Source organism: Rousettus aegyptiacus, unplaced genomic scaffold (genome assembly GCF_014176215.1).
Source record: "Rousettus aegyptiacus isolate mRouAeg1 unplaced genomic scaffold, mRouAeg1.p scaffold_m13_p_1, whole genome shotgun sequence".
NCBI classification, from domain to species: domain Eukaryota; kingdom Metazoa; phylum Chordata; class Mammalia; order Chiroptera; family Pteropodidae; genus Rousettus; species Rousettus aegyptiacus.
In genome coordinates, this window is record NW_023416284.1 from 131451015 (window position 1) to 131562126 (window position 111112).

The following is a 111112-nucleotide window of genomic DNA, read 5'->3' on the forward strand; positions in this document are numbered from 1 at the left end:
GAAGGAATAATGCTCCACAGATAGACACACGTGGTGTCCTGTCAAAAAAAAAGAACGAAAGAGCAGAGGGCAGAAACAGAGAAGGTTGGGAGAAAAAACGGACTGAAAGACAGACCCTGAGTGTCCAGGGGATTCAGTTTATGTATCATTTAGTTTCTATGAATTACTTTGTTTACCTATTTTCCTTTGATGGTATGGGTGTACAGTGTGCAAGGTAAGGGTATATAATGTGAAAGATTTGGGTAGGTAAGGAGAAAGCCTGCTGGCAGGCCTCAGCCTTTGTTCCATAGGTTCCCACGTTTTTGGCCTAGGGAATGAATGGTTGGGTTTATTTTATGGAGGGTAGGACTTAAAGACTGTTTTTCCTTCCACAGTATGGGTAAATGGTTTGTTAGTAAACCCAGCAGGACTCTTTCTTTGTTCCATAGGTTTCTCGCGGTCTGGCAGCAGCACACTGCAGGCTCTGAATGCAACTTGATTTAACATTAGCTCTCATGCCTTCTCTCTATTTCAAATGGTTGTGAGCCTAAGTAACCCACACTTTTGCTGCACTTGCCCTTTCTCTCTCCTCTTTAGCTGGGATGCAGATGAGCAGAATTACTATATTATTTTAGACTTTTACCATGAAAAAGAACTGCTATCTTGTTTAAGCCATTATTTTGAGCAGCAGCCAAACTTATGTCCTAATAAACATAGGGAGACAGTAGTGAGCCTAAGGGATTTTTCGATGTGGATGAAAAAAGGAAGTGAAAGGGGAAGAAAACTTCAGCTTAGGCCAAGGAAATCTACACCACTTCCTAGAGCCTCCTATACATAAAATCATGAATAGAAAGATAGAATTCTGTAGTCAGACATGTGTTTTAATACGAATTTTAATGTACGACTAGTATAATAGCTCTAATGTACTGAAATAGATGTTTTGCAAGCACAGATTTTCTTCAATTTCATATGCAGCTTGGAGAATAAAGACATGTTTTCTAATCCTCAAATAACATCTGTTAAAAGATTCTCATGGTACATACAAAAGGAAAAAGTGTTATCGATTTTTGCAAGTAATAGACTCATCACATTTTAGGTGGATATTTAGTTAAGTATCTTTGTAGGAAACTGATTAAAAGTCAAAAGGGTATATGATAAGGGAATATTACCATTGCTTCTTCAACCATAAAAAGCTATACCCATTTTCCAGTTTCTTCATTTGAATGTAGTAAATTTGAATGTAGTAAATCAATAGATGATTAATGTAGTCATTCCAGTAATAACTAAAAAGGTATCCACAAAGAAACAAGCAAAGGGTCTGAAAAGGAACTGCATTTTGTAAATTACTTTTGCTTTTCAGGAGATATTCAGCACTTGCTCAGTAATTTCTGGTGCTTTCAAAGTAATGTAGGAAAAAGGCAATGAGAACTACAGTATGTAAATTCACTAAATACTAAACTAGGTTGTACTGAGAGCCTGCGAAGCACTGCTAGACAAAGGAACCTGGCTGATCAGCATACAGCCAAACCATGGGGAACCTACAAGAAGATTCCTGCTGAAATTACTAAGGACTACTTCCCTATGTCTTTAGCACTGTATACCCATACCCGGAAAGGAAAACATATAAACCCAGTTCCTTAGACACTCGGGGTCTAATTCTCTGGCTTTGAGAGGAGAATATGTTTCTGTGGAGCGCTATTTTTCCTCTAATAAACTTTTGGTCTCTCTGGCTCGTGTTTGAATTTTTTCCTGTGTGGAGTCAAGAACCCTTCCTCAGCGAGCATAGGGCTTGAGTCCCCACTCAGAGGAGTTTGCCCCATCCTGCAGCATAAGCAATCGTCCTGCTGCCATATGGCCTCTGTAAGATATCATTGACCATTAAATTATAGGATGAAGAAATGTATTTTACTACCTCAAAATATGAAAGCACTATTAAACTCAGATAAAGTTAAATAACTTTTTTTTTTTTTTCTCAGAAAAGTTTCACTGGAAAAACTGACGTGAAGGGCAGGTCATTTAAACAGAAGCTTAGTTTGGGTGGGATCTTATGGCTAGGGGGAAGAGACACTGAGAGCAGTGACTAATCACAGATGGAAAAGGAGCACAGGTCCTGGCAAGAGGTGGTACATAGTACATGATCTGCCAACACAATCTTCTTTATTTCTGTGGGCACCTCTACACCAGGTAGGACCAGTAATAGCATCTGTACGAGATTCCTTGTCAAATGCATTTAAGATTACCTTCAATGTTATGTAAAATAGTTTGAAGTATTTTTCTGTGGTGTAATAATCAACCTAGTATTTCCTATGAAGGGGACTAAAGTTTTGCCACCCTGAAGCTCATTTTGGGATATTAATTTTAAGCTGTTTATTAAGAAATGACTCAAAAAGAACCTTTACCCCACCCTCAACCCCTTTCTTGACCAAAAGATTCAGGTACAAAAACATGCCTCAGGAAGGAAATCTTAGGCTGTTGTCTTAGCCTAATTTGAATTAAGTATGGTGAATGGGAGGGCTTCAGGCAGGGAGGTATTGGCTAGTTGGCTCACCGTGTCTCATTGCTTCTGAGTAGCCTAGCAAGATTTACCTGCCATGTATATTCTGCTCTTCTTGAAATACCTGTAAATCACCCATTCATACTAATGAAATCTAATACCCCATCCTCTGCCTTTCTCCTTTGTCCAAAAATGTCATATATCCTCAATGTTGCCTCACCGTATTTAGAATTCTCATACTTATTTGAATCCCCCCTGCATATGTATTAAAATTTTATTTTCTCCTGTTACTCTGTCTTTGTTAATTTGATTATTTGCCCAACTAGAAGAATTTAGAAAGTGGGAGGAAATGCATTAATTTTTTTTAGTCCAACATGTGGAATTTTAAGCAAGCAAAAAGTAGGTGCAACTAAATAAAAATGAAAAGCTGATTTTTTAAAATAAAGTTAAACCAGTCATTCTTGCTGAAAACTACCACATATCTACTAATATGCTTCTTGACAAATCCATTCACATTTCTAACACCAAAAAGCAATATAAATATAAATGGGCTTACTTTAACAAACAAATGCAAAGAATTCAATTTCTGTAAAAACTAAAAGTGATGTTCAATGTTCCAGATGATAACATTGCACAATCAAACAGTCCACACTGGACACATCCATAGCCTCTTAATTTTCTAAAACTAGATTTTCCCTCAAAAACTGATATTGAAAGGTTTTCAAGTATTACTAAAAATAATTAAAAATACCTCTCAAAAAAGTAAAACAAATATTCAAAAAAGAAAAAAAAAGCTTAAAAAGTAAAGAGTATATCATGTATGGTTTCATTTATGTAAAATTCTAGAAAGCAGGTCAGTGTCTGGGACCTGGAGCAAAGGGACATGAGAGAACTTTTGGGGATGATGGAAATGTTCTGTGTCCTGGTTGCTGGATGGGTTTATAATTGTGTACATGTCAAAAACACAATAAACTTTAGCACTTTAAATGGATGCAGCTTACTATATAAAAATTATATCCCAATTAAAAAATGAGACTGAAAAAAAGAGGCAAAAACAAAAATACAAACAAAAAAACAAGTGAAAAAAACCTGGTTAAGCCTCACTTTCTGTAGAGTGGAGGATAAGTGCTGTTTCCAGATGAAGCCACACAACATCATTATTTGTATTTCCATTTTTAGTACATCTTTCAGTTGAGGGGTGGCAGAATGAAGACATCTAACGCATCTAATAAATGAATGTGAAACTGAAGCACCTTGACACTCAGTGAGCATTTTAAATTACAGTATGGCGAAAGGGTTTAAAGCACAGACTTGGATTTAAAAGACGTATGTGGGTCTCAGTGTTGGCTTTGTTGCTATCTACAGAGTGGTCACAAAGCTCCTGTGCCTGTAAGTTCGGTGTTATCTCATGTTCCCCTTCGTTTGCCATTCAATTAAAAAATTTTCATATGCTCTTCTTCACATCACAGACTAATAGTGGCTACAGAGTCCTCTTCCACTGAGATTCTGCTTAGAACAGATGATAGAAACACAGCCTCTGGCATAAGTCTTAACCTTTAGGAACCTGTTTTGCCATCTATGAAAGAGGAATACCATCTAACTGCCATGTGACTGAAATGGATGTGCTACTTGGAATTAACCACAACCGCTTGGCTTATAGTGGGCACTCCATAAATATATGTTAAAGGAGTTAGTGAATGAATGGATGGATTTACTAAAATGAAAGCAGTTTATAAGAATGCATGTGTGTGTGCATATGTGTTGGTTGGGGGCTAGTAGGGTGATAAATGAAATACTTAATGTAACTTAGATATATTACAAAAAATCAGTTTTCTAATTAGAAGAGTCATTTAGCGATGTGCACCATGTTGTACTTCGTACAAAGTAGAAATCACTGAGATTGTGAAGAGCACCCATTTCACCAAAAATTTAAATTGGAGATGATGTGTTAACTGGTATCCAGGCATCTCAAAAATCGTAATTATAAACAGTGTTAGTATTACAGGAATACTGACTTTTCAGTTTTCTTCAATTTTGTGTAAGGTAAATATGCTGCAAGAGCAAAACACTTCTCAGCTCACTTGCTGATAAATCATTCACCACTTTTATGAACAAGTTTAGAACAACAACCTGAATTTTATTACAAACAAAAATAAATCTAAAAAGCTTCCTTTAATTATATAGTATACACAAGTATCTCTGTATTACATCATTTTACATAAAATGTTCTAAATGACAGAAGTAGAAGTAGAATGTCCTACCACTGAAGAGAGGAGTTGACTGATGAAAACCACACACACATACAGAAAGAAACAAGTTTCACAGCTAAGGCCTGTGATTTCTGTTTACAGGCAGGAGCTGAAACTAGGAACATAAAAGAAACTCAGAGAAAAAAAGACATTCAATACTCTAGAATACATCAGCAAAAATAGTCAAACATTTGTAAACAACTTTTAAACAAATCTCTTCAATATGCTGTGTTGCTACAAGGTAAATATTCTTAACTAATTTTTATTTGACTCAAAAAAGTATTTTTACTGTTGAGGAGTATTTTCCTCCAGATTAGATAAAAGCTTTGTTTCTTTCCCTGGAGCCAAGAAAAAAAAAAGTAACTATGGCTTGTTCAGGGATTTTAATGAATTTCTTGGGCTGAGGCCTTTTAGCCACTTGTTATTCCCATCCAAAAAATGAGGGTTAGAATAAATGGTAAAACCAAAATCAATAAAAAATTTGGCTCCTTGTTAACATCTCTGTTTGAAGTTTTGATGGGTGAGGATGAAACTGGCTGTGGATTTTCATGATCCCTGCTATCCTTTTCTCCCAATCATTAAGGATAATCAGGACTTAAAATGTATGAGCTTGGCAACACAATTACTTAAAAACCAAGTAAGGCTGAACTGTATTCAGTGTCCAGGACAACTACAGTACTGAAAATCAGAATGAACTTACTGTAAACAAACAAGCGAGTGTGTAAAAGCCTTTTTTGTTGCATTTGGCACCATGACTTAAAACAACTATCTTCTTCTATTTTATTTACCTATTTGGATATTTTTATGAAGTGATTGCATGTAATAGTAACAATAATAAAAAAAAATTCCCTTTAAGTATGTAATGTATAGCAAAAACACACTACTAAATAAGACAAAATAAAATCTGAAATCTGTAATGCTAAATCCTAATGGAAAAGTCAAACCTTAGCATCCACGCTTGGATATCTCATGCTCTGTGATAATCAGAAAAGTCTCTAAACACTGACTAGGTCCCTTTTGGTGGAGTGGCAGACACATATACAAGCAGCAATGCTATGGAAGAGTTATGCTTTTCCTTAGTCTACAGTTATTTACTGGGTAAGCTCTTTACCAGAAATTTAATAACAGATTTTGAGGAAGCTAAAAATGACACAGTTTAGTACAAACTATCCTTTACTTTTATTGCTTGTATACACAAAGAATACATTATAAAACTCAGTGGGAAGAAGAAAAAAATAACAAAATAAAGTTACCTGCTTTAGCATTTTTAAGAATAGTTTTGATAACTTCTTAGATCAAACTTGTGTTTATCTGAAATAGAACAAAACTACAATACAATCATGATATAATTTTAATAATAACGTGATTATGCTTTCACTTTTAATTTTTCTTCATAAAACATTACTGCTATAAAAATGAGGTTGACGATATCCTTATTTAAAAGACACCCTGTATTGGTATCAATATATGATTTACTTTAACACCAACTGAAAAAATAGATCTTATAGTCTGTTATTTCAATGAAGTTTTATTATTACTTTTATTTTCAAAGTTGGTAGCAAAGTTACTGTTAACAATATAAATTTTCTCTTTATAAGTATTGAAATTTTCTTAAAAGTGTTGAAAGGCAGCAGGCATAATAGAATGGGCTTGCAAGGAAAATCAATTATTCCAGTATCAATAAATAGGATACTTGATGAATTTATAATTACTTCTTTAACTTCTTTACTAACATCTCCTGATTTGCCAAGTTTTTAACTTATTTGGCATTAAAAAAGTATCTAAGTCCAAGCTTTTTTGCCAGAGCAATTGTTTCCATTTTCCATTTTTTCTCTTCAGTTTTTCAAATATATAGTAAAACAATCCAATAATCGTTGAAGGAAGGAATGATTGTTTAAGTTGGGTAGTGTTCATATACCTTTTAATTTCATTTAAGGAGATTAATGTTAAGAGTTATAAAAGCTTTACAGTTTCAACACACATACATACCATCACAGAATGAGAAATCTTTATACCTTAAAAAAAGGGTTCCACTTTGTTTAATGTAGCATAGTTAATTTTTAGTCTAATGAAATATGCTTTTATTAAATACGGCAGCCACCACTTACCTTTAAATATTTTATAGATGAAACTAAGTTCAGTACTGATCCGAGGATGCTGGCATCAAAGCTCTCACTTTGCACTATCGCTAAAGGTTCTGCATTTCTATAATGCATCACCAATTATTCTAGATTTATAATACCCTGTCTTTAACTTGGTATATGGCATCTATTGGGAAAAAAAAATTCATTTTTTGAGATGAGATACAAGAACAAAATCATTCTTGAGGTTCCACCTCGAAAAAAAGATGTTTGCACATAGCAGCTAGTTTGATACCCCGTTTTTGTTAGGCTAGCCTTCACACAAAGAGCATGCATACACAGCCATGGTTCACTGCATCTGTTCTGAAGTTGAGAACTGCTGCTTATTCAAGTCACAGAGGCCCCTATGTTTTGCAAGGAGATAGTTGAATTTCATGTCCACCATGAGAAAATGAAAATAAACGATGAAACAAATGCAGCAAATGTAAGCAGTTGGCATTCAGAACACGCCAAAAAGCTAAAACTCATGAATTGTCATTATAAGGGCTTTTTTTTTTCCTTAAAAAAAGTCTTTCTTTGCATATTTTAAAATTAAGGGTCCCAGAGAATCATGAAGTGCCTTGTCGTTTTTGCTGCTGACTTCTGATGACCTCTAGTTGTTTTTTGCATTGCTGGTAGTAAGTAGAAAGGCTTTTGTTTTCATCTAAAAGCTTTTTATGTTCCTGTACCAGACGAGATGTATTTTGCTGGTCCTTTTCATCCTGGTCCAGTTCTGCAACTAGTTCTTGCCTAAAAACAAACACCATAATAAAATATTCTACATGATGGAAAAATTCATACTTTAATAGCTGATGCTGGAAGCTCAATGAATTAGAACTATTATGCATCTTAGTTATACTACTCAAATATAATTATGGGCTGGAATGGAATCTACTCTTCTGGTGTAACCATACAAATATAATTCTTTAAATAAGTGACTGTACTTAGACAACTGGTGAAAATAGATAAAAGGGTACAATCAAAGTTTCAGAATATTTCATTTGGCATCCCTTTTATGTAAGAGAGAAGAAAAAAGGCTGGGAGGGGCTTTATCTGACTGACTATAGGAAAATAACACGAAGTTTTTAACTGTTCACATTTCTACTTTGATACTCATGTACTTGTAACACTCATTCTGAAGACACAATTCTATCTAACTACACTGAAAAGTGGCAGCTGACAGAATATCTGTAAGCTGATTAATATAGATGCTATCAACTTAAATCTCTTTCCTATTTTAAAACAGTGAGAGCACCACAAAGCACCACTTTGAAACTACTCACTTTTGCAAACAATTTCAGTAAAGACCCGTGGAGTCTTTTATAGCCTGATAAACTTTTAAAAGTCCCTTTTACTTGGGGGATATTAAGTATTACCTCCTAAAGCAAGGCTACTGTGTATAATAAATAATTAAAAGTTCTCAAAATTATTTCCTAGTAGCATTTCTCATTTAAACTAAGTATTTAAAATTGATTAAAACTGTCAGTTTTCACACCCCCTCAAATCATTTGGTTTTTCCAGCACAAAACTTCTCTTTCAAATGATTAAAAGTATGAAAAAAAGTATAAGTTAAATATGTGAAATAAGAAGTAGTATTTCTTTTTTTTTAAATGAAGTGCCAGCAGTTTCCTAATTAGTTTCACAATTTGAAGACTCTATTTCCTATCTAGCCTTACCTTTAACATCCTAGGTTGAATTCCTTTAAATCACTGTGTCAGTAAATTGTGATGAAACTAAATGTTTCCAATTTTTTTTAGAAGTACAAACAGAAAACTTTCCAATGAGTACTTCAGGAAACCCAAAACTCACTTATTTAGGTTAAAATTAATAACAGTGAATCCTATTACTATGTGTACATATATAGTTTCCATGATTTTTTCCTTAACACTTCATTTTAGTCACCACTATAAATCAGCTTCAGAGGTATAAAATTTCCGAGGGTCATGCTTAAGAAAACTAATATATATATATATATTTTTAAGAACTGCAAATAAAGGAGTATGAAAATTGTACTGTATTTCTTAGAAAAAATCAGTCTCTATAACTCAGAAAAAAACTCCCCAGAAAAACACTCGAAATGTGAAATAAAGCCCTCTAACAAGTAAATCTATTCTCCTAATATACCTAGAAAGAATATATCTACAAATTGTTTCTAAGCACAACTGAATATTAGTAAATCCAATTATTTTACCTATGCCCAAGGAAACAAATCGTTATAACAATAAATCTAAACAGCTTTTAACTTTAAAACTGTGAGAACATGAAACATGTTAATGTAGCACCAGTTTACTTTCTTTAGTACTAATATAATATGATATAGTCAAAAGGGTTGAGTTTTGCATGAAAAATAGCCAAAGGTGGCTTAAAACTTAAATAGAAATATACATAAAACCTCCAAGTTTGAAATATGCTTAATAATTAATTATAAAAATTATAAAGTTTTCATGAATTCAAACAATACTGCACCTTAACATATTTTAAACTCAAAATACTAATGGGTTTTAATTTTTATTCATAAAAGATAACTTACTTTCTCTGTAACAACAATGCAATTTCAGTTTGAACTTTCATATATTCTTGTGCCATTTTACAATGCTGTTCAAACACTGCCATAGATTCTTTGGAGTTTGGACATGGTGCTAGAGGCTGAAAATAAATCAGAAGTGTTAAAACATAATTAAATCAAATCTTAATATCTAGCTAAATGAGTTAATACAGTGACTGTGATATATTTTTATAGCACTAAAGTAATGATCTTTTAAAAATAAGTATTAAACCATGCCCTAAAAAATCTGTGTCCTTTTGTCAGAGTTAACTCAGAACTTAAATTTACACTTGCTGTTTTAACACTTTTGTTGTTACAGAGAACCATAGCTAGCGTCCTCTTGGCCTCTGGTTTTATATTTCAGGTATTATACCAAAAGATGTTCATAGCTCTCATTCTCATGAGGAGACACTGAATTGTATTACTTATATTTTTCGTCACTATGAACATGATGATATATTACAACACTTATTAGTAGAAAAGAGCTTATATAAATTTTATATTTTACTGTACTAAAGTTAAAGAGCAAAAATGCTGTTTTGTCAGTCTTAAAGGTATGAGAGTATTTTAAGATGACATTAGGATAAGAACATGATTTTGCTAATTTTAAATTTGGTGACTTGAATCATTTATTTTAACTTGATTTTATAAAGATTAAGGAGGCTAAGAACATAAATAGATAGGAACACAATCATCAGTTTTAAAGATAAATTCTCCAAACTTTTTCCAAGGAAAAAGTAAACACTCACTGAGAAAGTACAGTACTCTTTTACCTGTAGTTGGTGATCCAGTGTAAGATAAGCCATCGGGATAGAGTTATCTGATCCATTGGTATCTGGAATTCAAGTATGAATTTTATTTTCTGTCATAAACTATATAAACAAAAAGCAGGAAAGCATGCATAAAATATTGGCGCTTCCCCCTAAATTTATTAACACATTAACTGGTAATGAAAAGAGTCTATTTTTGAATTCAAAAGGTAAACAGAGGATATCCAATTATCAGAATGCAACCAAACTCTCATACTTAAAATTTAAGTTGGCTATAAATTAAATATTAAAGCTGGTAAGTCCTTATATAATTAAAAACAAAAACAGTAATACCACAGACCCTACCACATCAAACCCGTATCTCTTCCATTCCTTGATTATACTAAGTTTACTATAAGGCTGTGTCAATTCCGGCAACATTAGTGTTCCTTAACAGGGAAAGGGAGAAAGCACAAAACGCATTCTCTTCCAGTGGATAATCTTCAATTTAAAAAGATTCTAGTGCGAGCCCCCATTCCACCTCTCTTAATGAGAATTGCTGCAGAAAATGAGAGATGTTACTAATGGGAGTATATTACATATATGAAAACTGGCTTAGTCATGCCCCAAACAGTTAAATATGTTCATTCAAATGGCCAATTTCATCAAACTATTTGAACAGACGGCTTTTGTTTTTATTTCAAAAGAGGTAAAACTGCCCTAACAACTTGCATGAGAAGCATGAAATGGTCTCTTCCCTATATTAATTTATGTACAGCAGTTCCAGAAGTAGGTAACTGTGAGTATAAGCTTTTCTGTCAGAAGTAGCCGTTTTCCCAGTGTTAGTAGAGAATAAATGAGCTAAACAAGTGAACTGCTGTTTAGTCCCTTTTCTGACACATAACATTTTGAGTGGTGCAGATTAAGGCAACATCAGGATGACAAGGCACTGCAGCCAATGCAATAAAAATTTAAGACGGTTTGATTTCAGTAAACTACTAACTTACTGTTGACTGATATTCTAGTTAAAGTTTTTGTAAATGTAAGTAAGCTACTGCAAATAATTCCAAATGCTAATAAGCTAAATCGGACCAAATGAGATAATGCATAGAAGAAATATCATGTAATGCTGGCATATGGTAAGTACTCAACAGATGGTGGTGATGGCTGTTGTTATTGATACTAAATGGAGAATTAGGAAGGAAGAGCATTTTTAAACAGTCAAATTTGTATTTCAGATTGAAAAAGTTAACATTTATTAAATACTGGAGTGCAAAGAGAAAAGAATAATAAAGTATTGCCTAGTGTAGGGGTGACTCCATAGGGTAGTGGTTAGCATGTTTGCTTTACACACAGAAGGTCCTGGGTTCATGCACCAAGTGGAGTCAAGGACCAAACCCCATGGGTGCCAGGCCCCAGGTACACACCACAAGCCTATGGGAAGAAATGCCTCGCCTTCAGAGATCCAGTTCTTAAAGGGAAACGGTAACATCCATAGGTCAGGGGTAGAAGTGAGGGGTGGTGGTAGGGGGGAGTATTGCCTAGTAGAGCTTATTTGCTCTAAAATCATATACTAACATGTTTTTCTGAAATGGCTAAAGAAGAATGCAGTTAATTTGTTATTTCTCTGATCAACCCTCTCCCCATCTCAACAGTAATTTCAAACTATGCTCTCAAGGATCACAACTTTTCACAAAATTCAAATTGATTAAAAATGATTCCCTTCTGACTTTATAGGAAAAATTAAGCATCTTCAAAGAGTTTTTCAATTTAACATTTCCATAATTACTCTTTCTTAAATCTTTGATACTTGATATATCTGATTACATCAATATCCTGTATCTGATACACATTTTAGAATTAAGTACAATATATCAATGTTTCACAGTATTTGGGGGGCAGAAAAATAGTCTAAGGATTTATTCAAACAATTATAGCCCTTCAATGTGTTCAGGAACTTAAGGTCCTTTATTGAATATCATTTTTCAGCAAAAACCAAGAAGATTTCACTTTCTCACTATACTCAAACTAAAACTTAGCTTTTAGTCTCTAATAGCAATAATTGATTATAAGTCAGCAAGGATATTCCATGAGAGTTAGTTTTTTAATGTTTCAATTGCTAATTAAATCTAACTTCATTTCCCTATGTAAAGACTCACATTTGTTTAATAGTTAAATTAAGCAAAATATCTTTTCTGGCCTATCAAACACAGTGCTTATAACAGTCTCATACTCTCTGTGAAATGCTGTCTCTTCTTTCTGTTTATGAGTAAAAGACAAGTTCCACTATTTTACAAAAAAAAGTTAGACTATGACAGGTTTTATCTAATGGATTTGTGTCTTAACTATTAAAACACTCAGCTTGTATGAAAATGTAGTAGTTTACTATACAACTTGATGAGTTAATTTTTACTCATTAGTACTATGCCTCTGATGAGACTGCAAGCAATGGGCCAAGACTTACACTTCTATCTCTGCAAAGTACTAAGCACAGGAGAAAATCTTCAGTGGGTTTCCCCTGCTCTGTGGCTTCTGTACTGGATGTAGTTACCTCTCAATAGCTGCTCTTGGTTACGTTTGTCTTTTTTTAATTTCCACATAGAAACCTAAGAGCGCTCATTATGTGCGATTATTAAATCATCATGCTCTTTTTCTCTGAAAAATACATAGAAACTTCTCCCCTTTTAAATTAAAAAAAAAATCAAATTAATTAGGTTTTACTTATGTATGCACTTCTAAATTTTTCCTGAGTCATGGAGGGTAAAAAAATGGCTTCGCCTATCTCTTTCCTGTAATTTTTCTATTACCTTGATTATCAATATTTTTCTTAGAAATAAGAAATCTAAAAGCAACAACTGAACAGGACAAACAAACAGAGACTCATGGACATGGACAATGGACTAGTGGTTACCAGAGGGGAGGGGGAAAAATAAAAAAATAAAATGCTAAAAAATAAATAAATAAAAATAAAATTACTTTAAGAAATAGCGCAAAGCTGTGTTTTATTAATTATAAACTTAAACCAGCACCTCAACTTCTAAAATTGTATTCAAAATCATTTAAAAATGATAACCACGCAATTGCAATAATTTCAAGGCAAAGAAAAAATTTAGTTGATATTGCAACCTGAACCTACATATAGATTTCTATCTATTAATATTTTGTGGTATTTTAGGTCCCAGAAAAGGAAAACATGAGATGGGGGTTGGAAGAGTAGGAGAACACATGAAATGCAAACAGCAGTTAAGTGAGAAGAACATAAGAGAATTTTGATTTTACTTTCATGAATTCACAATCTGCTACACGCTGACTGGCATGTTTAGGCTGTAATGTCAGGGCAGGTACTCTCTCACTGGCGGGTTTAGGAACCAAGGAGAGCTGACATTACCTGACCATTAATGATCGAATCTGTCAAAAACATCTCCCTGTCTGCCTCTGAGGAGGAGCACATCATGATGAATTCTGCCCATTTTGAGTAGTCATAAATGATCTAAACAATCCTAAGTTGGGCTGTGCTAGGGGGTGAAACTTAGAAAAGTTTTTGCTACCACTAAATTTAAACTTACTAAAACTAGAGAGTACACCCCTGGCTAAACATAGTTCTATCTTACATGTCACAAGAAAAACCACTCGGGTTAATTTTTTAAATGCAATTATGAATTTGACTAAACCATGCCAAATATCTATAAATACTTACAAGCAGTATTTTAGTTTGTAAACAGAAAAAGTTGATTCTTAATTTCAATTTAATTGCCACTATTACTAACATTGTTGATCTTATAATTTTCCAAGGTCTAAGATCACTGGCATAATAACATATAAACAGTAACTTTATAGCAGCATACTGCTGAGTACTTGTAACAGTATTCTCTTAATGCTAAGGAAAAGTAAATTCCACTATGCATATAAGTTTCTCCTTGCCTATAATAAAACTATTCCAATGCTAGATTTTAATACTAATATTTTGACCAGTTAGTTATCCACGTCAGGACATCTTAATAACGCTTAACAGACTTTTAAAGATTTATTTAACATAACGTTTACATAACTGAAATGAAGTCTACCCTGTCAGTTAAAAATGATTCAAAAAGTCAATGGTCAGAAATTTTTTTCTCACTAAAGTATATGATATCCTGTATCTTTAAAACAAAAGAGATGAAGATGATTATTTTTACCATTCTGTTGATTTCAGGTATTTAAATGATAATGACTTTACTACTATCATCCAGCAGGATAGAATATAATAGGACAATCGCAGACTAAAGTATCAAGCACACAGTATCTTCCTATTTGGGAAAACCCCCAAACAAAATATTTTCAAAATACCTATTTAATATCTGAGGGGAAAAATGCAGATGGCAAATGGTCTTTGTCTCAGTATGCAAAAGACATTTTTAAGTTTATTGCTAAATATTTGATTTTATTAATATGAAAATCTAAACTACTGTAAAAGGCCCACATTTGTAAAGATTAATGACACAAAATGAAAATAAACATGGCAAATTCAACTTCATAATTTAATGAGAAAATAAATTAGTCACCTGTAGAATCATCAGGGGTCCATGGATGACTTCGAGCTGGCTTTTCTGAGGTTGGTCCTGAGGTAGTGATCATTCTGACACTAGGACTGGATGACCTACTGTTTGCCTATAGGAAGAAGTGACAGGAGAAACAAAATGTAGTTTTTATTTAAAAAAATAAAAAATAAAAAGACAGGAGAAATTTCCATTACCAGGCAAAGGACAGAATTCCATTTCTATCAGCAGAGGTCCTTCATGAAACACTCTTTGCAAAAGAAACTAAGTAAATCATCTAAGATCTCACACATATTTTCTCTCTCCCTTTTTCTTATACACATACACATATTGAAAACGAATGGCCTAGAGCTTTTGTTTTCAACGCCTGCTGCACTCAGAGGGACAGATATAAGGTTTTGGCCCTTACACGATAGGAGTGAGGCTGGAGAACCCCCACGCTTAAGGCTGAAACCAAAGGAAAGTCTTACTCTCAGGGAAAGCATGAACTAAGAAAACAAAATCTACCTTATAAAAGCAGACAATAAGTAAATTTGTCTGTCTTGACAGTGGCTCTGGATGGAGAAGAGAAAATGTATGCACTGTGAATCCACAAAAAATTTGGTGGGAGACACAACAAATCCCAAACAACAAATCCTAAGCAGAAAAATATAAGATAAAACCTACAATGCCAAGTTAAACATGGGATGTATTATAATCAAATTCTAGCAAACAAAGATAAATAGAAGATGGTAAAAAGCAGCCGGAGAGAAAAGATAGATTATAAAAGAATACCAGTTAGAGTCTCAATAGCAACAAGAGAAGCCAGAAAAAAGCGGAATACCTTCAAACTGCTAAAAGAAAATAACTGCCAACTTAGAATTGTTTAAGCAACAAAATGTGAAGAATGAGGTCAGAATAACATTCTCAGGTGAGCAAAAAGTGACTCCACCATTCACAGACTCTTCCCATAAGGATTTCTAAAGTAAGTTCTTTAGGGAGAAGTTTTTCCCTGATGGAAGGGCCAAGTTGTAATCAGGATTATGAATAAACACAAGTATGAATCTATACACTGAAAATATTAAATATGGAAACAATAATTTATAGAAATACCAAAGAAATAAGATGGTACTAAAATATGAATAACAACAGCAACAGTAAGAGAAATGTAGATTAAAAAATCCTTATATTGTATAGGATCAGGGTAAAGATATTAACTTTAGTTTGGGCATAAATATCACTGGTAATTACTAAAAGTAATAATATATACAACTCCCAAATCAGAAAGATAATGGAATGAGAAGTTACTGAATCTAAAGGGGGGGGAAAAAAAAAAGAAATAAAGCATAAGAGAAAAAATCAGTAACCATAATAAATATAAATGGATTACATCCTGAAATTAAGATATTTAAAAAATTAAACTGGCAGGCTTGGATTAATGCTTTTTGTAAGAGATATATCTAATCCACAGAGATAGAGAAAATAGAAGAAAAATAACCGGGTAAAAATTATACCAAATAAAGTTATATAGCTATATTAATTCTAGAGAGAATATATTTTAGAGCAAAAAAGTTTATTAGAGAAAAGATATATAAGTGATTCAATTCAGTACATAACAATTAAAAATGTATATGTTGTACCTACATATACCTTCCAAACATATAAAGCAATAAAACTATATGGAGAAAGGGATATATTCACAATCATAGTGAGATGTTTTAATAATCCTCTGTAAATGATATATGAAAGCAGTCCAAAAATCAAAACATGTACACAGTAAAACTTGAACTCCATAAAAAGCAAGCTTCGTCTATGATATTGAATCTTATGCCTAAATGGAGAATTAACATTTTATTAAGTACCCACGGAACATTTATAAAAACTGATCATGTACTGAGTTATAAAACAAATCTCAAGAAAGTTAAGAAAAAATTCATTATCATATAAATACTATCTTTTTGTATTGATTGAAAATTAACCTTAAAAAATGCCTATGTTTAGACATTTAAACACACTTCTAAATAACTCATCACTGGTCAAAGAAAACAAAATGGAAATCAGGAAATATTTCAACTGAATTTTAACTGGAATCATGCTAAAGTGGGGTGCAACTAAAGAAGCACTTAGAGAAAAATATTTAATTCTATTTATTATACAAAAAAAATCAGAAGCAATGATAATTTACAAGCAAAGGATTTAACTTACATAGATAGAAAAAGAACCAAGGTTTAAGGTTGTCCAAAGAAACAAAATAAAAATGTGAGCATACTATAAACATTTTGAGGTTAGTAAATGAAAAAGCTTATTAGAGTGACACAAATTCCTCCCCCAAAGTAATAAATTACCAAAATTTCTATACATTATAGGAAGTACGAAGCCCAGAGGGTTTTACAAGTGAGTTCTATCAAACATTTAATGACATTTTCCATCTTAAAAAAATTATTCTATAAAAAAAAAAGAAACACTTCCTGACTCATATTGTGAAGGCAGTAAAACCTGACTAATAGATAAGAAAAACTATTAGCTAATTTCATTTACAAAAATAAATGCAAAACTCAAAAGTCCTAAAAATTATATTAGTAAATAGAATCTAGCAGTGTAAAAGCAATAAAAATAATTTAAAACGTTGAGGTTATCCTACAGATGCAAAGATCACCTGACATTAGGTATTCTATTAATCTAATTTATCACCTTAACAAGTTGAAGGAGAAAAACCTAAACAGATGCATAATAAGCACTGGACAAAATTTAACATTCATTTATGAAACATACATTTAAAAACCTAAATTTCATTGAGAAGAGACTTTCTTAACCAGGTAAAAGGTATAATACATTGTGGCTGGTGGGAGGATGACAGTGAGGCCATAGCTGAGGAATACACAGGGAGAGTCACAGGAATTTATCATGTTCCATTTCCTAAGTTGGGTGGTGTGTTCGTAAGTGTTCGTTTTATTATCAGCTTTCATAGTTTATATATGTATTACATGTATTCTAGTCTATGTACTTATAGTTCATGTACTAAAAACTCTCAAGGACATATAAACTAAAATGGATTTCATAAAGATTTTTTAAAAGCATCTTTTAAGTGTTACTAAACACCTACTGGGAAACTCAATCTTATGTCCAGTTGCAATACGTGAATATAGAAACACTCTAAGACTGTAAAAATGAGATCAATACAGTAGTATAAACTACCTTGCGTAGAAATTAGCAGATGTGAGTTCTAATTATGGTATAATGTCTGATTTAGTTTACTTCAAGAAGTCTCGCTTTCCTTATCTGGATAAGGCTGGGTTAAGGATGTGATGACTTAGTGTTCCATCCATGATTTTAAGCCTTGAAAACACACAATGGATTTAGGATACTAAATTGTGAAAGGCGCTTTTATTAGAATTTCCTTAATCAAACCATAAAAGAATTTCAAACAAAAGAAAAACTGAGGTAATATTACTTTCATCTAGGGTACCTACTGAAATTGCTTCAGAAATTTCACAAAGCTTTTCTATACCATAAACAATTTAAAACTCTGTGTTAGACCAGCTGCCACACTTATAAAGGAGCCCTGTGTATCACAATACTCACTGTTCTTCTATCCTCCTTGCTAATTCCTCTCCATCCTCTAAGGACCAGCTCGGTTACCTTCAACATTATGTCCTCATTCTTGCTACATCGCGGTGTTTTGCACACACAGCCAGAACCTGTGTTTGAGGATGAGGAGAGCCTAGCAGTGTATAGAACGCAAATGTTCACTTATTGGTTGTTACTGGATCCGTTCTGAAACTCTCACCCTGACATTCCTGACCCTCTATTGGCAGGTTTACCTTACCTATTCTGATTGTCTCTCCTCTGACAATTCCTTCTGTCCTTGTTTTTCTCCCTGGTTTTAATATTGTTCGTTCGATCCTATGTTCATCCAAAGATAATATGGTGTAGTGCAAAGAACATGTATAAAACTGAACTATATAAGACTGCCATTTTTATAAGCCAAAAACAGTCAAATTTCAGCAAATTCACATGATTTAGTCTAATACTTTGGAGATCTGAGTTTACATCTCAATTTTGCCATTCACAGCTGTGTGAATTTGGACAAATAACTCATCCTGAATCTTGGGCTCTTTATCTATCAGTTATGGATGAGAAGTAGCAATAATTAAGTCAGGCTTTGGAGCTAGTACAACTCAGGGTTTGAGTAGACTTGTAGCACCTGACAATGCTTTCTCTGGGTCAAAATCTCAGTTCTTTCATAAAAACGTATTCGGTGACTAAACCCTATCAAAAAGACATTTTCACCTGAATCTTGGCTATATTTATACTCCACTTCTTCATAAACTTCAACTTGAGCCAGAAATACTTTATATTACGTTCAAAGTTTGTAACTTCACAAAAATATTATAATCTCCTAAGGGCAGAGATCATATGTACTTTGTATTATACTCCCCAGGATTTAGAAAACTGCTGCATATACAATAACTGCATAATAAAAACTCTTTGACTATAAAGATAATATAAACTGTTGGCACTTAGAAATAAGACTGGTGCTAAGGCTTACTTACCTTTTGCATATAAGAATAAGGACACACATTAAAGAGAACCAGTGATGAAATGTGTAACTCTTAGTTTTAGTATGCTGTTATCCGTGGAAAAACAAGTACATTATTATGACATTACTGAGTCTTTTTAACCTCTTTGACTGGAGGAGTCTTGTGATTTAAAAAGAGTACATTCATTTGACCATAGTTATAATTTCTATTGTAAAACAAGAACAATTTTACTTCAAAGTGCTAGCAGAGGAGGGTTTCACAATCTAATTTTATATTAATATTTTTAAATTAATAATTTAAGAGGAGAAATAAATGTTTGTGACATGTAAGACTCAATATCAGTTATGAGAAATTAAACAAGACACAGTACAATAATTAACTTTATAAAATATAAGAAAAGATTTTGTAGAGTTAAAAAAAGCCACTAAATATTTGGCATATTAAACCAAATAATCCTAATGGGACCTCCTAGGCATTATAATATTCCTTAAATTTATATCTTTCCCAAGAGAATCCTCTGCTACTTATTTATTTCACCTTCTGCTTTCTAAGAAACTTAGACATTACTTCATGTGCATACTCACTTGTTCTAATTGAGATTTCTTATAGCTATAAAACTAAGAAATAAAACTAATTTTTAGGTCGAGTTTCAAAACTGGTCTTTCTTTAAAGCTACAAACTTTAATGAGCTACATTTAAATCCATAAATTAACTAAATAAGTCTTCATAGTTCAAGGAATAATATGCTAACATGGTTGTATAAAAAAAGTAAAGAAATATTTAAAAAATAAGCCATTTACTGTACTTTTTGAATACTTGAAAAAGAAAAGTCATAAATAAGAGAAACAGGTAAAATCTGACAATTTGAAAAAATCTAGTTTGTGGGTTAAGTTTATGTTACTGCTTATAAGCTACTATGGAAAAAGTCTTATTTTATATTAGCTATTAAAAAAAAAAACGGCAAAATTCTGATGGCCTTAAACACTCTCAAACTATTAACTCTTTTTGGTTGCTCCTTTAAGACATGTACAAATACTGTATTCTATGTTTTTATAAACTGCAAAGTATAAGAGATACAGAGAAATTTGACTTACCACAAGGATTGGATATGAAAGTGGTTACAAGAATACAGAAATGCACATAGTAATTTAAGGCAGCAAATGAACACTAAGCCAAATTTAAACTGCAGAGGCAAATTACCATCAGTAGACAGACACAAATGAGAACTGGACTTGGACCAAAACTTTATCTCTACATTTATAAAAAGAAATTGGGAGTTATTTTACAGTCAAAAATAAAGCTTTGCTTCTTTTTATGTCTCACCTGAAAGACTGGGAAAATATTTTCATAAGGCAAGAATTTATGGCCAGTGCTACTTTTTTGACTGACATTTTAAAGCTATTTAAAACTCTCAGAAATCTTAGTGCTAAAATTACACAAGCATAAAACACAGAGATTAGATGTATAATATTCTTGCTGAAGTAACATCTGAATATAAATATTAAAAAAAACTGGTATCTGTGTTTACAGGGGTACTTCCTTCATCATGACAGTCACAGATAATTCAATTAAATTTATACATGACAGGGTGTATTGAAAACATTCTTTCTAGTCTGAAGGTATAGGCTCCATCTAATTCTGGCTTTGCTATAGTTCAGTACAAGGAAATTTTAGAATTTTATTATTCTTATATGGTCTTCTAATTCTCCAACAGAAAGGTGTACTGTGAACCAGGAATTATTTACAACTATTATGTAAGCTTCTGATTTAGAAGTTTGATAATTATTTACACTAAAGAAGGTTCAGATTGAGGATGGACAAAAGTAGTAGTATAATACATTATATCCATTTAATAATAATTATGTATGATAATATATCTCTGGATATGTGATAAAAGGCCTTTAAGGCAAATACTTTACATGATCCTTTGACAGAAACTTCTAACACAGAAAGAATAGAATGTCAATAGATTTTATTTCTTTCCAAGTGCTATTTGTTTTACTTTTGGATAGTAATACACTATATGAGAGCAAGGAAGTGGTAAGAACCCTAGGAGGCACACTATGGGGAAGCGGGCACACGACATGTGTGTCTGGTACTTTCACATTATATGAACCCTCAAGTGTGGGTGTTATGGTCCCCAGTGGCAGATAAGATAGCTGAAGCTCTGGGAAATTAAGGAACTTGCTCAAAGTCACACATCTGACTAGTAATAGCAGATTATAAACTCCATATAAAAATAATAGTATGCCTCGTTCTCTAAATAATAATAATTGCATCATTTTGAAGTTATAAGTTTCATTGGCTTAGGCCTCCTCCAAGAGAAAAATTGAAAACAGATAATGGATATAATTTCAGGAGTATACAGGCACATGTGAGAATGTATAATTTTAGTGAAACGCAGAAAGGCTCATTCAGATGTACAAAAAATAAATCTGTGCAGTGATTTGTAGAAATTATTAAGGTAGGTTAGCTTTGCTCAACTAAAATTCATCATCACTGAAAACTGCTTAAATAATAACAATGCAGACTATCAGAAGGCAAAAGACTTGAAACTGAAGAGACCTAAGATTACGTTAGCATGAATTATTCAAATTTATATGTAAGATGGATGATTAAGAGTTTGTATGCTTTGGAATCAGATCTGGATTCAAACAGCAATTACTGATGGTGTCAGGCTAATAAGAGACTTAGGTTTCTCTAATTCTCTATTCGCGAAATAAGGAATATAAACAATACCAAATTTATAGGGTTATGATTAAATAACATATATTAAAGGCACGACTGGCACAAATTTGGTACACAATAAATAAATGGCACCTGTTATTACTATAGTTCTTTAATTGATCTGGGCATAAATCGGTTCTGCCCAAATAAGCTCCTTGGGCACTAGGCCTTCTTGGTAGTCAATGCCTCCCAGCTAAAACCCACCAGGAACACTGTGAAGCAGTGTGAAGTGAAGCAGAATGCTCGCCATGAAACACTGTGGGGTGTCTCAGTAAGAGGGTTTTAGAAAGAGCTCATTATAGGATTTGGGATTTTGTTTTGTGATTTGGGGGAGGCTCCAGGGAAGGTGGGGTTCATTCTATTGTTAGAGAACAGGGGCGATTCTACAGGGAGGGCAGACTAGAGTGAAGATAAAGCTGCAACTGGTAAAGCAGCAGCAGTCACTCACATTAACTAGGACAGGGCAATGTTTGACATTTTGTGGGTAGCACAGTGACCTTGTTTTTGTCTGTGCTTAGACAATATTATAAAATGGTCTTATTCTGTCTCATCCTATCTTGGGCTTGACATAACCTGTTTACTGGTGTTCTGAGAAACTGTTTATGTTCTAACAATGCCGAGTTCCTGGGCAGATCAGTTCCTGGACATCAGGGGCTGCTTTTTAATGCTTCGTATCTTTTCAAAGTATCTAGGAGGCCATATGCATTGTGTGCTCAGTAAGCTTCCTGAATTAATTAATTTAAAAGTGAGTAGTATGTTATGAGTTTACACAAATACTTATACAACTATTTTTAATTAAGAAGCTTGCTTTATTCAATATTCCTCCCAAAAGAAATGGCAGTATAAAAACAATGTCATTTTAGTTTACAGATGAAAGTCTAAGTGATTTTATTAAGATCAGTTTTGAACTGATTTTAATAAAGTACAAACCCTGGTCAGTTCACTTTCTTCTATTAGATGTAATGTTAAAACTTTAGTAGTAAGTTCTCTCTCTTCCCATGGTAATTTTATATTAAGTGGGCAAATTCCTTTCTTTTTCATATTCTTTAGCAATCTCACGACCAAAACAAACAAAAAATCACTACACATATTTTAAATCATTACTTAGCCAGACTTTAAAAAGTACTATACTTTCAATATTGAAAGTCCATATTGTGCATACTTTTCTTTTTCAAATAATATTATTTTCATGAGTAATATAAAATATTTAATGGTCAATTATTATAACATTTTCAGGGGAAAATGTTTTCATAGTACATTAGGATTAGTTTTCCATTTGCATCCCAAAATGGATATTAGGTATTTTAAGTTTATAATACTTGAATAATTGAAAGAGTAAATCAATTTTAGAAACTGGTTACATAGTGGCTATGTATCACCTATTTTAGCACATTATTTTACTGCCACATCAAACTCCCTTTCACTCCAAATCTTTTGGAATAGTTCATGACAATTCATGCAAATGACTGCCCTACAACCATAGTCTGCCTCAGTTCAGTGTTTTACTACCTGAAGGTACTGTATATGAAAAGGTTAATAAATAATAATCTCAAGTAACACAAAAATTGTGAGGAAATAAGTAAGACTTGGTATGCTGAGGTCAGTCCCAAATTATAGAAATGCCTTTGTCAGATTACAGAGAAAAGTACTCGCACTAGCAGATGCTTCTGGATTGTCTTAGGGCAAGCTTCTCATTCTCAGCCAACAGGAGAACACTTGGCTAGAGTTTCTCATAACTGGAATATCAATGGCAATGGTAAACAGAGTTAAAAAGGCTGAGCTCATCAAGCCTCTAAGGAATCAAAGAAAATACCAGATATTAAACAATCTATTACTAAACGCCCTGTCAATACTTTAAATATCTGAAGGGGAGAAAAGCTGGAAATTTCATTCAAAAGTTCTGGGGTCTCAAAAACGGATATCCTGAAAAAGTTGCTATTAAATAAGTGAAATCAAGATTTACAGTCACCTGCTATCATAAAATATATAATAAATTAATGTGTATGTAATATATGTGTGTGTATAAGTGTGTGTATGGGTACTATGAGAAATAAAAATATTTTCAGATATAAAGAAAGATCAAGGATATCTATCACTTAATAGGCTTTCAAATTTTTTATTAATGATTACAGAGAAATAATAAAACACCTTTCTGGGATAAAAATGCTAATACATTTTAAAATAAATTAAGTCACATTGTTTATAATATATAATCTTATAATTTTATATGAATATAGACCAAAATGTGGTATTTTTATTACTTCAGATGCATGCTGTACTCATAAAATTTATTTCTGTACAACTGGAAACATGTAACAACAAACATTTCATAGTTCTCATTTAGTTTAAGAATATGATATAAATTTTATGGGTCAAGTGTGTCAATCTGAATAAGAGGAAAAAACGACTGAGCTGCAATTTTATATACTTGGTTGGTTAAAACTCTGTACTAGTCAATAACGGCTTAAGTTATAGCACTGTCTGGGTCATCTACAAAGAAGTAGTAATAAAGAGTTAAGGGGAGTTTAGAAGAGCATCCAGAAACATAAAGATGAAGAATGAAAATCTTAATAACTGGGATAGAAGCCTTTCTAGAGTTTATCAATCTGCTTAGTAAATAGCCTTAAGGATATTTCATAAAAATATAAATCCAGTGAATATGACAAATTAAAAGATGTTAAGAGTCCTTCAGGTATGTCAGTGTTTTACGTGATCCTAGAAGAGTGACATATTATTGGGGAAATAGTTAATGATTCTTTTTAGAGGACGATGATAACAACAAACTGTTAAATTACAAAACTGAGTACTTTCTTACTACAGCATATATGAAAACCACACAACATGCACAAAGCACTATTGAATCGATCAAGCTTCATAAATTATCCTTCAAGTTAAATTAATAATGGCATCTAGACTTTCTTTTTTCTCTAGTACTTAAGTTCAAATGCGAATGAACTTCTCTATCGCAATTTGAGGTCAACTCATAAAACTAATTTTTGCAATGTGTACATATTATATGTGTATATAATTATATATATATAAAATATAATACATATAATGGTTAACTCTTGATTTCTGCCCATTATTATCCTTTGAAGACTGATACTTTGAATGTTAAGTCTTACCTGACCAGGTTCTGTTACAGTAGCAGTCAAGTCTTGGATGGATCTACGTCTTGGCTGTCCGTTGCCTTTTAAAAATAAAAAAAAAGTGTAATACTGAAATCAATTCAGACAGACAATAAGGATGTAACCGCTACAGTAGGAAGTTGGAATTTCTTGCTCCTTGGATCTACACAAAATGTCTGTGAGAAAAAGAGTAAGTTTATTATATATAAAAAAAATAAAAAAAAAAAAGAGTAAGAGAGAAAGATGTAAAGAAAGGAAGAGAAACAGCTGCAGTGTTTTAATTCAAAAGTTGCCGGCCTACAACCAAGTATGTCCCAACACCATAACCACTCCTACCACATGAATAGCTGCTGAACTCTTTTCCACCATCTTCTGTCATGTATTTAAATAGATGAATGCTTGGGGGATGGGGCTGATGATGGCATCTATTTCAAGGGCCTTACGTTACAGCTTCTACAGCAAGACAGCTAGCAGGTTGTAAGACATGGCTGACTTTAACTAACAGCAGAACCTTTATTCATTTCAGGGCCTAAAAGGATGCTTAGGCTTAAATATATGAAACCTAGTCACACTGAATTTCATTAGTTTTTGTCAGAATCAGGTAACTTATTAGGTGTGAACAACTCAAATTTCCTACTGGAGATAAATGATTCTCACTCTCTTCTCAAATATACAGCTTGTTTAAATAGGCTATTGTGCTCGCCTTGCTTTAAGAACTCTGTTAATAATTTAATTTAATAAATCAGTCTATGAAAGAATTCTACAAATTGGGCCTTCAGCAAAAGAGAATGAATTAAGCAACAGCTTCACTCAGCACTTTTATTTAGGAATAGGGCTGTTCATACAGTATCTCCTAAGAGAGAGATCAGCTGTCTAAAAGGAAACACCAAAATATTATGAGTAACAGCTGACGCAATACTCAAAATTCTTTAGACTTTGAAAGCTATATTATGTAATTTCTGAACTACTGGGCATCCCTCAGAAGATGTACTCTAATAGTTATGGCCTGATTAGCAGATGAAATTCATTCTTAAAATTTATATCTCTATAACCTGAAGTATCTTATTTTAAACAAATGAGTAATATAATTTGGAATCTTAATCCATGTGATCCCATTTTTATTTTGCACATAAACTAAAAGGACCTTATAATAATGTTTAATGTAATAAGCTGTAGTAAATACAAAAACTCAAATTTATAGCCACCCTCAAAAGTATAAGACATCATCACTCCTTTCTATTTTAAGCTAAGTTTTAGAATTCTTTGTATAATCGTAACTCAAATTTACTTCAAATTTCATTTTATTCCAAGCTCCAATTTTTGATTACAAACTAACAAAAAAACAAACTGCGCATTTATTGAATTAGGCACACTAAGATACTTCTGTGAAAACTTTTAATTGTCCTTGTTTCTTGAGTACAAAAAGGATCCCCACACCACCATGACTAATAAGTAATTTTAGGCACTTTCATTCAACACAATCATTCTAAAATTAGCTTAGATGAGACAGGCTTTTAAAAGTGTCTGGAATTCTCTTTTCAGATAAGCAACATTTGTGAAACTGGGGAACCATCCTGCACATGTTTAAAAATCGTTACATCACCACTGCAATAACAAAAACAAACTGAAATCTAGGTGGGGGTAAGAGGAAAGGGAAGTAAAAGCTTTTAAGGAAGTAGGGTAAAGAAAAGCTGACAGTTAACAAATGCCATAAAAAGAGAAGTCTTTAAGCTAGAGCATGAGTCAAAGCAAGCAATATTAAGCAATGCATTTTAATTAGTATAATCATGGCAGAAACCATCTGGCAAATAGTTCAGACAAAGCAAAAAAGGATCGCAATCAACAAATACTTGTTGCTCCAATATTAAGTTTTAGGTCAATTTAGAAATATGAATGTAAAAAAATATTTAGAAATATGAATGTAAAAAAATTAAACTCCTATTATTGTAAATGAAAATTACTGAGTGTGTTCTTAGTAAATTTAGATTCATTCTGAATTTTTTGCAACTAAATACTAATTTAGAAACTGGGTTATTTTACATTTTTTCATGGTTCTTTGATATGTGCATACCTATGTTTCACATGGTAGTATAAATGAAAAAAGTAGAAAAGAAGGGCAATATGATATCGAGATGCCTGATCAAGGAATCTGAAACCTGAAAATGATGTTCTTAGTATTTTACTCTGTAATGAAATCTGGAACTTTCATGACTTATGATAGAGAACAAATAATATGTTTAAATATAACTTTTGTAAATAAGAGTAATAAAAGGAATACACTATATCCCTAGGTCACCCTATCCTTCACCCTCTGCCCCTCCAAAAAAAAGAGTGGATGGAATAGCAGCTGAGAGATCAATTTAGTTGTTTCGACAATGTCACCAAAACAGAATCCATCTCTTGAAAAAGCTGTTCTCTTAAGTAGAATTTTAAGATAGCCTGAGCTAGTATTTAAATGACATGAGAATCCCTCCAGAGACTGCTGGCTTAGGTTTCAGTCATTTCTTCAGTTTTTCTTATTGGTTTAAATAGCTGCATAGTTTTCCTTCCCTTAACTACTCTAATTTTTCTATTTTTCAAACTTCCCAAAGACACTCTTCATGCAAAAGTCAACACTATATTTTCTTGAAGACATCTCTTAAATTTTAAGATATTAAAAAATCTGAAATCCATAAGTTTTCAATATTAAAAATTATGAGAAAACTATTCTTAGTGTGTAAAATAGACAAGATTTAAAAATTTGTATAGCACTTTATACAGTGCAGTATTACATTACTGCTTTATGGTAAACTGAATATGTAATTTTAAAATATGTGTTCTCATTTAGGTTGCCACAAATTTCATATTCCCTTACTAATACTTCTTTAGGGTCAGAATAGGTGTAAGAATGTAGAATAGGTGTAACAAATTGTGTAGTTTGATCTATAGGAAGTACTAAGATACTAAGGTCCATCCATTTTCACATGACCCCAGTGATTACTAAATTGGTGAAAAATATAGCTATATTTTTAAAAATGCTTACAAGTGGGATCCGATGCTAATTAATACCAGTTTGAATATATCAAGAAATATGTGGTAAAACCACTGAATTTGTGGAAAATTGACTTTGAGAAAAAAATTCTAGAAGGTATTAAGAAATTCTGGGAAAAAAATTCTTCTTTATAATTAAAATCTTTATGTAAGATATTCGGTATATTCCTAAAGCGTGGGTTATATTTTTATATTTAATTTTAAAATACAAGAACGAATTAATGTTTGGCTTTTACGTCCAATTATTTCAATTACAGTGCTTGCATTTTTTTTTTTATTAAAGTGAAACTAATTATGTTAATGTTTGAACATTTGGGTGGGAAACCTAACAAGAATTTTATAGTGTAAGAAGGTGGTTCAGTTTCATTTTTTTTTTTTTAAATTACATCTACTGAGGTAACATTGGTTAACATCAACAAAAATGTTGAATGAAAATGTATTACTGAATATTATTTCCACTTGAACAGCAATGTTGCTCTGGCAATTAAAAGCAGAATTAAAGTTTCCTGACTCCAAGGACCCAATATCCTAAAAGAGGGACTTCTGGATGAAGAGCTCTCTTTAATATGATCTTAAGGAGAAGCAAGGCAAAATTACTCTATCTTCTCTGACTCAAACAAAAAAGGAGAAAATGAATGTGATTAGCAGTGAAAAAACATCATCAGATTTAAGGTCTGCATCTGTAAAATGACTATATGTAATTTTATCTGATAACCATAATTATGACTGTTATGAAGATCAATTAAGATGATGTACTTTAAACTACTTAATGGGCCATGAAGCAACTAATCAGGGTTTCTTAGCCTTAGCACTGTTAATATTTTAGGCTGGATACTCTTGACTATGGGAGGCTGTCTGATACACTGTATGATGTTTAGGAGCACCCCAGCTTCTGCTTACATAGGTCAGTAGCACCTGCCGGTTGTGACAACCAAAAATATTTCCAAATGTCCCCTGTGGGGAAAATTAACCCTGGTTGATTACTTTCTCCTCTTTCTCTCCCTCATTATCTTTTACTGTATTGACTATATCACCGCCCACTGTGTGTGTGTGCGCGCATGTGTTTTCTCCTTAATGCTTACCCATAAAACCTGGATTAAGATCATATTACCATTTGCCTAAATTTTCCTGATTCCCTCAAACATTTAAGATAATTACAGCTCAGCAGTATGTATGTTTAAATGTTGCCACTTGTTTAGTCAGAATACTACTCCCTTAAACATAGTACCTTTCGGTGTGAAGGTAAAATGATTTCAAGTACTTTGTTAATTTGGAAAGTAGCCCATGACTCAATAAATAAAATTATTATGTGAGAAAAAGGTTAACTCTATTCTCTGAATAGCAATAGTGATAATGTTATAAACTACTCTGATAACTAGAATAAAAATTACTCTAACATAGAATAGTTTTGTATAGACAAAATGGCCCCTAGGAATTGTATGATTTACATTTTATATATATTTATAATTTATATAGATTTTATCTGTATCCTGGTTCCTAGCCATTGGACCTCAATAATAGTTTGTTCATTAAACAGGCACATATTTATTAAACACTATGTATGAGGCATGGAGCCAGATATTGCTGATAAAATCACCAATAAATGACAAAGACACTGCCTCTACCCTCACAGTTTTCACTTTTCTAAAGAAAACAACTACTAGGTATTCAACTATAGTCTAACGGTATGCTAAAAGCACAATCACAGGCAAAGTACAGAGTGATGGAGAAGTCACCGGAATCATATCCATGAATATGTATGGAAAAATTTGTGTATTTTCTTATCAAATTTGGGGGAAGAGGTAAAGGAAAACCTAAAGCAGAGGGATAAAGAATTCTGATAACATATATTAACCAATAATGAAGATCATGTATGCTATTTAAGTTTCTATCAAAAATGATTTAGATTCATCTATGATATCATCACTAAGAAATAAAGCAATTTACCAATATGAGACACTGAAGTTCCATGTGACAGGTATAAAAATATGTAATTTGAGAGAAGATTCTCCTGATAATATACAAATGAGAATTGACCATGGTTCTTTGGCAAGATACCATGCAAAACAGCAAATTTTATTTAGTTTTGTTTCTGTTTTCTAAGTTAAGGCAAAATGGTATTTAACAACTTTCTTCTCAACTTCATATTTCACTTGCTACCAACAGAAAGAGGCTGGGACAGAACACCTAGAAGAAGTCCCAAGAGTAGTAAATAAAAAAGAAAAGGAGACAGGACAACAAATATTTTAAAATAGTTGTTTTTTCTTTCTGTTGGATTAAAAAATGGTCTGGGTTCAGTTCAGCTGCTCACTTAAAAGGTAAGAGGAAGAACCGGTAGAATTTTGGGGTGGCATTCTCCGTCCTGTGAAAAAATTTGCTCTGCCTATTTTATCCCCATTTTGAGAGATCTGAGGTACCCTGTCAAACCTGCTTCAGTGTAGATAAATGCATTCACTTTTCAATTTGCCTCCCTAATTACTACATGCCAGGTATCTATTTTCATGTCCTATAAAAAATTGGAGCAAGAAGCATTTTGTAAGTACCAGGGATCATTATTCCGATACCACAGTTATTAGACCACCTGAGGTGGTCTATGATACCTGATATGACGATCTCAGGGACATCCAGAATGTTGCCAAATGAAGCAGTTTTACGGTGGCCCCGTTTAGGCTTGGAAGAGGCTGCAAAAACACATATATACAGTATACATGCAAACAACCACAAATAGTAACACAAAAAACAATTAACTACAAAAACAGAATAATTTTCAAAATACTTATGTTAATAACACTTCATGCAGAATAGCATGCAAAACTATCTAACTTTTCATCCATGCTTAGAAAAGGCATGATTAAGGAGCAAACAACTACCAATACAAGATGCTTCACATACTAGCTTTAATTAGCAAGGAAAAAAAAAAAAAAAGGACAGAGACAAACAAAGCTGCAGGATAATGAGGAAGCTAAATTCAAACATGTTCACAGAAACAATCTACCTAAGTGAAACCAATGATATGCGATAGGGGGCTAGGATGAAAGTGGGAAGGAAGAAAGGAGTTAAAAGAAATAAGCTGCCATATCTGTTTTAATTACACAAACACAGGAATATATGTTCAAGTTAGGTGTTTCTTGAAGTGTGCTGTAAAGTAAAATTCAGTGATTAAATGATAAATAATGAATCAAAGTATGAAATGTGTATGCTTTTATAATTATAAATATTTACATATACTTCATATGTAACAATAAACTGAGTATTTATTGTACTTTCCAAAGTTTAGGGTACAGTCCCACTAAACATGAATAGTGTAGAAAGGCTGGAGAATATAAACCTTTCAAAGTTAGACAATTCACTAAAAAACCTGAATTGTGTAAAATTCAATGTGTGTTCAATAGCATCTGTTCTATGTTTAGGCAGAAAAAGGACAGGGTAATTTAAATGTGTGTGGTTATCTTTAACCTAGTGAAACATCACTTTTGTAAAGAATAATTGTAAACTAGTACCTGACTAGAAAATTGACACTAGCAGATATAATAATATTATTATTACACTACTTCCTGTTTTAGGGTAGCACTTACTATTTGGCAGGTCTACCCTGAATGAGATCCTTGAAGTGAAAAAGTTCCCCAAAGTGTGAAGGTATGTCCCTGTGGACACTGTTCATCTGACACTACACTGAGACTCCCTCCCTCCACAGAAACACTTGTGACTCACAGAGACCAGGAAGGCTTGTCAGTAGCTGGTGACCTCCATTCAACTTGATCGTTTCTGAAGACCCATCTGCGTGGCAGAGACTGCTAGCACCCTGCCAATCTCTATTTTTCCCTTCACTCTTAACAACAAAGCCCTAACTTTACTCAAGATGGCAATGTTCCCAGATAAAAGATCGGAGATCTTTCTGTTCCTTGGAGCCACGTGTAGCCATCTGACCATATTACTATGGCTAATGTAAAGTTGTTCTGGGAAACTTTTAGAAAAGCTCCTTGAAAGAGCTTGGGCATGTGCCCTCATGGCCTTCCCCTAATTCTTCCTTCCTGCTCTCTGGACTGTGGATGTGATGACTAACATTATAACATCCATTTGGAGTACAAAGTAACCTTGAGAACGGAAGCCACTCACAGGGATTGTGGCACAGAGGGATGAAGAAGCCCAGTTGCCTAATGATGATGGAGCCTACCTCCAGATTTCTCTATGCGTGAAAAATACAGTTTATGTGTTAAAGACACTTATTTTGGATATTTTGTTATATCTACCCGATTCTAACGCTGATTAAATCAGTGATCATGATTAGCTGAAGATAAGTATAGTATGGTGGTCCTCTGGACAACTTCTTTCTGAAAAAGAGCTCCACACAAAATGAGAATATTCTATTTAGGAAAAAATCAAATGAATGACAAAAAAGACCTAAAAAAAAATCTGGTTAGCTAAGTTAAAAAATACATATGCTAATACACATGGAAATACACATGTATACACATATATAGTTAAAAGACTAGAGATAAATACACAAAAATGTTGTGTTTATCTCTGGATGGGACAACTATGGAGGACTTTTTTTCATTTGTTTACATTTCCACGTTTTTCACAACAGAAATGTATTTACTTTTATAATCAGCTCCCCTTTACCCCGCGAAAATCGGAAAGTGAGCTAATTAAACCAGTATTACTAAAATGAAACCTGGTTATTAGAAAGAAGGTTAGAAGTTCACTCCGGTAACAAGACATACAATGGTTTTTGTGCTGACTTGTCCTTACAACAATTAATCATTTTAAAAACTGACAAAATTAAATTTAAATATTAGCTTTTTCTAGAGAGAATAAAATTATCTTTAATTTTATAGTTAAAAGAATTAACCACAACCAGCTTAGCTACTTTTTCCAGCGGCAGGAGGAGGAGCACACAGTAAGGCCAAATCATATGTGGATCTGAAGTATATTTTTCTGCTAATCTCAAAACAAAATATTTGCTCTTTGCTACTGAGTTCAGCACAAAATTCTAGTAGAATCACTTAAAAATTTCCTTCTGGTTTTGGCAAAATTTCAATTTCTCACTTAGGCTTTAAGCTCAGGTTTGAGCTAAAAAAATTATATTTGTTAAATATGTAATTAGTAAAGTATATTTTATGACCCAAATACTTTTACAAGTAATATCTTCCTTATTTGGAATTTCAGAGAAATGTATAAATTAGTTCTAGAAGCTTGGAAGGTATATTGTAAGCCCATTTCCTGCTTTAAAAAACTTTAAGACACAAAAAACACCCGATATTCCTACTTCAGAAACAACTGAATCTATCATTTACACTCTTCTTTAGACTTTTATTTCCTTTTTACCTGTGGTTGCAGCAATCCTGGCTTCTATTTCAGACATGTCAGCACTCATCCTCTTGCCCTCGGAGGTTGGGGGCAAGCTCTCTATGCTGCTCCCACGGGAAGCTCCCATACTTAAACGTCCAGATTCACTCTGTTAAAATTACAGGTCAATTTGAATTACTGAAACTCTTTAGATTTAAAATCCTGGGCAGCCTAGAATGAGGAAGATACCAACCAGTACTGTTATGGATTCTATTCGGTTCTGAAAGAAAAGGGAAGTTTTCAGGAACAGCGAACAACAGGGCTGAGTAAGAGCAAGCTGTGATACTGGGCTTTAGAATAGGGCAGTCACTGGAGTTTACAGTTAAATGCTCCAATTATCAGTTAACCTAAAGCCTCAGGCAACATGAATAAAATCACACCTTAAAAACATTTTAAACCAGTAACAGAAAATATAATAATATATCTGAACAACATGAAATTTAGGACAATTTAGGACGATTCGTTTTAACTGGATGTTACAGCTAAAAGATAGCTATTTTACATTATTAACCATCAACCATTAAAGTCAGGGATTACCATAGGGAAGGAGTTGAACAGTTGGCAAAGGTGGTAATCATAAGAAGGAAAAACAATTTGTGGGTAATAAATGGTAGGAGAATATCATTACATATCTCCACGCTTAAGCTTATCTATCTGTTTTAGGAAGAAGATTCAAGATTTGTATAATGGAAGATAGCAAATAATTTCAGTTATGACAACTGGTAAGGTTACCATATGAGTTTACTTTGAGTAACAAAACAAACCTGTTGCTTTGCCTGATTTTTCAGCAATTTTGATTCTAAGCGTTTAATAGTGTCGTTTGTGGAAGGAACTTGCTCCATATTAGTGTCACTTTTATTACTTGTATTTGTAGAAGCGATGTCCATGAATGACCCTACGAAAGCAGAAACATTTATGAGTACAGGTTGGAAATAATACAGATGCTTCAATCAATAATATGTAACAAATTCTTTTCTAAATTAGCAAGACATGAATAGAAATAAGACTTTTCAAGCTAATGGACAAAGATGACTTGAAGGTTCTTAGCCTGAGCTAGGAGAGCAAAGTGGTTATTAATCAAGATGGGGAAGACCACAGGAAGAGTGAGTCTGAAGGGAGTACCAGGAGTTTAGTTTAAAAAATAAGTTTAAGTTCCTGTTAGATATAAAGTAAGTAGCTGGAGATGCAGATGGAGTTCAGGTCTGAAATGGAGCAAAACATCAACAAATAATATATAGAGCTATGAGATTAGAAGAGATTATCAAGTAAAGCAGTGTAGTTAGATCAGCGAAGAGGCCAAATGACTGAGCTCTGGTCACTCTAACACCTATAGGCTGGGAAAATGAGAAATAACTAGCCAAGGAAACCATCAGAACAGTGGCCACAGATACAAAACCTAGGCGATTATAGTATCCTGGAGACCAACTAAAGAAAGTGCTTTAATAAACTGTCAAATGTCACTGACAATCAAAAAAGATGAGTACTGATAATCACCTACTTAGATTTAGTAATGTAAAGATAACTGGTAACCTTGACAAGAGTAATTCTGGAGTAGTGATATAACAAAGGCCTGAATGGAGTGGGCACAAGAGAGAATGGGAAGAAAAAAGCTAGAGAATGCAAATACAAACTATAATGCTCTGGGAATGATCCCAACAGAAAGGCTAAAATGGATGACGCAAGAGCTAGTGGGAAGAATTGCTGGGGAGAGTAGATGGGATTTAACACACAAATAGATAGGCTTGCCTTTAGCTAGATGCAAGGACAGTTCAGCCACAAGTAACAAAAGAGAATGTAGAGTAGTTGGGCATAGACAATGATACAAGTAAATGGGCAGATGTAGTGAAGGAGCTTATGGAAGCTATCTTCTGATTACTTTTTATTTTTTTTCAGAGAAACAGTAAACAAGGTCGGCTGAAAGTGAAGATTGGGGAGGTATTCCAAGTTTGAGAAGAGAGGCTAAAGTATAAAGTTAAGTCATTTGGAAGAGGCGAGATGGACTAAAACATGTCTAGCAGCACTAAATAGGCATTTGAGGATAGTAAACATGTGCCACCTCTAGGCACATTCAGTTACACTAATGTAGGCAAGGAGTAAACTGAGTGTCAAATTTAATCAGGCTTCTGGTTTAGCCAAGCAAGTTTGTGACAAGGACTAGAAGGCTGAGGACTGTTCCCAATGGAATTATAATAACTGCCTGGAATTAAGAGAGAGGAAGTACCTAGGTCAGTGAAAAGGTAAAAGGATAAAGGACTAAAGGTCATAGTATAAAAATGAGGAGAGGGTTGAAGGTAGTAAGTAACAGAAGCAAAATATGAAATTTTAGTTCCCTTTAAAATTCAGAGTAACTCAATGTACGATATCCAATCTTTTACATGTAACTTTGCAAGAATTCCAAGACTTGGAAGCAGGTTTCAATAACTCTTGAATTTGGGTAGCTTCATGAAGAATGATGCACCTGGAAACTCAAACTGCAGTCAATCGTATGAAATGAAATTAAAATGCAAATGGGGACATTGTTTATTGCTCCTTGATTATAATTTCATGGGAGAGACACTAAGAAATTAGGTTATTACTCTTCCAATCTACTTACCTGTACTGGTAGCAGAGTTGCTCTGTCCTTCATCTGAATACTGACAAGGATATTGTAATGGCTCATCTGCTCCTGGAAAGTACTATATATAATAAAAGTAAATCCAATTTAAAATTTCTTCGACATAAGCTAAAATCTGTAAAAATTAACTTGGCAAGTACATCCGAATTATTTCACTGTCATAGGGTCTAAATGTAGTATACCCTATGGCATATACTGAATTTGTAGATAACTAAGTTTTTGATTTTAAAAAGATGACAGTAATGTGCTACTTTGATTTTTAAGTGTGATTAATGTCATGTATTACCTAAGTATTTTACACAGAGCCTACAGTCTTGAAGAAAACAGCAAATGTTTCTCTAAAGGAACATATGAAATAGCATCACTCCTCATAATTATAAGAAATATATTTATGTTCTCATAGTAGTGATGTAAACTACCAAACTGTTGAAAAGGTTGTTAGCCTGACAACTAAGACTGGTATGCCATAGAATAATTGTCAAAAATATTTAATATTTTAAACATAAAAGATAAATTATGGATATTACTCTGTGAACTAGAAATATATTAGATATAATTGCTGGACAAATATAAGAATTTAGGGAAAAAATATATATTTTTTAAATTAAAGCACATATTGAGCACAATTAAAATTTGAACAATTCATACACCCCCATGTTTTAAGATATCTAAGTTGTTTTCTTATGAAGAAATCTTTATGGCCTGGGATTCTATATACAGCTGGTACCCAAATATGATGGTAAACTTTAATCAGATTAGGTCAAGCTGATTTATCTAAATTATTTTCAATAGAATGAACAAACTAAATCCTTGGCCATTTAGGAAATTGAAAGAGCAAATTGTTCTGAGATTCAGGTACTTTCACAAATAATTAACTTTTTAAAGTTAAGGTACTACTTGACAGGTTTTGGTAGTGCACTGAAAAACAGAGGCCTAAAATTATTCAAATAATTCTAAAAGTGTGTTTGATATATAGACTTGGAAATCTGGATAATCCTTTAAAAGGGTTGTTTGTTCTAAATTTAAAAATCCTATAAATCCTAGAAGAGAGTTTAACTTTTTAATGCCAAATGAAAAGCGGAAAATATGTAATGAAAAACCAAAAGGTATAAATCATTTAAATAAATGTGTCTGGGAGTGCAACCTCTCTATTACCCTACATAAATGACTGCTTAATGAAGAGCTGTACTAAAGAAAATTTAAAATTTAGTTTAGCAAGTATAAGAATCATATAATTCCTAAGTCCTGTAAAGGCTTTAGTGATCACCTAATTCAGCTTCTCTCACATTACAGATGAGCAACAGGCAAGCTCAGAAACAAATACATTTATTTATCCATGAAATTAAGACTGAAAAAAAAAGCAAGTCCGAAAACCTAGTCTAGCCACTTTTCCATAATTAAGAACTGGCCTTTTTTTTTTTTTTTTCAAAATGATATGTCTTCTTCTGATTATATGAGTAATAAATGCCCATTCTAACTTGGAAAATACAGAAAAGTACAAAGCAGAAAATAACGATAATATCCCTTTACTTTAAAACTCCATTTAAACTTAGTATACATCGTATTTCCCTAAACCCAAAGCCCCTCAAAAAAAGGATTATACCCGCATCAAGTGAGTCATTATTTTCACGATTTCCTCCATTGAAGGGCGTTGAGAAGGATCTTTAGACCAACATCGCGTCATCAGACTCTCAATGGGCTTAGGTAAATTTTTGATCAGTGGTGGTCGAGTACCTATAATTAAAAATTAGAGAGGGGAGAAAATGTATTTACTCAAAGAATGCTGTAAGCTTTTTATATGTATTTCTAAGCAGTATTTTATACACCTTATAACTTAAGTGATAAAAGTACAAAAAAATTTGTTGTTCTTTAGGTGTTAACATGAAGCTACACCTTTTGAAAAGTTAAATTAAAAATTTTAAGTACAGTATGGTAAGACTGAAAATTAAAAATATTTCATTTGTTATAAACATTCTTTTAAAAAATAATGCCTTAATGTTTTGTTATTAAGGAAAAAAAACTGAGGCAATTCTATTTGAACTAGATTTTCAGATTAATTGCAAAAACTTCCTTAATCAGTAGAGCCAACAGAACCCCTCAGCCTGGTGCATGGGCTAGGACCACTTCCAGCCTTGCCCTGCCTGACTCTGGGGTTGTGGTAGCAAAATGTGGTAGGAAAGTATTTTGGTAACAAAGAGTTGTATGTTAATGTTAAGGATAAATGGTCTTCCTTAGGGGAGAAACACTTTTCCAAAGAGGAAATACGCAAAATATATTAAAGAAAAATGTCTTTTCACAAACCATTATGAACAGCCCACATGATACGGAAAGCTGGGCCACCAATCTCATCAAAGGGTTTCCGACGTGTTATTACTTCCCAAAGGATAATACCCCAGCTGAAGACATCACATTTTTCACTGTAATTGCTACCTAGAAAAAAAGGTAGTATAATTTCAAGATATTTTTTCCACATGACTTACAGAAACAACTATTTTCATAAATTTTAAGAATGAACATCATGCACTCAAACGTGTAGAGCTGAGAAATAACTTTCTGAAGTTCCTTAAATCTTGGCAACAGATACATTTTAAAAAATGAAGTAATAATAATGAACTAGAAAATCTACTTTAGAAAGTTGGTCCTTTTCTACTTTTTTTATCAAGAGTCACAGGCCTTATCTTTTATTTATTTTGACTTATACTTTCTCTGAGATGATGAAGCATTTGTACATTCCCTTCTATAATGTTTTAATCTTAAATTTTCTTCCCCCATTCTCTTGATGGAAAGAATTATTATCAAAGCTGAAGAAACTTCTAATTTAGTGTTAAGATTTTCTTTTCAACATCTGGTGAGATAAAGTTCTTAATTTGCAAACTTAAAAAATAAATTGTAAACAGTGAAAGTTATGGATAACAAATTTATAGTAAACAGATTATGCAGTAAAATTTGTAGGATTTATAAATTGGTGGTGAATAATCACAATAGCCACCCCTAAAACCTCAAGCAACCCACTATAAAGACAATTACATAAGTACTTAATATATATACTACACATGTACTTAGCAGTGAACTGTAAGCATTAAATTACAATGTCATTACAATCTAATTTGGGCTATAGGTATTGATATCTTTCAGAAACAAAAAAAATCTACATAGCCTAACAGTCTGAGCTTTGTTACTCTATACTATTAATAATAACTGATTTCTGGGTTCCTTTGTATAAACAAATCTTTTTGCTCTTTATTCTACAGGAATACTATTATTTAAACTCATAGAAAGGTGTATTAAACAATACCAATTATATGTATTCTGTATATAAGCCTGAAAATAGGAAGGCATTATTTAATTTAACCCTTGCTTGTCCACTAATTTTTAAATAGAATTTTATGGCAAAACTGGTCCACTCAAGTGACCAGTTGCATAGCAAATTTTCCTCTTGGATGGCTAAAAGCAAACAAAAAATTTCAAATTCATAAAAAACAAAAACAAAAAAAACCCTTTAATCAGAATCTGATTATTGAACATATTGAATTTTACAGGCATTCATACATCCTAACATACAAATCAAACATCTTCAGTTCAACTTTTCTCACTTAAAAGACAATTTGATGTTTTTATATAGAAACCCTAGCATGAAATTTATGGATCACTCTTATAGAACTTGTGTGAGATGTGAACATGTAAAAAGAAAGTAAACATAAGCTTATCTTTTACTTGTTCTTAGTACCATATTTTTGCCTACTTTCATTCTCATTAAAGCATGCTCATTTAAACTTTAGACTATCAATTTTTAGTTGCCAGGAAACAAACACAAAAACATAGTTGATTCCTGTTATTCCTGATATTTAGTTCTATAGTTGCTGTGAACATTGAATCAATGAACACTGAATCATTTGCTCCTAGAAGAAACAAAGGGTTAGTTTCCTGCAAGCCTCTTCATTTTTGCCAACTGATGTGTTTCTGTTTAAAACACTTTATTTTATATTGTTGATTCGTTAATTGAACTCATGGCCATTCGTTAATATTGAACTTATGCCTGAATGAAGATTAGTATTTTCTTGGAAGATACATCACAGCCTTCTTATACTTAGAAACACTAGAAAGCACTTCAATTCTTCTCTTGGTGGCCATTGTAAACAGTGAAATCACCAATAAAAAACAAAAAGTGAAAAATAATGTGGCTTTGAATAGATGACAAAAAAACAACACAGTTTGAGAGCTAAAATGAGGAAGAGCATTACTTTGTTCGACCTCAGCTGAGAACGTGCGTTGGACGACTCAAAATTTTTCCCTGCTCTATGTGTGTCTGTAAACAACCATGAACATTGGTTTTAAGTTTACAAATAGGTGATTTTGTAATTATAGAATCTGAGACTGAGGATCAACTGTACATATCCTTAAACATGCATAGAAGGTGCTAGACCACTTAAATCTTGCTATGATTTAAGATCTAAGGTTATATTTAGTAATAACTCCTTAGACTTCAGTTTATACCTAGCAATTATGCACTATGTAGAAATAAAACCATGAAAACAGGATGAAGTCATAAACACACATTGGATTGTATAGAGTAATAAGGCAGATTATCAATCATATCATGTTTCTGTCATTTTACCTTCAAAAACTTCAGGTGCCATCCAAGCAGCACTCCCCTTATTATTGGTCATGTGTGTCTGAATGTCACAGGCTGTACCAAAATCACAGATTTTTAAAACTGTACCCCCTGCGACCAGCAGCAAGCTGTTAAAAAAAGAATCAAAGAGTATAAGATTAATATTTGAGTCTACAATAAAAAAAGAGACATTTGTGGAAACAGAAAGGGTTAAGCAAAATGTCACCATTCAATTTCTGTGATATGTTATCTGGTCATTATAACAGCTTAATAGTTCAGAGGAATATTAACTATTCTTCAAAATAGTAATAGCAAAAATCAATTGACCTTAACCTATTTCTCTGAGGAAGTCTGCTAGACTCACATTTTGATGCCTCTGCCTCTATCTCCATAATTTTTCCTACTATAGTTCTCTTTGGGCCAAATTAAAACATGGGGTTTAAAAAACTTCTAGTAAGTCAACATTATAACGTCCTGAAATGTGAGTAGATGAATATGAATACCTTCACAAATCACTTGCTCCTAAACTTAATCTACCTCTTCCAGTGTTTTTCAAGCTGCAGTAGAAACCCAGTCATAAAACCTAAATCATAAAAACCTAGATCATAAATCTGGAAAACTAGATCACAAAACTATAAGAGCATTCGGTAGACTATAAGAGCACCTTAAAAAATGTAAACTATCAAAATGCATTATAAATAGTAAGATTAAATATTGTTTCATGAAAGTTCTGTTTCAGTTCTATACACATTAATATGAACACACATTATAGACTGTGATTTCATATTCTGGATCATCATCTAAAAGTTTTTATATTAACATTCATATTAACCTTATGGTGAACAGAAATGAGAGTCTTTAGTTTAGCTTAATGTAGAAGACTGGTTAGCTGTTCACTAAGCCCATTTCTTCTCCCTCCTGGGCATATAAGATAACATTTCCAAGCCTTCTGAGTAGTTAGATGTGGCTATATGACCACTCTAGCCAATGGAATATGGTCGGAAGCAATGTACTCACTTCCAGGCCTGGCCTATAAGTCCTTTTCCTTTCCCCATATGCTACCAAATGCAGAGAATTATGAACTATAAGGAGCCTGGGATTCTGAACCACCATGTGAAAAACTGCCAACCAGTCAGGTACATTCACCTTGGAGTTCATGAGTGAAACAAAAAACCCCAGTACTTTCTTAAGACATTAAATTTCAGAGCTTATCTATCACGACAGTGTTACTCTAACCAATATAAGAAAATAGTATCAAAGTGGGTGGTGCTATAACAAAAATCTAATATATTTGGTATTGGCTTAGTAGTAGGCAGCATGAAAAATGAAATTAGAGGCTGGAAACTCACTGATTGTCCTGTTTCTTTTCTGTCATGTGTGTCTGTGTGTGCGTTGGGAGGGGGAGGAAGAGGGTGACAGATAACTTATCTTTTTAATTCATTTGTCTAGAGACTGAGAGGAGCCACATCCAGACCAGTTGGAGAGGACTACACATCATCCAGAGATCCTGGACCATGAGCTGGATGGTTATTGGAAGAGCCTTTGGGGTGTTTAATTGGCAAAGGCAGTGAGTAGTTCTACCTGTGTTAAGAGAATATAAGATCTTGGGTGACCAAAAGGTAGATATGGTTGGGACTGGATAGCTGCTTACCAAACCCATCCCTCCTTCTTCTAGAGAATAAGACATTTCCCAATCTCTCTTACAGGTAGGTGTGGCTAAGACTGAGTTGTGGCCACTGGTATGTGGGTAGGAGACCCATGGCTCACTTCTAGTCCTGGCTCAAAAAACCTCCTGTACATGGTTCTCCATTCTCTTTCTTTTATCTCCTGGTCCCCAAAGTACAAGATGGAGGGAGCCTAAATAGGTCCTTAAATAACCACATAGAAAGTCATCTGTTTTGAATTTCGCATGACTAAGAAATAAATTTTTATGGTGATAAATCTTGTACTGTACTAGAGTTAAAACAACTAATGGGCCAAGGTACTAAGATTCCCTTAGTAACTCATAGTCTTGGATTTTTCATATACCAATGTAACTTGCTACTCTTATAGGAAATAAAATATATGAAGCATTCTGAAATTATAAAAAGGACTGTGGAAGTAAAGGATATTTTTTATAAGCTTATTATTAAACTTAATTATACATTTAAAAATGTTTACCTAAAAGGATTATAGGCACATAAGTTATTCTGCAAACTGGTAGAAATCATTATTTTGAATTCCCTCCGGCAATCTCCCCTTACATGCAAAAAAGATATTGTTTTGTATAGGCAATGTTTAATGTATGTTTACTAATTTTGTTTCGCCATTTTTTCTTGAATCTTATATTTGCGTTACGTAATCATTTTATTTTTCCCAAAATACTTTTAATGAAGGTCTACTATAGAGAATTCTCTCAGGTTTTGTTTTAAAATGTCTGTAATTTGTAGCCCCCTCAAAAATAATTTAGGGTAGACACACAATTCTTGGTAGTTAGCTATTTTTCTTCAGCTCTTTGAAGTTATGATTCTAGTCTTCTAGCTTCCATTGTTGGTGCTGGAAAGTATACTTCAGTCTAACTATGAAACCCGTTTAAGAGCTTTTCTGTTTAGCCGATTTAAAAACCTCTCCTGTTTTTGTTCTTCTGTAGCCTCATTATGGTGTGTCACAGGGTAGGTTTCTTTTCATTTATCCTAGTAAGAATTCACATCTTTTATCTAGAAAATTCTTGGCCAATGTCTCTTGAATTGAAAAGTTTCTCCCTATTCTATTTACTTCTACTGCAGTTTTAATTATGTTGTCTTTCCTTTCCTTTTGTAGATGTTCCTTAACATATCATTTTTCTCATTTATTTGTGTGCACTGCATTCTGGGTAGTTGCAGATATATCTTACAGCTCACTAATTCTCTTGTCACCTATTTCATATCTGCTATTTAAAAATTTTAATTATTTCTAAATGTTTTATTTAGTTCTTTTAGTCATTCTGATAGTTTTCATTCTTTGCACATTTTAATTTATTTCTGTAAAAAATTTAAGCATATATATCTTATACTCCATTATCTGGTAATTCCAAATATTTGGAGTCTCAAAATTGAGGGCTTAATTCTGCTTTGCGTTATTTCTGCTGATTTTCACTCATGGTACCTTGCATCTTATGAGTGTGATATTTTTTACTGTAGCTTCATATTTGATTATTCTTAATCTGGAATAATTCTAAAGGCATGGATTGAAAGCATATAACTTTCAAATGGAGTTTCAATCATTCTTAGTGCCCTCAAACACTACCAATCTCAAAGCACTTTTAACCTGTCTTGTTGGAGTTTTCCTGATTGTGTAAGTAAGGCAAATTTAAATTCGTAATAGCATGAAGGGACCCTCGGTTAAGAAATACAAGTTTATGTAGTCATAAAAGTGATTTTTTTCCCCTCTAGCTCGCTTTTCTTTGAGCTGTGCCCTCCAAAGATACCACTCTTAAGCAGAAGTCTCATCTCTGGTACCTCATCTAGTGTGGAACAAAGAATATGAGCCATTTAAACCTGGGGCTCTTCATTCTATATCCTGGCAGAGGCTACAGTAAAGCCCTTGGCTTCCATGCTTGCTTCCTAAATTTAGGGTTCAATTCTCATAATTTTTTGCCCTGAAGTTTTCCTTTATTTTTTTGTAAGATCACCTAATATGCAAAAGGATATCTGTTGTAATATGCAATATTGGTTTTTCAGTTTATCTGTTTTGCCATTTTATTGGAGTGTCAACATCCTTATCACGTGAGCATAAGAATCCAAACCACGTTTCTACACAATCCCTTTGAACACACAGAGGATGTTAGAACTTAAATGTATACATATCATGGCTTAAATATATGTGTTTCTCAAACTAGGGTATAAAACCTTGCCAGTATAGCAGTGTATGCTAAAATAAGTGGCAAGGAGCCTGAATAATAAAAGAGCCCCATGTTAAGGCTAGCACATCTCCCTGGACCATCACTTTTACTCAGTTGTAACTGCTTTTACCATCCTAACATTCACTTTAAAAGAAATTGCATAATATATAAAACTGAATGAAAAATTTGTACGTAACTTTCCTTAAGAAGGCTTTTTTTGGCTTTACCCTTACTCTCAGACCTACTGAAGTTATATTATATCATAACTTTGTTCTGAGAGGGTGGGAAAGTTTGAGAAGCACCGATTTAGGGCGTTAAAAACTTTACAGACTCTCAAAATGTCAAATAATTCAGTAGCAATTGTATTTTTTAAAAACAGCTCTATAAATCAAGTCTTCTAAGTCTAAGAGTGCTCATAAGGCCAAGAATAGTTTCTATTTTAAGCATCCACTTGACTTAAGAGGTAATAAAAAATATTATTTATCCATCAAAAATAAAGATATAAATATCTATCTATAGATAGATATGAAAAGTTGTCTATGTAAGGAAAAAAACATTATGTATGGTATAACCCACGCATAATTAAAAACAAAACATTGGTTACCTTTGGGGAGTGAAAATGGGAGGCAGGAAAGACTTTATATTTTTTATACTATCATGAACATGTATTATTTTAAAAATAACAATTTAAAGAAAATAAAATGAGCCAATATAGAAGAAAAAATTGTCTTTATTTTAAATGTCTTTATTTTGAAGATACTTTTAAAATGTTCAAATCCGAAATCATTTTTATATTTAGAACATGTATATGAGGGAGGAATGTAACTCTATTATGGTTAAAAATGACCTAATAAAAGATTTCCAGGAAATTTTCTGCAATTAAGATTCTGACTTTCCTAGGTATGATAAAACTCAAGTATTATCACCAAGTACCATACTCTTACTTAGCCTTTCCTCTCTATGACAAACAGAAATAAAGATGGGCAATATAATTTGCATCATCACACTGTAGTAATACTTAACAGTAGTACACGGGAATTCATTATACGTACAAATTTTATAAATTCTTTGTATATAATTTTGTGCTAAAACTCTAAGTGGAGAGATTATTCAGAAAATTAGTTTTCTTTTAGTCCAACATGACCAAGATAAGCCAGATAACGACTCACATCTCCATAATGCCACAATCATTTCAATAATAATTTAAGTAGAAAGAACACTAAATATAATTTACTTTTTTAATGACTTCAACAATTCCATCCTCCCCCACCCCCGCCATTTCACTGTTCTTGTTGAAATCCTTACTACTCTTTCTCAAATTAAGAACATTTTAACTGGTTTCCATGTTTCATCCTGGTACTCTCAAGATATCACAATAATTCTTCTGAATGACTTCATTACTATTACAATTAGTATTCCTTAATTCATAAGACTAATAGTTCACCAGCCCTGAACATGACATTCAAAGCTCACTGCAATTAGAAACTAAATTATCTTTGTAGGCCTAATTTCACTGAATTAGGATCAAAAACATATTTTTATTTCTGAAGTACATGTAAATGAACTTGCAAAAGATGAATAAGAACACAAGCACAATTTGATACTATATAAAACACCAAATTATCAGATGCCTTCTTTATGTTATTTTGAGGAACACTTTCTGACCATAGGATCTATGTTTTCCAGTGATAAGATTTAGCATGTTTGCTTGTATATACAAATGTACATGAAACATAGTCATTTCAAAGAATTTTCACTTCCCCGGTAGATTCTGAAAAAAACAATTCTATTTCTAAAGCCCAATTTGTATTCTGGGTACCCCAAAGATGATTTATAACACAACAGAAACAAATGACCTAGATCAGACTTCTTATAAATATGTTAATAGTATTTATTACCAAAAGGAGAATTCCTATTTACACATGATTTTCAGTAGGACATATCTGGTTTGCCTAAACAGACTGGTTAAGTAAAATTTAGATCCTAAAATTTATGGATTTATGCAACACGGTTAGAGGGAGAATGGAGTCTTTTAAGCTATGTAATTATAAAACATAAAAGATGTTAGAAAACTGAAATGATTTTCTTTGTGGGGTATTTTCCTTTATGTTATTTAATCAGTACTTAGTTATTCCAAAGCCAAAATATGCTGTAATACAGAAGATAAGGAACACTTTAGGGAGTTGCATCTGGCTGGTTCCTCCAGAAAAAGAATGCTTTGTCTGTGCCTAATGCTTGCCTGTATCCTTTGAATCATTAGTCAATTTGTTGCTTGATAAGAACTATGATTTTCAAGATTTTGCTTTGATAATTCAACTGTGTGTTAATACAGGGGGAAGGAAGATTCAATCTCTGTAACCAGGAAAAAAATAAAAGACTAAGTGACTTCTTCACTAGTCAAGATCGGCAGCTAAGACAACAGCCTCAGGAGTCAAGTTAAAAAAACAAAAGTGTCATGAGGCTGGTGCTTAAATATTATTTGACCAGGGACTTGGGGAAAGAGAAATCAGTTTAAGCCTGGAGTAGAAATAAGGTATACTAGTGAGAACAGTGATTCCAAGAGTTGGAACCTATGTAGAGTATGTAAGATTAGACGTGAAGGTGACAAGTTATTCCCTAAAGGGACATTTTAATGCTTTAAAGCAGTATAGAGAGAATGGACTACCTGAGACTAATTTCCTAAGGAAAATCTCTTATCTGAGGACTAAGGTGGTTGCCAGTGATGCAGGTTGTCGGGGAGGACATGTGGGGACTTTTTTACTCTGTAACAGTTGAATAAAGAAAAAAAAATTAGAAAAGAGAAACGTGTCATATGTTTTCTTTGAGCTCATACACAATAAAAAAAATTTTTTTTGCCTTGTATAATATTATTTATTTAGGGAATTCTGAAGTTCTTTCAAAGTTCCAGGGTCTTCAATATAAAGAAATCCAGAATATTTTCATAGTCTACCCAGATAACAGAAGTGCCCTTTTGCTTTCTTCTGAAAGGTAAATAATAACTACTCTGTACATTTTTGTAGAATGCCTACTATGTGGGGACATTGTGCTAGCTGTTAAGGATGAAGTATGGAACAAGATGAACTTGTCTCTGTTCTCATGGCATTATCTAGCCAACAATATAAACTACAGGCACAAAATAAGAGGCTAAAAATGTGAATCTAAGGTAGGAGTTATTAAACTTAAAAACTCAACTAAAATAAAAACCCACTAAAGAAAACATAAAATGCAAGCTTAGTTAAATGACTAAATGATGAAAGTGATTAAAAATAAACACTCCCGAGCCAGCCAAAAGAGAAGACAAAAGAGAAATACTCATGTTTAACAATTAGCTTGAATTAGGGATCTGGAGGAGGGTGGGAGAAGACAGACAGACACCAACCACATTATTAGAACTTACTTTGGTGGTTTCAGGTCCCTGTGAATTAGAGCTTTGGGTTGCATGCTGTGAAGATAAGCCACTCCTTGGGAACACTGTAAACACCAACTCATAGCGTGGGCAGCTGTATAATATGGCAATGGTTCAGCACCATGTAGCACTGCAAAAGAAAGGTACAAACTAAAAAGAACTTTATTGCATATAACAAAAGACACGGAATGAATGTAAGCACTATCAGAACACATGACTGGGTATTTTTTACACATGCTCCCATCAGTCCTTTGAATTTTTTTCTTAAAAAAAAAAAAAAAAAGGAAATATCTAATAATTTCAAATGGCTAACTAACATATAAGTACCTAAAATTTAATGTTATACATATATTCAAGTAAAATATACTTTACCACACTTGTTCTTGTTAATAGATGCAGTCTTTCACACAATTATAAGCAATATGATGGCACACCTCTAAAAGATACTTAGTACAGAACAAAATAACATGTATCAAGCTGTTTACCATTACGCTTTCTCTAACAGCTAAGAAAAGAAATAGTTCATCCAAATAAAAAGGTACCCATTAACAACGATGAACACATGGGCACTAAAGTTTATATAAAATAATGTTAATTTAAAAAATAAAATGCAGCTATTTTATATAAATGGTACAACAAAAGACAATACATTTACATATATGGTTGGTGTTTCTTAGAGTGAAATTGCTCTGCTCTGTAAAGGTAACCAGTTAATGACACACAGTGTTCTTTCATTGTTATAATTAAAGTGTTCTGTGAAGTGAGTTTTCACAATTTTATTTTTGAAAAGAAAGCAAAACAAAGTAGAATGAAATGGAAGTATGGTTAAAGAGTTCTAAAATTAGGAGGCTCAACACTAAGAGGCAAATGAAAAAATATTAAAGTAAGAAGATGTATTAAAATCTATTTAAAAAGCAAATTTTACTTTAAATACTTTTAACATTATGAAAAGTACCATCAATTTAAAAGAATGACTGATAGACTTCCAAATTTTACGTACTAATGTTATAACACCTTGTATTTTTATTTTTAATCTTTAGCAGATTTCTTTTTTTTTTTAATTATCTCCTTTTGGGACTCTGAAGGTAAATTGTGAGGACCATTAAGTAACTTAGAGTTTATATTAAAAGCTTTTCAATTGTTTTACTCTACTAGATAAAGACAGGTCTAATAACACTCACCATTATATAAAGAGCCCCCTTCAGCATATTCCATCACAAGACACACCTAAAGGAAACATATGCCAGAATAATTAACAAATGACAGCATCTTATGGGACTTGAAAAATAACTTAGTTCAACTGATTTCATAAATGCATTAAAAATCATACTTTTGGCCCCTACTACGTTAATGGCACTGAGGGTGGGGGGAGATGTCTACAATCTAAGACTTTGTCTTCTAGGGGACCCACTGTCTAAGAGTATAGATGTATGTGAAAACACAATATATCTTCGGGGACTTTCTCCAGAGTTAATGAGTAGGTGCTATCACAAAATAGCATAAGCCTCATAAGATGAAGTTACTGGATAAGAACACCTAGGACAACTCCTTCAAAATAATGTGTCCCTAACAGAGTAGAAACAAACACATAATGTACAATTTTTTCAGAAATAATATAACTTCAAAATAGCTTCATAAACTACACACCTACATACATCTGTCATGTCATTTCTTATAGACAGGAGACAATGCCAAAGTGACAAACTTACTGGATTCAAGCAGGCGCCATATAGTTTCACAATATTAGGATGGTTCACACGGGATAACTGTCGAAGCTGTAACAAATTAAGGTTTCTTTTAAAAAGTGCTAACTTTCGAGGAACTCATTTCACAGTAGCATTAAAATCTTAGGGTTGTATAAAACATTAATCACTTAAGAATCACTACTTATTATGTAGCAAGCACTGTGGTCAGAAGTGCCTGCTCAGAATGGCACAGAATCTCTACCCTAGAGCTCTCACAGTTTAGTTTGAGAATGGAGATGTAAACAACTAATTAAAGGAATATGCAAAGTGCCATAACAAGAGCTGTGAACAAGGCATGATAAGTACATATAAGAAATTAACTTTGCCATGAAATGTTAGGACACCATCCCAGAGATGGCACTGAGCTGAGTTACTGAAGCCAAAAGAAGCCAAGTCATGGTCATCGTCATCATCTTCATAGTTATAGTTGAATAGTCCACCTACTCTATGTTGGGTCCTGGGGAGCACTTTATAGATATTGTATAATTCTCACAACTCTGCAAGGTGGGTATTATCATTTCTATTTTAAAGATGAGGGGAACATTAAGATAAGGCTGAGGATTAAGTACCCTACAGCCAGAAAGTGGTACAGCCAGGTTTTGAGCTTTGTTTTATTTGACTTAAAATGTGCACTCTTTCTGTACACGTGTACTCTCTTCCCTACACTCCATCTCCCATCTCCACTCTCACCACTACTGCCTTAATAATTCTCCTAGCTAGTCTTCCTACTTCCAGTTTTAATCTTCCCTGATTCAATAATCCATACTAAGCTCAGTGAGGTATTCAGCTGTACTCATTTCTCTCGCTCTACCTCAAACTTCTATTAATGTATGACCCCCAAATGTTCTTTGCTCTCTTTCTTCTCTTCATACATTATACTGCTACATTATACTGCTGCTCATATGAAGTCCACCAAAGTAAACCATTTTACTTTATACAAGTAGAAGGCTGTATTTTTCTACAGCCAACATTTGTGAATTTTCATTCCTTGTAGAAGAATATCACTATTATATAAATTCATTTATTATATATGAATATATATCATATTTTATCTTGTTAAGATTCAGCACCGAGCTTCAAATATCAGATTATTCGAGCATTTATTCCAGCTCCTTCCCCAAATTCCACCACGTTGGCAGAGGTATTTTTCTGAAGGCATTAAATCAGAAAGATTGAAGAGAACTTAAAAGTTTTGGAAGTTGAAAAGCAAATGACTAGCAATAGCTGACGTGGCAGACCTAAAAGAAATGAGAAAAAGTGAGAAGCACCAAGATTCAGCTCACATAACCTCCAAAACACTGGGTACTGGTGGTTGTATTAGGTATCTATGCAAGTCGGCTAATAAAAGAGTGGAGAGATTGGCTGAAAATTAGACCCAAACATCCCCTTCCTTTCTGACCTGAAACAGCTTAGTGACTGACTTTTTATCATCCCAAAGATTAGCGAGCGGCTGATGCTTTAGAAAAGGTATAACAAAGAGTCTCTGGATTGGGGAACACCAACAGACCCAAGGGATAAACTCCGAAGTAGTTGCAGAAAACTTGGTGGGGGGAGGTGTAGGGGATTGAAGTTTTTCTGGTAAAAATATGTGGAGAATCATCTGACAATTTAAATTACTTGTATGTATAACCAGGATTTAAGAATTTTTTTCTCTAAGCTGTTATAATCTTCTTTCTCATTTCCTAGCATTTAACACTTATGCTTTCACCTACTTTTGTGAACTGCCAAAACAATGGTATTTGATCAATGACCTTATCTAGACCATAAACAAAAATTACGAATGAAGCAAGGCTGAGGCCAGACTCCTGGAGCATACTACTAGAGATTAACTTTCTTTGCAATGACATGAAATTATTCATCAGTATTTTCCAATTTATTCAACTAATTACAAAAACCCACATCATAACATCACGACTAAGTTCTCATTTCTCCATGTTATAAACTTAAAAATATCATGAAGTATATTTTGAAATTATAATTAAATAAAATCATATAAATTCAGAAGGTTTATAAAGACTACTTATCCATTGGCCAATGAGGTTAAAAAGTGATAAAACCACTGATTTAATGAAATACTGAGATTTAATATACAAAATAGCACAAATAGAGAATAAGTGATAATAAAAAAAAATCTCATGATTATTGAATTCTCCATCATCAAATCTGTAAGAAAACAGATTTGTAAATTTTCAAGCTAAATGAGAAAAATCGAATTTGAAATTATTTTCCCTAAAAATAACCTCATTTGAATTTCTAAAAATATCCAGTCAAATGAATACATAAAATTTCCTTTCTTAATTTTATATAATGCGAGAGAAGAGTAGTTCTTTTCTATTTTAAAATTTAAATTCTATGCTTTGAACTAGATCTGAATTACCTGATGAAATTGTATTTTAATTCAGGGATGAATTAATTTACGTAGTTAAGTCTCCTTTTCCCCTAACTTTTAATCAGAATCAAGAGTGTGAATGAAAAAAGCATTACCTTTGGTTCAACCAAACTGCTGATGTCTAAGTACAGAGAAATGATGAGAATTTTTTTTTTTTCATCATTAAGTTCACAGAGTATGTTAGGTGAAAAACTATACAACAGAAATGACATCTCAACTTACCTCTACAATAAAGGCTTTCCTCTCAGATTCACTTTCTATTTGCTTAATTGCAACATCTTTTGCTCTCCACTTAGCTTTGCAAACTACTCCAAAGGCTCCTCTTCCAACAACCTGAGTTAAAAACAAACAACCCCCCCAAGAAAACCCCTATGAGAATAAAAAACAAATAGATCCAGCCCAACATATAACACTGAAGCCAGTCTGAAAATTAAAGATTTTAGGGTTCACCACAATCTGGATGCACCGCTGAGCAAGTGTGAAATTTCATTAAAATGAGAATAAATGAAATGCACTTGTTTCTATCTTTGACAGTTTATGGTCTAGACACCTCTTCATTCTCAAGTAAAACCAAAATAACAAACAAAAGACTCTTAGAGACAGGAAATAAATCAAACAGGCAAGATGAATGAAAAGATAGAAAATGGTTAGAAAAAAATAAAAAGCAGGAACATGTAATCAATGTTTTAAGCTAGCATATTTATAAAATTAAAAATAGCTTTGAATAATTCAGTAGGGGTAGAGGGTGAAGAAAAAAGGATAAAATATAGATGATAAAAAAACTGCCCACTGTGAAGGACAGATGAGACCTGGTGTGATATATAAAATACAACAAACATATTTTGTTAAGAAACAGAAACAAACTGCTGATACATGCTATAACATAAATGAACCTCAAAAATACTATGCTAAGTTAAAGAAGCCAGATATGCAGGACCACATATTGTGTGACTCCACTTATACAAAATGTCCAGAAAGGGCAAATCTGAAGACAGAAAGTAGATTAGCGGTTTGCCTGGGGCTAAGAGTGGAAATTAAGGTTAACTGTAAATGCGTAGAAGGAATCCTACCAAGGTGATAAAGATGTTTGAAAAGTGATTTATGGTGATGGTTGCACAACTCAGTAATTTATACAAATCACTGTAACACTTCAAATATGTGAATTATATGATATGTAAAATATTTCTCATTAAAGTTATTTTTAAAAATTATAAAGATTGGCCATGTATTATATGATTGTGAAAGTTAATTTATGGTGCTTCATGGGTTTATAACTCCGCTAGTCTTTTATAAATATTTGAAATTTGCTATAATATAAAAACAACAAAAGAAAAGGTTTTGAGACTTGTTAGAACAAAATCACTAGATTTTATTGTGAATAACCTTAGCTAAGTACCACCTACTGCAATCTTTCAACTTCCAATGGATTGAGGTACTTTCCTCTAAGTAAAATCTACCTACCTATACCGCTCTCATTAATGAGGTATTTCTTATGTAGGAGGCACTGAGTTAATAAGTGCTTTACATACATTAGCACATTTTACAGAACCCTAGGAGACATGTACTAATGCTGTCCTCATTCTATAGATGAAGCACCTAAGTGTAAAGAAATAAACTAACTTGCCCAAGGCTATGTAGATAGTAAATAGCAAGTGTGGTTTGATGCCGGGCAGTGTAACTCTAGAACATTAGGGATCCTAATTTGTACACATATATCTGTATTATGTCTCAGAAAGTGCCAGTTATATTTTCCTTTGGAGGAGGAATCTTTAGACAAAATTACATGAACAAATTCCAGGGCACGAAACTCTTCTATAACAAAGCTAGCTGTAGCTAGGGTAATTATAGGTATTTCTCATGTTGCTTAATGTATAAAAATACCCAAATTGTTAAGATTCATTGTTTACCATTTGCCAGGTACTAGTCTATGTGTTTTCATGCATTAATATATATAATTTTAAAAATAAGTAAACTGAGTCACAGGGTTGCAAGTTGCCCAAGATCACATGGTCCAGGATTTGAACCTAGAATAGGTAATGACCAATTCGCTCTATTCAGCCTCTGCCTATCATTGGCTTAAACAAACCTGGGCTGCCTCCAGGCAAAAGCAGGCCAGCATTTCTGGTGACTTTCCATTTTCCCCTCCCTAGCCCAGGGTACTCAGGGTCCTTCTGCTGTTTAGGCTCTTGCTCTCCTCCATATCACTCATAAGGGAAAGAAACCAACGTGGGTCATTTGGATTTGTCATCCGGTTGCTTTAACATAATTGGGCATTGGCTAAACCTGGCACTATTACAATACTAGAAGTAGTCTGAATATATGTTCTATCTACCTATTAGCTATTAATGCTGCGCAGGTTAACGTCCCTGAGCTTTCATTTTCTCAACAGTAAAAGGGTGATGCTTACATTTTCCTCAGCGAGTATCTACAGGGTTTATAAGTCAAAACCAGGCATTTCCTTAAATACAAAAGAATAGTAAGTGCTTAGAGTTGGGTATGCAGTGTACGGAGATGCACTACTAATTTCTATCACAATTAACCATGGTGAATAGCAAACAGGCCCTAAAACAAATCTCAACTTTATGGCAACATTAGGCTAAGAAGATATAAATGGAGACTGGACTACTTACTGATATTACTATGAAATAATGATTATGAAATAATTTACTATATTCTTCAACCATGCATGTACAAATACATCAAAGCAACTCATACTTAGGTCTCCTGTTTCATTTTCCTATTCTTAAGAATGTCCACACAAGGACTCCAATATCATATTTGTGGATCAGGCACAAAAACTGTTTTAGGTATGTGTGACTAATAATGATGCACAAGTGCCACCTAGTGCTGAGAAGATGGCTGACTCTGAGCTTTCGACTAAAACCATGGGAAGAAAATATGGGCAAATAAGGACATGATAAACTTTCTTATGCTTAAGAAAGCAACTTTTTGGAATACTGAAATATGAAACAGGCATATTCATGTAAGATGAGAGCCTGTAACTTTAAGTAGCCTCCGTATTATGGCCATAAGTTATTTTACACGTATTGTGAAACAACAAATCTAAAAATAATAATTAAAAAAGTCCAAGATGCCCAAAGTTGTATTCATAAACTGAATTACATGATAGGAAAAATAACTGCTGTGAATTCAAAGGAATGATGTTAGAAGCACACAATGTTTAAAATTTAAATTGTACGCCTAATGATTCTGATCACCAATTTCAATGTATGTATGTGAGGAGGTTTCTCAATACAATCAAGCAATTCTCAGATACCAACTGGGTATCCTGTGATTCATCTCAGTTCTGGTACTACCTACCTGGAGTTAGCATCAGATTTCATATGTTAAGGGCTCAATTCCACAAGAATAACCCCCACCTCGACTTCAGCTGCCAGTCACAGGTCCACGTTTGTCACCTGTGCTTCTAACCAACTACCTAGTTCAGAGGTTCCAATGACCTCCTCCTTGGGTTCAATTAATTTGCTAAAGCAGAATTCAGATAAATATTTTACTTACTAGATTTCCAGTTTATTATGAAAGAATATAATTGAGGAACAGCCAGATGGAAAAGATGCATAGGCAAGGTATGCAGAAAGGGCACGAAGATTCCATGCCCAGTCTCTGCAACACTCTCCTTCAATCTCCATGTATTCACAAACCTGGAAGCTCTCTGAACCTTGTCCTTTGGGTGTTTATAGAGGCTTCATTACACAGGCGTAATGGATTAAATCACTGTCTGTTGATTCAGCCTTCATCCTGTCTACACTCCCTGGAAGTCAGAGAGGTGGAAATGAACCTTCTAATCACATGGTTGTTTCTCTAGGCAACCAGCCCCATCTTCAGGAGCGGTCCAAAAGGAATCACATTACCCTAACAAAAGACACACGAAGATATCCTTATCGTTCTCATCACTTAGGAAATTCAGAAGGTTTGTGGTGCCGTGAACAAAGACCAAATATATATGAAAAATATTCTGGTCATCTAAATGACCAAACATATAAACCGTCATAGTGCAGTATAAAAAAAGAATCCTATTTTTTCAAATGGCATAAATGTAGAGATATTAAGAGTAAAAAGAAAAAAGATATAAGGAATCGACCCTTGCACCTTCATGGGATGAAAGTGAGGTAGAGAAGAAATTCAAGACATGACAACAGTACTTAAACAATTTAAACCCAGGTGACAGTAAGAGTACATGATGGTGGCTAAAGAACCACTCCTTCCGCTTCGGGGACAGGCTTAGGGATTAGAGGGCCCAAAGGACTTGTCCCCTCACTCCTCATTGAAATCTCCAGGAGGAGGCAGTCTTACAGAATATGCTTTGCCAACAAGGGAAGCTACAAAGGAATAAGGGTGACAAGGAAGATATACAGAGCGAAAACTTTATTCAGGTTCTCTCAGTCCCAACAGGACATGGAAGTGATACAGAAAAACCCTTGCCAAGAGAAAAGCATGGTAAATGAAAATTAAAGTCTCCTGATTGTAGGATGGAGGTTGTTGTAGGGCGCAGTGTTGGAACCTATATTAGAGGAAGCGAGATGGCAGACATCTCAAATACAGGGAGGTGAATGCAGAGCTCAGACGAGTCTGAGAGGGTCCATAAAAGCCAAAGGGGAAGGCCTAGTCGGCAAGCAGGGAGAAATGGGGTAAGGTCTCATGCTTTTAAGAGGTAAAAATGAGGCTTACGTCAAGAGAACAATAAACCTCACGTGTTTACTCCTTAAGCCAATATTTCTTGAATGTCTACTATATCCAGAGATAGAGCAGTTGGGATACCAGAGATACGGCAATAAATATGACAAAATTCCTAATTTATATGGAATGTACTTTCAATTAAGGGGGGAGGAGATGAAGACAGTCAATAGGCAAAAAGATAAATATGAAAAATATCAGATTGTAAAAAATGCCAGGTAGAAAATAAAGAAATAGGATGATATGATAGAGACTAGTGGAAAGTTCAGTTGAGATAGTATAGGAAGGCTATCTGAGGTTACTAACTTGATATTTGAATGACACAAAGAACAAACCAAAGAAGAAATAACTTATGTAAAGGCCCTAAGCAGTCTGGGGCATGGTGGGGGCACACCTCATTCCCTATTCAACAATATTGAATCCCATCTATAGGCAAGTCCACATCCTAGCTGCTCAAGATATAAAAGTGAATAAACAAACCCAACTCCTTGTTCTTAACTGCTTATATTCTCACAGAGGAAGACAAAGAGGAAACAAGCAAGATACATAAGAAAAAGATATATTTTGAAAAATGATAAATGTGCTAAGAAAAGAGTACAATTGTGTGTGTGTGTGCATGTACACGTGTATTCACTCCCTCAACCCAATTTTAAACAGGGTAGGCCTGGAAGGCCTCACTGAGAAAGATGACATTTTAGTGACGACCTAGAGAAATAGTGTTCAGTGTGGGTGATGGATAATGGGAGAAGGGAAGACTGAAGCAGGATGAAGCAGGAGAGACAGGCAGAGTCTGGATCCTGCATGGCAATCTGCACCATAAAAAGGAGTTTGAATTTCAGTTAAAGTGCAATGGGAAGTCAATTGGAGGGATTCAAGAGGGAAAGATGTGATATGAGTCTACATTAAAAAAACATTCTCACTCTTCCATGAAGAATTGACTGTAGGGAAGCTAGAGTATACAGAGACCAGGTAGGAGGGCTATTATAGCAGCCCGAACAAGAGTTGATGATAGTAAAGAAAAATGGGCAAATCTGAGATACGTTTTATAGGCAGAGTCAAATGACTTTGTTAATAGTCTGCACACGGGCAGAATGGATGAAGAGGGAAGAAGATGAATAAAGGATAACATCTAGATTAGGCAACAGCTTAATGAAGGATAAGAAAGAATGGAGCAAGTAGATTTTTTTTTTTTTTAATAACACAGGTCTGTTTTAGTCATACAAAGTTTAAGATGCCTATTAGATATTTGGGTGGAGATATCAAGGAAGAAAGTAGAAACATGAGTCAGGGAGAAGACAAGAAGGAGATAAAAACTGAGGAGAGTCATCAGCTTTTAGGTGGTATTTCTAGCCAATCAATTGGGTGAGATCACCAAAAACAGTATGTAAATACTGGAGTCCCAGGACTGAGCTTTGAAGTAACTTCATTTTCAACACAACCAGGAGAGAAAGAACCAGGAAAAACTAAGAAACAGTTCATAAGGTAGCACACAAACCAAGAGAGTCACAAGGAGCCAAGAAAAGAGTTTCAAGTACAAACCAGATATAAAACTAACAAAAGCATTATGCCAATGGCTCTGGGTGTGGTTTCTGGGTCAGAAGCATCAGCATCACCCAGAAATTTGTGAGAAATGTAAATTCTCAGGTGACAACCCAGAGTTACCGAGTTTGAGGGTATGGCCCTCTGTGTTTTAATAAGCCCTTCAGGTGATTCTAATGTTAGAGAACGACTGTATTAGGTTATATTAAAAACACAATTAACTGTGAGTATGCTCCTTCGGTGGAAGCTATCACACACACCAGAAAGTTCTCCCCTGCTGCTGATATTATTTGTGGAAGTTTTCCGGAAAACTGAGATGCAATCTCGGGTAGAAAGAAAGGAAAAGAATTCCTGTGAGCAACCCAAAGTTTCTCTTGACACACTGCAGATCAATCAGTAGAAATGGGTGGCACAGATGGCAAATTGACATACACTGACAACTGAGATAAACAATGAAAAACTTAATATTCAAACTACAAAACACTGAAAGGAAGTCACTTTTTACTTACTATCAAATTTCTAATTCAAGTTCATAAATAAAAAATGCTTTTTGGATTGCATTTTTTTCTGAATAATATGTTTCTTGACCACATTAACGATTATTTTGAATGACGGCTTTCCCCACAGATCAATATTCACCAAGAGTGTAAAAAAGGGCACACATCCAAATTACAAGTATCTCCTCCATCACACACATCCATCTAAAATGGTGAACCTAGAAATAAATATTTCAGATATTTTTCACAATCTCTCATCTGTAAAAATAGAAGAACAGAGGAATGCAAAGAGGACTTTGGTTTTAAAGGGAAAGTCGATTTAGAAATATTTCCTCCCATGATTTAGTTCTCCTGGTTTTAAGTCCAGAACTTTAATCTCATATAATAAAGCAGATTTAATAAAAACATAATAAAAATATGAAACATGATGTGTAGAATATTTCTATATAATTGGCATTGAAAGGCACAAAAATCAAAACCACATTTTGGTATGTTTGTGTGTATAAAAAGTAACTCTTAAAAACTAATTTCCCTAGGATGGAAGACTACTCTGTTTCTTTATCTAAGCAAGGTTATTAAAAACAAACAAACAAACAAACAAAAACAAAACCCTAAACTAAACTAAATGGAAAAGGATGTATGCCTTTACGCTTTTTTATTTCCTATGAAATAATTCTTCTTAATTGTCCTCAATTCACGTTATTTTTAGTTCAATGACTATAGCTCTCAGTTTGGTTTGGCCCTGTTCTATGGACTATGTGAATGGACTCTGGCTACACTGCCATTGCTTTGGCTAGAAATTTGGAACATGACAGAACAAGCATAGATCTTACAATTATTAGTTAGAACTTGGAGCCTCCAACTATTTCAGAACTTCGATATCTACTAATATGCTGTGGCAGAGTGGAACTGCCATCTGCTGACAAGATAGCCCTGATAACACAAAAGTAAAGCTTTGATTATTCAAACTTTCTTTTGAATTTTTCATGCAGTCTTTTAAATCCTGCCATAAGACATATGACCCATTTAATAGGCTTTTCTTCCAAATAATATGCTTGTATCTCTTAAGTTACACGTGCACAATATGAAAGTTATTGCTGTCGGTACCCTTTCACTGTGATAAAAATTCTTATCTACTGAAACCAGTGATCACTAAATTTCACATAAAAGAGTTAATGAATAACTTTGGATATTAGCATTAAATACTGACTAACGAATTATGGATTCAGTTTAATTCTGGCAATTATAAATTAGGTTTTTCTCTATTATCAGCTGCACATACACTTATCACCTAAAACTATAAAATATACATCACTGCCAAAGTTCTTTCTCTATTTCTCTCTATAACAAAGCCTTTGTGTCTCTATAATAAGACTTAAGAACAATGATATACTGCAATGATTACACGTGCATTGCTCATATGCTATCCTTGAGGTCAACACTGTGAGTCTTTCTTTTAAAAAGGAATCAAGACAAATAAGGTCTCTTTTGTATTTTAGTAAAGGACCACAATACCTGGTTTACACACAGCACCTGATCCTTTACAGCAGGGGTCCCCAACCCCTGGGGCGTGGACTGGTACTACTCCTTAGCCTATTAGGAACTGGGCTGCACAGCAGGAGGTGAGCGGCATGTGAGAGAACCAAGCTTCATCCCCAGGGCTAGCATCACCACCTCAGCTCCACCTCAGGTCATCAGGCATTAGATTCTCATAGGAGCACAGGTTCCTGGTGCCAAAAAGGTTGGGGACTGCTGCTTTACAGCTTCTTTTAAACCTGCTAAACAAAGGTATTTCCTAGGTATACTGCAGTGTTACAGAATCAATATTTGGAAAGAGAATCGGATTTCACGTTTAGTATAAATGCAGTCTTAGCCAAATCACTAATTGTGCTTAACCTCTGGTTTTATCACATGTGATATTATAGAGGGCAATACAGTCTCTTGATTATGCTGTGATAACTTCATTTACTCATTCAACAAATATTCATAGATAATCTAGGTGGTAGGCATTGGACTTACAAGTGTAAATAAGGCACCTTTCATTTTGCTGGGGGACACAATTTTGGTTACTGGTAAGTACTATGAAGAATAATAGAAGTGATGCTTTAACTATATGCATCTACTAAATGACTGCATATCTGGCTTGCAGTTGGAATATTTTTCTTACATAGGTCCTCAATGAATTGATATCATACTAATACAATTACATTGTTATTTCATAAATGTAGAATATGATTTTCTATATTTATAGCCAATATCCTTATAACATATAAAATACTAAAAACAACATAAATACTTTTTGTTTCTGGTCACCTTTCTCTGTTTCCTTGTTCATGATTTTAAACAAGAAGCAGAATCTAAGTTGAGAAATAGAGTGCCCACGGGCACCCTGAATCATATAACACTGTTCTAACACATGCAAGAGAGAATATGATGGAAATCATGTAATGGCTTCAAAATCAGAAAGATCCAAATTCAATCTTTAAAATGCAAACAAACTGGGTGTTAAAAAACAAGAAAACTCACGAAACTAAATGACTGCCTAACATTAGCAATTTTCATTTAAAAACAAAAATCTACTTCTCAGGAATGTCCTAAATATACCAAAGAAAGGTTGAAATATTATTTAAACTGAAGAAGGGTCTTTGGAAATATAAACACCTATTTAGAAACTAAATGGCTTTGGGGGAACAGTTGAAAAATGATAAATGTCTCCTTTGTTACTTTCATTCCTTCAAGAATGTAAAATGTTTTAGAAAGCAGTGTGCAAAAACTAAGGTTGTAATGATCAAATGATGTAAGTCAGTGAAAACCATTTGGTAGACCATGAAGCACAAGTTATTATTATAAAACAATCAGTAGTCTACAAGCATGACAGTTTGCCAGAGCAGACGTAAATGCTTATTTAAAAACTGCAATTCTTTTATACTGACTCATTGAATTTTTATTCTTAAAAAAGAAAGAATGTTAGCCATGAACGCTGGATCAACTATCCTCTTCTGAAAAAGGAATTTATCATAGCCTCAACAGAAAAAACAAAAAACACAGACACAAAGAAAAATTCCCCCCTCTTTTCAAAATACAGGTCCTTCTTTTAGCCATGTGACCTTAAAGCAGGTCACTGTTCTTCTCTGGAACTCAAGTTTCCTAGTAATATATGTCAGGCACTGTGTTGGGTGTTTTGCATATATTGCCTAATAGGGTCTGTTATACACACAAAATGAAATAGAAATTACCCCTATTTTACAGTTAAGTAAACTAAAGCTCAAAGGGGTTAAGAAATTTCCTCCAAATTACACAGCTGTTAAGTGGCATAGCTGATATATAGAGACCTTCGTCTATCTCCAAAGGCCTTGCCCTTCCCACTAACATTATTTTGTAAAATAAGGTTGTTCCTGGTGATCTGTAAGGTTACTTTATAAAATTAAAAAAAAAAAAAGATTAAGTAATCAATTAGTCTTCCAAAACATGCACAGAAAAAAACCTTATTTGTTAAATGATAATTATCTCACTATCTTTGGCTTGCCACTACCTAAAAATATTTTGGATTTTTAAAGTACAGATAACCAACGGTCTATAATATAGGACATACAGGGTTCTTCGTGGTATAAAGCAAAGTAATTACTAAATTCTAAAATTGATAAGTAAATGACAACTGACAGGTACTATTTTCAATCTAAGTTTTAACACTTTCCGAAGTGTATCTTTAAAAAATATATACACAGTTCTTACTTTTCTAAATGTTATGGTCCTTAGAACCAATATACTCTGTAAATTTGAAAAGAATCAATGTACTAAAAGCACATTATTACCTTCCTCTATAATGAATTACTACAGAATAAAGAATAGATTCAGATTTTCTAACAGGAGTTTCTAGTCTGGTGTTACATTTTAGTTGTCACCGAAATCATTAGTTATCTTTTCAGAATGTTACTTTTCATCGTAGATCAGTCTATATTACTACTGCTGAAATTCATCTAAATCAGTCCAACCGAAGGCAGAACATTTAATATTACGACTACTGCTCTATGGAATCGGCGAAACAAACCATTCAATTCTTCGGTAAACACTTTGTTAGACACGAAGCTGTGTTAATTTATCAAGCATTTACTGAGTACTACGTGTCAGGCAGAGCCAAATGTGGAACAAAATAGTACAATCCTTGGCCCTTAAGAACACCACGTCTTAGTGAACCGAAACTCCAAAACGGACACGGTCTTGGATGAATTTACTTACAAATAAGAGAACTGGGGACCACACTGTCTCACCAGTTCATCCTCTTGTTTGAGATAACCCAAATCCAGACACCGGGGTATCAAATCCAAACTCAAGAGCGCCGAAATGAGGAAAAAGAGAGAGCTACCCCAGCAGTTGAACGCGAAGAGTCTCTACTACACCCCATCTCTGTGAGGCTATGGGGACTCCCGGGTTAACCCTGAGGGGCTCCACAAATCAACGGACTGCGGAGGCGACTTAAGAGTCGGAACCAGGCACAGGCGGGACCGGCCGGGGCCGGCGCCTGAGTGCCGGGCCTCGCTCACCTCTTCCACCTCGATCTCCTTGTAGTCGATCTCTTCAAAGTTGAGGACTTGGGAGGGGGCTTCGATCATGTCACCGGCAGAAGACGAGGAGGAGGAGGAAGCGGCGGAGGCTGTAGACATGATCCCTTGCGGAGCCCGGGGGGCCCGGGGAGGTTGCCTCCCGGACACTCCGGGGGAGGCCGCGCCCACCCGCCTCCGGACCGGCTTTCAGCCTGGAGCCACGGCGATCCGTGGAGTGGACAGGGGGAGCGGCCAGAGCCGAGTCCCCGCTCCAGCTCCGCTACGTTTTCCGCCGCCGGGCCCCGCCCACTAGACTTCCGGTTCCGGCCCGAAATCGGAAACAGAAGGAGAGCTGTGAGCTCAAGGAAGGGGAGGGGAGAATTTTGTAACAGGTAGAAAAAGCGAGGACAGTTTTGACGGTGGGGTGTGGGAGGATAGGAGGCTAGCGTAAATCTGTAGAACAAATTTCGCGAGATCTTTGTTAAAGGACCGCAGCAATAGGATGATACCGCGAGACCTGACGCTGTGACGTAATTAAGATGCGCAAACGGAAGTAGCATGGAGTATGACGGAATATCAGAGCGGTTGGTCCTTTAGGAACTAGCGGGAAAAATAAAAGCTATCTATGGCTTAAACTGCTCTTCGTTAACTATGTTAGGGACCCGATCCCTTTTCTCTCAGAGACCTGCAGACGGCCGGAGTAGTATTGGACTGAGTTTTTGTAATGAAGCTTACTCGTTAGTTTTACCCGTAAGCTAAGCTGAACTATTTCTTTAAGAAGCCTTGGAAAATGTTTCCTTCAATGTGGTATATGGAAAGCCTTTGTTACTGTTACTTTGAGCCAGTCTCTGACTCTGTAAGAGATTCTAAAGAAAATGAAAGGGAGCGAACCAGCGCATGTAACCTGAATAATAATATGTAGGCCGAGTTCTCAGGAACATCAGTTAATATTAGGTAAGGCAGGTAACTTGTAATTTGACATTATTCGTTGTGTTCGTCTGAAGTTATGTATAATAGTACATATAGAATGATTAACTTCCGAAATCGAAGTCTTTTTTTTTTTTTTTTTTTTTAAAGTAAGGTTTTATTGAGCCAAAATAGCCAAAAAGAAGGCTGGTCTTGGGGCATGAAGTCTAAACCACCAGAAACATGGCTAGGTAGGAAAGACAGTATGTCCATGGTCCCAGCATTTTGCGAATGTTTTTTATACATCAAATAGGGGGGAAGAAAGAGGTTATCCTAGAGAATTTACATTAGCTATAGGCCAAGGGGTGGGAGAAGGTGAAGCAGAGCCAGCTCTGAGATAGGTGCAGGGTCCACATAAAGAAATGTTTATTCCTGTAGATTGGTGGTGGACAGCAGTAAGGAAAGCCCACGTGTAAACAAGCGGAGGGTCCTGGAGTTAGATGGTGCCTTGGTAAAATAATCTGTAAATAACCACTTGGAAATTAATCTGAAGTTCCAAAAGGCAATAAAAGGAATTTGGGCAATCTTGTTAGCTGGCTAGCAGCCACTAACGAGAAGTTCTGTTTCTCTTACTCTCTGGTCGCTTTAATTTATACCATCTCAGAATTTTCTCCTTGTCAAAAATAATTATGACCTTGAAAAGCTAGTAGAACCTAGGTCGATATATCTCTAAGGAAGTTTGTATTGCATGTGTTGTGCTATCTACATGATTTTTAGTTATAAAATAGCTGCTAAACTTTATTTGGTCAGTTTGACCTGTTCCCTAACTATGAAAATTGGAGTTAGAGATGAAGGTTTAAGGACCAAGGATGAAACCCTGAGAATGTCAAATTTTAAGTGTCAGTACCAGACCAAAAAGGAACAGGGAGGGGGAAAGTGTGGGAAACGGTGATCTGAATATCACTGGAGGAGAGCTTTCCAATTAAGGAGTAGGCAACCAAGTAAATGCTGTACAGAAGTTAAGTTGAACACATTCGGGACTGTGAACAGGTTATTGGATATGGCAATCAAGAAGTTAGGAACTCCCAGAAAACATTCTGTCATTTTTAGTTTGTAGTTTGCACTTGATGGATGGATAAACGAATAAAAAAATAATTTCCCGTTATACACCCTTTGGATGATTTTACCCAGGATCATGACTACCTATACCACTTTTATGGTGGTGACTTCCAATCTCTTCCCAGTGCTCAAATTTTTCCTGAATTCTGGACTTATTGGACATTTCTATTTAGATGTAACATAAACACCTACATTTCAAGATTCCAAAAGCAAATTTGAAAGTTATCACCCCCCACTAATTTGTTCAGTGTGCATTTTCTATTTCCATGAAGGATCTTATCATCTACTTAGTTGTCCAAGTGATAAATCAGGGCTTTATTTCCACATGTAAAATGATATTTAATAACCAAATTGAAGCAGGTTAAGTCAATGAAATAACCATTTTACCTGTCATTTTTCTATTCGAATATCAAACTAGAATGATCACCACTTAACTTTATGCTCCCACTCTGCCAATTATATCTGATTTATCTTTAACACCTTGATCTTAATACAGTAGATGTTATCAAGTGGGAAACCAAGAAATGTTTGTTATATGTTCTGGCTGAATGAATAGTGTTTACCACTCCTCGCTTTCCCTGGATTGCAAGATCTGTTTTTTCATACCTTCAGTTTAGGACTAGAATTCTAACGAGGGACTAATCACTAGAATAACCGCGGTGCTGTTCTGCTTGATATTTTTCCCCTCAAGACTTTGTTATAAAGAATTTCAGACATACAGAAAAGTTGAAAGAATTTTACAGTGAAAACATATATTTCCCACCAAGATTCTACCATTAACGTTTTACTATGCTTGTTTTATCATATATCTGTCCATCAGTCCATCTAACCATATGTACATGTATCTATTTTTGTTCAATGCCTTTCAAAGTGAATTTCCTATACGATTTTGAACATCTACCCCAATACTTCTGCTTCTGTATTTTATCCACTGCTTTGGACTCCTAACATTGATACTAGTCGAAAATCAATTCATGTCATTTGCTTGCAGACCACTTTTTTTTTGGGGGGGGGGATCTGCTTAACACCTTTTCACTAAGTTCTGATAATAAAATACTAGCAGTGTTCATGTCTCCATACAAGGTCCAGTCTACCTCTCCCATTCTGTGACTTGATTATATGAGCTGATAAGTTCCCATTTTTCATTTATGATTGAAGTTGTATTTTTGTCACTTGTAGTCAAAGAATCCTAAGTACAGCTGACCCTGAACATCACAGATTTGAAATCTGCGGGTCTACTTTATACATTGATCTATGCCATATTATAAAGGGATCTTGAGCATCAACAGATTTTGGTATTTGTGAGCGATACTGGATATCAATGGCACTTAAGATTTGGGGGAGTCAAACATTATGTGTGGATTTTCAATTGCGTGAGGAGTCAGTACCGCTAGCCTCTGTGTTGTTCAAGGGTCAACTGTAATATGGAGGAATGAGGGTGTGGAGCCAAACCCACCTCAGTTCACCTCAATTTTGACTTTGCATCCCCTTTAGCTCTTATGAGTTAAAGATGGAAGCTTGGGCCTCACAATTTCATGTCAACTTCAGTCTCCAATCTGTCATGTTTCCACAAATTTCCAGAGATGTCCCTCCCAGTTTGAGCATTCTCTCCACCCACCTTCCTGTCAGTTACTTTGTAACTCCTCTCTAACCTTCAACATTGTTTTCATTTTTAACCCCCCTTTTGTACTATCCAGGAGATGAGGGCCAAAAAGAGTTTCAATATTTATTTCCCACCATCTCTTTGCATGTTCCAAATGAGATTCTCATTTTATTTGGCTCATTTTGGATATGAGGGTATCTGGCATCTATTTTCCAGGAGGCTTAGAAGAAACAGACTAAAATGGTTTTACTTCAGTAGTGTTCTGTTGCATTGGCAGATACATAATACATCAAATAGAGTTCCATAGTTTATCAGTTAGCATGACTTTTGTTATAAATAACAGGTAACTCAACATAAAATGGCTTAAACAATAAAGGGGATTTATTGGCTTAGTTAAGTGGAAAGTCAAGAGCTAGAACAGTCTTCAGGTGTCATTTGATTCATAAACTTAATGATAGCATCAATAATGAATTTTCATTATTGCCTTTTGCCATTGCTCCAGAACAGTATTTCTCATTTTTTTCTTATTATTGCCCCCCAATGAGTTTTATTAGACTATATTTTAAAATGAAATCCTACCATTTGCAATGACATGGATGGACCTAGAGGTTATTATGCTGAACAAAATAAGTCAGAGAAAGATAAATACCATACAATTTCACTTATCCGTGGAACCTAAGGAACAAAAAGAACAAACTAATCAACAACAGACAAATATAGAGGACAATCTGGTGACTGCCAGAGGGGAGGGGAGTTGGGAGGCTGGGGGAAAGGGGTGAAGGGTTAAAGAAGTACAAAATAATAGGGAGATAGTCACAGGGATGGGGAGTACAGCATAGGGAATGTAGTCAGCAGTAATGTAATAGCTACGTGTAAAGCCAGAAGAAAGATAGAGTAATCAGAGGCGTCATTTCATACACTATGTAAATGTCTAATTAATGTACTGTACCCTTGAAAATATGATTAAATGAATTTGAAAACAATGACTATTTCTTAATGCCCCCAAAGTTTTAATACCACAGATATACCTGTTTATGTACTGTGTGCATATTTCTGATTTACACATAAAAAGATTTTTTTCCTCTCCCCAATTTTTATCCCTTTTGGAGGTGATATCATCCCCACTTAGAATGAAGTTTCATTTTTCATATGACGTATTACACTTTCCAGTACACTGACAGAGAGCATCTCTTGGTTGTTAGCCATCTCAGAAGATCAGGGATCTTTTTTTTCCAAAAGACATTGGCAACTGTACCTTGGGTGAAGAATGGAGGACAGGAGGTTTGAGGTTGCAAATATCTTGTTTAGCTTAGATGCAGAACTCACTGAAGCATGGGCTTGGAGAAGGAACAGCTGCTAACCAGAAGAAAAATGAAGATTTAGGAGGAGCAAAGCAGGGAGTGTTTGCTGGGTATGCAACCAACAAATGTTCATAAATCTATTCAGATTAAGCTCTATACCTAGAAAGTGCTATCTTTACTCCCTGTCCCCGAATCAAACTAGCCCATCCTGATCAAATATTCGTTTCAAGAAGTTCACAAATAGTTTCCTGCTGTACTGTTTTCAAAACTGCAGTCACACCTAGGATAGCTAACCCCTGAGCAATTTAGTGACACTACTGGACAGCACCCCGCCAAATTCACGCATTTCTTTGATATTTGAGCTTATTCCATATTTTCTACTCTATATATCTTCATCCTAGGTCTTTCACAGCCCATCAAGTTGCTGGGAAGTTTTGAGTAGGTAGTAAGAGTATGTCTGTTAAGGCCGAATAGAGTCTTCTGGTAGGTGCAGCTTCAAGGGATACTCTGACATATATAGCTGATATGTCTGCAGCTAATGTTCTTCCCTATCCCTGTCCAAACAAGCTAGCTGCAAGGCAGCTACATTAAATGCTACTCATGTGTCCTGCTGATAAAGTATTCATCATTGTTTTTTTAAATACTTGGCATGAAAAAATTCAACTAGTTTCAAAATCCACTTATTTATGTTATCACAAGAAATTTGAACTTCACATTTGCCATTTAAAGAAGAGGAAGAATTGTTAGTCTTTAATATGACATCAACTGTTGTAGACTTTTAAATGGTTGTAAAAATAAGAATTTTTTTTTTCATTTCCTTTAGTGAACAAAGTTCTCTTTGATGATGACTATCAGGAATTTGAAAAGATCCTGAAAGTCTTATCAGGAATTCTAAGTATAAAATCTTACATTGAAAAGTTATTTTTATGAAGGAAAGCTTTTAAAAATTCCTATTAAAATTTTGAAAAATATATTTGATCTGTATACAAATTTAATGTTTAACATGAATGCTATACATTTATTTTTTGTAATTACATAGTGCGGGAAAGCAATGGTGTTTTTTTACTAAGCCCTAAATAGATACTTCCAAATTCTTTCCAGTTGATCCCAAGTGTTTCTTACAATATCTTAATTTTTTACATGTGCCATGACATAAAAATTTTGAGAAATATCAAGTTAGGAACCTGTTGCAGTAGTCAAGACAAGAAATAACAGTGGTTTGAACTAGATAGCGGCCATAGGGTTTATAGATAAATGAATAGATTTGAGAGATTCTGAGGGAACAGCATTGGTGGGATTAGTGATTGGGGGAAGGAGGTAAAGGAAAGGACAATCTAAAAGATAATTCCCAGATATTTTTACTTGTAAAACAGATCACAAGAGTACTATTAACAGATACTGGGAAGACTGGAACAAGGTCAGTGGAAAAAAGAATACAGAAATCAGTTTTAGACATGTTGAACTAGAGGTACCTGAGAGGCTTTTAAGAATAATTATCAAGTTGGCAGAAATTTGTGGAAAGCTAAAAATTATGCATGGAAACCAAGATAAAAGGGTATTTCAGGGTTATATTCTCTCAAGAAGTTAAATATGAGAAAAACTCAACAGTGTTCATTGGATTTGGGTCATGAGGGCTAGCCAAGGGATATCACTTTGTCAGGAAGGAATGTGAATGGGCTCAGATGAGTAGGTCGGGGTGTCCCCATGTGGATGTGTAAGGTTCCTTGCCGTATAGAATTGAGTCCAGAGTAGGAGGAGAGGGACACGGGTCAGGAGCTGAAGACTAGCTTTGCTCATACCACCATATTCTGGTGAAAGTAATATTGTCAAGGTAGGAGGACGGGATATATTTCCTTTACCAGTTTGTTACCTTGAGTTAGAACTTATAAATATTTAGATATATATTATGTGAGCCTCCATTTATACTCTTGCCCTGATCCCCACAAAAGACTAAGAGGAGGCATATTTTTACATATGCTAGATTACATTCCTATGCACTATAGGTCTGCAGGTCAGGTGTTCCCAACTTTGATTTGCAATTTACCAAATTTCCCATCTATATCTCTATCTTATTACCTAGGTCTCTACCTATCTGACATTATCTTCTTTAATTACTTGTTGCCTTGTTTATTTTCTATCCTACTCCTTCCCCACTCTTGTCCATAGAATGTTAGTTCCACTGGGGCAGATCATAAGCATTGTGTTCACTACTGTCTCCTCAAGATTTAGAACAGCACCTGAAATGAAGTAGACAATGACTTTCTATAACGCGAGTAACTACATTTTAAAGTAAATGCTGTTTAATTTATTTTAGGAATAAGAAATGGGTAAACTAAATATTTTCTGTACCATCATTGAAGAAAGATTTAATAAATAGCTAAATTGATACAGAAGTAGCATGCCAATTATCTATCATGGAGTTTTCTTAAGTATTTGATAGTTTTGAAAATGCTTTGTTCTTCCAGTCAATTTAAATCTATCTCTAACCTTAAAAACACTAAATTTTAGGATAGACACTTCTCTTTCTAGGTTTTGTAAGGATGAACTTTAGTTCTTTCTAACTACTCACTGATATTTAATCCATTTGAATTGTTTGTTCATTGAAATGTATCAATAAGACGTTATTGTGTACTAATGATTGCTATCAGAAATAACTGATATTTTAACAAAAATAGTTGTAAAATCAGACAGAGTGTACAGATTTTTATTTTCTGAATTTCTGAAGCAAGCTTAAACATTGTGATGTACTCCCCATCAGTTTTTAAAAGCAGAAACTTAATCAGTTAAGAACATATTTCAGAAATAAATGATCTTAATAGGAACAGTGCTTTTCACTACAAAAGTGCATTCATTAAATGCTTTATTTCTAAGACTAATATGTCAAATCAGTGTTCGTAGATGGTCTTTCTCAGAACAAATTCCAGAAGCAATTTGGCTTCATTTATGGGAATAAATAAGGGTATTTCATTTCACACAGCCTCAGGGAATCACAAATTAAAACTTTCCACTAAAATGGATGCCATCTACTATTCATTATTTCAACAAACAAACCACTTCACTCTGCTGAAGTTGCAATCAGGGCAAGGGATATGTAGTGCTTGAAACCTGCAAGGCTGAGAGGGCCTACTTTGCATTCTTATTCGTAAGCAGCCCATTTCACGTCCTCCTCTCAGTTCCCTAGCACCCCACAGAGCTACTCTTTGTGGTGCGCAAAGCTCCATTAAGTAAATAGAGGATCTGTATTTAGAAGCCATCTCTGGGAATTCAAAGTGTTCCAAGAGGAAAATTGGTGCTATCAAGATTAAGGTATTAATGAAAAGTCCTGTTAAATTCTGTTGGGATACTAATTAATCTTCTAAAAATTGTTAATCAATTCAATTATGTAACACTTAAACTTTAACACATGGAATAGGAAAAGTAACAGGGTCTTTCAGTTATGCCCAGAGGCATTTGGAACGTTAAGGGAAATAGGAAAATCATCCCCAAATGGTATTGTAGTTTGATCTTCAATATTTACTTGTTCTATCACATTTGATAAGTTTGGGAAATCATTACTTAGTGTTCAGTGCTTAGATATTTGAAGACATATTAGAAGTATTAGAAGATATTCAGGAAGTGAATCATGACAACTATTCCTTAATGGAATCTCCTATTAAAGTACAGAAGACAATTTTAGTATGGATTATTAAACCCATGCTGATAGCTTTAGCTTGAATTGTTAAACAAAGAAATAATCCAGTAAATTTTTAATATTTGAAGCCTGATTAACTATGCTGTCAGTGAGCTAAATGAGTCAGGTTATATGAGTTTGCTTTATCCTTATCAACATTGAAATATTTTATTTGTGTTGTTAATAGGGATATGAATCATATCAATATTGTTAAATATTAAAATGTCAATCTATCTCTAAAGCTTAACGTATATATGAACTAGTATGTGAAAGTATATTGTACAGTGTTTAGAAAATATGTGCTGTTCCAAAATGTTTATATGAATGAGATTCTATATAGGGGAATAGAAATAGATGACTTGACAAATGGCTTCAACAAAAGTTAGACTCAGCCTACAGATCAGTCAGTGAGTATTACTCCTTAGAATTATGACCCAGCAGGTCTAAGATGTAACTGAGGCAGTCTTAGTTTCTATTTCATAGCCCAGTCAGAATTGAGAACCATTAATGTCACATATAGGCAGTGGCATATATTTTAATAAATAATGTTAATAAAGCATTTTGAATTAACATTTATTGATAACATTTTAATCCTGGGCCCATTTTCCTGTTGTATAAAAGAAGAAAGTTGATGTTAGCAATTCTGTTCTGATTTGTAATATATTTCTTTTGACTAATGTTGGAGACTTTTCAGTAGAGTCCATGAGATAATTCTCCTTGGTTAGGACAACTTGATCTTGCCTGTAACATTTGGTGTTGTAAATTTAGGAACTCAATTTTATTGTTTCACTCAAAGGATGAGAAAGCTTTTGATTCCTGCTTGCTGAAACCTCTAGTAACCTTATGAACTAAAAAACCAGTACCGTATAGTAGTTCTTTGGAGTGGGGTCCTGGAGGAGGGAGCCTACTTAAGCAGAGGCAGTTGTAATAAAGTAAATTACAAAAGGAGGCTTGAAAGGGGTGGTATATTTAAAGATATTAGAGTTGTGATGAATTCATTAGTGTCCTATAAAATAATTTTACCAACACTGTCTGAGAAGACATCTCATTTTAATGGGCTCTAAAGGTTTCTTGTAAAATCACTAAAGCCTTTTTGCCTGACGATTTAGAGCTAGATTACTAGCTCTAGGCTTCTACTGATATATTGAGCTAGATTCTACTACTAATTCTAGCTGCTAGACAGTTCAGTCCTAGGCTTCTATTGAGCTATCAGATGATCAAATTGTTTTGGGGTGTATTGTAATCTCTTAAGACAAATGATAAATTGTAACCCTATTTGTTTGAAAATTTTTTTTAATGAGCCTTCCTTGGAAAAATATGGGGCCTTTTCAATTCATTTATTTGCTAAGATATTTAGTTTAGGATTGCAACACTATGCTTTTCTCAATAGTATTCCCTTTCTATTCTTACCTGATCACTTATTACTGATTTAAGGCCAACTATGCTTAAAACTTGGGGGCGGTATGGTGAGATTCTTTGGTTTCACGGAGAAGAAATTAAAATTGAAATTTAAGCACAGTAAAACATTTTAAAGAGTGCAAGATCAATCAATCTTTAGGAATGAATCCTCAGGGACATTTAGGAATGTAGTCACACTGCAATGAGTGCATCAAATGTAATGTTGTTATCCTGCATGACATTAAGTAGAAATTGGTAATTTGAGAAGGATGAAAAATAGTAAATATTATTCAGTTTATGTTAGGGTTTTAAATCTCTAAATTTCTTTAACTTTTCTAGTAAGTGCTTCTGGTTTCCTCGACAAATGTCAATTATTTAAGGTTATATGTCATTATCATGATGCAAACTGGATGAAATTCATAGTCTAAAGGGAAATTTCATTTTGAGATAAAATTAAGTAATTTTTGATCAACCTAAATGAGAGTAACTTATATATCTTTTCATACATTTAGATAATTCAAAACTTTATTAATCAATATAAGCCATCTTCATTAAAAGAAAAACAATAGCACATTTGAATTGACACATGGTGCTTTTTAAACTAACAAAAATAGAGTCATCTTTTCTTTCAATTTCTTATAATATTGCTTACCTTCACTTTCCTGCTCAGAATTGATTTCTACCCTTTTCTAAAGGACTCATTATCAACTTTAATAAATGTCAGATTGATCCCTTTTGGAAAATAAAGAATACATTATTTCCTGTGTCTCTAGCTTAATTTATAAAGAAAAATAGAAATCATCAGAATTGATAATTCACTTCCAATTGAAGCATATGGAACTGACATACAGATGATTTCTGAAAGCAACAAAACTCAGCTGTAGGACTGTAATAAGATGTGAAATCTGGATTAAAAATTTCTCTTTGAAATCCCATTAGATCTTGAGAAAGAATGTAAGGGATTTAGGACATACACAGAACAAGAAGTTAAATGCCTGTACTTATTTCAAGAAGCTTTTTTTAAAGATACTTTTTTTACTTTAGATTTCTGACTGTATACTTGTATTTATAATAGGGAAAATTATTAGGGTTTAATCTGTTATTTTTATTCTTGACATTTAATGGATAAAACGGCATATGTCTGTCCCTTGCAGAAGAAAAAGGTCTGATTCAAAGTAAACTCTGTTGTCAAAAATGAATTTTAAAAAATTAATTAAAATTCAGAGCTCAAGGTAAATGGGCTACTATAGCTGTGTGTGGTGTTCTGTTGTGTTTGTTCCTGAATAGTTCAGTCCTTAATCATACATTCATTCACTCCTTCACTAAGCAACAATGATTTACTGCATGTAGACAGTAGTAGCCCCACTAACAATAGTGCCTTTGAAAACTATTTAGCCTGAGAAGTTACAGTTGTATTTTATTTTCATATCCTCTCTTTTTACTCTAGGTGCCTCTTCTACTGTATACCAATTGCCATTACTTGCCTAGTATAGCAGATACCATATCGCATCCACATCCCCCTCAGATTTATTTACTATTTTTACTCATGCCAATTTGACTACCAAGGACCAACAACTACATCTTTGTTGGGGAGCTAACCTTGGGTTGCTGAAACCCACTTTGTCCACATGCTCGGGAAGGCTGAAAGGTGTGGGAATTAATGTCCCTCAGGTGATGGCCCTTAACCTAGTGACCTATTGTATAGAGGTAGGAAAGCTCAGGCTCTTCAACCCTTTGCTGGAATAATTCTAGAGCTTCCTTATGGTGTCCACTGGTGTAGTTGCGTTAACAATGCACTCTATGCTGACTGCCTTTCCTTTTCTGTGTTACTTTCCCCATTTCCCTGTCAGGGTCACTGTTCTATATAAGCCAAAAGCATTCAATCCTTGTCTCAGGACTTGCTTTTATGGGACCCCCCAAAGAACATGGTACTATGCACCAAAGAATCCAGGTAGAATCTTGATTGTGGCAGTGCAAGTCCATTAAATATGGGTAGTGGGGAGGATTTTTGTTTCTTTTTCAAGCCTGAAAATTTATAGACCCTAATATAGGAGTGGCAGATTCTTACTGGGTATATTTAATTATAGATTCACATTCATTTAATGCTATACCTGATTAACTGGTTTCATTTCACCAAATTATCCACCAAATTGTTCACTTTAAATAATGGAAATAATTGGGTAGAATGATTATGTATGCCATTCTTTAACTGAACAAAACTTATTGAACATCCACTATGTGCCAGGTACTATTTGAGCCTTGAAGATATAGCAATGAATAAGACTGATGACTACTTAGTCTTGACTCTGCCCTTGTGGAAGCTTAAAATTGAACTTATTTTGTTTCCAGCTATATTTATATGCTGTTCTTGCAAATCTTAATTGTTGTTATAGGAAGTTATAGGTTCAATCCTTTTCCCCAGTATTCAAGCATTACAAAACTCAGAGTTGTAATACATTTCTTCTGTTATGCTTTTCCATATTGATTGTAGCTTACTGATTTTGCATGTCTGGTAGGTCTACTTAATTCTTTTTTTCCTCTTCAGTTTCAGTCATTCTTCTCGTTCAAGAATTCTTTTTCAAGAATGACTTTTCATAATTTAGAATTTGTTTGTTTCAAGGTCTACTTTATTATTCCACTAACATTTTATTGAGATTAGCATTTGTAAGCATTCTCATATTTGGTTCACCATATTTATACTTAAGATTTTTAAAGTTTTTGATTAAGTATAAAAGCACTCAAAACAAAATACATTTTTAATTAGGTAAATAAGTTGTCTAAAACACAAATAATTCTTAATACTATGAAGAATGGTATATACATTTGAAATAAGTCCCACCATTAACTTTCCACATTGAAGCAATTTCAGCTTAAATTTTAAAAATATTAAATTAAAACTGTTTTAGAAATGCAAGCAAATCTTATGAATGGTTATTGCCTTCTTGTTATATCAGGGTAGACATTTATAAATTAAGAGCTATGATTTTTTTTTCATGTACATGCATTGGATTGGAGTGTTCACATGAAATTTGCACTCAGCTGAACCTTGAGGAAACTTAACAAGTTTTATATACATAGTCTGTTATTTGAAGCTTTGTACTCATATAATGCGTTTCTTTAAAAAAAAACAATTGTTTATTTGTCATTCTCTACTTTAATATTCCTTGCACATGGAAATGATTCTTAATACTGTATAGTTGGCTTTTTATTTGTCTACCTAACTTTCACTTTCCCTTCTTCTAGTATAAGCATCTTGGTTTTCCTTTGGAAAATGACCCCTCTCTGTATTTGGGTTTCAGGTGAGATTGACTCCTCCCCCCTTCAATGGTGAGAACACCAACTAGGTCTGGCCATGAAGAATAGAATATCCCTTTGGTCACAGTGATTGGTTCATGAGTGAATATATAAACCAAGTCAGGGCAGTTAGAGCCAACGGACTTTGGCTAGCACTATGAGAAAGAGGTAATCTCTTTCTGTGAGTGTTGCTAGACTGGTAGTCTGTATACCTGGAGCTACTACTAATAGCTGTCTTTGTGACCATTTGGGAAGAGCTTACTTGAGAACAAAACCTGTAGAGGTAATTGTAGCATGGATGGAGAGAGATAGCATGCTGTGACAATACCTGAGCATCTGGGTCTGGTTGTACCTTGAGATCTACCTCCAAACTCTTACTTTCATGAACTATTAAGTTCTAACTGTTCCACCAACACTCTACTGCTACCCCTTCACAGTTTGCATTTTTTTCTCACTGGTGACTGTAGGTTTCCTAATACTTTATATAGACTCTATAAAATCATTGTTCTCCCTTTTCCAATAAGACTTTTGTGATCAAAACACCAAATAGACTTCTGTTTTAAAAGCTTTTCTGCTCTTGGGGTAGTGCTAAAGAGTTAAGATTTTTCTTATTGTAAAGCAATAGCGGTATCTATGGTGTTGAAACCATAGTTAGAGGCTTAAAGGAGAGCAGAGCCATTGAAAGTCTTAGTATGACCTAAATCGCAATCATATAGAAGCTCTATTGTCCTTAGAGATACACTGTTTATTCACCAAATGTTTACCAGGTCCCTACTATTTTAGGCATGGAAACAGAGCACTGAGCAATATAGATAAAAATTCCTGACTGCTGGGAGCTGACATTCTTGTATTATTTCAGAAGACTTGGTACCCAGAACTGGTGCCCTTTCTGGGGCAAGTGGCACACAAGAAGACTTCATTCTTCTTCTTCCCGATGGTTTCCCATTATACTTAAACAAAATCCAAAGGTTTTAACATAATTATTGGGACTGTAAGGATCTGGCTTATGCTCACTTTTCTGAAACCTTATTCAAGAACTTATGCCTCCTTACTCATGCTGCTCTAGTCAGACAAGCTTTTTTCCCTTTTCTCTAGCATTAATCTGTCTCACAAACTTGTCACATCTTTTCCCCTTCATCTTGACTATCTCTTTCCCCTGACACTTAACCTAATCACAGCTTAAATGACACTTCAGAGAGGTGTTACTTCCCAGTCTAAAGTGAATCACCTTAATATTCTATCAAAGAATCCCATTTTCATAGTATTTATAATAAAGTATGTGTGTATGCACACATGCATACACACACACACAATTTGTTTTCTAGTGTTTATTTACTACCTCTCCACTATAAGCTCTGTGAGATCAGAGACTATATTTATTTTGTTCACCACTGAATTACCCAGTGCTTGGCATACTGCCTTGCACATTGTAGGGACTTAAATATATTTGTTGTATAACTGTGGCTTGACCTCAGGCTCTTCAAATGTAGCTTTTACAGTCTCAACCCTTTTTTGAACCTCACGCCTTCCAAGTCAAGGACCCTTTGTAGCCTTCTTTAGCTGCCTGTCCAGGGGTCATTCTGGTACAGCAGTCATCATCTATTTATGTGATAGGATGGGCCTCACGCACCAAACTGGGAGAGTGACCACAGAAACCTGATGAGATAACAGGAACCAAAACAGAAACTCCACCCTTACAACTAAAGTTTCCCAGAGCTGAAATTGAAAGGGTCAGGGTAATTCCAGAAGCCCATTGGTCATCAGAGGGGCACTGAATCCTAAGCCTGACTGTGTACAGAAGAGGCTCAGGTAGCAACATGGAAGCCAGTAATGAGATTGGGAATATTGGCAAGTGTGTCAGTTTCTAAGCTTTTTAGTTTGGAGGGTGATGTGTGTGTGAGTTGGGAGTGGCTATATAATGGGCAGCTGTTTCTGTTTCCATACTGACTGTCTAACATGGAATGGCTAGGTAAGTGGGCAAAGATTGACCCTCCAGGTAGGAAAATCAATGTAACCTAGGGTGCTAGGGATGCTAGAAGAGTCAGAGGCAGGAGAAATGAGATAGAGCTGACATACCGATTTTGCCTACTCCCATCTCATTCTGCTTCTTTGTTGGTTTTAGATTGGATCTAAACATATCTTGGCCTACTATCGTTCCTTTTAGACTTCAAACCTTCTTTGATAGAAAGAATTAATTTTTCTCCCTGACATTTTATTATGAAAGTTTTAAAACACATGACAAATTTAAAATAATTTTATTGTAAATATCCAAATATTTTCCACCTACGTTATATAATTAACATTTTACTTTGCTCGTTTTATCACATCTCTATCCTTCATCCACCCATTGGTGCATCTTTGTTTTTAATATAGTCACTGATAAAGGTGAATTGCAGGCATTGGTACATTTTCCTTTAACTACTTCAACATTCATATAATTAATCAAGAAGAGTTCAATATTTTAAAAAATTTGTCATTTGAGGTAAATTTTACATATAATAAATTCACAATCTTTACTTTTGCTGAGTTTTGACAAATGAATACACTTATATTATCCAAACCTTATCAAAATGTAAAACATTACCATTATCCTAGTAAGTTCCCTCATGCCCTATCCTGGTTAATTCCTACCCCAAACCCCAGAGGCTGGGGCTATTTCTTTTTTTTTCCTTCCTACCATAGTTTCAAGATATTGATTTATACCAGATAGTATCATCAATGAGCTCTCAAACAATCTTTCTTCAAGTTATCTGTTTTTCTCATGATTCAAGTAGAAAAGAACTCTGTTTCTAAAATTTAAAATCAACCCAAACTTCAAAGTAAGAACTTGGCAGAGTTTCAGTTTCCTAATAACTTTTCTCAGTTAGAACCTAATGTTATGTCATTTAACTCACATTTCCTCAGGGTGCACCAGATACAGAATAAGGAGAGGGGCCAAGGGTGACAGGGTCGCACTAACAGAAACAAAACATTGTTTCTCTGGTTATAACCTCCCCTCCCTTTCTCACCTCCCTTCATCCCTCCCACCCCCTTAAGCCTACTCTGAGGTCATTCAGGCCTCTTAAATTCTTACCAGTACTTTCAGAAAGTCTCTCCATGTCTCACAAAAGCTTGCTAACATGGCCCAAATCATCCCTCTGTATTGACTCTGGGTTGTTACCCTTACTTGGTACCTTATCGATACTCTTAAAATCTCTGCTAACCCAAAGAGGAATTATTTCCCAGGAGGATCCTTAGTCTCTTTTAGAAATAGACCATAAGTGTCCAAATCTCACTTGTCCTCTAGATATACTCAGACATGTCTGAATTTCCTGTGGGTTCATAGTTCAGCTTCATCTTAGTATCTGTTGCTATTATATTATTACAAATGCCATCCTTGAAAACGAAACCATTGATTAGGGCTACACCTTTTTTCTTTAAAACAATGGAAAACACTATATTTTATGTTGCCTTTAGCTTTCATACATTCTTTTTCATGTAGTAAAGTACACACTTTAATACATTAAACATTGATATATCTAAACTATCTTCTACACACTGAATTTGGACTCTTCTAAACCATTTTATTGGCAATGATTTTGAAATAGTGCAGGGTTGGCACTGACTGCCAGCCAAAAATTTAGCTTCACCTATCTTCTTGGGTTTATTTAAGCACAGCATTTATTTAATATTTGAATATTCTATTTTATCCATGTTTGAAAAATGAATTCACAATAAAAAAAATCAAAGAGCTATTAAGAAACAAAGGCTTAAGTATCTTAATAAATTTGGGACAGATATTAAAATTATTAAATGAGCTGAAAGCTCCTTTGTCAATCTCATAGCTTTATTAGACTTAAGTGGTTTGTATGTAGAGGTGTATTTTTTTAAAAATGAAAGGACATACATGATGGGATGCTTTAGAAATATACCATCAAAGATTGGGTCTAAAAGGTAAAATATAATGAGAGATTTTATAACATCTTTAGCTCTTTGAGAAGAAAGCCCAATTTAAAATAGCATAATGCAATTTTCCTATTACTATTTATCACAATTAGTAATGACAAATATACTACATAATTATTTATCTAGTGTAGATTTATCTTAGTATACTATAATATCCCTGACGTGGTTTTTCTTCTTTTAACTACTCTTACATGAGAATCTAGAAAAATGATCAGCTCTTAGATGGGTTCAATAAATATGTTGAATGAATTAATGAATGTGTATGAATATTTCTATAGAAAAGCTATGGTGGTGTTAGGTTGAAAGATATGCACATTTTAAATATTGTGCATATCTAAACAATCTAAAAAAGATACAGATTTGTTGTTTTCTTGTGAAGAAATTAATATGCTGGAAAAAAAACCAACCCTGTTTTATTGTGTTTAAAATGTTTGGGTAGAGAAGTATATTATACTGAGAAATTATGTTTTAAAATTTTGAAATTGTTGCTTCCTATAGGTTGACAGTGGTTACTCCAAAGTAACAAAAAAGAGAAGCTTGTGTGTGTAAATGTTGGCCAGGCAGCATGTAGGAAATGTGTTTTTGATAGAGGGATGAGCAAGTGCAAATCCATGATATAAAAGCAAAAATCCAAATATTCATCAATAGGAGAGATGAAATAGGTTATATACATCTATAACTTGAGTAACATTGAGTCATTATAAGGAATGAGGTGGTTCTGTAGTAGTGAAAGAAAAAGATATTTATATTATATTATTGAGGGAGAAAATAAGGTGATATAATCCTGTTTTCTTGAAACAAACACTCTGTGCTGGTGTGTGTTTATCCACACACTTGTATTTTTGCCCACAGAGAAAAGGTATCCAGAAGGGTACAAGTCAAAATGTTAACTGTGTTATTTCTGGGAAGTGGGTTGGGGTTGTGATACAGAGATTTTTAATTTAATATACTTTTGTTTTAATTGAGTTTTATTTTAAACAACCAACTTGTATACATTTCGTAATGAACTATTTTTTAAAGAAAAAAAAAGGAATGTGGTATGTGATGGGCTGCTCTTAAAGTGCAATGGTTAATAAAGGTTCAGGAAGCATCACGACATTTCTTATAGCAATTCATTATTGGACTTATACAAAATAGGTTACGTGAGAAAAGTGATTTTCCAACATTTTAAAGCCATAGAGCCTGTTGTTTAAACTCAATCCTAGGCAGAATTCCCGAATGTGAAAACAATAAAAGCAGAGTCAGTTGGTGGAAGCTGGAAGTAAGGAGCCTCTTTCTATGTTCCCCTCCCCTTATAATCTTTTGACAGACCCTAGGGCTCTGCTGAACACAGTTTGAAATACATCGGTCTCTTCCCAGGATGCTTTTGATTTAGTCCTTCCTGAAGGTCAGAGGGATATACGAGCTCTGTGATTCTAAAGCACAGAGAATAAAGAATGTCTATAGGTAACCCCAGAATTCTCTTTTGCCTTGGTGAAAACATGTTTAGAACAGGAAACATTTGTGTCCCCTTAAGATATTTTCATATGTACAATAGAAGAGAAACAGTTTTTATTTTGCATTTCTTGGCTTGGGAGCCTTATAATCTTACTTCTTAAAATCCAAGCTTTATGATCTATGCCCTTTTTATATCCTCAAAGTGACTAGAACAGTTTTGTTAAACTAACAAATACAGGTTTTATAAATGTCTGGCTGCTCTGCCAATTTTAAATGCAATGAGACAATTTTAAAAAATAACAATAGAATATTACTTTGTATTTATTTAAGAATATGCCTTTTTCAAGTCCAAGCAACTGAACAAAGAAATACATTTTTAAAAGCCATAAATTGCATCTAATAATGAAATTTAAACCAATTTTTTAAAAAAATTATTCTTCTTTTAGGATGTGCACATAATTTTATTTTTACTGTGTCTTGCCTAACATTTGATTTCTGGGATTATTTATTGTTTGAGAGAACAATTTCTTAATACCATGTATTATGTTTAACTTGTTAATAAAAGTTATGTTGATATAAACATATTAATGTTGAAAATAATAGAGGTTTATTATCACAATTTATTGACATAGACCCAAATTTTTATCCTGTGCCTTAAATGGCTTTATTTATTTTTATTTAAAATTTGCATGTTGTCTGTGTGACTATATAGTAGAGTAGAATGAAATAGACCGTAATAAAGAAGATGAAGAAAATCTCTTTTCCCCCACAAGGTGGCACTGTGGTTCTTTTACTCTTTCAAAAATCTAAGCATAGAATTGATAATTCTCCACTTGTCTTCCTTCCCCCAACATTTTACAGCTGATCTTCAATTAGATTCTAATAAAAATGAGAAATAATTTCAAAGGAAACTTGATACTTTTAGGTTTGAGGTAACTGGCAAGGAACTAAAAATTCTCTATTTAGCCTTCTTTAAAAGTTTTTCCCCCCTTAGCATTTTACTTCTTTTAAAAAAGTTTTTATACAAACTTTGGTTATAGTTTGCAGTATTTTATATATAGTCTTTACACTATAAATACTATGATAGTGTATATGGTACTATTTTTTGTTTGTTAATAAATAACATCGAGCATCTTTAAAATATTCCAACAAATTAGCATGTATGCTTCTTGTCATTTTTAGGTAATTCAAGTATTAGGTAACTGAATTTTCTCTCTCATCTAACCACTCTCAATAATTAAGAAATTGATCTAAACCTTAATTCTACAGGTAAAAATTACAGAACATGCTTTTTAAAAAACGAGTAGAGCTTGTGCTGTTTCTTTTTACACTGTTCGTTCAGCTTATTTTAACATTAAAAAATGTTCTTATATGAATATGGAACATCATATACAAGTTTGTTTTTCTCTGTAGTAAGAAATCAAGACGAGCAATTACAAGACTGGGTTCTAGTTTTAGCCTCCAGGTTTTGCCCGCCGGTCGCTTGAGGACGTTTGCTGAGCCCTTGCATAGATTTCTGGGCCTGGCGTCGGGACACAGTGATAAAGAAGCCACGGTGGCCACTGCCCTCAGCAGATGATCTTTGGGGTACGGCCAAATGGAAATTTAATGGTTGGAAGTGGGCGAGGGGACGTGTTTCTTGAGACAGCGCTTACACAGTAAGCAGAATTCTTCCCTGACTGCCAGATTATTTGGGGTGGTCCGGGGAGTGGGGCTGATGGAGGTTATGAAGATTTACCTTGGGGAGTCCAGAGTCTAGAAAGTGGAAACAAACCTTTGATGAATTCGTTGGCTACAATAATGAACATGAGAGGAAAAGGAGAAACGAAAGAAGAGGACGAAAAAGATTCTGAGAGAGATCGGGGAGGCGAAACCTAGGAAAGCCCAGGATCAAAAATGACAGCGAAAGCAGAAGAGAGAAGGCAGAACATAGAAAAGAAAAGGAAAGAAAGAATCCAATGAAGATGGGGCAGGGCAGTAAGAGCTGGAGTCTGGGTGTCCGTTCTTTCATTTTATTCCACAGGGAGTCTGCGGAGACTGCGTATTCGCTCCTGCTCACTGTGTGGGAAAACATCGATTTTGAGAGGTTAGGTAACTGCTCAAGGTCACGGAGTTAAGTGCCAGAGCCAGGATTCTTGCCGCCCGGTGACCGCGATCCGCTCGCTGGCAGGATGGTGTCGGCCGCCCGGGTAAAGGACATGCAGGGCGGGCTGAGCGAGGCCGCGAGCCGGGCGGGAGCCCCAGTGCCACGCGAGCGCAGCGGAGGAGGCTGGGCGGGGAGCGAGCGGCATTACCTCCCCTAGGAAGAGCGCTTTTCAGGGGCGCGGCCCGGGGGCCTCTCTGGACTTGCCCTCCACAGCTGGGGTCTGGGAAGAAGAGCGAGGGGCAAGAGACGCTGGGCTCCGACCAGGCGAGAGGCGCCCCATTCCTCCGCTCCCGGTCGCTCCCCGGATCTTCCCTCACCGCGCTCGGCTTTCCCAGTCATGTCATCGCTGGATGCCCCCCATATGGGGCCTGAACCTCCAGCTCCGCCGGGACCCACCAACGCTCCCCGAAGGCTGCGCGCGGGGGCTGCACTTGGTGGATGCCCGGCGGAGACAATGTTTCCCAGCGCCTGGGCTCAAGCTCTGCGGTGGAGGGTCCCTGTCAGTGAGACCAGACTCGCTCGAGGAGGCCGGGGGTATTTACTGACCTCTCCGTAACTTACATGAATATACACAAATACTTACACAAGACTAGAGAAGTGTGCACTTCTTAGGACGTACGAACAAAACGTTCACAAGGAAGAATGCCCACACAATCTATATTGTAAATCGATAGTTTCATATTATAAGCACTTTGTTCGATGAATAGTTCCTGACAATCCTTAGTGATTATTCAATGATTATTAATTAACGAGACACCTTTCACCTGCAAATGGCTTGTCTGCATTGTCTTTCTTCGCAGAGAACTGCGAATTAAAGTTTCTTTGTTAGGGAGAACAAAGAAGAATCCAAATTATTTTAAGGAGGCTTTAGCATTTGACTTGGCAAACTGTTTTGCTAAAGATCAACCTTCGCTCTTTGACTCGCCCCCTCTCCCTGTCACAGCCTGACTGCAGAATTGTCTTTGCAACAAGGCTAATGCTCCCGATAGGTTTGAGTGCCCCCACTTTTAGCCATTAGCGTTTAGAGTTAAGAAATTCAGAAGCCTCCTAACTTTTACTTTCACACTGGAGGTAAACGAAGCCCATCTTGCAAGTCTGTGCCAAAGCTTTGGACGGGACACCAGGTTCCCTCCCCCGTGCCCTGCGTGTCCTTTGTAGTGGTGGCCCGACTGCTCACAAGGTCTCCCTCACGTGGCCCCGCATTTCAAAGCTCATCCTCCCTCCTGGGAGCCCAGTAAAAACTCTCTTTTAGAAAGTTTGCCGAGTAGGCAATGCCTTCTTCCTTTTCATTTAAAAAATTATTTTCTTTTGCTGTCAGATTCATTCTGACATAGATCAGGGGTGGAGAAGTGTGTGGTATAGAATAGAGTCATTAGTAAATCCATCTCGTTTTTTGTTTCATTTGACAGCAACACATTAAATTAATCCCTGTCCAAAAGAATCACATTAAGGGAGCTGTCAATGCTAATCCCCAGCTCATTGTTGCTACCTAGCTCTGGGTTGATTTTAATAGGTCGGGCTGACATTTGTTTCTTCAGAAGCACACCAGTGACTTCATCCAGACCCAAATCTATTCTTATCAAAAAGTAGAGGCCCCTCACAAGTTTTCACAGACCCTAGTTTCTCTGGGCTTCTAGCCTGGGGTTTGGGTTATTGTTGGAGACGTTGATTCACTCTTACACCTTTAACCGAGTAAAGATGCTTATAATGATAAAAAGGAAGTAAGGTAGAATTCTCCCTAAGAAAAACAAAAAAGCTGATTGTTTTAAAATTTTAAAACAGGATGATGTATCTATTGTTTTTAGCATCCTGTATTAGCTACCACTGTAGTTGTCTATAAATCTGATTGTGTACAAACCAGATTTAAGATAAGAAAAATTTTTTAAAAATTAAATGTTTGAGTGGAGAATAGATTACATAGATTAATGAAAAGGGGAGAAGATTCAAAAATGAGAAAATCCAGAGAAATATAAAAATAAAAGATCTATAGAAAAGTTGGAGGAAAAAATAGGAAATTTACTGGTAAGGAAGAATAACCTCTAAGTAGTAATTTGGATAGAAAGAATTTAGGCAGTATGGAAACTAGGAAAAAATACATTACGATAAGATGAAAACATTAACCAACATTTAGAAATTATGATTATAAAATGTTTTCTTTGAATGTAATCTCTCTGCCTCTCTCTCCCTCATCTTCAGCATCCTCACCACCCACACTGATATAGATTCCAGCTTTGTGCTTCTGACATTTATGGATTCCAAATCTGACAATCATGTATTAGCTTTTGTCTGGGTGAATAAGAGAAAGCAGAGGACTGATCCAATCTTAAATTATATAATCGGTTTTTAAAATATGCTTCCCACCTGGTTATTCTTATTATTTTTTTTGGTAAATATTTGGCAAGATTTTAAAGATGAAATGGGAGTTAAAAATTTAGAAATAGACATCCATTATTTAACAAACTTATATTGAGTGTGTAAATACAGATTTGCTATATCCATATATACTAGAAAAGAAGTATGTATATTCTATTTTTACAATCATATTTTCTTTATTCATATTGTAAATATTTTTGTCAAGAGAAAGCTTTCCTTTGCCTCAATATTTTTTTTTCTCCTAAAAATCTGGATTTTCAAGTAAACTTAGCACAATTGTATCTCTTACACTCAGAATTTTAGTTATCTTAATTTAATTTTACTTTTATTGTAGTTTTCATTTCCTTTTGCTTCCTTTATATCCTCAGAGTTATCTCTGTACATAACCATTTAAAAGTTACTTTTCTAGAATCTCTCTGTAAACAGTTTTACTGAGCTATCTATTGAAAGTGATTTCATTTATTTGAATGATTGAACAACTGAGGTTCACTCTGAGAAAATGGGTTAGGTTTTGGTGGTCCAAAAAATAAAATGGCAAAGGATCAGTAAGAAAAGAACTATGCATGTATTCAAGGATCTCCAGACAAATGCCAGGAGTATTAGGAATAAGAATTTAAGTTCATATTGCATCAGTGGACTAAGACTTAGTAGACATTTTAGAAATTGGTAGGTTAGAGAAGACACAAAGAGAATGCTAAAACCCAGGGACTATGATCTTAACCATGCTTGCACTCAGCACAATGTCTTATACCCAGTAGGCACTCAGTAAATAAGCTACATCAACAATGAATGTGTGAGTAACATAGACATGGGGGAGGAGGCGCAGGTTGGAAAGAACACAGAGAAGAAACAGGAAAGAGAAGACCAGAGGAGGTGACAGAGTTGGATATTGTTAGTTGTAGAAGTGGGCATAATTGGTGGTGCCTTGCTAGGTGTAGTGACTGAGGAACTGTTTTTGTGGGAATTATGCAGATAGTAAAGCCAGTAAGCAATAATGCAGTAGATATACAAGTACTATATGAATACTTAATTCCATGTATCCACATGTACTGCTCATTGTATTTATGCTCAGATAAGACCTTAGCCTTCAAGTACTATGTATTTCAAAGGAAAACCGTATTCAAATGTAGTTAATTCACTGTGTAATGATGTTGTATAAGGAAATTACTTTCAGTGATTGAACTTCTGGTGTACATCATGGTTCTCTTGTGTGCAGTCAGGAAGAGCTCCTCCTTTTCTTCTCCTCAGATGGACAGAAGAGTCAAGGAATTGCCTAATTACAAACCATCAGTGGTGGATCCCAAGGCCACTGGTAGAGGTTGGGATGGGCCCTAGCGGGTGTTTTTGGTTGGTGGTGGTTGCAAGAACAGTGGGGTTATAGGGTGGGGAACTTTCTAGTAGAGTAAACCCTCCCCCCTTGTTCTCTAGAGCCTCAGGGCATTTCTTAATAGCTCTTCCCCTCCACAAATTCCCCCAGTGTTGTTTTCTTTACTGGCCCAAGGGTTGGTCCGCCTGCTTTCCTTGTTCACGTCTGTATCCTGTTGTTTTTTATTTCAGGTTGTCTTTATCCTATGGTGGAATAGAGCCAGTATTCACTGCTTTTTTCCTATTAGCCATCTGATCTTGAGGCAAACAGAGCATTTTTTATTTTTTAAAGGGTTATTTTTATTAGTATTAATGGGAAGGGAGGGGACAAACAGAAGTGAAAAAAGGTACTCCCATTTTTCTTTTTTTCTACACTTAGATCTTTATGGCAACACAAATATATAAAAGAGGACCTCGTTTAGAGTCCGAGTTTCAGAATCTACTTCTCTAGACATTTGTCATAGGAATTAGAGTACACGTCTAGGAAGAACAAATTCGGATAGGGGTGTGGGTACCACTGACAATATCACAGCTTGGACTGGGTGGGATAGGGACAGAGAAGAGGAAGTCAGCTCTGAGGCTTTACCTTCTACTCAGTTCTCACTTGCAGTTGCTTCAGAACACAGAGATTCCTCTCCTTCCCCTTCCTCCTTCCCCAGCAGGGGGCAGGGTGAGAAGTCAGAGGCAGGATTGTTTCCAAGTGTTGATAATTTCCTTTGAGCTCTTGATGACCTGTCATTACTGACCTGTGGCATATTTCTGTGACATTGTTTTCTGGGTTAGTAGGTCAGGCTGTGGAATATAAAGAAGACCCAAGGGAGAAAAAGGAGGTGTATGAACTTATATATTTTTAATTTTGTTCTATTGCTTCTATGCCTTTAGAAAAGACTGTAACCGACAAATACAGCCCATTTTCAAACTTAAATTATATCTGTACAATTTTGGTAGAAAAACCCCTGAGCAGGGTAGGTATGGTAACTTTTTTCCATGCCTGCCAGGGTACCAAGCACACTGAAGGAATTTAACAAATAATGATAATAATTTAAAGCAATGGGAGCATTGGGTGTATAGGGAGATAAGAAACTGAAAGACCAGGGCCCACTAATAATTAATAATGTCTCAGGAGGTGGTCCCACTGTTTTTGGACTTTAAATCCCCTTGTTCAATTTCTTTCTGCAGTGAATTCCACGCAAGAAAGAATAATCTTTAATTTGATACTTAGTCACTTCAGTGTCCTGTGCTGAGCTGGCTAAGATTGCATATTCTTATGAAAATATACGCATTCATAATCGGTCTGATAATGTTACACCCCAGGGCTTCTAAATGCAAAAGCAAGAGATCATATATTCAGATATGTGGCTTCAAAGTCATAGGAACATCTGAGAAGTTTGCGGTTCTCATTTTTTACTTTTTATTCTTGGAATCGAAAGGGAAACAACACCGTGAAAACTTCTAATTAAATACATAATAAAACAAGGCCCAGCACCCACAAGTTAAGGGTTTACCAGGAGTGAATTCTTGCCCCTTGTGTGATAGGCTGAAATGATAGACACTTTACTAAAAGACAAGATTATTAGAGTGTGCCTTTAAGATTTGATTACCAGTTATTTTGCTGTTTCTTGGGCTCACATTCTGAAGATGTGAAGTTTGCTTTTATTTGGGTTAAACTTTTCAGAGACCATAAGAGAGAGTACCCCAAGAAAAGACTGGAAAGACTGCGAAGTGTGTCTTTTGTGCCCATCCCTTCTTACAGTGTGTTCTTTATCCTATACCTGGTGCATCCCTTAGCACCTGCCTTGGGTTTGGTTTAGACTTTCCTTTTCCTTCCTGTATCAAAGTTTTTGATTTTTTACTTTTCTGAACTAACACCTTTATATTTTAGATTCTGTTTGCATAATATTTTTGAATTCTTTCTCTCTATATCCTTTTTGTCATGGTCTCATTTTGAGACTTCATCTCTTGTCTGAATTACTACAATAGCTTCTTGAGTGGTGCATTCAGTTTAGTCTCCTTGTAGTTCATCCCTTACCCAACCGTTAGAGTTTTGTTTTTTTTTCTTAAAACACGAGTTTCTCCTCTGATTAAAAATTTTGACACTCCATCTCTATATGCTATTGGATAAAAATCATACTCTTTAGCAGAGCATAAAAAGTACTTTGTCATCTTGGTCCCTGGCTGTCTTCCCAGCATCATCAATTGCCTTCTGGCCAAGGATCTTTATACATGGATCTTTATATGAGCTGCTTTGTTCCATTCCTACCTTTGAACATTGACAATGTATTTGCTTGGATTGCATTTTTCCATTTATTTCCCTGGAAGGTGCCTACCTTTCCTTCAAGGCTCAACTTGAAACTACCTTTATTCTATTCCTTTTAAGAGAATCTGTCTTAGGACTAAGATAAGATTAGTCAGAATCTTTTCTCAAGGAATTGATATGGGGATAGAGAGAGAGTGAATTAGTTGGCTGTGGGTATTGGATGAATAAGGTCTTAGGGTCTCAATAGTTAATGTGGTCATATATGTAAGCTAAGAGAGTTGATCTGTAGGAAAAGGTGGGAAAAATGGGACAAATAGCAAGAAAAAACATGAGAGATAAACTAAGAAAGAGAGAATGAGAGGAGAGCTATTTTGGTTCTCACTGGCTTATCAATTCCTGTTGGGGTCCCTCTCGAGACCACAGTTGCTTTTTAGATACTCTTAACTCTTTATGCTAATATCTTATTTATTTAACTTGCTCAATTGAATTTCTGTTTCTTGTTATCAAATGATTCCTTATTAAGACTTATTTGGTACATGCAATAAAGTGATTGTATATATGTTCCTCTTTCCCACCACTAGAGTCCCTGAGGGTAGGGACACTTTTATTTATCTTGAGAGTCCCAGCAATTAGTCTAGCTGTGGTGGACTGACAATATATATTTGAATGAATGAAAATCCACCTCATTTTTTTCAATGCCTTTTCTAACAAAGAGCTTATGAAATTACAAAGTTGATGTTGCTATTATAGTGGGTGATAAGATGTTAGGTTTTCTAGTAACATATTTGTATTTTAATAAGGGCTTTGTGGAATCAGTCCTTTGAGGTACAGTAAAAGCCATAAAAGCAGGAATTTATCAGTATTGAATTTCATGGGAAGGTATTTTAAGACTCTTTCAGTGACTCTGAAATTCTAACATAACTTTCTTCAGGGCTAACGGGTATAGGGCCAGCAGCAGGAAGAACTTTTTAAGGAGCAGAAGGATTCCTTCCCTGCAGGGACTGATGTGGTAGGATGCAGGACTGGGATTTTACTGCCCAGAGCTGCATCTATTTCTTTACAGATAGTTTTATGTAAGTACCGGTCATACAGGAAAAACAGAAATATTCTCAGTGAAACCAATCAAAACACCAAGTTACTTGAGGTGATATCACTGTGGGAGAGTTCACTTTGTGAATCAGTGTATTGCTCCTTTAATATTATTGTCTCTAATAATACACTCTCTTGCACTTTCTCTGTTGATATTAGTGATCAAATGGCACTTAACAGACGTCAAATAAATACTTTTCTTCTATGGCTTTAATTAAAGAGGGTGTTGTCATATTATAGTTGAGATTTCACTACAGGAAAATCAAATAGGACAGACCATTAAAATTAGCCTGAGATGAATGTTTCCCTCCTCCTAATTTAACTTTTCAAAATTTTTAGATCTTTTTTAATCATGAGGTATACATTTTTACTTTCTTAATAGTATTATATTAGTAAGCTTCCCCTTTTTTTGATTACAGCAAGATTCTCCCCGCCCCCCTTATTTTGGTTGGTTAAACTAGGACAGGGAAACTCATTTCTTAAACAGCCATCTTCATGAACTGGCATTTTTTGTGGAGGCAGATACCTTTGAGAACATCAGCCTCACCAGACTGTTTAAGGTGAGGCCTCTTCTGGACAAAACTTAAACAGGGAATGGATCCTTCTTAGTACTATTTCTGGTAAACGAACTAGGCATTATAGGCTAGCTTAATAAATCTTACTCGAGGTTTAAAGTGATGTGCCTTATAATGTTAAATATAATTATAGTAGGATAGAGGTACAGCTTATGTGTGTTATTGGACAAATACGTGAACTTACGGATGCTTCATAGAATCTGTGCTTATTTATTCCTCCATTGCGAAAATATTACTCAGCTCTAATAAAATGTATGTGAACTATCCTCCAGAGAATCTAAGACTGTAAATGGAGGTTAAACAGCTGCACAGAATGCCATTATTTTAAAATATAGCTGGTAATCAAAGTTAGAAAGCAAAAAGACCTCTTTAACTTCGAAGGTAGCCAATTAAGTTGCAAACACTATTGATAATAGTTGCTTCATTCAGAGCCTTATTATATAAAACGTCATGCTGTCTTGAAACTGAAGAGGTTCCAAGCAGTTGTCTCCATAATCCATTAATGGAAAAATCATAAATGTAACAGCTATTTCCCTATACGATCGCTTTTACAATTTCTTGTTCTCGGCAGGATACTCATTTTTTGTGTGTTTCTTTTTGTTTGTTTTGTTTTTTCTTTGTTTGTTTGTTTTTTAGCTCATTGCAACAACCAAGCAATTATAGTGTGATTCATATTTAAGATTAAATTTGACATATCTACTGAAGTATATAAAAGTATTTTTCATAATTGTGAACTATGTTTATATGATTAATCAAATTTTTAAGTAAGTAGTATTGATTGCAATATATGCTTTTTAAGTAATATCTATTTGGCCTAAATTTTATGTTTTATCAATCAATGATTTATAGTAAAGAATGCAATTAATTTAAAGATGAACATAAATAGTAAAAGATTCAAATTGGAAAAACTACTCTGTATGATGGAGAAGCGATAAGAAACAATTCTCTTGTGGTGTATTTTATTCAAATCTTAAAAAATTTCTGTCATCCTCCAGAAGCTATTTCTGGCTAAGTACTTTCAAATGTTAGAAATGATCTAAATGAAGGTGTTAGTACTTCTCGGGTTTGATATTGTCATTCCGCAGATATCACCAGTGACAGAGGACTCTTACAAATCTATTTTTTTCTTCCTTATATCTAAGAAGTTCAGTTAATATTCGTTTAGGTGTGATTGTTCACCAGGCTGGGATTGGAGACTGGCCAGATTTGGGGGGAACTCTGATTTAACAGTTGAGTTTAAGGAGGGGGGAGAAGCTCTCTTACTTCTTGCTCATTCCCTGTCCCCCTAATATCTAGTGGAGAGAAGAGGGAATGAAAACAGGTAGGGAAGAGGAGAACTGAAGGAGAGTGAGGGTAAGTAAGATCCAGAGAAATTCTCATGCATTTTAAACAAGTGAAATAAAAGTAGATCCCCATATGTAAGTTCAAACTCTTCTTATTTAAAAATAAAAAGGCCATCAAATTATGTTGTCTTAATCAAAGCTAATAGCACTTTATAGTATTTTAGACTATATTTATAAAACATTCAAATATTTTTTCTTTCCATTTGTAACCTATATAGTTTAACAAAAACACTCATGTTTTACATGATCTTAGAGGCCATCTAATTCATTCTTCTAATTGTACTGGAGAAAAACTGAATATTCTACATTATAATGAGGGTGATTATATGCTTTATTGTTCAAATTTAGACACTGAGAATAAAATGGGTTGCTATTAATAATTATCCCAGGACAACATGGTTAAACTGGGAAAATAGGATTTATGACCACCTGAATTATAAAAAATAGAAACTAAAATTATCAGGTAGTTGAGTCTTTAAAATTAATTTGCTTTTTTAGTCTTCTGCAGTAATGACAGAGGGAAAAAGTTAAATTGCCCATTGTAATGATAACTAATTTTTTTAAATTACTTTTTATTGTCCAGGCATTATTCTGAGCATTTAATTTTTAAAAACATAATTAATCCTTATGATAACTTTATGAAGTTGCTACTCTTGCCCTTATTTTATAGATGAGGAAACTGAGGTCTAGAGAGGTTAAATTAATTGTTCAAAGTCACAAAGCTAGTAAGTAAAAGAGCTGAGATTCAAACCAGATGTTTTAGTTCCAGAATCTGTGTCTTAATCACTACCTTATTCTGCCTCTTCTGCATCCAGCATTGATGGTTGTGGAACCGGGTCTAGAACAGCAGTAATATTTGAAGGACTCAGCAGATCTCAGAGGTTTGCAATCCTAGAGGCCATAAAATATTGTAATTCCAGAATAGAACGTTGTGAAGTAGATACTCAGAGACCAACACAAAATATCTGGTATTGTAAATCAGAAATTAAAGAATAAATCTGTGGTTATGGATGACCCTCAATGTGCTTCCTACAGTTTGGGTCTTATATTTGACTCTAAGGAATGATAACATGTAGTGAGCCCAGGGCAAGCAGTCAGAGGCAAAAGGAGCATCTGACTGAGGTGAGGAGTAAAGGTAGGTGATGGAAGTTTCCGACCATTCTTCATTTGATCTATACATGAGCTATATATACCTTCTGACCTTCAGTTTTTGTTGGCAGGAGGGAAAGCCTTGTTTCTGCTTCCCGGGAATAAAACTATGAAAGGGAGCTGTTGGAAACAGGGACAGAGGGAGGTTTTCTAGTCAATACACTGTGGCTCCTTGGCACAGCCTCCAATTCTGGCTACCATTAAACTGCTGGAGACCTCAACAGAGGTTCCATTCTGCTGAGGCTTTGTTGAGAAATCACAGAAGAACTATGAGACTGATTATTTCTTGAGTTTTAGCTCTCTTTATAGTGAGAAATTATTATATTCAAGAACTGAGAGCAATACTGCCAGTTCTAATGTGAGTTGTGTTAGTCTGTTAGGCAGTTATTTTTATCTTTATCAACCAAGACATTTCTAGTTATAATCATTAATTGTTAAATTAATTTGGTGCAAACATACATTTATTGCATATACTTTTATGACCTTTGCTATACTGTGTTTAAGTTTTCCTTTAAGAATATGAGAACATACTCATTCACCTGGGGCTCAGTTGTTTGTGTTCATTAAACCTGCAAACTCAGTTCTTGATTGTGTTGGTCAATCTTATTGAATAGTGGTAGCATGAGGAAGAAATAATTCTTGTCTTCAATGCATAGAGCTAGAAACATATGCTTAAAAGTAAAACAAAAGAAAAGATAAACAATTAATCAAAAGCAATATAAATAATGGGAAATGATAATAGAAATTATTTACATTAATTCTCAGTGGTTATAGTTTAAAAGTGCATTTGCCAGATATTTTCTCCTACCCTAATTTGTTTAAATATTATCAACTATTTTTGGAAAATAGTCAAATACAGTTTTAAAATCTAAAATAAAAAATTATATTATCTTAAAAAAGCTAAATAACACCTTATAATTTTAGATTATACTTACAACATAAATTATATATATATATGTTTCCATATGTACTAAAAAAAACCCCTCTAGTTTTAAATTAGAAAGGAGATCAGAGGTCATCTAATTCACTCTTTTCTTTTACAGGGTGAGCAATCAAGAATCAGAATCTTTCATGGCTTGTTTGAGTTTACTTGGGAGTACAAACAGAACTGGAATCCAGATTTCCTGTCCCTTAGCCTGCAGCCTTTTCAATACTCGGTATTCACTTAGAATAAAAAAATTAAAATCATATTTTCGAATACAGAATGTACTCTATAAAAATAGTGCTGAAAGATAAAGCCAGAAATCTAACTCAAGAAAATGTAATTTTTTTCTCTAATAAAATAACACATTCCTGTGATGCGCACAAAGCACCCGCCAAAATCAGCAAACTGCACAAATAATTCAAAATACTAATCTTGCTTTTATTACTGTCTTTGTGCAGTATTTGGTACGTCATTTCACCTCAATGATAGTTATTCCATGTATATATAATAGAATAAAATAATGTCTTTCTAAGGCAGGGAAAGGGCTGGTTTATTTTTTATTTTTTATTTTTCTAATGCATCAAACAATTGAAAGGGACTTGAAAATTTCATGTAACAGACTTATCATCACATTTTGAAAAGAAGCAAATTATCTAAAGTACTAACAATGGTTAAACAAGGCAGAAAATCTTTAAGCATGATATTTTCTGTTTATACCTTTGATTTCAATTCTACTCTTCTAGAAAGAATTAAATATATTTTCTGTATATATGTTTTTCTATCTTGACCAAATTCTTATTAGAAATATTGTATTGTAAAACTGCAATAACTTTCCTAGAGTTAGTAAGCCAAGCTAAATCTATTTAAGCCATTTCTCCCTAAATCCCAGCCTTAGCTCAATGGGCTCTTGGTATTGGTCACATTAACTGGGTAATTACTCCATTACTTTCTGATATTACAGCTGAACCAAAAATAAGAGACCATGAACATTGAGGGTAAATTGTAAACCAAGAGCATAGTCATTTAACTTTTTTTGTGTGTGTACTTTCATTTCAGGTTAGAGAAATAAAAATGAAGGAAGAATCAAAATAATCTATTTTGGAGTAATATATTTCTTAAATTAAATATTTAAATTGTAATATTCGAATAGGCATAATACAATCTATAATTCAAGTTCAGCACATGTAAGTCTTTACAGACAGCATTAAAAATATTTAGTGCTTTTTAAAAATAGGAGCTAACACTTAAATCTCTTTGACAAAGGTTTGTTTGCTGTACTTCATTTGCATCGTCTATCAGACAGAACAGATAAAAGGGATATTCTTCTTGTAATTTATTAAAGATATTCCCATTTTAATCTTGTAGATAAAGGATCGAGTCAAAGAAATACCTTTTAAATAGAAGTATTCCTTGCAGTTAATATGTTGATACTTCTTTTATGGTTCTGATTATATTTTTATTTTAACCATAAGAGGGCACATTAGCTCAAGAAAAATTAAAGAAAAAGCACAAAAACAAAAAGGATATAGGCTTGGAAGTGGTAGGCAGAAATAATTTGTATATTTAATATGCTTATTTTCACTCATTTCATTGTCATTTGCAATATAATTTCAGATTTTTTTTTTAAATCGAAAAAGAATCTAAGTATATATAGTTTTATGTAAAAAATAACTCTCCACTTTTTATTGCTGGCTACTAATCCTAAGAGAATGAGGTTGGCTTAGTTGAATTTGATGAGGCTGACTAATATGTGACCAAGGAGGATATAATAAATCATGGCATTTGAAGAACATCCTGAGTTCAAAGGTATGATTGATAAGTTATTATGAAGTAAGTAAATGCCGGTCCCTTGTCTGGTAGTTAATAAAAAAAAAAGGCACCTATGTGTGAGTGAATGCAGCTCAGCAACTATCTATACAGCAAGTATTTATAACCTTTAAAATTTGGTACAAATTACGGAGAGAACAATAGATGGCCCCAGAGTGAACACAAGGCTTTATTTCACTAGTAAGACTTGACTGAGGTCATAAACTGCAAGAGGGCAGGCAGCTCAAGTGGCTTATGAATGACTGCCGAGTCTCAGAATGAGTTCATTTGTTTTCAATCTATGGCAAACTGTTATTATTTCTATGTTCAGTCTTTTGCTCTAAAGACTGAAGGTTTTTAATCTGTAAAGACTGAATTAGTTACTAGCTAGTATTTAGCAATAATCCCTTTATGCTGTTAAGTTAAAAGAATACTTTAAATAATTAACTAACTTGTTTGATAAAATTAAATGAGGACTTACTAAGTTTCAAGTTCTGGACTGAGTGCTAGGGAGTAAAGACAGATTAATACATTGTCCCTGGCTTGAAAATACAAAATTTTAAATTGCCCTGTGATTTATAGAGAAATAAATCAGCAAATAACTATAGTAGATGATAACTTTATATATTAATGGGAGAATAGGAGATTTATCCGACAACCTATTACAAAAAAATTTTACTTTGTTTTTTTAAGGAAACCGAGGGGTTAGGCAAAATCACTAGTATATAGTATCTCCAATTTAAGACCGCAGAACTGCTCTGGTAATATTTTTTTTTCTGAGAGTCAATTATATAATAAATTGTAGTAATTAGTAGCATAAAACAAGGTAATAATGTAATTAAAACCAAAATATTTACTTGCTATGGAAGATACTTTTATGCATCTTAATTCTACTCCTTGCAAGCTAATAATACTCTATAGGAATTTCTGTGTGGCTTTTACATCTGGTGGTTATGGAATTAGCATGTACAAAGAGAGCTCAGAATTATGCTTTAATTATGATTTGAATGATGATTTGAGTCTGAGCATGAGTTGTCAACAGAATTGTGAGCTGGGGGAAAAAGAGATAAGGGCTGTTAGTGGGATAAAAAGTATATTTGCAGTCACTTACTTTAAAGTGCCTTTTGTTTTAAAAGAAGTAATTAATGTTAGGAATTAATTGATTCAGATTCTTGATTTTAAAGTTATCACTTGGTTGCTAAGATGAAGCCTTTTCAAAATTGCTACACGATATGCAATGACAGGAACATTTCAGTTGAAAGGTAGAAAACATAATTGAAAAGCTAGCTTTTGAGTGCCTGCTTATCACCCTAATTGATAGCAGATGAGCCTGAGGAACTAAATGCTGTAGTTCAATAAAAAATATATTTAGCTGGATTTTACATTATAATGCATGGCTTCCTCTAAGAGCTAAATATTATTACTGATATTTTGATACAGTAGTAGGCTCTAAGTGGAGCCTGGTCAGTATGCATTAACTATTATAAAGCAACCATTACGTTACAATTATATGCAAACAATTAATCTAAATATAGTATCTAAAAATCATTTAAGGTTTGGATAACCAAAATAGTACATCCATAAAATTCATAAAATGCTGTCACAAGGAATGGTGTTTTAGATGTATATTTATTGACATTGAAAGCACATTTTCAAATAGGCTCTACAGTAGGAGGCCCACTGCTGTAAGAAAAAAACAATATATATAAAAATGGGAACAATTGGAAAGGACAAATCATAACAGCGGTCATCTTAGCTAGTGGAATTATGAGGATTTAAATTTTTGATAGGCATATCTGTGTTTTCCTAATTTTTCTACAGCAGATATATTTAATTATGGAATAAACAGGACGTATTAGTATTCCAGTTTGCCTAATGGTTAGCAGGGAGATATTCGTATGACTTTAGGATACATCTGTGTACTTTTGATAATATTTAGATGGTCCTAACATATGTCTACAATTCCTATCTACTCATTTGTTCTGTTTTTGTATTTACCATTTTATTATAACAAGCATTAAAATTTAGCGAAATATAGCATAGATAATACCAAATTTGTCTCATACAAATGAGAAGCTACAGTGAATTCAGAAATAGAAAAAAAGTACAGTTGAACAATTGATTTGAATTTTAACTTTGCAACTATAGATGTAAGTATTTAAGATAATCTGAAGGAATTATGTATAGGATGTGACCTGGGTGTATAGTAAGAATGAAATAAAGGAAATAGATCCAAATTACACCACATTTTGAGTCTGCACATAGGGAGACATATGATATAGCTATTGGTAATGATTGGTAAAACCAATCACTCAGGGCAAAAGGTATGACTTTCCTTTAAAGAAAGATGGTGGGTCATTTAACACCCTGGCTGCTTATTTCTATAAAGTTGTATCTCTTTGAGTGAGGAGAAAACATGGTCTCACTGATCTTCTCAAAGAGGGTTTATTTTCTTATTGCTATTTAAAAGAGTAGCTTTTAGCTTACGGCACTGTAAATCAGACATCACATCAGTGTGAACAGTCGAACCACACATACAAAAATCAAATGAGATGGGTAGATTTGAGTGTAAGTTAAGCAGGAATTTCCATTTATAGGAAGAGTGGAAATGGCCTCTAAATTATTTACTTGAAAACACAGAGAGAGAGAGAGAGAGAGAGAGAGAGAGAGAGAGAGAGAGAGAAAGAGAGAGAGAGAGAGAGAGAGAGAGAGAGAGAACAGGTATAAGAGAGGTGCATGTTGTTAACGTGCTTTTGGGCATCTCTACTCTAGGTCAAATAGGATCAAGCTATAAAAGAAAAATATTGCTTTGCTAGTTGGATTAGTACCTAACCACGAGGTAAGTATTTATTGAGTTGTTGCAAGTGAATGTTATAAAATCAAAGCTTAAGGGAGGAAATTATGTTTCTGGGGACACAGTATTAAGCTTCTTTCTTCTCTTTCTGATTAAATGAGGTACTCTAGTGGGAGTTTTATTTTTTCTGCTTCATAGGCTGTCTTTGTTCTGACATGTAGAAAACAGCTTTTAACTACAAGTAAATAATCAATTTTCTGTTATAATTTTATTAACAGGAAGTAATTAATCCGTCTCACAATTATATTTAGAATGTTGGTTTAAATACCTAGCTGTAATTTTTTTCAGCCCAAATGAAAATTTGTAAACTAACCATGTTTCATATTGGTCCTTTAACCGATGAACTGATTTTCTTGAGAGAGAAAGCTTAGAAAAATTTCTAATTAGTGCTTAGAACTGATTTTCTGTGGCTCACTGCTTCATGTATTTTACTTCTTCAAATTATGCTGTAGGAAGTGTCTTTAGAGGTTGGTGTTTTCTATTGATCTCTACAATTGTTCTCAGTAATTTAGAAGTTAACCGTGCAGTGATTTTTCACAAATGCACTGGAGTCTTGAGTCAGCACACACTTTTCTCCACTAAGCCAGGGGGCAAAGATCCTTGTAGCCCCTCATCAGCTCCAAAAATAAGAGTAGGACACAAGGACTCCAGCTGTCAGTTCATTTCCTGTGTGTAACTCTCCCATTCTTGCAGCCTATAGTCTATGCCTTAAATGCCTCTTCCTTTATAAACTGAGAAGGGATTTGTGCAGCATAATCTTACCTTAGAAATTAAAGATCATTAATTAGAAAGGTGCTTCTGGGCAACAGGAAATTTTTCATTGGAAAGGCTTCAAATCTAAGAAAGTAATTAATTTCTCTATGGAAGAGGATCACATTTTTTTCTTCTGATATACTTCAGTATCGCAATTGAATGGTTTAAGGCACAACAGAAGGAATATGACTCCTCTGTCATTAACCCTCACAGTTTGGCTCCCTCTTTTCTGTCACTTTTCCTCTTCCATTTCCACATTTGTTGTGCCTTCTAGGAGGGATTTGGAGGGACAGTTTATTTTATTTTGTTGAGGAAAAGTTAAGGAATATGCTTGAAGGGCTGTAACACAATAAGTATTTTTTAATGTGTGTATACTGTCAGAAGGAGTTTTTAAAATGAAGTTTTTGTTTATTAAAAAGAAAATGACAAATTAGGAAAAATGGTCACCTTTATTTGCCTTTCTTCATTCCATATTTGCACGTCTCTTTTTCTGAAGTGAAAACTCTGGCTTCTGGCAACATGAGCATATTTCCTCATTTGCTTATCCCTTCAATACACATAAAACAGTTTAAGAATGTGTACACTTTTACCACCACAAAAACAAACCTACTAAGATGAGTTTTAGATTTGTTTGCAATTCTTTTACTCGCTAGCTAGTATTCAAAAGTAACTTTGATTAGTTCTTTATTTCTCTCGATATGCTTATCTTATTTATTTAAAATATTGATTGAATCACTTGTTTCTGTTTGCATTTAATTTCATGGTTTCCCCCATCTTTGTTGATTTACTTTTATTTTTTGACTATATAGAACACTACCACGCTTCCAAAAGTATCCAAAAGGGTATACAGTCGTTTCCCCTTATCCAGAGAGGATATGTTCCAAGCCCCCCGGTGGATGCCTAAAACTGTGAATAATCTGGACCCTACATATACTATGCTTATGATACAGTTTAATTTATCAAGTAGGCCCAGTAAGAGATTAAGAGTAATCACTAATAATAAAATAGAACTATTATAACAATATATTGTAATAAATGTTATGTGATTCTGGTCTCTTCCTCTCTCAAAATATCTTATTGTACTTTGATGATGTGAGCTGATCAGTGCCTCCTTGATGAAATGAAGTGAGGTGAATGATGTAGGCATTGTGATGTGCTGTTAGGCTACTAGTCACTTTCCAATGTATGAGGATCATCTGCTTTGGGTAATCCCGAATCATAGAGCCATGATGATGTAATTGGTTGGCTGTCAGGAGACGACAATGTCCATGGTTGGGGATCCTTGATAGCTGAAAGTTTTTTGTGAAAAACTTTTGGAAGAACATTGTAATCGGAAGCCGTCTCTTTCTTTTTAAATCATCAAAGTGTTAGCAGAGGTTGTAATCCTATGGTGATCATATGGGTGACTTTAATGCTACATTTCATCTGAGGATCGTATTACATAATTTTGTCCTTTAATGTCTGTGAAATTCAAAACACTTTGGCAAATTTCAATAATGTCCACATTGCTAGTTCTGTTTCAATTTCTTCTTCTTCCTCTGTAGATGACGTAACTAGTTCTACTTCCTTTGTTAACACTCTCGATGACCTTCAATATGTTCTTTCATTTCTTCATTAAGCGTGTGGGCAAATCTTTCTCTGCCAACTTGTCTTGCTGTGCGAATGATTTTCCTAACTTCTCCGTGATACTTGGGAAGCCTTTAAAATCATTCATGACTTCACTCCATAAGTTCCTCCAGCAGGCATTTACAGTTTCTGTTTTAAATTCATCCACTGCAGCTTTAATGAATGTTATTGCATTAGGATTAGTGAGTGATTTTCTGTGCTGCATTATGTGCAGATTAGAGTCTGCATCAATTACTGGCCAAATGTGATCAGATACCTGACAGGTGTATGTGGCATTGAGAAACCAAATGATGCCCTGGCCGAGGGGCTGAAGCATTGAGGTTGTATCTGGGGGTAAAAATACAACCCCAACATTTTCATTGTCATAGCAAACAGATTAAGGATGGTCAGGTGCATTGCCTATTAGTAATAATACCTTAAATTCCAACGCTTCTTCTTCAAAGTACTTTTTCACTTTTGGGATGAAGCATTGGTAGAAGTGTTTCATAAACAAGGTGGGTGTCACTCACACTTTCCAATTTGTTGCTAGAACGTAGGCAGATAATTTTTTTCTTTGAGAGTATTATTAGTTTTTCTCTCAGTATACCATGCTGGTTTTATCATATGCCCTGAAGCATTGCCACATAGTACCAAAATTAATTTTTTCTTTCATATTTTATGCCTTCATGCTCTATGTGGTCCATTACAACTCTCTAGAGAAGAAGTTTGTGTTGAGAAAAATTGAGACCCTTTTATTGCTTCCTACCTCCACCCACCATGTTGATACTTGCCTCCATCTTTACTCAATTCTTACTCTCATTCCTTTATTCTCATAACATAAGAATTCTCTCATCCTTCTTCTCAAGGCCAATTCTTTCCAATTGGACCCTGATACAGCTCTCTCTGCATCCCTAGAACCTTCTTCTCTGTCTTTCATTCTCTATCCTGTATCTTATACATCTACTGTATTTCAAATCCTTGACTTATAATGGCTACTGCCCTTTAGGCTACTCAAATTTTTATTATCCTTAAAAATTCTTAAAGTAAATTCTTCCCTCATGTCATACTGCAGCTACTATACAATCTGTTTTGTTTCCTTTTTGTTTAAACTTCTCACAAGAGCACCTAGTTGCTGCCATTAACTCCTCTTTTCCATTTACGACTTTATGCTCCTGTGTCTCCAGCACTTATCAAAACGTCTCTCCCTAATGTCACCCATAACTTCCTAATCTCCAATTCTAACAATACTTTCAGTCCTTATATCACTGGAATTCTATGGTTCCTTGGCTTCAGTGCCACACTCTAGTCCTTCTTCTGGGTTTTTGACTGGGCCCCCCTGGTTTCTCCTATGAACTTTATTCAGGGCAGTGACCAGAAAGATGTAACCTCAATATTTACTAATGTTGAATCTTAATCTTAATCTTTACTAATCTTAATATTTGCTAATCTTAATATTTACTAATTAATTTTTAATAATATTTACTAATTTTTGCCTAGCTTACTGCCTGGAATGAAGCAGAAGCTCACCATTTTCAAAAACCCTGCATAAGTGAAATAAAACCTATCTCCAAGCTCTGACCTTCAATTTGTGACCTGCTATAACTAGGCCCAGCTAGAGCTGTAGGCCCCAACTATTTTGTAGTCTCATCATTCATTCAACAGACATTTAAAATGGGAAGATTTCACAGATAAATCTGGATATCTTCCTTCTCTTGCTTAATGTGAAGCTGTGGCAACACTGAGTAGGCATTTCTTTAGAGCAACCCATTGTGGAATTTAGTAGCTACTACTCTAACGAACTAGTGTGTGCTCTCCAGCTTGATTTGATTAATTAATTTACCTTGCCTGCCTGAGACATCTTAATTTGGCTTTCTTATTTCAAACTGTTATCTACACCCAAACCTTACCTTATCCCAAGTAGGTAATGATGGCCCTGGGAAGATATCTAGTTAGGAATAAGGGACTTGGTGTCTTGAACACATTTATTCCCAAAATTAGATCTTCCACATATGTTTATTGGTTGACTTAGCAAGCAATTTATACAAGTGTAAAATCTTGCAAAGCCCTAGTTTCCACATCTGAAAAAAGGAGGGCTTTGCATTAGATAGCCAGTGAATTCTCCTTCAGGTTTTCAGTCCTGTATATCTTTTCTTTCTGATTCTGATACTATGTCTAGATTTATATAACTGCCTCCAAACTGGTGTTCCAGCTTTCAGTGTCATTCCCATTGAACTCCATGATTTAATTGTCATCAAAGCTTTCTTAAACGTTAATCTTTTATGTTATATTTTTGTTCAAAACTAGCCTAATAGCGCCCTTTTGCCTACTGCATCAAGACTGACTTCTTTGTCAAGTTATCAAGATTCTACAGAATGATTTCTACCTAGCTAAGCTTATCTTTCGTTACCTTCTAACATCATCCCTTATCTTTAGTCAGTCTAGACTTCTGACTGATTTCTTCAAAGAATTTGATCATGACTTTTTTTTCCCTGCCTGAAAATCCAGCACACTTCTCTCTGAATCTTATCTTTCAAAAATCAACTCAAGTCCTCTCCTCCAGGGAGATTATATTGAACTGTCCCATTCCTTAGTGTGCTCCTTTCCTTTGGTTTCCAAGAACATTTGTATTCTGTGGCACAATTTAACTATCCATAGATTTCATTTTCGATTGATTTTTGTGTGGGGACCATCTTCTGTATCTGCGACAGCCTAACAGAGTATGAAGCCTAACACATCACAAACGCGTGTTTGTTTATTACTTCTCAGGAGCAAACACATTTCTCAGAATAAGGGACAGACTATAACCTCAATGAAATAGCAAAACAAAATCACAAAGGCATTGCTCAGTTGGAGGGATAGCTTGTAAGATGATTAAAAGATCATACACTGGAATGGACATGGGTAATTGAAGAGCCTAACTAGTCTATTAAATAGAAAATTAACTCTTGAATTATTTTTGGTGTATTTACACGCAGTTAGCAATTTGGGAATTATGAGTTTAGGTATCATCATTAGAAATCGTACATTTAGGAAGTGAATTGTCTATGTTATCATAAAAGCATCTTGGTTATAAGGATGTTAATTTTAGCTACTGGAGAAATTTAATGCAATTTCAAGTTATTTAAATTGTTTTAATAGTTCAAAGTTAAAATAGGTTTCATGAATTTTATGAAGAAAGCAGCCACAAAATAAGCCATAGAGTACTTGATTATGCCTCCAGGTAATATTTAGCTGGGTTTCAGAATTTGAATGTCTCTTTGGACTTCATAATTTATTTCTATTATATTAGATTTCAAAATAAAAGAAAACTTATCTGCCACACCCTCATCTTTTCTCCATATCTGTCATCAAACACTTACTTACCTGGTGTTGCAATTATTATTTAGTACTTTCATATATTACAAAAGTAATTTTAATTATTATGAACTAATTTTAATTATTATGACAAATGTGTTGCAGAAATATTGTGTGATTCTATATGAATTTCTAAATGACTTTTTTCTGTTATCTTTGGATTTTTGGCTATCTCCTACTTATAAGAAAGTTAATTTTGCCACACCACTGCCTTCAAAAAGTTTAAAGTCTCCCAGTTTGACAATGCACCACAGAACAAAGACAGGCCAATCTACAATCAGAATTTAAATATAAACCCTCATGGGTCTAACACAGAATACTAAAGAGAATCATGATTTACATTTTATGTTCTCTGAGGTCGAACAAGTGTCTACACTCCCGAGAGCTGGATGTCAGTAGGCTTTAACACAGCGATTCTCAGTGTAGCAAAAGTGGTGGAAAACCATATTAAGGACTGAAAAACTGATGGGAACAAAGCTGTCTCCTAAAACACAGGAGACCGAGAGTATATGAAGTATGGCAGAGACCTTGTGGTTTCCATCTGTTTAAGAACAACTTGGGCAAACATTTCAGTTAGTTTCTATTCCCTGACCTCATCCTGCTGGAGTTTTCTTACTATTAACTGCCTCTGCATTATGTATTTTATTAACTGAGTGCAATCTGCTTTTCTGTGATTTTTATGCCACTTGTCATATACAGTAGTTCCTACTTAGCCACAGAGGATATGTTTCAAGATTCCCCCAGTGGATACCTGAAACTGCGGATGATTCTGGACTCTATATGTACTACATTTTTTCCTATACATAAATACCTATGATAAAGTTTAGGCACAGTAAGAGATTAAGAACAATAATTGATAATAAAATAGAACATTATAACAATATATTGTTATAAAAGTTATGCAAATGTGATCTTTTTCTCAAAATATTTTATCGTACTGTACTCATTCTGCTTTTTCTTGTGATGATATGAAATGATACAATGCCTACGTGATGAGATAAAGTGAAGTGCTGAAAATGGCACACAATTTAAAATTTATGAATCGTTAATTTTTGGAATTTTTTGTTTAATATTTTCAGACTGTGGTTGACTGTGGGTAACTGAAACCAGGGAAAGTAAAACTATGGATAAAGGGGGCCTTTTGTAATGATAATGGCACCATCACATGATTTATGTTTTAGAACTTACAAAGCAGTTTTATAGACATTATTGCATGCAATCCTTAAGACAAGCCTGTGATGTAGGTAGGGCAGAAGTTATTTTACTTATGAATAATTTGAAGCATAGAGCAGTTAGTTGATTTTTTTTAAAGATCACACAGCTGAATGGTGTTGGAACTGGAATCTAGGTCTCTTGACCCAGAATATAGAGATCTTTTTTATTATTATTAGTTTTCTATTAACTAGCTTGTTAATTATCACATTAATGGGTGATGTTTAATTAAAAAATGGTGATAAAGATGAGAAAAGATTCACTTCTGTGGAAGAATAAGGGTGAGGACTGTGTCTCTTTATGTTGCTTTTCTGATTTAATTGTAGAATTGAGGGATTCGGTAATCAGTAGAGCAATTAATATGTACATTTTTCATTATTATATAAAAAAGCCCTATAGTTACCAGAGCACTTGATTTATGGGTCCTTGGAGAAAAATACATCTTGTTTTCAAATAATTTCAGAAAGAAGGGCTCTAGTCTCTCTCCCTCAATATGACCTTTTCCAATATCTTAACTTCCCTCATCATGAAATATTTGTTTCTAACCTAAATCCTAACTGCTGTCATTTAAGCTTGAATCCTTTTGTTTAGTCAGTGCTAGTGGAAAACTTTTATTTATAGCTTTGGAAGGGTGCAGGAAATATATTTGAATGATTTCTGACTGCTGACAAGCCCTAATAACTGATAGTCCCAGGCATTGAAATGAATGTCCTTTGGCAGGATGGCTATTTTGAGGGGGAAAGACAGAAACTGGCAAAAACTTTTTTCATGCAGGTGTGATTTTGTGATGGAATTTTATGGCAGAAACCAATCAAATGTCCTTTATATTGTTTATGATGTTATCAGTTCCTAGGCTGAGATTTCTTTCTCATTATTCATGTTTATTTGGGTTAAAGCAAATTAAAAAATCGGTCAAAAATATTGTGATATAATTTTGATTTTGCATATGTAATCTGACACCTGAACGACTTCAGAGAAGTCAGCTTCTTTTATTTGTGCTATTTAGTTCTGTTCTGAAAAATGCTTTTGCTTTTTCAAAGGCAAATATTGTACTTGTCTGTGTGGCTGGAGCAATTTTGAACACTCTATCAGCACTTGATATTAATGGCAAACAAGAAAACCTCTGCATATTATAGTGATTTTTCTAGCCTCGAAGATTTTAAAGATGAGATTTTAAAACTTAGTCCACTTTGAGGAAAAAATTGTAGCTGAAGTTCTCAACTGTGGTATATATTGTTGCATTTCTTTGATATATAGATATATTTTCCGTCCATACAGTAAATGGGGTAACACTCATGGAAGAAGTTCATGTTTTTTTTCCTTTTGAAGTCTCAATATCTTATCATGCATGTAAGTGACAGAAAACAGGTGTCCCTTTTAGAAGGGTGTTAGAGCACCTGCCACTTTCACTTTTTTTTTTTTTTTTTTTTTGTGAGCAGTCACCTTTCCATGGCAATATGTGAACCTGGCCCTAATCAAATCTGATTGTCCCAGTTGTGAGTGTCAGATCAAAAGACCACATTTATAGGCTGACCAGTCTATTCCTTCCAAACTTTACCTCCCAATTTCCCTGTCCCTTAAACTTTATAATCAGCATGCACACACATGTCCCTCGCCCCATCTCTTTCTTTTTGTACATCTCCAGGGCTTCCTTATTATCTGTTTGTTTGTATCCCCATTTCTTGTTCTTACTACCCAGTGCTTGATTTTCTACTTTTCTTTGTGAATCTCATATTTGGTTCCTATTTCATCGATCTCCTTCCGCTCCTTTTCTTTGTTTTTCTCCCCTCTCTTTTTCTTAAGCCTCTTTTTCTTCATTGCAACCATATCCAAGTTTAAAATAAATAATTAGAAATCAGTATCTATGAATGTCAGTACAAGTTTTAATATTGTGAATGGACAGCATCGCTGCTTGGCATACACATAATAGATATGACTCCAACTTGAGTCATGGATACTTGAACCATGAATTCAAATCAATATTCCTTTTGTCCGTGTTTCTTATTGGTATGGATTGAATTGCATTCCCCTTTCCCCATCTGCCCAAATTGATATGTCAAAGCTCTAACCCCCAATGTGATCGTATTGGGAGACAGAGCCTGTAAAGAGGCCGCAAGTGTGAGGTCCTTATAAGAAGAGGCAGAGACACCTCGGGGAGAGACACCTGGCACACTTGCACAAAGAGAAAACGTTTTGTGAGGACACAGTGAGAAGGTGAGGACACTGCGAGCCAATGAGAGAGGACTCAGCAGAAACCATCCAGGCCGGCCCCCCGTTTTCGGACTTCTAGTCCCCAGAACTGTGAGAAAATAAATGTCTGATGTTTAAGCCACCCAGTCTGCAGTGCCTTGTTGTAGCAACACAAGGAGACTAATACCCTTATACATGGCTTGAGTTTCAAGACACGATTTTAGTGGCATTAGACTTGAACAACTCAAAATGATGTACTTAATTCCAATCAGTATCAATGTCAATACCTGATCTATTAAATTCTGTTTTTGACACCCGGAGGCTGTAAGTTAAACACTGGTTTTAGTGGGGATGTGATCAGACCTTAGTGGCCTGTGTTTGTTTCTCAGTTATGCAAGATAAATAAGTTCCAGAAATCTGCTGTACAATAGTGTTGTCTATAATATAAATAACAATTGTGTTGTATGCTTAAAACCTATTAAGAGGATAGATCTCATATTAAGTATTTTTACCACAATAAAACAAAGCAAGCAAGCCTCTCCTTTCCCCTTCCCCAAACATCCCCCTCCCCCGCCCCCACCCCAGTGTCCCGCAGCTTGTTTGAAATATTAGGCAGGACACATTTGGGGTCCGCATTTATCCTGAGTACTCTGCGTCCTTAGATATAGAACATTAAAACATCTGATTTAGGACTAAAACTATAAAATTCATGACATAGTACCCTTATTTTAGAGGATATATGATGTAATATGACCTATTTAGCTTGGAGTTTCAAGATGGCGGTTGATGCTCATTTCATTAGTAATTTGTTTTTTGAAACTTGAATCTGTAACCTCTTTAATTTAGCTGATGCATGAAGAGCACATATTGAAAACTAGGTTCAGCTTTAAAAATGATAAAATTAACAATTAAAAAAATGAATTGTAAATTACATCTCACACAACTCAAATCAGAGGCACAGATAGTTAATGTAGGTATAAGTTTGATTATGGTACTTGGAAACAGGCAATAACTTTTGACTGTGCATCATGCACACATGCACAACTTTTTGTGTGTGTAGGATATGGCCTCTGGAAGGGTCCTCTGCAGGAGATAAGTTAGGGTTTAGTTAGGAAGGGATTTTTCTTAGGAAGCAGGGCTACTATAAGTATTATTGGAATAGGGGATTTCTTAGAGCAATTAGACCTGACACAAATATGGGAGGAACTGGGGAAGTAAGGTCCCAAAGAGGAGTTGGAGGATCTGAGAAAGAGTTACTAACAAGTTTAATGGAAGCACTGGCCAAGATGGACAGGTCAGAGCTTGCGAGGAAGTTTGCATTACCTGATCTGAGAAGCCAAGTTCATCTGGCTGCCAAAGTGGGACCATGGATAAGTCTTTGGGAAGCTTTTATCTCTGCATGGCTACTACATCTTAGGGTCCACAGATTAGCGGCTGGTGGTGTTCCTGGGACCACTGTTGATTAGCAGGACCATCAGCTGACAAGAAGAGCTAGACATAGAGCAGACAAATGTGAGGATGAGCTGGGTCCTAAAGGCTACCATGTGTGACTGTGACCACCTTCCAAGAGTAAAGGCTGCTCTGCTTCACTTCTATCTTCCAAGTCTTGTACAAGTTATTTGGCCAAGTTTAAATTGGACCAAGTTTACATAGCACAACATGGTACAACATAAGACTGTCAGTTTTTACAGGGGTCTGTAGGACAATAGAGTTATTTTTTTTGTAGGTTAGGACCAGCACCATTCTAGGAGTGTCATTCTAGTGTTGTTTGAAAGGTATTCCTACTGACAAATATCCCCCCCACCCCCGTTCACCCAATCTGTTTTCAGTGGTGTCCAGAGTTGTCACCATTCATCTCTATTTTGGGTTTTAAAGTATTATGTCTATAAAATTCCTAGTTTAAACTGCAAAATCTTCCTGGGAAGTTAATACCTTCAGTCTTGTTAGTTCATCATTTATATAAACCTTAATTTATCACTTTGCTTATCTAACATGTGAGAAGATTTGGGCAGAGAAGATGGCGAAAACTCCAGTGTTATCCTAGAAGGTTAGGATGAGTTGAGTATCTTGGTGGAAATCCCTAAATATAAAGGAGGTACATAAATGGAAGAAATGAGCAAA

General features: G+C 34.5%; 1 protein-coding gene across 3 annotated transcripts; it reads right to left on the reverse strand.

Moving 5' to 3' along the window:
- Positions 1-4558: 4558 nt before the first annotated feature.
- MAP3K7 (mitogen-activated protein kinase kinase kinase 7) lies at positions 4559-63713 on the reverse strand. 3 transcript variants are annotated; one of them, XR_001596357.2, is made up of 18 exons: positions 63323-63713; positions 52273-52383; positions 49626-49691; positions 49098-49143; positions 47908-48046; positions 40655-40779; positions 38341-38469; positions 37643-37773; positions 36019-36100; positions 34190-34320; positions 33405-33534; positions 30677-30757; positions 25044-25108; positions 14678-14783; positions 10161-10222; positions 9373-9488; positions 6831-7592; positions 4559-6033 (listed from the first exon to the last, which is right to left on the reverse strand). XR_001596357.2 is itself a non-coding variant. In XM_016140590.2 (17 exons), the coding sequence occupies exons 1-17, from the start codon at positions 63440-63442 to the stop codon at positions 7412-7414; spliced, it is 1821 nt and encodes a 606-aa protein (XP_015996076.2). In that variant the 5' UTR covers positions 63443-63713; the 3' UTR covers positions 4590-7411. The 3 variants fall into 3 exon arrangements, 2 of the variants coding, with proteins under 2 accessions (XP_015996076.2, XP_015996077.2); XM_016140590.2 differs by having other exon boundaries at positions 4590-7592; XM_016140591.2 differs by lacking the exon at positions 30677-30757 and having other exon boundaries at positions 4590-7592; positions 63323-63709.
- Positions 63714-111112: the final 47399 nt, after the last annotated feature.

What these genes read in the sequence shown, in the direction of transcription:
- MAP3K7 (XM_016140590.2), bottom strand. Translation starts at nt 63,442, where the DNA reads ATGTCTACAGCCTCCGCCGCTTCCTCCTCCTCCTCGTCTTCTGCCGGT. An exon ending in AGGGGGCTCTTTATATAATG is followed by an intron (nt 48,047 to 49,097) that starts GTGAGTGTTATT and finishes TTTCTTTTGCAG; the next exon opens with TGCTACATGGTGCTGAACCA. An exon ending in TAATGACTCACTTGATGCGG is followed by an intron (nt 36,101 to 37,642) that starts GTATAATCCTTT and finishes TATTATATATAG; the next exon opens with TACTTTCCAGGAGCAGATGA.